Source organism: Eucalyptus grandis, chromosome 3 (genome assembly GCF_016545825.1).
Source record: "Eucalyptus grandis isolate ANBG69807.140 chromosome 3, ASM1654582v1, whole genome shotgun sequence".
Classification (NCBI taxonomy): Eukaryota; Viridiplantae; Streptophyta; class Magnoliopsida; order Myrtales; family Myrtaceae; genus Eucalyptus; species Eucalyptus grandis.
In genome coordinates, this window is record NC_052614.1 from 13,388,516 (window position 1) to 13,530,707 (window position 142,192).

Below are 142,192 nucleotides of genomic sequence, written 5' to 3' on the forward strand. Positions count from 1 at the left end.
CAATACAATCAATCATTTTAAAAAAAATATTTTTTAAATTATTTATTTTTTGCATATAAATATGATTGGATTGTGCTTGAAATGAAATAAAACGAAACTATACCATGCGTAATTTTTATTCCCATCCTTAACTTTTGTTTACTCATATGTCATAAATATATTATTGGCTACATATTTTTGGCTTGTTTCCTGATGTCGTAATTATTTTATGACAAACGATTTTCACATAGGTCAAGTGTTCAAATCTTAGCACATTCTCTTGCATTTTTCCCGTTAGAATGTTATCCCGTTGATGTGGTTCCGTCCACAATTGCATGTGTAGTACCGATTTAAATGCGAAACGAAATGTCATTTCATATACTATAAATACATTATTGACTTGCTTTTCATCAAGTGAACTTTTTTATTAAAAACGAGCTACGTTCATGTTTATAATTCGGCAATGAGAAAGACAATCTGAATAATATATAATAAAGTTACCGTGCCATCTTATTAGGAATAACAAGGGCATCTTTGAATATTCAAAATTTCATATCAAAAGCGAGTTTTCAAGAAACTGTCCGAGTTTTTATCCAAAGTTGCTCTCCGGGATTGTATTGATTGGTTGAAAGGCCTAAAAGAGAATGCTGCAAAAGATAGCATAAGATGAAAATTACACAATAGAAGATGCCAATCGGGAGACAGATCCGCCCTATTCGTCAATGGGGTATTCTCTGAGTAGGGGCTGGCTCATGCAAGTCGAACGTTGTTTTCGGGGAGCTGGGCAAAAGGAAAAGAGGCTCCTAGCTAAAGGTAGCTTGTCTCGCCCAGGAGGCGGGAAGAGTTGAGAACAAAGTGGCCAAAAGGAATAATATATAATAATAAAAGCCAAGAAAAAGGAGGAAAAGGTGACCTATTTTAACATAAGACAAACAGTAGCCGGAATCATCGAATTTACCTCCCTCCCAGCTCGGCCACACATCAAATGCCCACGTGTCATGTACCACCAATTTCTCATTACAACGTTCCAGAATATATCTGTCGTCTTCTAGTATATTTCAATCCTGCCCACAGAAAGCCCTCCACATTGACCATCCCCCACCCAATCACTTCTCTCTCCTTTGACTCCACAATCTCTCTCTCTCTATATCTCTCCCTGTCTGCAGCCACAAGCTGCAGCAGCTGCAGCAGAGCACGAAGCATAGGTGCGCCTCGGCAATGTCCGGCCGGTGCTTCAGCCTGACGGAATTCAGGAACCGGTGCTACCGCTCCGCATTCGCCCGGTGGGGCCTCCGGTCCGCCCTCACCGACCTCCGCGACGGCACCGTGGTGCACTGCTGGGTCCCCAAGGCCCGCTCCCCGGCCAAGCCCGACCTCCTCCTCATCCACGGCCTCGGCGCCAACGCCCTCTGGCAGTGGGCCGACGTCCTCCCCCACCTCGCCCCTCACTTCAACCTCTTCGTCCCCGACCTCCTCTTCTTCGGCGACTCCTTCACCTCCCGCCCCGACCGTTCCGACTCCTTCCAGGTAATCACACGATCGGCCGACCCGTCCCTTCCTCTTCACCGTGTGTATAATTCCAGATGTCTTGCGTGTTCTAGAGAACTATCGTTGCGGGTGCATAAGTTGAATGAAAAACTCGAACCGACACGAAGCACGTTTAGGCTCGGAGATTTGCCTTGGACTATAGAGGAAAGATTAAGCTTTATGGCGAATGTTTGATTGCTATTTTATTCGAATGTGCAATTCATTTTGAACTCGGCTTCCATGAACGTGACATATTCCTTGCTAGGCGCGGTGCCTGATGCGGGTCATGGAGGCCCATTCGGTGCGGCGGCTGAGCCTCGTGGGGCTGAGCTACGGTGGGTTCGTGGCGTACAGCATGGCTGCGCAGTCCATGGAGGAAGGGGCGGCGGTGGCCGTGGAGAGGGTGGTGATATGCTGCGCCGCCGTGTGCATCGAGGAGCGAGAGATAAAGGAGGGGATGCTGAGCGTAAGCGACCTGGAGCAGGCGGCGGGGATCCTTGTGCCGCAGACGCCAGCGAGGCTGAGGGAGTTGATGAGCTACACGCTCTCCCGGCATCCACCTCTTGGGCTGATTCCTTCCTGCTTGCTCAGTGATTTCATCGATGTGAGACTCTCTTTTATCTCGTACAAGACCAGCACTCGGTTAGTATGTCATTGCTTTGATTGGATTGGCGGGATACATGTTCTATATCTGATCTTCAGCTGCAGGTAGTGCCTAATCAATCTAGTGCCGGGATTGCAATTTGCACGTGTACTCGCATCGTTCATTTTGTTTATTGTGCATGTCGAAGGGGTTTCTACCCTACGGGAAGTTTCTCCATTTGAAATAACAAACATTTAAAGTATAAATTAGTTGAGGGTTCGCCAATGACTCGAATTATTGATGACGTACCAAACTTGGTGGTGGAAGGATGAGGTGTTCATTTGCTATTTGAGGGAGAGCGCTAGTGTGGCATCAGTCAATGATTAGACAGAACGGTGCCCTTGTATTTGGTGAAACATTCAATGGAGTAGATAGGCTCTCGGCTGACTTAGGACCGTGATAGTTGCAGCTGGCCGGCAGGTCATGCAGAGCTGCCAGTCGTACTAAGATTTACCAGCACGTGAATATCATGCTTGATTAAGATATACTGATGAAGGCATGGCACGAACTGAGATTCTCACTTTGCCATCGGTCATGGATATGTCGTTTTTCCCCTGAAGTTCAGGAACGTGGTCATTGACAGGCAATGTGCGCTGATTACATCGAACAGAAGAGAGACCTGGTTCGAGATATCCCAAGAAATCGAAAAGTATCCGAAATCCCAAAGATCACCCAGGTTTTACTTCTTCCCCCTTTTCCTTCTTTTCTTACCTTCTCTATTATTGTTAATGCTGTGGCGCATTAGAGAGTTGCATAATCGCGGCCATGCCGATTGCTCCTGCAGCCCACGTTGATAATCTGGGGAGAGCATGACCATATCTTCCCAGTGGAGCTGGGTCACAGGCTTAAGAGGCAAGTTTTCCCCTTCATCTCTCCAAAATCTCTCTAAAACTAACACAATTGTGTGCTTATTCTTGGGCTGAACCCCCTGAGTCTTTCTTACCATAGGCATATAGGAGACAATGCACATCTCGTGGTCATCAAGGATACAGGACACGCCTTCAACATGGAGAAACCGAAAGAGTTCCACAAGCTTTTGAAGATGTTCCTCGTTGATCGGCAGCCTCCTCCAGCAAGCTCATCGCCGGATTATGAAAGTGAGAAATGCACTACAGAAGAGAGAACGAGCGATAATGGTAGCGATCCAAAGACGAAGGCAACAGCCTCAACAAATGCTCCTTCACAAGCATAGACTCATTGGGCCGAGGGCATATACAGGCCATTCGAATCAATTCTTTGGTTTATTTATGATCCATTCGTGACTCCAAGGTGCATTTATATGGAGGTAACCCCTCCCTGATGCAAGGAAACGAACAGGTCCTGAATTGTATATGAGACGGACATCTTCCATTCTCCTCTTAACTCATGTAACGTTTTGGCATTCTAAACCATGACAGTTGATTCACAGCGGCATTCACTCCACAGAGACAAACAATCTGAGAAAAGGCTTCCGTGTTTATAGGACAAAGATAACAGTATTCAATCGTGTAACCAGCACAAACACAACACTGTGGAGAAGCATTCTGTTAAATAAGTAAATACAGACCAACAGTCTACTAACTGCACCATCGCATAAGACCATGACTCCTGCCCTAGCAAGCCTCAATGTCCCCCAAAGAATTGAAATCATCAGAAAGCGTCTACTTTGCCCAATTAACTCTGCACAAAAGTTTAAGAGACGTGGCATCAACACAAATGTGACAAAGCTCTGTCACCACTGACATGAGAAGTGACAAATAAATGTGTACTAAAAGCAGCACCAAATTTTGAAGAGGGTATAATTTAAAGATGAGTTTGGCATGTGTATAACTTCCTTACCTCTGCCGCAGGCTCATCAACTTTGGATTGCTCACCTGTCAATTTCAGAAGAAAAGGTTAACACATCTGTTATGCTTGGGTATCAAAAGCTCGAGAGGAGACATGTTTTATAAACAACCCATTTTCTATCAAAATGGATACAGAAATCAAAGAACAGGAAATCTTGTCTAAGAAAAAGAGAATGTTGCAAATGGGATAACTGCATGAAGATATTCTCCATCAAAACAGTCCCAGAGACAAGCAGGTCCACAAAAATCGATTCTTTTGCCATGTCAACAAAGCAACCAAACCCTCCTGAGAAAATAGTCCTCTTAAAATGCAGTGGTTCATGATATCATTAACAGCACAACTATTGTTACAGTTCTTTAGCCACCTAAATATGGCCATATTGTCTAGGAAAGTTGGTATGGCCAATCTATTCAGATTACAACTGCAAAAATTCAACATTTTACAAAGGGAAGGGAGGGGGTGGCTGGAGAGATGCTCACCTCCTTCTTCAGGCAGATCTGTAGTCCATAGTGTAAGATTGTCCCTAAGAAGTTGCATAATGAGGGTACTGTCCTTATAGGAGTCTTCATTTAGGCTATCGAGTTCCGCGATAGCCTCATCAAAAGCTTGTTTAGCCAGATGGCATGCCCTGCCCATCAAAGAATTAGATCTCAGTTATCTAAACGAAAATTTGTTTCTTCTGAATGTGCGAGCCCATGCTTCTTCTACCATGCTATTGCTTCAAATATAGAAGCTAGCCCTGCCGTCACGTACACATGCAGCAAAAGTATGCCCAAGAAACACAGAGATTCAAACAAGGCATGCACATCAACCTTTCTGGCGAGTTCATGATTTCATAATAGAAGACGGAGAAATTCAAAGCCAGTCCAAGTCTGATAGGGTGAGTTGGAGCCAAATCCGTTGAAGCAGTGGAACTGGCAGCCTGCAAATTGAGCCAAAAAAAGGCACATCATTTGTAGAGGATGGAAAATGAAAAAGAATGGAGGAAACAGTGACGAATGAGACAAATGAAACCAACAGAAGCCTCAACTTTATGAACCATACGACAAGCACCCACCTCATATGCCTTGAGCGACTGATCAGCAGCTTCTTTGCGGTCATCACCAGCCTTGAATTCAGCAAGGTAACGACAATAATCACCTTTCCTGCCGAATTAGGAAACAATAAACATTAGAACAGAAAAAACTATTTATAGCCTGCAAGTCGACAACCCAACAAAAACATGAGGATGAAACTCTAAATTTTGATTTATTAGTTATCACTTGGGGAGAAGGATCTCAGTAAGCACTTTGCCAGCCTAAAAGATAGAAGGTAGATAATCAAACCCATAATGTCAATAGATATAAGAATTGAAATAACGGTTTCATACGGACATTGTGACATGAAGGCAAAAGGCATTACATAGCACATGACTATCCTTGTCAGTTGTCACTGTCCAAAAATCAATCACCTCTTTAGCTCCAGAAATTTCCAATTCTACTCATGCAACATAGGGTCAGTATGTTACACATGCCAAGAGGAAAAAATTATAAATAAATGTGTATATATCTACAGATTCCCACGTTTCCATCCAGCATATCCAGGTTTCCCTCATGTGTGTTTGGTTGATTCCATGAATCATAATCATGTTTTCACTGTGCGGTTACAGCCCAATTGACCATCATTTCCAGTGCATGACATGGAGATGTGAAAGAGGAGGGAGTTTAAATGGAGAATTCCTCACATCTTATAGTAGAAAACAGTCGACTCTCCACTTGAGGAGGATGGGATAAGATGCTTATCAATGACTGAGAGTATGTCACTGCAGATCTTGGCGAGCTCATCTTCAACCCTTTGCCTGTAGTCCTTGATCCTCTTCACATTCTGCTCGTTACCCTTGGTCCCCTCCTTCTGCTCAATGGAAGATAAAATCCGCCACGATGCCCTTCTGGCCCCAATCACATTCTTATACCCAACAGACAACACATTTCTCTCCTCAACGGTCAGTTCCACATCCAGCTTAGCCACTTGCTTCATCGACTCAACCATCTCTGCAGCAAAAGAGGTGAAACAGATAAGAGAACCCACAACTCCCAATTGCATCTACATTAATTGGTGAAATCCCCAAATAAAGATATTACAAAAGAGGGATCTGGCGGTTTAAGCAAACCAAAAATCTAATCGAGACCTATCATTTATAAGACAATAACTTTTGTCTGGAGAAAATTAAACCCTAGCTATCACCTCTTCCTTGTCTATTTAAAAAGGGCATATCTATGAAGAACATCCTGGACAAGAAGGTCTTTGCCGACTCCTCCTGATCCATGAGTTTTCCAAAATCCTAAAAGAGGACCAGCAGCAGACGTCACCGCGGCTCACAAAGTAGTAACTATGCCCCATCAATAATTGTTTCGACAGGCATTAAAACCCGTTCACCTCATATCACACTCCATCCTATACACGGCAACAATGCTCGCAACAAAACCGAGAGACAACCCACCATACGAAAACGGAGCTTCAGCAACAGTTCACACACACGGAGGGGAGGCGAGAACCCTAGAAGAGGACCAAAACAAAAGGCCCCAAAACCCCGCCGCCCCCGCCGCCGTCCAATTAGCAAAGCTACTACCTCGGCGCCGGCGAGCACCGCCGCGGATCCCCCCCGGGAAAACCAACCCAATCGAAATCGCACGCTAAAGCAGACGAACAACCTTCCCAAGCAGCAACGAGAACAATGACAGAAACGAACTCCAGCCACAACGATTTAAGAAAAAAAAAAAAACAAAACAAAACAAAAAAAAGCTCACAGCCCGACATGCCGGGAAGCTACTGAAAAAGCGAGAGCGATCTGCCGAAACGCTTCCGATCCGCGGAAGGCCGCGGACGAACGCATGGCGGCGAGATTCGGCAAAGAAGCAAAGCGGATCGAAAGAGAGGAGATGAAGAGCTAGAGCTACTACTGACCATCGTATCGCTCGGCTTGCTCCGCGAGCCTCGCCTGGTAAACCTGCTGCTCTCTCTCCCTCTCCATCTCTCTCTTTCTTTCTCTCTCTTCTGCGTGAACTGAAAGGTTCTTGCTTTCGCGAGGGTAACCGCTCCCTTAGCTTAGCTTGCTGCTGCGTTCTTGCTTGCGATTAAAGATGGAAACGGAAGAATAAAGAAATGGAAAATGGAAAATGGAATTTCGCACCGCGTGGCGACCGTTGGATTCTTTTTTGGGGGTTTCCACGGATGGAGGGCTGGCAGCGAGCCTTGGATTCCGTGACGGTGGAACGGCGGGATCTGAGCCGTTGCCTTCCGGGGGCGGGTTTAGGTGAAGCCCCGCCGTTGGATGGGGATGCAGCGGGATCGCGGGCCCCACCTTCGCGCTTTGCGTCTTTTTCTTCATCGGTCGGTGCGGGCGGGGCTCTGTCTTTGACTCTCGTCGCGGCGCGGTCAACGAGTTCGCCGCCGCAATTCTCGGCGCGGGTTGCTCTCCCGTCGGGTCACCCGGATTCGCCGGCGGCGGTTTGCGGCGGCTGTCTTCGGCGGCGGCGGCGGCGAGCGGTTCGGCGTTCTTCTCGAGGCGTACGCATCGGCCGCCCGCGCGGGCGGTTCGTTTTACCGCGCTTGCGACGGAGCTAGGGCTCGAATTCAAATCCAATTCCCCCGGACGCTCCGTCGGTGAACAGCAAATTAGCTGATTCTCCGTCATCCCCTAGCTGCAACCAGCTTTGGGTCGCGTTCTCATTCGCACTCGAATTGTAAAATTTCTTCTTCACCACTCGAAACCCCTCGACGATCAGTTCACGCGGACCTTCCCCTGCCGAGAAAAGCCGCGACTTTGCTGGCAGTATGGCCAGCGCTGGATCCGATCTCTCTCAATTCGACATTTCTAAGGAGGTAATAACGTTTTGTCTGTCTCTCTTTCTCTTTCATTCTCTGGGTTACTCGTGACGGAGGAAGCTGTGTGATTCCCAAGTACCAATTTTTGCTTCTTCCCTTGAAATTTAGGAGAAGGACAAACTTGTGGGGGAAGTGATACGTTATGTGCTGTTCAAGAGTCACCAGAACTCGGGGTGTCCGATCAAGAGAGAGGAGCTCACGCAGCTGGTCACCAAGAATTACCGGAACCGCAACCTTCCCGCGCTCGTCATCAACGAGGCCCGCGAGAAGCTCTCGAGCGTTTTCGGGTACGAGATGAGGGAGCTCCAGAAATCGCGGCCTTCGACTAACCAGACTCGGGCTTCTCAATCAAGTAAAATTGGTTGCTTGTTATGATGATTGTGGACCCTTGTGTGTGTTTCTGTAGGAGGAACATCTAGATGGTAATGCTTGTGATGTTGAGTTTGGCTACTACCTGCGACGTATGTACATGATCAGTGTAGTCTTTCGAGAACTGATTTATTTTGTGGACAGAAAAAGAGCCAAATTGGAACTTTCTTTTACTTACTAAGAATTGCTTTGGCAACTCTTGGGTTACGGCAGCCCTGTCACGAAAACCGTGAGTTCATTTTGAATTTGGCGATGGGATTGAATTGTGTCATTTAGTTGTAATTTTTTGCTTGTTTGTGTTATATAGTTTTAATTTCTTGCTGCTAATGCATGAGGGATTAAGTCGTCAGATTACATGGAGAGTTTTGGTTTATTATAATTTGAATTAGTCAGAGCTTTAATTCGTCTTTATCATGATGGGACACTGATATAGCCATGTTCTGCATTGCTGTTTCTGATCTATTTGCTTTGACAACTTTTTCCTTGTTAACTCAGTTATAACTGGACCAGATTTCATGTTATTTTTTTCAGGTTCAGCAGACAGCAGATCTTATGTCCTCATGAGTCAGCTCCCTGCTGATTTATATAGGAGGTATGTGGAGGACGTCAATGCAGTCCATCTGTCTGGTTTTACTTTTGTGGTGATAAGTATCGTGCATCTTGCCGGAGGCAAAATACCAGAAGGTTTGTTTTCCAATTCCTAAACATGTCTTTTTAGTGCTAAAATGATCTATGAAAGTATGTGATTATGAAGTCTGTTCTCTTTGTTTCAAACCTGAGTCTCTTGTCTGCAGTCCTTTATTGAAGTTGAGATCATTTTGATAAATATATGTTGCATTCTGGATGGGGCTCCCCTTCTAGTCACTGCACCAAAATACTATGTCCAACAGATGCTATTCAGCTATTGATTTTCATAGCTTCAGCAACCCTATTTGAAGAGAAATAATGAGTGTGGTGATTTGTTATGTTTTTTTTTTTTTTTTTTTTTTTGCAGAATTTCAAGGTTAATAATACTGCAATGATATTGCAGATAATTTATGGCACCATTTGAGACGGCTAGGATTGCATGAAAGCAATGAAAACCACCAAGAATTCGGAAATGTCAAGCAGGCATTGGAAGCTTTAGTCCAGCAAAGGTTTAGTATTTTTTTAGGAGAATAATCGCTGTGCAGTCAGCTGGAGAATATGCATTAATCTTTAGATAAATCTTTTAGATATTTGCAGAAAGACAAAGTTACTGGACCAGAAGGTAGCACGATATCGTACGAGCTTGCTGAGAGAGCATTAGATGCCAGAATCATTGAGAAGATCAAAGAAAACATATCACAGGTACCTTTGGAGATGCAATGGCTGACTCTCTTTGGGATTTTCTGTGTATTTCTTGATGACATGCCTCAGTCATCCCAGTTAACATACAATCAGCAAGATGTGTAAAACTTCAACATGTCTGCTAGTGCAGCCTTTGCATTGCATAATTTTTCCCTTTCCAGTGTTATGCATCCACCAAGTGAAAAAGGAGGTTTTTGTTGCTACATTAGGGTGGTGCTAGTGATAATTTTATATGAAATACTTGTCCAACCTATGCCATGGAGGATTATTCAGCACCTGCCGGCCAACCCCAAAGAAAAAAAAATTCACGCCCTCACACATGCCTACACAAATAACAAGAAGAAAAACTGTTAAACTAGGTGGTTGATGGAATAAAATCATGTCAAAGCCCTTCCACTTTTTCTCTTTCCACTGCCTTGTTTCTTTGGGTTGTTGACCTGTCATATCTATTTGTTGATGTTGGCATTTTGTCGCCGTGGCAGGTTGTGAAGAAAGATGTCACTTATGGAGCTGCAGAGTAGCATCAGTTTAAGGACAGTAGCTGTAGCTACATGATAGCATTCTTACCCCTTTTCCTATCCTTATGGAAGATTCTGTACTCATGTGGAGCTGTACCCTGGCTGAATGCTGTTTTGCATTTCAATGTTAAGCTTATCAAAATATGTATCTATGGAGCAGATTAATGCGAGTGAGAATGTCCTCATCAGAAATTTCTTTTTGTTGGGGGTGGGGTGGAGGACCTGTCACCTGTAATGAACTTAATTGTGCTATCATTCTTTATCCCAAATTGTCATTAGCAAAGTGTGTTCTACTATACATATATGGCAAGGATACGACAATCGAGTTTCTTGTCTGGAAAGGAAGTTGCAAATGCACGGGATGGCATGCAAATCCAAACGATACTTGGTGGTCGGTCAAGTTGCCCTCTAGAGGAAATGACATGAGGAAGCCACAGGAGCACATGAAAAGAAGCATCTGCGAAGGAATGAGAAAACAAACCTTGGACCCGCACCTCCTGATGCATTTGAAATGTTGTTCATATAGTCTTGTGGAAATCTAGACATCATCTTACTGATTATGTGATTACGAAGGGGGGCGATTCATTGCCATTAGGTCACGGCCTATCATTAACAGTAATCCACCCGAGGCTTTCTAATTTAGTCTCGACTTGAATGTCCGTGTCTTTATGAAATGTCGTGCCACATTTCATTCCGACATTCCAGATAGATCACAAGAGATCGGGAGATCAGTGTCATACGACAAATCTGACCCCAAGCAGAATCCTGTGAGATGCAGATTATTGCATAACAGTTTAGTATACACAAAACTAAAATACCAAAATGAGTAGTGACTTAACCAACAATCATGATGATCGTGTTTTGCTACAATGAAGCTTCACAATCTACTTCCGAAGGAAATCAATATACAAATCTGACCGGTTGTCATTCATCAGGAATGAGAATACAAAGTGATCTAAACGATCATCAGATTATCAGCTGTCCACGTTTAATGCTTAGCCTGTGTCTAAAGATGAGTTGCGCAACGAGGGTCTGCTGCTGAGTTCTCATGGTGACTTGTCACACCAACAGTCGTGAATCACACCATCATTTGCAAAATGATCAGTGACTCCTGCTCGTGCTTGCATCCCCGATTGAAACAGTAGCAAGGGATTTAGAAGCCCAAACACCAGCATTCCTCGCTCCTTCCTGTAAATTGCTTCTCTTCCGTGGTTCTTTAATTGATTTCGATAGCTGCGTGGCCCGCTTAAAATAAGCCAGGAAATGGCCTAACAAGCTCAGCAAGCCCATGTTTTGGATGTGCCTTCTCCATGCCCACTGAACACATATGGCGAGAGTCGGATAGAGGAAGTACAGCAATCTCAAGAGCACAAACGTGGTCGCCAAAGCCAGATATGTTTCATGTCTAAGCATATTCTCAGGTGATCTTGCCCACCAGAATGGGCAGCTTTCCAACTCAGTGGTATCATGCTTCTCATAGTTCGATAGAGTTTTAATTTCTTCCAATGATGGCCACTCCGAGGTCGAGGGTTTCATACCTAGCATTCATGTACAACAGCTGATGTTTATATTTAAAAAAGACGAAGAAGCAGTTGCAGCCATACCAATTCTGACGGAAGCAAGCATCTCCAAATGAAATAAATACCAGAAACAATAAAAAGGACGGCCCGGCCCAAGGTCGAGGGCAAAAATGAAACCAGCATACTCGTATCAATTAGCAAGAGAAAGATGCCTCATAAAAGGCACAATCTCAAACCCCTCCAACTCTTCTTGAACACACACAGGCATGCACAAGTATTAAAAGAAAACACGCAACCAACAAAAGAGGCACATTTTAACCAGGCAGAGATATCCCGAACAAAGGGATCAAATGCAAAAATACCATATCATTCAATCCATCAGTTAATGCTCTTTACCTCAACCAATCTGATTTGTGACATAAAGGTGGCAAAGTGATAGTTATTTAGCTCAGTACTCACAAGTTGCTATCATTCACACACTGCAGATTAAAAAGAATGAAAAAGGAATCAAACAGGACCGGCACAAGATACTGCAGGACATACCAGCGACATCATTGTAGAAAGTCACAAGAGAATCAAGGGTCCGAGGGCCATGGTAGCGTACACGAACTGTGGAATTCAATATGAAAAGCGTCGGGAACCCATGGACACCATATTTTGAGAGGATGCTGCAAAAGTAGACCAACTTTATTCTCAAACACCATATAATGAATCTCCAACTCTAAACTAAGGGCAAAACAAACCTTGGGCGCACAGATGATTCTTCAATAGCAAAATGAGCAATGGAGGGATACAAAGAGGATAAGAGGGAGAAACGTGGTCTGATCACCCTCGAGAAAGGACACCATGATGCATAGAAAAGCACAGCTACATACTCCTCGCTATTTTTGTGGACCATACTCAGTGCCCTTTGCAGTGAAAGCTCATCACCCTTCATAGAATACATTTAAAAATCTCATCAAAATTTAATGGATGCATTTCATCAGGAAAAGCAAAAACCCTCGAGTTTCACTTTGTTTCCACTGCCAAATATTCTTCCCTAAATACAGTTTTATCAGGCTCAGTCTCATACACGCTTACATGAAGCAACACTCATATCAAAGAAACAAACTTTGAAATGACTCTTCATAAGCCCGAAAGTCTATGCATAGATAGCAAAGAAGTATTTTAACAGCAATTCTAGTCCTGCTGCGCTTGAAGAATGAAGTGTTAAAATAAACATTGTTCCAGCATTACCTAAAAAAATGGGAAAAGCAAAAATAATTATCTTTCTAAGAAAAGATGGAGGCAATTTCCTATTCTGCAAACCAACCCTAGAAATTCAGATTCAAACCCCAAAAGAGGACCTGAAGAAAGCCTGCATAACATAACTCCGAATCTAAAGTCAATCTCTCATGCTCTACAAGTCGAGATTGGTTCTGGCTGTACTTTTTAGCCTAATCATGCCCTGGCTCTGAACATCGATCATATAGTTTAGAGAAAATAATTAATTTCTCCATTCCCTGTCGCTCATATCCATTAGAAAACCAACCAAAACCTTCAGCTAAAATCCAGCCAAAAATCTACCCTTTTCAACACAAACCCACCAACGTCTATGGAATTCCATGAGCAAAAATAAATAGAAGACATCCAAGAAAAGGACAAAACAAAACAAGAACATGCACAAACCAATCTACTACCTCGGTGACGCCAACGAACTCGACAGATTCACTCCGACCATCCAACGAGCAGCGAGAATCCCGAAACCCCACGATCGATCCCGCAAGCGTCTCCTTCTCGCAAACGGCGCCGGTCGGCGAGCCTCCGACTGGATCCCAGACGGCGACCCACGCCATCAACATCACCACCCAAACCCTCATGGCCGCGACCCGAAAAAAAGATTCCCCTCCACCGATCGACGGCCAACCCAGAAAGGAGAAGGAAAAAAAGCCCAAAAAAAAAGATAATAATAATAATAAAAAGAGCCGCAAAAGAGGAAAAGGATGAAGACCCAGTGAATCAAACGGCCAGTTCAGCAAACCCACCAGAAGAGGAGGATCGGTGGTTGGATTTTATCGCGTGGAACGGGGGAAGGGAAGAATCGGAAGATGGAATTCATAAAAATCGGAACTTTACATCGGGAGATTTCACGGGAGGGGGGAATTTGACACTTTCCGGTGCGTTGGAATATTCCTTTTCGTGTTTTTTCTTGGTGGGTTCTCTGCCTGGGAGGTGGGGAGGTGGGGAGGAGGGAGGAAAAAGATAGAGAACGGATGGAGAGCGACGAGGAGGCTTCGCCTATCGCGTTCGGCTGCTGGGGCGTTTGCGGAGGGAGGGAGGGTGCGCGGCGGCTTCTCACACTCCGGTCGGTTTGGTGAGGATGCTTTGGGCGCGGGTCAAAATTGACACAACTTCCCCGTTTTTGTGTGTAATTGAAGCCTAAAGGACGCCTATGAAATACTCTCTCTTTTTAGTGCTTTGAATTTCTGAGGAGGACGATTACACTCCTTGCTTTTTTGTACATGGGCAACATGGGGTGGCGAACTCGACATGGTCGCCCTTGTCGATCGATAACTTTCTAGCCAATTGTTTTGTTCAATCATTAATTAGTGACGTGCTTGCGCAAATTGATATTCAAAAAATTGAGCGAAAATGATTTGATGTACGGAGTTTTATTTTATTACATGACTGATAGGAAATATTGATAAAAAAAAAAAACATGGTCCTAAGAAATCTTGGTGAACATTTGCGCAGAGGAAGATTGTGAAATTTGGAATCTTGTTATATGGAGACATTGTAGGACAAAAGAAACCCAACTATTGACATTGAAAAATGTGAGGAATAAGACAAATTTATGAAATTACGCATTTGTCCATGAACATGATATTTAAAATAAGTGTTATATATATATATGGAGGAAAAAATTGATTGAGGTTTCATGAAAGTAGAAGGTTTTCAAAAAAAGATCCAAAATGCCATTATTTTTTCAAGTAAAAATCCGAAGTGGATTTTGTTTTAAATAATGGCCTAAAGTAATCTTAACTGTTTCAAATAAAGGTCTAAATTGGTTTTGATTGTTTCAAATAAGGATCTAACCTCGCCAATCACCAATCAATTAAATTTTCCTAATATTATCATTATTTGCCATTTTCCCTTATTTTCTTCTTCTCTATTTTTTTTTTCTAGCTCTTCTTCTTCCTCTTCACCGGTGGCCCATCGGGCATCAACGATGCTCACAGAAGGCTGGGCAAGGGCCACCCACGTCAACCACAGGCGAGGTGACCCTCGCCCAAGGCCATTCGCGAGGTTGGCTCTCACCAGATCGGCAAGGGTGGCCTCCCCTACGACCGATGAGGGCTGGATGACCTCCCCGACTACGGGCAAGGCCACCCTTGCTAGATCTAGCGAGGGTCGGCCTTGCCTGCCCTAGATGAGGGCTCGACCACCCTCGCCAATGGCCGATGAGGTCACCCAGCCTTCATCGGCCACAAATGAAGCCCAAGTAAGGGCTCAACCACCCTCGCCAACGGGTGACAACCCTCATCGACCCTTACTAGTGGCCAATATGGTGAGGGTCAACCTCACCTAGGGCCGGTGAATGGCCAACCTCAAGGATGGCCCCTAGGTGAGAGTGTCCCTCGCCTATGGCCGGTGTGGGCGACCCTCACCCAACCCTCTATTGGCATCACCGGTGGCTGGTTGGCCATCGACGAAAAGGAAGAATAACTAGAAAAAAAAAAAAAAAAAGGAGGGGGAATGGCAAATGATGAAAATACCATTAATCAGGAAAGTCAAGTCTTTATTTGAAATTAATATAATCATTTTAGGTTTTCATTTAAAATAACATCCACTTCAAGCTCTTGTTTAAGAAAATAACATCATTGCAAGTTCTTATTTAAAACAAGGTACACTCCGAGTTCTTATTTGAGAAAATAATAGCACTTTAGATCCCTTTTTGAAATTTTCCCTGTCTTTTTAACTTATAAAATAATATAGACGAACTTTTATTGAATAATTTAAATTTACATTTCTTTTTGTGAATTAAAAAGCCTGGTTCGGCCCAAGGCCGGCTTGATAGTTTTATGCATAAAATTCATATCATGGGCGGATTTGGGCTACACTTTAACCTCGATCTTAAGAGTCCAGCCATTAATGGTGAATGCTATCTGATGAAGAAAAGCAACTCTATTTTCTAAGACAAGAGAGGTGGATAACCTTCTAGTTTGGCTCTCCAAAAGAACGAGTATGATTCATTAGGTTCTCCAAAGCGGTCATCTTCTCTAAGTTCAGTTGCTAAAACCTACTGAACTTTGGCACCATCAAACAGTAGTAGCCCTAGAACATGATAGAGTGAATAACAAAGGGGTTATGTAATTTATTTAGTGACCAACCTTTTAACTCTACCAAACAACTTTCATCTACTCTCAGCAACTTGAAATTCAGTGCTTAAATTTTCTGACATCGCCATTTAATATGGTACTCCCAACTACTTCCATCTCTAGTACCTGATACGGTTAGTCGTTGGAGATTTTCTTCTGTCAATATGCATTTTGATGAGAGCTACTGAGAAGAGCCTCCTTTATTGCCAAACAATCCTGATAACACAGCAAGAAATATCTAGCTGGATGCAAGAAACCTGAGGACAACTGATCATATTACAGTCTTGTGAAATGGAATAATGCTGTAAAAGTGAGCTACAGAGTACAGACTGCGGTAAAGATCCCAAATCCAAAGCACATAGGCACGGGATAAAACCACAACCTAGCTGGATGAGGGAATCTACAACCACTAACTAAATCATCGAGGAAATGCTAAACTTATTATTTGAAACTAGTAAACAATGCAAGGTGCTTTTTGTCACATATATCACAAGACAGTTTCCGGATACACGTCTAGATGTGAATTGTGCTATCCTTGCTGCATTCCAAGTTTCCAACAACCACCCTTGGTCGAATATTTAGTGACAAACATCAAAACCGACCCTCACAGAGTCATGTGAACTGCGAAAACCAGAAAGTGTAGGGAATCGGCAGAAGGAAGAACCTCTTACCCCTTCTGAATAACTTCATCTTCCTCCAAGTAATTTACGAGTTACATTAACAAACATGAATAAGACAGGTGACCAGCGAGCAGCAATAATTGAAGGACCTAATACAACTAATGCACAACCTCCATTTTAGTCTTTGGATCTCTGTATACATATGACAACTCTGACAAAAAGAGAAGACAGATTTTAGTTCGGTTTGCTAGCTCATGACAAAAATTACATGAAACCACTAAGTTGTTACAATTGCATTCCAAGAAGTACAAGACTGGAGCAGTCAATCTGACACATATTATTTATGATGAGCCCCATACGATTCACTGAAATAATGCCATGAACTCGGCTCAAATTTGAATAGAAGAAAGGCAATTACATGTTCCTCCCCACACGAAATCAATGATCCGGTCAGCCTTCCAAAAGATCAGATTGACAGCGAAGCACTCTGCAGTTTTACAAGCCTCATCGTTCACCCAAACTGTTGTGGATTTCCCCTAAAGACATCCTCATTAATTATGAGCATTTGGAGAATAGTAAAGAAACTTAATCCACATTACCAACTCTTCACTTGTCGAGATCTCTCTGCCAGTAAACAGAGAATCCACCATGAGACAGTCCGTAAGACCTTTCTCAACAACATTACACGGCGTATACTGTGAACTCAGAAGCTTGACAGCGAAAAGTCCTCACTGCCACAAGAGCAGAAGGGGAATGGCCTCTGCCACCATCCTTCCAATCTCCAAATTGAGGACTTACTCTCCATCTGCCGTAATGCCAATGCTCAAAATTTCAAAACTGTCATAACTCATTCCAGTCATCTATATCCTCATTCCTGGTTCCATTTTCGTCATTTCAGCATACTCATACAACTTCTCATTGAACAACACCTGCGGGTCTTTCTTGATCAGAACACCGTTCTCATCATAAGCATCCTTCAGGAAAACTACCCAGTTCATCTCCGTTCCCGCCAAATAGAAAGTCCTGGGCTGCTTCAAGAGCATCTGGTAAGTATGCTTGGTCAAGCTGAACTCCTCCTTGAACTCGACGATATGGTGTATCGACGCCCTCTTCTCCAACGTCAAGCTCAAGAACTCGTGCAGCACGCCGACCCTATATTTCTCCGCCTCCAGAGTCCACAAATCCAAACTCGCCCCGTCCGAGTAAGGCGAAACGAGCGGCAGCGTGTTCAACAGATTAAGCTTCCTCGCGTCGTCGGCGTCCAAATCCAAATCCCTGTTATGCTTCACGGGGAATCGAAAGGCCTTCTTCGCCCGATCTTCATCGGCCACGAACTCCCTCTCGATCTCGCTCACCGCCAAATGCGGGTCCCAATTCACGAGCTCGAGCACTCGCCTCCCATCGTCATCCGCAACCACCCTAAAGTAGTCCGGATACTTCAAAGCCCTATCCCTGAAATCCTCCGGAATCCCGAACAGGGCCCGGCAGTGATGAATCTTACTCAGCGCGATTCGCTTGTCGGCGGACATCATGAGCAGCTTCCGCACCTTGCCGACCCGGTCCGCCTCCATCGCGTCCGCGATCCGCCGCTCCTCCTCGAGCAGCTCCTCCATGAGGGCCGTGAACCCGAACCACATCTTGCCGTCGGCGTGGCGGTACGTCTCGAACAGGAGCGGGTGGCGCTGGAGGGAGCGGACGACCTTGCGTCCCCGGGGGAAGCCGAGCTCGCGGTGGAGCTTGCCGGCGTCGTCGAGGCGGAGGACGCGCTCCGGCTGCCGGGCGAGGAAGGCGCGGCACCGGGAGAGGAAGCGGAAGCGGGCGTCGCGGGCGACGAGGGACTCGAGGGCGGGGAGGCGGTTGGGGAGGGTCTGGACGGGCTTGGTGCGGGGGGAGTCCTCCGGGTTCTTGCGCTTCTTGCGGAGGGACTTGGGGAGCTTGGTCTTGAGGAAGGAGGTGGAGAACGGGGAGGCGGCGGCGGCGGCGAGGAGGCTAGGGTTTCGGGCGGCGGAGGGTTTGGGGGCCGGGGTTTTGAAGAAGAAGGAGATGGCGCGCCACGCCATGGATGGAGCGACGAAGGAGCAGACGGAGCTGCTCTGCTGCGGATGCTTGGAGCTACTATAGTATAGATTTACCCATTTTTTGCCGGAGAAAATGGCACAAATGTTATGGCCTTTGAATTCAGGTTAATAACTGAAAAAGCCCAAATACACATGCTACAAATTTACTCAAATTATTTTTTTGACCGTAAGAAATTCTAAAATGATACACTATAACAAATTTACTCCAACTGACCATAAAAAACCCAATACATTTATGATAAATTTACCCCAAACTAATTTTTTTAATAAAAATCTCAAACTAATTTATTTGATATCAAAAAACCTCAAATTGATAAATTTATAATAAATATAAAGAATATACTCTCCGCTAAATTGGATTAATACCACAAAAAAAACACAAAAATTATAAATCATGACAAACAGAGCGTAAAATTGTCACGCGTCATTTAACTTGTAAAATTTAAAGAAAACTAATGAAGAGTAAATTTATCATAAATACCAATTTTTGGTAAATTTATCAAAAATATATCAATTTGGAATTTTTGGTGAATTTATCAAAAATATCAATTTGAAAATCAAAAAATAATTTATTATAAATTTATTAGTTTAGAACTTTTCAAGGTATTAACCCTTGAATTTATTCAATATGATGCTTAAATTTTACTTTAACATATAATGTGATCCTAAATTTTAATTCATTTTACCGAATGATCAAAATAATTCTCAAACTATATTAAAATATTCAATATTATCTAATTATTAATTTAAATTCAGAAACAACATTAGACTTTTCATATAGTTTGGGAAATTGTATGAATATGTACTAAAATTTCGAAAATAATATTAAAAAATTAAAAATTCAAAATCACATTGTACATTGAATTAAAATTGAGCAATCACATAAAATAAAGTTCAAAATCATTGCATATTTAATCAAAATTTATGAACTATTTATCTCATTTATCTCATTTTATTAAGCTACATCTTCTGTAATAAAATTTTGGAAGGGAACGCAACTGCACGATGTCGAGCTATAACTCTGTCCCTCGTCAGTTCAAACGAAAATCCATTTGAGTAGACGAAGAATTCCTTCTGTACAGCACAACTCAAGCCATGTAAGGAAGAAGAACCACCTTGTCCTCTTTTTGGCTGGAGTCTAGGCATGTGAACTTGAATGACAGAGGAAGAACATTTCGAAATTGAGAAATCGAATGGGGGACAGAATCCCTTTGGATGTAATTCGAAGCATTTTACAGCAAAAGGCAGATTGCTTTATTCTTCTGATTATCTATGCAAAATCTTAATCAACCTCTGTCTTGGTAAATAGTTACAATGACACATCATAATAAAGAATTGAACCCTATATTTCTCAACTGTGGAGCGCCTCAAATGGCATAATTACAAAGTCCCCACGCCCGCCTTACGGCTCCGTAGGAGTTGTATTGTGATTGGTATCCACCAAGGATTTCACCTGTTTTGTATCCACCAAAGATTTCACCTGTTTCCTATTACCTTTTTGGGCTTATCTTGTCTTCGTTTGGAACGGGTAGTCGTCCTTCATAGAATAGTAGTATGTTTGAAATTAAGAAACTGAAGCCAAGGAATGCAATCCAATCTGAACGAAACTTCATGCGTTCCAATGTAGCGTATAACTAGCTCGATGGCTTCTTCAAAAATGGTTTCTGGCAGATGAGGAGTCTCTCATCAGTGTTGCTCTCGATTCCTATAACTCGTGCATCCCACTTGAATCGCGTGGACAGGGCTCTCGCCGACTCAATAAGGGAAGTAGTATCGCGGAATATCGCCCAACCCTGCATCAATCAATAAAGCAGAAAAGAATTGAGCAAACAAGCAAGATTAATGACTTGTGAGCACATTCATTGCCAACAAAGTATACACATCTTGGGATGGCGTCTGCTAGATGGCCGAAAGAATCATATCTACAACTTTTGCTATCATGGAAACCTCCTGAGGTGTGAATTTTCTACCACATGCTATGCTAAATGCAAATACCCATTTGCATTTGCATAATAGTTTGTCCAGCTTGAAATGAATACAGCAGACCAGCCAGAATCAGCAAATCGACCAGATATCATCAAAGCGATTGATGTGAGAGCACCGACAGTCAAGGTATGAAAGGAATGGCAGATTAACTAATTGCAGATGTAAGGAAGAAAATCTTAAAAAGTTGATTTTTGAGAGACAGTCTTGTGGTATTGCTGAGAGATGGTATAGTGGGATTGCAGCCTTTTTGTATGATTATCATCCCCAAGGACAAACAATTAGGAGATAGCTGCTTAGCCACTCTGTAATCTTCTCATGGATGCTATGGCAGAACAAGTGATCTAAGAAACAAGGCAACTCACTGGACAATTCTCAAGAAACATCAAAACTCTTAACATTGGATTACTTCCAAAAGATTAATGACAGGCCAATATTAATGATTATTTAATATGGCCATGCTACTAATAAGTCTGCAAGTCCGTGTCAAAGAGGCATAATTTGTGGGGAAGATGCTCCACATTAAAAACACATCAAATATAAATGTCAAATCTCATCATGCAGTCTTCAGTCATGGGCTTTGATTTATGTGTATGTCAGGATGAAGGGCAATTGGCTAGCCTAGAATACAATCACTGATCGAATGTGAAGTATAAAGAGATCAAGTGGAAGTAGCTGCAGCAGTAACCAAACCCCTCGACCAACATGTATTTATGGCCACTAGAGATGAGGAAGGGGCTACAGAAGTTTGTAATTCATATTCGTCATTTATATGGTTACATATATGAATTTTGTTGCTTGGAAATGGAGAAGCAAAAAGACAGAATTATTTTGTTGCCAAAAATGGTGTCATTACTGCATGAGCACACGTCTGTCATTTTAACCATATAGGATCTACTTCATGAACAAAAACCTTGGAAACATCAAGAGGCGAAATCCTTACTTTCACCAGCAAAAGAAAGGACTGAGAGAGAAATCTGTTTGGGGAGAGGGAGAGGGAGAGAGAGAGAGAGAGAGAGAGAGAGAGAGGTGGTACCTCAGGACGAAGTATTCGGTCAATCTCAGCAAAAAGATCAAGCATTGAGCATCTGCGATTCTGGCTATTTTCAAGGGAGAGAAGTCCTGACGCATGAACCATATCATAGGTTCTGGGGTATGTTGGAAATCCTTCACACCTGTGAGGGAAGGCAAAATCAACTGATGAGAACACGTGAACTTGTGAGCATATATACGAAATTTTGCCAACGGTTGATAAGTAGTATCATCCAGATAATTGGTACTGTGCATTATTTATAGTGCCAGGACATGTTTTCATATTCTGCTCTACAATTATACTCTTTTTCTTTCCAGCAAACAACAGTTATATTCAGTGTCAGATTTTCCAAACAAACTGGCATTGTACTTCTTCTAGCCTCACAACTGAATGCTCCCATCTCATACTGCAAGCAAAAATTGATGGGCTTCACTGCATAAGGCTCCGAAACCCTGCTTCAGTGATACGTTGCCAGAATGCATGGCCTACTGGATCCAAGATTTTCTTGCCATTTTCAAGACTTTCAATGTCTAATCTCTTGTTGGCCAAAATTGTAAAAGAGTGTCCAATGTTACAAATAACTCTGAAAGTCATCTTCTCTTAAATGTACGATGTTAACGAATAGCTGTGAAAAATTTCTCCTCCTCCCACCAATTCAGATAGAATCCTAAGCTGGACAAGAATAGTCCTTGGGATAAAAATTTCCATAGACATAACAGGAAGTAAGGTTAGAAGAAAGAGGCCAAATTACCAATCATGCCGCACACCAACAAGGCCTCTGTCAAGAATCATTGGCAGGTAGTTGGGAGCACCAGTTGGGACCACATTCATGACCCAAACAAATTTTCCTGCTTCGAGCAATGCTGCATTAAAACCACCAAAATGAGCATTCATGTCCAGTACATTGCGAACCATGTTATATGGTGGTGAGGGATCTTCATCTCCAGGCCTTTTAGGATGATCCGAGAATATCAATGGCGACAAGAGAGACCAATATTCACGGACAGCTGCTTTCCAGTTGTCTGTGTCCTCGGAAAAGTCTTCTGGATGCAGACCTGACATAATGCATTACAAATTATCTCATCATCATTCATGACTTGATGCAATAACCACCTACAAAAAAAATGCTGAAATTACAGTATAAGTTTACCATAAAGCTTAAGTTCAGTCACATTCAAATTAGCCCTAGAAGGCCAAGTTGTCTTTTCTTCTATAGGGATCCACCGCTTGCTTCTAGTTCCTCCAATACACCCTTGAAGCGGGCGGTAGGAAGGAGATTCTACATCTTGGGCTTTACTGCAGATTGGAGGGCCCAAACCAGGGTTCCTGCTTATTTAAGCATTAAATGTAAGCATTACAGGGCTAGGAAGATCTTAATGTGCCAGATATCTATATGCATATATTTGGGTTTGCAAGCAACAGATGTCACGAACACCAACGTAAACATCCATGAAGATTGCCTTACCTGGAACTATAACAACTTGTTTTGCTAGTCTTTTTCCATACAACAGTTTCATCTTGCTGTGATAACAACTCCCAGCACAGACTTTCAGCAAAATCCTGAATGAACTTCCACCGTTTCTTATATACTTTAATACGAGTATTCCCATGAGCATTTGTAATTGGGGAAGTCCAGACAAAATATCCACCAGGTTTAAGAACTCGATCTGCTTCTAACAGGTACTTTCCATCTACAGATAGAGGAGGAATACAAGCGATAAGAGTATAGAAAGCACAGTAACAGGAAATGAGTGAGTTTTCGTTTTAGTTCCAACATCTAAAATACATCAAGATATTCTAATTGCAAGAGAATGTTATCTAGCTGCCTTGCCAATCAATACATTAATGCTATGGTAAACCTCTTTGGAAAACTTAAGATTATTCTACCTCTCGTTCATAATAAGTTCACACAAAAAGCATTGGTAGCTGAAGTTTGTCTACATTTCTGTGGCATTTGATGATCTCCTTGTAGAAATAATAGTTGAATGCACAGATGTAGATATGACTACAGCACCTCAACACGATCCATTCATATAAATGGTCAGTAAGAAAGCAAAAACGAGTCCTGATGACTTGCTTAAATTAATTTAAAGTATTCATAGAAGGAAAACTGCTCAACCTACACATATTGCTCTAAATCAACATTGAAAACACTTGATAAGCAATATAGAAACCAAAAATGCTATCTGGCTGAGACTTTCTTCCATTTATATTCCAATCAGGAAGTATCATGATTCCGCATTAAGTAACAAAAGTAGCTCAGTTTATAGGAGAGATAACTTCTATTACTGATTTCATAAAAACTTCCTTAAGGGTGGATCTAAGCTCTAATCTTTTGATGGGCCTATCCTGGACATTATACAGAGCTCAAAGGATATCAAAACAAATAAGTAAGAAAAAAATTTCATTGCATTTAATCTAATATTTGTGAGTGGACCTCAAACAAACTCAAAGAGATGCTTTTTTGCCTAGTAGGCATAGTAATAAATGAGACCCCATTTTCTCTAACACTCTTCCAAGAGTAAGCCACAAAGTTATTCATTATACGTAAATCATGCTGGTTAGACAGATGTTTCATGTGAAAGATATTACAAGTAGACTATGCTTTAACAAAAGTATCAAGAGGCACCTTTTTGGTCCCAATCAATCCCACATCTTAAGCAATGCAGCATGTCAAATGAAAGAGAAGGGTATGGCAACTGGGTTGTGTTAAGTGAACTGATCATTGCCGGAAGACCCCTTTCAAGGGTCAGTTGAACCTGACTTCCAGAAGTCTCATAGTTTGCGATGCACATAGTCAAGAGTTGTTTGGTGAAGAGATGGGCTCCAAAACTACCATAACCACATCCTATATCCAAGATTGTTCTAACCTGAAAATCAACACAAGGAAAAGCTCAAAGAGAAGTACAAGCAAGTGAAAATATATGATCAACATGCTCTTGGCAACATATAGTGATTAAACAAAAAGTAGGATGTAGAAGTAAAAGCTTTCAGAACTAAAATATGAAAATTGTCAATTGGCATATAATATGCCGTCTTTTAACACGAGACTGTAATGAATAACTACAATTTCAGATATCCAGCTAATAGCAATGCCGGCACGCAGTGCAAGACAAAGTTCCTTTTTCCATGAGACCTAACAGGAAGAAATTAGAAGATGAATATTTCCTTTTTAGTACTCATGGATTATCTCATCTTAGGGCCAGTTACGTTTTGATTTAGCTGCAATGAAATCACAAGGAAGATGAATTTGGCCAGAAACGCTGTATATCTTGAATTTGGTTTTATGCATCTAACATCACCATCATCCCACTGAAACTGGAGAGCATTAAACATGATAATAAGTGCAACAGTATCTATAGGAGGTAAATAGAAACAATAGATAACACAATCCATCGACGCAGGTGGGACTAATAATCAATGGATGAATAATATCTCCACTTACCCCAGCTTTGGTAAGTTCATATTCATTGCTAAGACCAATCATTTTTGCTATTTGCTGAGCATAGTCTTCCACGCCATCAAACATTAGAGAAGCTGAACGGAAAGAAATCTGCTCTTCCTCTAGCATCATCATCCTAGAAAGGCAATGGAAGGGAAATTAATCATATTAAGGGAAATAGAAGTGTGATAAAACTAGCGATATTATTAGCATGTCCACATACCTCTTGGTCAAGCTCCCCGAAGAGAGTACCTGCTGGGCAGTAATTTTAGCATTTGGAACCCAGATAATGTCTTTCCCAGTGGGCCACCTCAAAGGGATTTTGTAATTTGTCGGTGGAACAACCAAACAATGCTGTTTGACAGAATGCCCACAATGTCGCTCAAACTCATTTCCATCCGAATAGCCCAGAGCAACATTTTCTGAAACATTATAGCACGGAACATAATTCTCAAACTCATCAGGACAAGCTTCCAATTCTCTCAACTTTGTCGGCCCAAGGGAGAGCTCCCCTATGTCCCACAAATCTGAAAGAACTCGAGCGTGGAGATCCTTGTAGTGCTGGTTTATATGGCCTCTGGAAGAGGTCGAAATGGAAATTGTCCACCAAAGCGATCCGGTAACAGCAAGAATTACAATCAGGAAAAGACTGGATCTCAGAGCAAGCATTATCAAATGGTGCCGCTTCCTAGGACTCCCGGCAGAGCATGGATCGGATGCGAAGCCATTCTCGAGATTAGTGAACTTAGAAGGGGAGTTACTCGGGTGAAGTAACTGCGACGCGAACTTTAGCGGCGGGTAGCTCTGGTCAGAAGAATCTCTTCTACTCAAATCTTCCTTTTCACTTCTGTCCTTCATCTGGGAATCCCACAAATCTTGGCTGCCGCCGGAGATCCGCGCTGCGGAACTTCCCCTATGCAGCGGCCTCGACATTTCTCGCCTGAATCTTCACCAAACGAAGCTGGACAGAAAAAAAAATAGTAGCTTTTTCAGCGAGATGAACTCGAGCGCACTTCACTCAAGCACGACGCATCGAGAGAAGAAGCACAACGCCAAGAATCAATGACCCAACAGGACCCAAGACGCCAAATGCAACTGGATCAATCAAGAAGTCCATGGGGTCGGCCGGACACGACCAGAGAGCGCGTGCCGCAATCAAAGGAACCACCACCAGATCGGTGCTAAAGACAGTAGCAAGCTTAGATCCATGTACGAGGCAGAGCACGGTGTTTCGTTATGGAACAAAATCGAAAACGCACGAGGAAGCAACTCGAAAATTCGGATAAGGATAGAGACCAACCAAGACAAAATCAAGAAAAAAAAAAGAGCAAATGCATTTGTCGGATTGGAGGACTACCCAATAGCAGAATCTCTATTTATCAAAAGGCAAAAAGGAAAGGAAAAGAAAAGCAGACGAACTGGAAGAATTCACTTGCGGCGAGTTCGTCACGAGCTCAAAGTTCGGCATCCGCCGAAACAGAAAGCCGTACCACCCCCCCAAAAGCTCGAAAGGAAAAAAAAAAAACAGCGACCCAGAAAAAAAGAACAGAAAAAGAACACGGAGAGAGAGAGAAAGAGAGAGACCTGCTCGGATAAAGATCAGCTCACTCGACGACCCACGACGCGGGACGAGGACGGAGCTTCTTCATCTACAGTCGCACCACCGAGTGCAGCACCGAAATCTTCCGGGAGGGGCAGCCTCGAGCCGGACTGCAGTCCCGATTGCGATGGCTCTCGGGAGATTCCTCCGGCTTCTCTCTCTCTCTCTCTCTCTCTCTCTGTGAGATGGTGGGGGAAGCTGGAGGTGTAAGCGGGGAGTGGACGAGGCGAGTGCGAAGGGAGATTTTGTAAGCAGTCCCGTCGTTCCAGTCGCGACAGAGCTCGTGAAGGCCTGAAAACAGTATTCTATTGAATCGCTGTTAAAAAAAAAAAAATACAATAATGGTGAACCTCTCTCTCTCTCTCTCTCTCTCTCCTCTTTCTCTCTATAAAGGTCTGGACTTGAGTTGTTTCTTCAACTCCAGCAAGCCAAATTGAAAATGGGTATGCCTTAAAGACGCAGCCTCGATCTTCATTCGATGGAAGCAGGTCGATCTGGGACACCCGGCATTTCAACTTCGATTCAATCGGATTTAAAGAACTTTTTTTAGATTCGGGTTGAGATATTCTTTTCCATTTTCATCATAATCATCCTATTCTTTTAATGGCATTGTATGAGTAAAAAATAATATATCAAAAGAGGTTAAGAGGATGTCTTATAATTATTTCAAATCGGACAAGTGTATCTTTAAAAATAATAAACATAAAATATTTTCATCATTGCGATTGAAATCATCCATATATCTTTAACATGACCTCTCAATCAAATCCAAATTCAAATCTTATATAAATAAATAAAAAAATCACGGAGAATCACCATAATGAAACAAAGCAAAAAAGACCCAAATGACAAGCAGGTGAATTCCCCACATCAAAAGAAGATATATTTTCGCAGGTTCATCTTTGGATCTCTTCGAAAAAATTGCGATTATGAAAAATCACAAATTAAAATATAAATGTTTCATGGTCCAAAAAGCCGATTGCCCATCACAACGTTTTCATCATTTTCCTCTTCCTGTCAACAACTTTCGACTCTAATGACACCCTCCCTGCCCAAAAAAAGAAAAAGAAAAAAAAAAACCTTGGACTCTCCCCTGTTCATTCATCCGGTGATAATGCCTGTGAAAAATGATTTTAACTCGAGTAGCTTTCCAGCACTCGAAAAGGGGTAATCATCACGTCCGAGGCAGGGCTTCAACCTGAATTACCGATCCTAATCATTTCGAGGGCGGCTTCCCGCTGGTGCTACGTCCATTCGGAATTTTACAAAGCGAACCCCCGGATAAAATATTTTAATTACCCTTTTGCTTTTATCGATATAATTAAAAAGGGTTTTTTCAACAAAAAAAAATTAAAGATGGCAACATCTTGTAAGCGAATCTGGAACGGAATCAAATGAGGTTTTGTTAAATTAGTTCGTAGAATGTATTGGATCGACACCGCGCGACTAACAAAGAATAATAAAAAAAGAATACATCGTAATCCGTTAGACGCGTAGATTAAATACCTTTTTCCCACGAACAGACCGAAAAGGACTCGGGCCAGTGGTGCAACGGAGTAAAGTTAGGGCTAAATAATGCTTAGAATTCAATTATGGAATTGGTCCTATTTAATGCTTGCGTACAGCGAGGGTTTTCAAATTACATAGAATAGATGTGATGAGATCAATTTTATAAAAGAAAGCCTCAGTATAAAAACTTGTTAAGTTAACCATTTAAACAAAGCATTTCCGTTTTTAAATTTACATCGACATTTTTATTAATCGGGCCATTTCATTAAGCATATTCGATGGGTAACTCGAAAAATATACGTTAATATGATTCGATTGAGAATCACGTCCGTAAAATGGATGAAACAAGCGATCTAGTAAGCTTTAAAAGAGAAATGGTATGTCTTCCTTATATGATATTTACTTTAATCCGATACTAATTTTTAATTAATCTGATACTAATTTGACCACCGCGACGATTTTTAATGCGGCTCTAGCTGGGATTGTTGTTTTCACATTACGCAGAAAAAGAGATGGGCCACATGCGGCATGGGTCAACCTTTTGCGAGGCACTACTAACGAAAAAAAAAAAAACAAAAACAAAAACCTCGGCTGAGGTCAAATGGGAGGGCGAAGCGCGGGCCCCATCGCAAGCCGCTCCGCCCGAAAAACACACCTGCGCGTGGGGCCCAGCGGTGGGCCCCGCCACCTCCCCATCCGTCGGTGAACCGGCCCGGCGGGTCGCCGGTGGTCGAACCGGTCGCTGGGAGGGGTGCGCCGCACCGGATCGGATCTCCTTACGTTGGAGTGGAGGGAACGCGGGATTTTTATTTTAATAATAAAATTTTAAAAAAAATTAGTGAAAACGAAACGAAACTAACGCGGAATTTTGGACCTTTTCGAGCGGACGAATGAACGTCGGAAGCGGGAGGGGCGGCGTTTAGCGGGGGATAAGGATGAGCTGGACGTGATTTTGTCGCTCCGTACGGACCCGCGGCAGGCGCTTGGCGCTTGGTGCATGGGGGCCCCCCGCGCTCTCCATCGGATGACATGATTACGGTCGACATCGCTCCAGCCCAACTTGTTGGTTCAACTCGTCGGGATAATCGATGTGATTATTTGAAATTACGCAGTCGATGCCAATAGCAAGGTACCGTCACATTTCACAGATATTTGAAATTTATTCTCTCCGTACATCACGTGATCCAATTTCGATACTTGATTAGATTTGGGTTTGAGTTTAAGAAGCGTTCGGATTGAGTAAATCACGGACATCATAGAGCACCTGAATCTTTTTGTTAATCTCATTAGATTGGAATAAGCATAGTTACGGATTTTAAGAAATAGCTAAAGAGTGTTTTTAAATTGATTGAGGGGTTTTATAAAAAAAAAAAAAAAAATTTGATTGAGGGATTTGTATTCAAACTTTATTTCGAATTCATATCAAAAACTTACTTGTCAATCAAGTCATAAGCTCGAGTTTCTAAACTTGTCCAACTCAAATCTAGCACTAGCAAGTTGACTCGAGGGCTCTCAAATGATTTGATGAGATGATGTTTTATTATGATGCTATGATGACAAATTTTGTGAAAATCAACAATCTAAAAGTTTAAGGACACGTTTAAATTGATTCTGAAATTTTTGTTTTCTACTTGGTCAAAATTTCACACCTCGCATAATTTGACTTGGGATTTATTTGGAAGCACTTGAGACTTCCGAGTTATATAATTTGCGCACGTCATTGGTCAGAAATCGATCGATGGGGCGCATACCTGTATCGAGGAGGACTAGGAAAATATTTCACGAATTCTGGCCCACCCATGAAATCATACACCTTGGAGCACCAAAAAATGAAAGAAGATAATTATCCCAAAAAAAGGAGGAAAAAAAAAAAACATTTCGGGGTGTTGGCCGTACCATGTTTCCGACCCGGCGCAATCTGTCAGAAGGATTAAATTCCGGTTTACAACGCTGTGTCCGATCGGTGCAATTCTACCTAAGAAAACAGGAAGAAAAGCTGCCATCGTGGGGTTCCCTCGCCGCTATCCCGTCTTCCTCTTTAATATTTGGAATAAGGGCATGACCGATTTCGAAACTTCAATTGGAATAAGCTGCCATATGATGTGATTTTTTAATTTTTAATATATTTAATATTATCCATCTACTTTTATTCAATGTGTACCGTGACTCTTGAATTTTAATTTTTTTCAAATACATATTCAATATAATTCTTAAATTATATGCAATGTTATATATTGTCGTTCAATTAATTTATTATTAGAGATTATTTTAAATATTTTCATATAATTCATAAATGAATATACCAAAAGTCCATGGAGTACATCGAACAAATTAAAATTTTAAATATCACATTAAATATCAAATCAAAGTTCAACATTTGTGTTATTTACCATTTCTATTTCCACCGGCCTTCTAACTAATGCATAAAATGTTCCCGGTTTGATTTTTTGCATATCGCGTGTATAATTTGACTTTGAAATTTTACCATTCAATGCGAAATGTGTGACATCCACCATACACAAAACGTACATACATTTCGCACTTTTAAGTCGCCATAATTAATTATTGTAATTTTTTCAATAGATTGAAAGATTATAGCTTCTCAACGAGATTTAAATAGAGCTTATTAAAAGGGATTGCGGGTCCATCTCGACACATTTTATTACACCCGATAAAGAAATCTTCAATACAATGTCGGGCAAAAGCCAAAACTCGACTTGGTGAGGCGAGATCGGAAACATCTGTTATATACTTAGCTCAGAGGCGATACGTAGGAGCATGATCTGAATATTTTTCGTGAAAAATTAGAAATTTCTGACTTTTTGACATTGTTATAGTATTATATATATGGTTTCATGTCATTAGAAACGTGTAGCCATGCTTTGCTGGGCAGGGCAGGGCGTGGCATGCATTAGCTTTCCATGCATGTAATGCGTCGGCGCTGATACGTAAACTACGTTCTGTCATTGCGCCTTTTTCTCTTGAACGAAAAAGTGGGAACCAAGATGGAGAAAGCACAACAAAATTTACCAAAGACGGCAACTCCCTTTTGGGTCGTTCCTTTCTTTTATATCCAAACAATCATCTTCTGACCTAGTGGCCGTCGTGTGTGGCTAAACAATTGCAATGAATTGCTTAAAAGTAATTAGATCATTGAAAATATTTTTATTATTGAAAATTATTTATGCATATTTTTTTTTATAAACGACTAAAATACTTATCAGTCATGCATTTTATGTAAATAATACGAGTGATCACTTTTAGACAAATCATTTTTCAAATAATTCATTTTCAATGAAAATAAATAAACCATTCTCTTCAAATGGACGAACACCATTTTATTGGTCGGAAAAAATAAAAGAGGGAAAAGTTTCAAAATATTTCAAAGTTAAGATAGTCTCTGACCACGTTACGCTTCTAGAGTTACGATGTAATGGGACAGCTAGGCAAAGGAGGGGATGATTTGTTAGCCCACTTACGAGACCGTGGTATGCGGATTATAAAATGATTTCTTTTTTAATCTTTAATGGGCGGTCAGATACCATTTAATTAGAGCAACTAATCTATATCCCGAGCATGAAATCACGAATCCTAAGTGGGTCTACATCTTCCATTTGACCTTTCCATCTTCTTGATCTTGAATCCTAAGTGGATCTTGATCTTTCCAGAGTGTTTTATGGACTAATTTTACTAAAAGGTCGTTCTAGGTCTTTTAGAGCACTTACTATGAAATAATTTGATTTTCGATGTAGTGTTCATTAGGGACATCCTTTCTCTCGAATTAAACTAGTCGTATGCTAATGGCACACGAATATGTTATTGTCTATATTGAATTTAATTGGATCAAGCCAATCACATATGAAAAATTCGCGAAACTTGGTCAAATCCATCATAAACACAAATTTTACATGTAATTATTATGCGGCGTAGATTTTTTATTTTATTTTAGTTTAATGTTCTCTAGTGTTGATCTGACTACCCTAGAAAAAAGAAGTCCAACTGAAGACCTCTATTGCTACCCATAAATTAAAGCTAATCAAGGAAGTCAACAGCATACCACGTGAGCCCGGTGGGGGGTTTCGACTCGGCTAACGTGTCTAAATTTTGTTTATTTTTTTATTTTTTAACTAGGAAATATCTGCCGGCTCCTTTATTTCACTAATTATGGAATAGGGGACCAATAAAGAGATAATAAATAGACACTATTTGCGCAATTATCGCCTAAAAAATTAAAAAAAGAAAAGAAAAGAAAGACCGTAGTCCAAGACCAGACACCCATATTTTCTGCAATAGCCATCGGCAATAAAAGTCTAGCTAGGCCCGCGAGGCCAACATCAAGCTGAAGATATAAAACTTCCTGGTGGTCCTTGGACAGATGATCAATAGTCAATCGATAAAAAAAAAACATTTTTAAAAGTATGAGTTATGATTCCAAAATGATGCTTCCAAATATCTACGCCACATAAATACCGAAATTATATGTCGGGTATTTTTCTTTGGACAAGGACATTGAATCAATTTCCATGCATCACGCAAAATGCAAGAGACACGTTCTGTCCGTGGAAGACCGTCAATTTTTGAATGGGGTTAAATGCATATGCATTACGCAGGACCACCAGAAAAATTAATTAAAAAGACCATTATTATGGGTTTCTCAGTCCACTAAAACCAGATATTGCTAATGGGAGGATCCATGCGAACAACGGCCGGGGACAAACTTTAAGATTTAAATGCAAGAGATCAAAATTTTAGAACTTAAGTGTTAAATCGATACTTGTTTGCACGCCGTATCTGTCCCAACTTTATTTATTTCGAAAGCTTCTTACCCATTTTTCTCCTTTTTGTAATTTGTGTGATCGTTTTTCTTCTTCCTTTTTTTATTGAGGCTTCCCTGTGAATGGATTTGCTTGCGATTAAATGAACTGGACTAAAAGCATATGTTCTCACCATCAAATTTTTCTTCTTTTCCTCTTTTAAGCTCTTTCTTTTCCCCCTTTTTCGGTTTCGATTTTGCTTTGACGGACCAAAGGTTCGGGGCAAAAGAGGTCGTCAGCATGATGCAAGAATCAGGATAGCACTTTTTCACTCGCTTTTTATGACATATCGAATCGAGAATATCACCTTTTTCGTTGTACCGATTAAAAAAATAATATTCAACAATCGCTAACTCTATTGCCGGAGGAAATTAGGGGATTTTGCCTGTGGCCGTCTTCAGCGCATCTCACCTCCCGTGAATTGGGCATCTTACGCGACCAAAAAAGTCGAGATGAAACCCTCGTTTTGTGTCGGTCGAAGATCGAAACGGGCTCCGCTTATTCTTCACGTTGAAATAAGTATAACTCCGAATCCGCAAAATCTTCCGTTTCTTGTTAATCCTAGACCTGTCAAAATAGGTGGGTTGGATGGGGATTAGGTCAAGTAGGAGATGATCCAATGTAAATTGATTCAATTTTTTCAACGCAATACAAATTTAATGATGTATAACCAACCGAAGTGCTTACCCTACTTGATCCCTATTACTAAAGCACTACTATATTTACCCAATCTAGGAAAATTCATGAGCGAGCGAGCAAGTGTGAGATCAAATTGTAAAGTTAGGTTTGGTCTAAATAAATTATTAACTTATTTAATATCTAAATTATTTTTGGGTTCTATCATTCTAGACCCATTTACGATCTATGTACTTGAATATAATTAATTCATATAATAACTTAGCTTTTCAATTATGGATTAAGAAATGGGTATATAACTCATTTTGACAGGTCTAGCTAAATCTACCACCTCCTACTCTTCTTTGCCTATATGCATTTGATTTAATTGCGTGAAAAAATGGGGAAAGTATTGGACAAGTGATTCAAAGAGAGATTTGGAGTACGTTAACATTGCGGACGATGCAATGCTCAAGCAGAATTTCCTTAGATGTTATACGATCGGTATAATCAAATCTACTTACTTAAATTATTCAAAGGGGTTTGTTTTTGGTATTCGAGTGAATGTGCAAGTAATGAGTATGCAAATGCAGAAAGAGGTTCTGAATCGTGTACGGGGGGGCAAAGCTAACTACATGTGCACTGATGAATACATGCCCGGAACTCCAAGATGCCTCTTAAAATCTCTCTATTCCAGCTCTCACCGACGGCCAAAGAAAATCCAAGAAACAAAGGCTACCCCACTTTTTAATACATCCGCCTAATATTGACAAAAAAAGCTCTAGAGATAAATAAATAAATACGTTTATATATATTTTCCTATATATATAAATGGACAACATGCAATGCATGTGATTCAATTATGACCAATTATGCTCTTCCCTGGCTGAAGAGATTCATTGAACTCCCATCGGCGATAGTGAATGGTGTCAAAACTAAGTTAGATATATGGGGTGATGGAAGCCCTAGGGCTTAATGGTATCGGTCCTATATATAATATAAGGTGAACCAAAAATCCGTTTTCGCTTGTCGTGTTAGGATCTGAATGCGCGTGCGATGAACGGGATATATTTGTAAAATAGCCAGATCTCAACACTGGGCGACGAAGAAGTCTGAGAGGATCAAGGAGATTCCTCCCGGCAGCTCGTTGGCAAAAAATGGTAAAAAGAAATTGGCATGATGAAAGACAGAGAGAAGGATTTTGTTTTTTTTTTCTAGTTTTGGCGAGAAGAGGCCAATTATTCGCGTCCTTTCTCCATCATCCTGACAATTGCAATTGACGTAGCAACACTAGCAAGCTTAGTTCGGTCCATACAAAATCATTTTCATTTGGCCTTCGAAAGCCGAGGAGGCCCGAATCAACGGCCCCAGTTTGGGGACACAGAAAAGGATGGATGGAGGACTACTGCCTTGCGTGAAATCGCATGAATTTGTCATCCGACTCTCGGTTGAAAGAGGCAAACCGACAGGTCCAAAAAACGATTGCAACGGCAACAACATTGTACAGATGGAACATGCTTATCAAGTACACTCGAGAAAGGAAACACATGGGTCACATGCGACTTGGGCGGGACTGATTTTAGACCCATGGGCCATGGCTCTTGTTCTTAGGATTAAATTACCCCTAACTTTGCATCTTCTTTTGGCCAAGATTGCTTTGCTAATTACATAATACACATATACTATATAAGGGGATAATAACACAAATGGCCCTTGAAATTTGTTTTAACGTGTAATGTGGTCCATAAACTTTTAATTTGTTTGATGTGGTTTTAGACTTTTGATAAATGTTTAATTTAGTCATTGAATTATACATAAATGTTCAATGGTTTCCTTGCACTAATTCATGTTCAAGGACAATATTGAATATTTTTATATAGTTTAGGGATTAAATTGAATATGTACAAAAAATTCAATGATCACATCGAATAATTTAAAAGGTCATGATTGACATTACGCATTGAGCTAAATTTTAGGGATTATATCAAGTAAATTAAAAGTTCATGAATTACATTAAACTTCAGAAGCCATTTCTATCATTTTATTTTTCCTTATATATTTATATATGTATAGTGTGTTTTCCTCTACCAATGATTGATTGGAAGAAACTCCATTTAGTCACATCGTGGCTTGTATTTTTCTTAAAAGAATTTCGTACCTAATTTGATTCCTCATTTTATTTTTTATTTTTTAGCCGTACGCTGTTTTTTTTATTTATATTTTCATTCGATTGATGTGAATAATTGTAACCTATAAATTAGAAGTTTGGTTGGATCATATTCAAAGAATGGCCTATTGATATCTACAAACTTCATCTATACATGCACGACCCCGATCCCATGAACATAAACTTTTATTTCGCCTATAATTTCATGGTTTGATAGTTTTGCAAAGAATATGTTATATTTCATAGGGTCGTAACAACATCAGAGCCTTGCGAAGCTAATAGGCCAGAAACAAGAAGATCAATTGGCGTTCGAACGAAAAACTACGTGGAGCTACTTCGTCGCCGAGGTGGCAAACGAGACGAAACCTGCGAACGCCAAATCCCAAAATCTCGACAGAACAGAGGCTCGAGATCAAGCAACCAGACACCAATCATGATCCGACACCAGGCGAGCTGGAGATCTTCTTCTCCCTGCTGCCGTGTTACCCTACCCGCTATATGAGATGAAACCTGCGAACGCCAGCCACCAAATCTCGATCAAGATCAAGAAATCAAACCCACAATCATGACCCCGACCCCATGCAAGCTGGAGATCCTCTGTCTCTTCCTCTCTGCCGCGTCCTACAGTAACAGAGCGAAGAGCTTGTGCCAAAAAAAAGGGTCGGATTCGTTGGTGGGGGCCTCTGTCCGTCCCCGTCCGAACCATGAGAACGGCCATGACCGCAATGGCACGAGGAGGAGCAATAATTGCAGAAGGTGGAGATCCCGGAGGTGACCCGACCCCACGAGGCTGCTCGAATTGGGCATGTGACGTCCTTTCAAAATCGCAATGAGAGGCGAGTTCACCAGGATCGCCCATTTGCGGGACTTTCGATTCAGGATCACATACCCGCGTGCGCACTTCCTTTTTTTTCTTTTAAAGGGGAGGCCATCCATGTGACCACGAACCCACTTGGACAGACGGGTTATTTTCCCTCCATTTTTGGCCGTCGATTGGTTATGAAAGTTGGGTTATTGCGATTTGTAGTTGCAATTCCAAATCCGCATATTCTTGAGAAAAGTATCTTGATATTTTATTTTGTTTAAAAAATTAAATCTCTGTGCTGTACTTTATTTAATCAACTCTTTCTCCTTTCTTGAATTCTCTAGCCAAAGTGCCTCCAATGGCAAATCCGACAAGATTTAGGACTTGGCTATAGGACGATGCCTAAATGTGATGCGGATAGGACATGTGGATGGCCAAATGTGATGCCCAAATGTGATGTGGATAGGACATGCGGATGGCCATGCATATGCTTGTTGAGAGGTTTAGTTGATATAAACAACATTACCATATAACATGGATGAGATTTAATTGATGTGGATGTTGGAAAATGGTACCAATAGTCTTCCGATGATCATGCTAGCCAAATATGGTAAGATTTAGTGTGAGAGGGACTTGATTAGAAAATTTATGGAAACAGAACAATTTGATTAGATTAATTAAATTTACAGTGACTTGATTATAATATTTGCGAAGATATATAGATAGAAAGAAAAAGAAAACTATCGACAAAAGGATAAAAAAATTAAAATAAAATCCAAAAGCCAACACAGGTGACATAATATGAAGCAAAAAGAACATCGAAAACTCTGTTTTGCTCCAGAGGCTTTCGATGGACGTCAGAGGGAGAAAACAAGGATGATGCAATGGGCGAGCTGATCCTTCAGGGGAAATTACCTTCCCCACCATCAGTACTTCGGGCAGAGCTTGCAGTAAATGCGAGTCGCCGTGCCCGAAGAGATAGGGTAGAGTCATAAAGAAGGGGGTTCTTCTCATTCGCTGAGTTTCGATGACTTTCCCCACAGGGCACTTCCCTGTCCTAGGCACGGTCGAACCCCCTCGTGACTGAGAACTTCCTGCTCACAGTCGATGCTGGTCTTTATATGTTCTGATGGCCTGAAGAAGATGGGGGGAGTTCGTAAAATCTCTCCAGAAATCATTACTCGTGAGTCGATAGAATTTAAAACCGCCATTACATTCTTGTCTAGTACCGGTTGCACCAACAAGCGACCGGAGTGTCGACATGTGATTACAACAACAAGTGACTAAGAATCAACATTCAAAGATCGATATTGGTGTTGATGCACACCGGCGATCCCTGTTGTCGATATTGGGCAACGATCGATGAGGATACCGATCAGTAGAGATTGTTGGACTATTGAGATGGACAACATATTGGGATACAATTACGAAATTGAAGTTATTGGAGAACAAGGTTATTGCTCTAATTTTTTCCCCCAAATTTCATATTCAAGAAGATGCCTTTAGGAGATAAACGTCGGCTCAAATGACTTCTCATTACATCTGGAATTTGGGCAATAACTAAAGCAATTAGGGGTGGTTTTCTTCAATTGCTCTTACTCTTACGGCTCATGCTCACGAATTTTCCATCTCATGGTCATCAAGAGAAATTTTGAACTAAGGGTAACGGGAGAAGATTTGAGGCTCAAGTAAAAGTTTGTGATTTTTTTATGAAATAAAAAAAAAAATTATCACATAAATGAGACTAAACCTAAAGTTAGGAGATTTTTATGGAACATAGAAAACTTACAATAAAATTGGGATTAAACTAAAAGTTTAGGGATTTTTTTAGGGTATGAGGCCCAAAGATGTCGAGTTAATTAGATTATAGGCTTGCAGTGTGTTTTACGAGCCTTAAGATAACACGACCATTAATTTTTTGTGTGTGGTCGAATCATCAAAAGACAGGAAAAAAAATTCACGCGGAAGTTTGGTCTGCATCATCAGATAAAAGACAAAAGGCTAAAGCGATTGTTTACCCCAAAGGGAAAGTACGTACCGACCGGGACGAGTTGATCATAAATGCGAACATTCACCGTTAAGATCAGAGGGACCAACGACCCCCATGCGACGTTAAAGAAGAAATGGGACCCCGATTTTTATGAGATCTGACGGTCTCACACCGAATGGCACGCCATCTCTCTCGCCATTCCCTTACTCTTTTTGCGGGGGATGCAAAACTGGGTCTCTAGCCTCTCTACTTTCGAGTTTCAACCTCTACCATTGTCGCAAGATAGAGGTCGAGATGGACCCTTTGATCTCCATCTTGCCTCTTCTTATCAGTCCATATCTAGGGCATCCACCCTCTGATCTGACGGTCTGACGGCTTTGGAGTTTCAACGGAGAGAGAGCGGGTTTTGGCGAAAGTGACGGGGCAAGATGAAGCGGGAAAAGTTTGGACGGTGATGGTAGGGAGGTAGGTAGCTGAGAGCAACGTGAGTACATAATAATAATGCAGAAGGCAAAAATCAAGATTGCATAATCGACATGAAAACAGAGTCTTGTGATATAAGCTTAAGAGAAGGACCACTTAGGCACCAGCCAGTTTAGACCTCCCCGCTTGGGAAAGGCACCAAAATATGGCTCGGTTCTTCGGCCCAGTGAGAGTCATCAATGATTTTCTTGAGATCTTTCATTGATTCATTCATAAATACAAGAGTAATTTCTGAAAGTAGACACGGGAGCAAAGGAACACACCCTTGAGTCCATACCGGATAAATCGCTTCGACTGTCCATGCCTGACGTGTTGGTTGCGATAAGATTAATAGCTAATCGGATACAAATTGCACCTCTTATCTCATTCTATTAACGGAGCATCTCGTAGCCGCAAAGTTGCATTCGACTATAATTCGATGTAAAGAAAGATTTGTCATCAGATATAAATTCATCATATAAGCAGAGCCGATGTCAAGCTGATGCAAGAATCACGAATGCACAAAACTGAGTAATAAAAAGAGAGAAAGAAGATGAGGGACAAAAGGGCAAAAACAATGGGGTGAGAGAGGCTCGAACTCTCGACCTCAGGATAACTCAGAAGCTATGAGACCTACGCGCTAGCCAACTGCGCCACCACCCCAATGCTTCTTTCCTGTAAGAATAAACTTATTTAAATATAATCTACAATTAGTGTTTTTTGCTCTACAATTAGTTATTGACTAGACTGTTGCTACCCACATGACTAAAAGAATATGTATCTTTAATCCTACACTCTATTATCTTATTCCTTAGATTATTTGTACCAATCGTAGTAAAAATAGCTTATTATTCGTTATTTTATCAATGAGCACAGTTAATCTTCGATCATTTCTTACATTCCAATTTCTTGGTCGATTAACTGCTCCTTTGGGAGAATTGAAAAGCAAGGAAGAATGATTTACATGACTCTGAATGAAATGTCCTTATACTGGGTTTTTAAAGGATCGAAGCATTTGGCATTACATAAAATGTCTAATTTTAATTTGATGAATAGCCCAATATTAGGCTACAGAAGACATGTCCATGAATTTAAAGCAGCAGACGCGGCTATACCCCGAAACAAGCGATAGCATCAAAGGCCCCCTTAAAAACTTGATCGAGGGCCGATAGCTCGAGATAAAAAAACAATCAAGGCCCTTATCTATAAACTGTTTTGAGGCCTAGATGCACTCCCAGTTTCTCTCCTCTCTTCTTTCCTTTCTAAAGGGCATGACGAGATTTATTTGATTATGGAAAATTATACCATACAACGCCAATGTAAAGAAAGTAAAACGCAGGTGGAAAGACGCATAATTTCTTGCTCTGCGTGAAAAAGAAGTAATAAAAAGAGATTTTTCCCCCCATCCTCACAAGTGCCATGTAGCTTGACATAAAGTTAGACAGCATAAAGTTATTTAAAAAGATAGGCAAATTCATAATTGTCTTGTGACTTGTCACTAGCTTTATATATTATCCAACGACTCAATGGCTATATATATATGACTCCAGTTCTAGGACATAGATTGTATCCAAACACACATATTCTCGAACATTTGATTATATACTTGAGTGATGGAGGATGCAACATATTGTCAATCTGTCACTATGTGTGGAAGAGGTTTCAAAAATCAGAGAATCAAATAATTTTATCGTCGTGGAAGTTTATTCAAATTTTTTTCTTTCTTGGGTTGGCCCGAAAATTTATTTGAACTATTAGAAGAAGAGAGCATGATGCACATTGAGTATTCCAATACGTCTCCTGATCAGATGAAGACTGGTACGATTAAATTAAACTCCCTTAACGCAAAGCTCGTATGCATGGTGCTTGAACATTGGATATGGAAAGTATTATGAACTTATGCATGGATTATGTCACATGAAGATACCTGGATGCAAAAAATATCTCTTGAGGAGTGGTAATGATGACGGATCATCTCTCAAGGTAATATCTGCTCTAGCCCATTTCATTATGAGAATCACAGTAAACACTTTCCCAGAGGTCACTCATCTAAGTAGTGTTCTAATATCTTGGAGTTTTAAAACAAAGCTTGCTGTTATGTTAAAATGTGCCTTTGTGAGTTAATCTTAGTTTATATATATTCCATGCATGCTTTCCCCTGATTCGACATGCAATTCACATTCCTACATTTTTCACCATCCTAAAAGCTCGTTAGGAGACGCTCCTTATTGGAGCCCTTTGGCTGACGACCAATACTTGCTCTACTAGATTCTGTGTGGTTCATCCCCGAACCACACACCTATTAGAGGGGGTTCTACTTTGATACGATATTGTGATATTTCTAAATTAATTTGCTTGAGATATTATTCGCTTTGACTCGTCCCATTCCAAGTATCACGATTTTGTTCTTTAGCATATAGGCAAACACTTTCCTAGATGGTCTCTCATCCTTGTAGTGTTCTATAAGCACGCTGAACTTTGGAGTTTTAAAGCAAAACTTATTATTATGTCAAAAGGCGTCTATATGATTTAATTTCAATTTTCATATATATATATATGTATATATATATCATAGGCACTCTTCCCATGTTCAGTATGAAATTCGGTTCATTCCTATTCCCTTTGTCGTTCTAGAAGCCTACCAGGATTTCATTATTTGAGCCCTCTAGCCTTGGTGACCTCAACCCACCCTTGTCAGAAAATAATATATGATTGGAAAGACCCATGTGCCTAGTTTCAAATAAATCAAGTTTCACCCAATCCGGAGTCTTTTAAAGGAAATTATGCCTATGATACTAAGTACTGCTCCGGAAAAATCGAGTTATTAGGTTTTCTGTTGACTTTATTGAGTCCTATGAAATGCAACTTATTCCTAGATTCATCAGAGTGAAGAGTCAAGTTCAGCATTTAAGTTTTGTCTAGAGATTGTTCCTCCTCCTGTAGAAATAACAAGAGTTTGGTACGTTCGAATTTGCCATTGCTTGAAGGGATATTCCTAATTACGTCTATATAAATCTCCCCGAAGTTTTTTCAAGAGCTAGAGAGTACATCTTGCTTAACGAACTTTAATTCAAGCTCTTCTACTATAATTTCGCTTTAACTTTGCAATTTTCCTTTTGTTATGGATTTAATTGAGTGATCAGTCGTATGCGTTGTATCTTCATGATATAAATTTCTTACGCGACAAGCATCTCTTGTAAATTTTAAACTTTTCTTGTTAAAATTCCAACCTCTCCAGAATTAGGTAGACAAATGATTACTATAAATACAATACGACAGAAATGGTTCAAAGCTATCGGACCGCTGCACAATCTAAGGGGGAATACTTACTGTCAACTCGAATTCGAATTGCAGCAGGCCCAAGACTTGACAATATAAGGTAGAGATATAAATGAAAGGTCCCCCATGCACGTCCCATACTTGGGAACTCATCAATCTCCGCTCTCTCTCACGAAACCTCTCTCTCTTCTTTTTCTACTCTAACTTCAATGTAATGTAGGTAGTGGGCGTCTGACTAATGAGCTCGAGAGCGCACCAGACTATTCGATACATTGCCAGAAATCTTTAACCCTCTGGAGTTAAACTCCTGCTAAAACAAGGAGCCAAGGGGGCCACAGGAATTAAGGCAAATATGGTTTTCCTTTCGACCTGTGAATGCAGGTGGAAGATAGTTGACAGGAGCAATTTATGACCCTCTTCATTTTGAGGCTGTACGCCAAATTCTTCTCCAGCCACCCTACCTCGGTTTCTCTCATTCTCTCTCTCTCTCTCTCTCTCTCGAATTACTCTGATCCGCCTATTTATGTTCTTCAATCTCTAAGTAAGATCGACGCTGGAAGTCATCATTCTGCGTTCAATAAATTACCCTTCTTAACGATTTCCCAGTCCAGGGATTTCATCCCTTTTTTCTTTTGGCACATTTTTTTGTGTGTATTGTTGCATGATGGAGGAGCTTTCGTATTATAGTTCATGCGGCTCCGCTATCATGGCCTCCTCCAGTACTTGCCATGAGGCTGAGAAGTCAGAAAATGTCGACGTTTCTCCGAACAATGGCATGGGAATTCCCTTCGAGCCACTGCCTTTGCTGAGCTGCTTGGCCATGGCTCTGCATGAAAACCCTAAAGGCGCTAACCCTAACGCTGGTCCGTGCAGAGGAGATGGGGATGACGTCACCGTGGCTCTCCAAATTGGCCTCCCTAATTATTTGGGCGGATCGGCGCGTTCTTCCTCAGAGATTACGAGCCGGAGTGCACCTATGGAAAGATATTGGATCCCTACTCAGCAACAAATCCTCATTGGATTCACCCATTTTTCATGCCATGTTTGCTTCAAAACGTTCAACCGCTACAACAATCTTCAGGTGAGAAGAAGCTGAGAAGCGATTGGTGGACATATTTTTTGACCATTGGTTAGCTAAACATCATGCGGTAACACGCATCTATGATGAAAACCAACCTCAACGCGTGTGTTTGAGATCAAATGTTGGCGAACTGGTCGGCGGATTGGATGCGCCGTGCCTTTGCTGTCGACGTGAGGCTAGAACTCGAGCCCATTCAATGAGTTGTCATGTTTCCTTCTCCTAGCTTCTGCATGAAAATTAGTGTTTGGGCTTTCTGATGACACGGGTTAAATCATCTAATGCCTTGGCCAAATCTTTTAACAAAAATCACGCGTTACTTCTCCTCATGAATTCGTGTTGTAGATGCATATGTGGGGCCACGGTTCACAGTACCGCCGAGGGCCAGAGTCACTCAAGGGCACGCAGCCGCGGGCCATGTTGGGGATACCGTGCTACTGCTGCGTCGAGGGGTGCCGGAACCACATAGACCACCCGAGGGCCAAGCCACTCAAGGACTTCCGGACCTTGCAGACACACTACAAGCGGAAGCATGGATCGAAGCCCTTCGCATGCCGCAAGTGCGGCAAGCCCCTCGCTGTCAAGGGTGACTGGAGGACCCACGAGAAGAACTGCGGCAAGCGCTGGCTCTGCGTTTGCGGCTCGGACTTCAAGCACAAGAGGTCGCTCAAGGACCACATCAAGTCATTCGGCCCTGGCCATGGGCCTTTTGCTCCTGACTCGTTAGACATTGGGGTCGAGGTCTCGGGTGGTTCTGTAGCACCGTTCATGTTTGTCTGAGTCTTAGATGCTTAAATACGTAAACTCACTCCTCTTTGCAAGTTGAAGCCGATCATCTCCCTGATATTTCCTTTTACATAGTGTGACATCTTGGGTGAGTCTTCCGAAGTATGAATTATTGCATTGTCATGTTGAAAATATATATCGTGCTCTTTAGCGAAATTAACTTTACACAGATCAATTTAGCGAACTTTTTCTCCCGTATGAATCGGACTGTAATCTAAGTCTATGCTGCCAACCTTTTTCTAAAACAAAAATCAAGGAAAGTTGAGGTTGACCCCAATGTGTCCATTAAAGATTGTTTCTATAAAGATTCTGCCTTGGATTTTCTAGCATTAAATATGATCATATCCAGAATTCTTTTTGACGATTATGGTCCGTGTGGGTGAAGGTGATATCATTCGTCTACCCTGTCGTCATTTCCAATGCATATTTGGAAAAAAAAAAAAAAGATCAATAAAATCGACATTATGTAAACAATACATGGTATTAACATAAAATGGGTTACTTCGTACTCGTAAAAATTCGATCGGACACCATAACTAGATGAAATTTATTGAGCACTCTATACCGATATCATATCTTTTGATGCCTGACAATTGGATCATGAGATATCGAGTTTTTGAATCTAAATTCATCTGATTATTATTATTATTATTATTATTATTATTATTATTAGAAGCTCTGAAGTTCTGTCGGCTAGATGCAAATATTTGTGTTAAATTATTTATCTAATATCTAGAATCTAACTAGAGAAGTAAAGAAAAATCCTACGACAAAATCTGGTACTTGGCGACAAAAGAATTGACCAGAGTCCACTAAATCTGTGTAGAAAAGTACACCCATTTGACAACTCTAGTTGAGGTTAAGAATTTCAAAAAAAAAAAAAAAAATCTCTGCCTTGAACAGACATTTTTGCATGTCTAAGTCCGTATCGTTCGCCTATAAATAGGGAGGGGGGCCTGAAATCTACTGGGGTCGACCAACGAGTTCTTCTCCTTCCCCTTCCCTTTGTAATTCTCTTCAAAGGATAAAATTCACTTTCATATACATATCTTCTCTTGTCCCCTCCAAGGAAAATCTCATCATACTCACTAAAATCTATCACTATTAATTTCCTCTTCCCAACAATGTGATAATAGAGACTATGAGCTTTTTGAATGATCAATAATCGCTTTGATTAGATTTGAAGCGACCAAGAAGTCGCAATTGATTTATAAGGATGAAACAGGAAATAGAAACAAAATTGTGGGGCTTTTTGCCGCTGGGAGAATTGCGAGATTCCAATATTGGACTAAGGAGATGTGTGCGCTTGAAGTTTAGTGAGCTGAACTGAAATTAGCCGATTGCATAGTGCCGAGAGCATCGGGGCAGACCATCGTGATCCACAAACCCCTCCCCGTCCCTGCGACTCGAGCCACCGTTGCTCCATTGATTACCATCGTCGCGATGATTCATAAAGTCGTTAATGAGAATAACTGATGAATTCTCTTTGTTCGTAGATAACCATAAAAGCCCATAGTCTTTCCTGATAGAGCATGTCCACACCAAGCAGCTAAAGATAATCAGCTCCTAGCCATTAATTGAGAGCTCTACTACAACATAAGAGTGGTGCACTCGTAATTGGCGAACTCATAATCAGATCTAGATGTTAATGAAAACATCGTTATTTTTTTAGGAACATTAACATAAGAGTCCTAAGACTATTGCATCCGTCGAGTTATGTGGCCAGCATCTATTTCGTGCTATTCTTGTTACCAAGAAAGGTTGGAGAGTTTGGATCCGATGCTATCACGGGTTCCCCTTCGCTTCCTCGTTCTAGCGCTGCCTCATGAAGAAATCAACGCGAATGTATGTCCGGAGAAAACAATAAAAACATGGGAAAACACTTCATTGCATTTAAACCGACAAAAAAAAAAAACACTTCATTGCAGGCTTGCAGCCGACTGTTTCACCTGAATGCCAACTACTCAGAAATAAATGAAAACGACTGAAAGTGACGCAACTGAAGTAAATACGGGCCTAGATAGGATCTAAACAAGACAAGAGGACTGTCTAAGGAATTGTTTGGATTCTTTCCCCAGTCGCAAAACAATGTCCGAGCAAGCTTAATCTATTCTGGGCGACAGCAGCACCTTGTTGATCACCCCCTCCAGGTTCAAGAACGACGATCCGGAAGGGCGCGTAGCCTCTCGGGCTGTCTCCTGCCACTCCATCGCCTTCCTCTTCATCTCCTTCCCTCTCTCCCCCTCCATCAGCTCCCTCACCTGCCTCTCCACCTCGTCCCTCCTCACGTCGCTGTCGATCTCCATCCCTATCCCCCACTCCTGGCAGCTGTATCGGCAGTTCGTCTGCTGGTCCCCGAAGAACGGCCAACACGCCACTGGCACACTGGCTGCGATGCTCTCGATTGTGGAGTTCCACCCGCAGTGGGTCAGGAACCCGCCGACAGCTGAGTGGCTTAGCACCCGCTCCTGGGGGCACCAGCTCGCCAGCAGGCTCCGCTCCCTCGTTGCGGCCAAGAAATCTGGTGGCAAGATCGCCGTGTTGCCGCTGACCAAGTCGGGCCTGATGACCCATAGGAACACCTGGCCGCTGTTCGCGAGCCCCCATGCGAACTCCACCATCTGCGCCGGCGACATCACTATGATGCTCCCGAAGTTCACGTACACGACCGAGCCGGGTGGTTTAGAGTCGAGCCACTCGAGACAGCCCAGGTCTTCCTTCAACAGGTTGGACCTGATCGGCCTGGTGTCATCATCGGATAGTTGTTCCACGAGTAGATGAATGGGGCCGATGGTGTAGATGGGAGGGAACATGGCCTTAAGCGCGTCAAGGACCTCATGTTCTAACCGCTCAAACGTATTGAAGACCCAGGCGGAGGCTCTCTTCACTCTCGCAAACTCAACCAAGCAGAAGTTGAGGATCGGGTCGTCCGGATCGGTGGTTCGAATGAAGCTCGGCAAGTCTCTCAAGCGGATGTTTCTCATTCCGGGTATCCAGTCGATGATGGTGTCTAAGTACCCATTTGTCAAGTAGCTCGCATCTGCAAATTGAGAGTTGATCAAGTGAACCGGTGACCATACACGGCCATGATCCTCATAAAGGATCAGATTCTCTTAAACTTTAGAAGCGCATCGTCAAGGCCTCTGCTGTTCCTACTGCGTCGTTCGATGTTTACGGTGTCACATGGCAATATTTGTGTTGTCAATTCATTTGTTAGACTTAGATTAGGGAAATCATTAGAATACTGTCGAAGGATATACGAAATGATTTCGTAAGCTCCTACATCAGACAGTTATTTAGTAATGACATTGTTGTATACACACTGATCATATAAATCAGGAACAAACAAAACTGAAGAATATAACAGCAAACCGAACCGAAAAAAATAACAAAGAAAAATCTTTAGGTGTAAAAAATTTGCTCGGTTGACATGGTAAGTGAGATCACCTAAATCAGACAAGTAATTTAGTAATGCGTACCTTTGAGTGGAGCACGACCCTCGTCAACGAGACTACGAAAATGCAAGAAGCCCATGAATGCGCACGCGCTTATCGGCCAGAACAGGACCTCTGGCACACCGACTGCCTCCGCAGCATCGAGTGTGAAGGTCGTCCAGCCGTCCGACACCACACAGCTCACCGGTGGGGAACCCGATGTAGCGCTCTCCTCATTGAGCCTCTTGAGCAGGTCCTGGAAGTAAGGCAAGCAGCACTTCTGCGTGGACTGGCAGAGGGCTGGGACGTCCTGGGTGGCGTCGTCGTCGGAGGGCGGGAGGCCGTCGGGGATGGTCCGGAACCGGAAAGACGGGAGGCCGTCAAGGGAGGAGGGGCCGCGGGACCGCAGGAGGCGGTTGTGGTTGTACTCGGTGTTGACGAAGGTGACGTGGAAGCCCCGGTGGTGGAGGAGCTTGGCGAGGTTGAGCATGGCGTTGATGTGGCTCTGCGCTGGGAAGGGGATGCACACTGCGTGTGGCTTTTGGGTCATCTCTATTCTATTCTCTGTGTTTTGAGTGCTTTCTCGTTTGGGTATGAAAAGAGAGATGTCAATGGCTATGGGGAGAGAGGCTAGGTTGGGCATATTCATATTTATAGGCCGATCCAAAAATTGCGTTCGTCTTACGCTCCAGCGTGGCAAACAAGAAGATGATGAGAGCGCGACACGTGTCCTCATTTTCTCCATGGATGAGATGGCCTTTCTCTTCTTCCCCTCTCTCTCCTATGGGGAATGCACGGAGAAAAGACAGGACAGTAAAAGCGCACTCCCGCTCAAGACAAACCTCTCTCCTTTTTTTCAATTTTCAAGGGCTCTCTCTCCTCACGTTCTTTCCTTCGCACTCCCGCTCAAGAAAAACCTCTTTCCTCTTTTCAATTTTCAAGGGCTCTCTCTCTCCCCTCACGTTTTTTCCTTCGTCTTCCTCCCTCATGGGCGACGACCCAAGCGAGAAGCTTGCTCAGAATCAGCAGCAACGGGCCTCGGCCATCAAGAACGCGATGATGACCCTAAGCGGAAGCACGGGGTGCAATTCGGCCTGGCGGAGATCTCCCTCCGGGGATTCCTTCCTTCGTCTTCCGTCCTCATCAGTCCTCATCAGCAACGACCTGAGCGAGAAGCTCGCTCAGAGTAAGCAGAATCAACAGCAACAGAACTTGGCCATCAAGGAACGCGATGGCGACCCTGAACAGAAGCACGAGGTTCGATTTGACCTGGTGGAGATCTCCCTCCGAGGACCGCGACCCCTTCTTCTTGCCCGTCGGTCTGTCTTGACTGAGATCTCCCTCCGAGGACTGCAACCCCGTCTTCCTACTCGCTGATTTGTTTATGTTCCGCAAGGGGTTAATAGATCGTGGTCGTTTTTTGCCATTTTTGTTGCAGCTGACCATTTCTCTCTACGCGTATCTGGGCAGGCCACACTCTACACCATCTTTGCCCATCTCCCTCCCCTCCCGCCTTCCTCCATACTTTCATAACTTCCTCCCCCTTTCCTGCTTGACCCTTTTCCTCTCTCTCTCTCTCTCTCTCTCTCTCTCTCTCTCTCTCTCGGAGCGAGCTTGGGACGCATAACAATGGAAGCTGCTGACAAGGCCGCGGAAAAAGCAAAAGCGATTTTGTCTCACATGAACTGAACCCCATCTTTCTCTTTGTTTTTCTTTCTTTTTTCTTGTCCAAAAAACGTGCGAAGCTTTCTACAGAATCAGTTGTCATCACTGAATTTCAAATATACCTGCTGTGTATGTAAATGAATTGCTTCAATCCAATGACACATTTGTGATCATTCAGTGAATCAAGCTTTGGCCGGCGTTAGAGATCATAATTCTCACATTGCTTCCTTGCTTTTGCTTAATTTTAAGATCAAGGTTTTGCGGGTGAACGGTTCTTGCTCTGTTGCATAGAATACTTGCCTTGATACTAGAAATTGCTGCTTATTATGATACCAAAGATTCTTGGATTGTGTTTTGCTATAATGATTTACAATATTCTTCCACTTTGCCAGAAAATTTCGATTAGAATATTGTATTTGGGTAGAATGAACCTGCTTTTCTTAAATTGATGTGCTAATTCCGAGCAATAGAAAAATGCTGACTAGCACGATTTGAACAGATGATGGTGTTGCCCATCGCGATGTTCTTTGCTTGTGTATAATGGCGCCTTCATCCTTTTAGGTTGATAATGCCATGAGAATAACTGAACAAGCCCCGCAAGCTCATTGGAGATGACAAAATGGCAAACAATGCCATGATAGATGAAACAAAAGCAAAGCGGATTAAAAAGGCAACTGTATATGCCAAATTCTAAAAGGTTAGTAAGTCGGACAAACAATGTTGGTAAATTATAAGAGAAGTTGGTACATTTGAAGCGAGCAAATGAACATGTTGGTAAGTTAGAAGAACAATGTCGTTAAATTATAAATAGGTTCGACAAGTGACAAAAGTTTTTAAAAAATATACCAACATGGAAGAGCATTCTACATTTTGTGTACCATAAAGCTAGAAATCTGCAAAATGGTAACAAACAACAACAGCAAATTGCAACATTATTATTGATGATTATTTCAGAAAATAGCACATTTCTTCAAACTTAGGACTTAGCTACACGCTTTCCCTTCCAGATCCAAGGGACTTAACAATCCTTCATTTTATTTTTTCATCGAGATCCCCATGATCAATTTTAGACCTCGGTTACGGACGGGAAAAGAACAATGCAGAGAGCCAAATGGTGCTCCATGAAACAGAAGGAAGTCTAGGCCGACGATTTCCCATATCTCGGGGGCGTGTCTGCATACCCCCACGAGCAACAAGCAAACCCTTCATGAATGCTGTCACCAGCGACCTCCTCGATCGGCACGGCATCCGATATCTCTCTCCCATCATCCTCCGCGAGATGGGGTTCACTTCACGTGAGACGAAATCGGCTTCTCCTTTCTTCACGGCCTTGTCAGCAGCTTCCATTATTATGTGTCCCAAGCTCGCTCCGAGAGAGAGAGGAAAAGGGTCAAGCAGGAAAGGGGAAGGAAGTTATGAAAGTATGGAGGAAGGCGGGAGGGGAGGGGAGATGGGCAAAGATGGTGGAGAGTGTGGCCTGCCCAGATACGCGCAGAGAGAAAGAGAGAGATGGTCAGCTACAACCAAAATGGCAAAAAAAGACCACGATCTATTAACTCCTTGCGGAACATAAACAGATCAGCGAGTAGGAAAACGGGGTCGCAGTCCCCGGAGGGAGATCTCAGTCAAAACAGACCGACGGGCAAGAAGAAGGGGTCGCGGTCCTCGGAGGGAGATCTCCACCAGGTCAAATCGCACCTCGTGCTTCCGTTCGGGTCGCCATCGCGTTCCTTGATGGCCAAGGTTTGTTGCTGCTGATTCTGCTTACTCTGAGCGAGCTTCTCGCTTGGGTCGTTGCTGATGAGGACGGAAGACGAATGAAGGAATCCAGGAGGGAGATCTCCGTCAGGCCGAATTGCACCCCGTGCTTCCGCGTAGGGTCACCATCGCGTTCCTTGATGGCCGGGGCCCGTTGCTGCTGATTCTGAGCAAGCTTCTCGCTTGGGTTGTCGCCGATGAGGGAGGAAGACGAAGGAAAGAAAGTGAGGGGAGAGAGACCTTGAAAATTGAAAAGAGGAGAGAGGTTTTTCTTGAGCGGGAGTGCGCTTTTACTGTTTTGTCTTTTCTTGATGCGTTCCCCAAAGGAGAGAGAGAGTTGGAAGAAGGTTATGGGTCCCACAAGGACACGTGTCGCGCTCCCACCGCATTCTTGTTTGCCACGCTAGAGAGTAAGAGGAATGCAGTATTTTCTCATGACGAGGGTCCAGGAATCATTTTGTTCTTGGTGAAGGACACGTCTTATTATGAATTGACTTTTAAAAGTGAAGTCATTTTCCTAAATTTAAATTTTATTTCAACTCATTCTTTTAAATTATCCAAATCACGAATATTCAAGCAAATATTATGTTATGTTGAATTTTTTTCATCAAAACCAACAAAGCAACACATATTAAAGTGCTTAGTAGCCATGCCCCAGTTGGCAACTCCTTGGTAGCTAGACTGCAGACCTCGCGCCTAAACTCGAGTTCTAGGGTTGTACTCGAGAATTTTTTTTTCTAATACGTGTTTCATTGCTTTCTTATAACAAGTACATATAATAAGAAATATGACTTCCATATTTGTAGCAAAATTAACAAACACAAAAGAAAAAAAAATCATTTTTAAAAATAATTTTATCCAAAAATATTTTCTAGTAAAATTCGATTCCTGTAAAATAATCGGCATCATTACTTTGGAAAGGAGAAAAATGGATTTGTAATTAGGAACATTAATAAACCAATGGATGTTCAAATAAGTGAAATATTTTTAAGAAAATAATTTACCATTTGTCCACATTAATTTATAGATCAATTGTACACAACTACCATCATTACTCACGAGTTCCTTATATTGAAATCGACAAGTCATTATTGAAAGGAACATGTGTATGTTCGCATAATTCAATCTTTCGGGCACAGAGAAAAAGAAAACGCAGTATCCAAGTAATTTAAAAATTCTATTTGATACTATTTGACATTGGATTTTTAATTCTCTTTTCGAATATTTATACTGTTTTCTTTTGGATTTGATGACTCTGATATCTTCTAGAGTGTCAAAACTTTTACGTCAAGAACACCCAATAGTTATTTCGTCCGAAATTGAAGGATTTGTTTCATAAAATCCTAAAGCAAATAGCTTGAATTTAAAAAAAAAATGAGTTTCATGATCGAATATTGGAATATTGAATTTGCTTCCCGGGATCCTAGAAGAAAATAGGTAAGCTTTGTTTGTTTAGTGGACGATGAATAATTTGAAATACATTTTCCTAAAATTAATGTTTAAATCACTTGAAATAATTAGGTAATAGAAAATTCTATTATTACCAACCATAATTAAGTCTAACATATTCGTTGATGGTGAAAATATTTTTTGTTCATTCATTTTGCCAAGCAATTATTTTTAGGAAAATGTTATGCAAATAATTTATTTTCCATAAAATAAATGCACCAATAGTGTCTTATCAAATATGAAACTATGAGTTTTATTGTTAGCTTCAACCTTTTTTAATACTACGATAGGCAAGATTCTAATTCTTATACAGATGTATTTTTCATCAAATGAATTAAGTAGCCCTTCCTTTTTCCTTTTTTACCTTTTACCACATATGTAGCAGTTTTTTTACTTAGCAAATTAGATACTTTTTTGACTTAATCAAAATCTTTCAAGTCAAAACTTACTATGATTACTAGCCGTGCTCTTTGTGATAGTTTTGGAATCCGACAGAATGAATATAAAGGCTTGACTATCTAGAGGATTATCAAACACCTTGCAAGCGTCATAACTCGATTAAGCATAAGTATATAGTCTATGCTAATATCCTAACTTCAAGAGTTTACGTGCATTTAGTGGATTTGAACAGATGATCTTCAATTTTTGGGCTAGAGATCCATTTAAGGTTAATGAAAAACGGTCCATTTAAGGTTGGTTAGCTAGCTGTGTATTCATATTAAATAATTAACTTAATTTTAATCATAGGTTTTATTTCGTTAGAGTCTCGTCAGAGTCTAATTGACAACGAAACATCTTTTCGAAAGTTATCCTTGAACTTTTGATGAGAACATATGGGTTCTGTAGTGACTCTAGATAGAAAATATCCAGGTGGACAAGAAATAACCGCAAACCTTTATTTCAAACTTTGAACCAAATTGTACATAAAACTGTGGTGGAATTCAATCAACAACAAGGTTTGAAAATACAATAATTTCCATAGCAATACACATGCATGAACTGTGTCAGAATTTAATTGATGACAAAGCTCAATCACGTGTAAAGACGTAACATTGTAAAGATATAGTGTCAAAATTTAATTGATGGTGCAACATCCAGGATAGAGATGTACATCGGAATTGAATCAATGACCAAATATCGGGATAAAGATATGAGTTGGAATTTAATCGGTGATGCGAATCGGAAAGCTATAACTAAGGAAAAATAAAGTGCAGGAAAGTAAAAACAATAAAATACTACATTTTGATTGTAGAGGGGAGCTTCTTCCAATTGGTAGAACTTGGTATTTATAGACCTTCTCTCATAATCATTTGGGGGCAGTTTCTTCCTAGTTAAATTGTAGTTCTACACTTTCCGAAAATAATAGTCCTATATTCCCATGTTGTCAACCCCCTTCAAAATAGTAGCTTTATCTCTGAGGAGTTGTTCATTTCTCACGTTTTCAATTCCTTCAAAATAGCAATCTCAATCTCCATTTTCACCTAACTATTCACCACTATCTCCTTAATGGATCTTCACATGCATTAGCCTTTCAATTCTCTAAGTGGATTACCTTGCTCCTTAGTTAAGATGCTCATTGACATCTTGGGCAAAATAATCCACAATCATTTACCACTTGTCGATATATGCCAACATTTAAAGTCAACAAACAACATGTAATATTGAACAATCTTCAATCTATTAAATTGGCTTCCTCCACGGATGATTAAATATGCTTGGATAGTATATTCTCCACTCTTTTCCCTTTTTCTTCATTAATTTTGATGGTTGTATATGATGTCGTTGAGTCCACTTTTGTTGCTTCCGAATGATTGTAGCATGTCGATAATAATTAAATATCAGGCATTTTTGGACGTCAACAGGTTTCAAATACTAGATTAGTAAAATAAACTTAAAAGAATAAGTATCATAATTATTGAAAACGTTAAAAATGGAAAACTTTCCTCCTTATATTGAATTGTTTTGTTTGTGGATTACGTGCCGCATGATCCATGTGGACCTCAGCATAGGAGAAAAGAATGTATATAATATCAGTGAACCGCAAATTGCTTCGCCTCGCGTCCCTTGGCTCATTTAATAAGATCCCCTAGGCAATGAAAATTGATTTGCTAGGTATTTTAGTTATAAAAAAAGTTGTTAAAGGATGTCTTGAAATACCGATTAATCATAATTTATTCGAAATATATCAGTTTCTAAGGGATTAGTGGAATGTAACATGAAAGCAATTGGTGCATTCAAAATTATGAAATTTTTTCGGTTGATTGCTTAATAAGTGTATCAACGGCACTCAACGACAAAATCCTAATTATAATTATTTCTTCAAACTATTCTCTAAGGAAAACGTGTCGGGCAACGAGTTTAAAGAGGAGAAGAAATTCATTTAGTCTTCTTCTTAGAGGAAGTGGTGGCAGAACAAAATAATACTATTATTATTAAAAATATCATCATCGTCATTATTATTATTATAAATCCAATGCTATGACCGGCCACCATTTCATTGTGAGCTTTGCTTCGTGAACGTAGGGGGGGAAAAATATAGGATAACAATTCATGCGCATGCCATTTGCACAAAAATTAGTGAAAACAATTCCGAGCGACCAGACTGGAGTTGATAAGATCCAGACAAGGGGACCGTCGAAGGAGTTCTTCGCATACAGTCCGCAATCGCACACGAATGACCGAACAAACTTTAATCTCTTCTGGGCGACAGCAACACCTTGTCGATCACCTCGTCCAGGTTCAAGCACGACGACCCGGATGGGCGCGTGGCCTCTCGGGCCATCTCCTTCCACTCCATCGCCTTCCTCTTCATCTCCTTCCCTCTCTCCCCCTCCATCAGCTCCCTCACCTGCCTCGACACCTCGTCCCTCTTCACGTTGCTGTCGATCTCCATCCCAATCCCCCACTCCTGGCAGCTGTACCGGCAGTTCGTCTGTTGTTCCCCGAAGAACGGCCAGCACACCATCGGCACCCCAGCCGCGATGCTCTCGATCGTGGAGTTCCACCCGCTGTGGGTCAAGAACCCGCCAACTGCCGAGTGGCTTAGCACCCGCTCCTGGGGGCACCAGCTTGCCAGCAGGCTCCGCTCCCTCGTTGAGGACGAGAACTCCGGTGGCAAGATCGCCGTGTCGCCAACGACCAAATCGGGCCTGATGACCCACAGGAATGTTTGGCCGCTGTCTGCGAGACCCCATGCGAACTCCACCAGCTGCGCTGGCGACATCACTGTGATGCTCCCGAAGTTCACGTACACAACCGAGCTGGGTGGTTTCGAGTCGAGCCACTCAAGACAGCCCAGGTCTTCCTTCCATAGGTTGGACCCGATTGACTTGGTGTCGTTATCGGGTAGTTGCTTTGTAAGGAGATGAAGGGGGCCAAGGGTGTAGATGGGAGGGAACATGGCCTTGAGAGCGTCGAGGACCTCGTGCTCTAATCGGTCGAACGTGTTGAAAACAATGGCCGAGGCTCTCTTCGCTCGCTTCGTCTCTCTCAAGCAGAAGTCTATCATCAGGTCGTCCTTATCAGTGGTTCGGAGGAAGCTCGGCAAGTCTCTCAGGCGGATGTTTCTCATCCCGGGTATCCAGTCAATGGTGGTGTCTAGATACCCGTTTGTCAAGTAGCTGGCATCTGCAAATTGAGAGTCGATCAATTAAACCGTTCAACCATTCATGGCAATGTTCTTACATCTAAAATTCTACTTTTGACGACGGTTGACTCAGTTAAGTACTTAGAAAACTATGACATAGTCCGCTACTGGCTAATCATGTAAATTAGGAACAAACAAAACTACACAATAAACGCTAACCAAATCCAGAAAAGAGAAGAAACCGTAGATCTGCCAAGTGAGATTAACTAATTAAACCAAATCGGACAGTTATTTAGTAATGCATACCTTTGAGTGGAGTAAGACCCTTGTCAACAAGACTGCGATACTGCACGTAGCCCATGAAGCCGCACGCACTCGCCGTCCAGAACAGGACCTCCGGCACGCCGATCGCCTCAGCGGCGTCGAGCGTGAAGGTCATCATGCCGTCTGACACCACGCAGCTCACCGGTGGGGAACCCGACGCCGCGCTCTCCTCGTTGAGCCTCTGGAGCAAGTCCCGGAAGTAGGGCAAGCAGAGCTTACTCGTGGACTGGCAGAGGGCGGGGATGTCCTGGGTGACGTCAGCAGCGTCAGAGGGCGGGAGGCCGTCGGGGATGGTGCGGAACCGGAAAGACGGGAGGCCGTCCAGGGAGGAGGGGCCACGGGAGCGGAGGAGGCGGCTGTGGTTGTACTCGGTGTTGACGAAGGTGACGTGGAAGCCCCGGTGGTGGAGGAGCTTGGCGAGGTTGAGCATGGGGTTGATGTGGCCCTGGGCCGGGGCGGGGATGCACACTGCGTGCGGCTTTTGGATCATATCTATCGAACCCATCTCTCTCTCTCTTTCTCCTCTGTGTTTTGATCGTTTCTCTTGCTGTTTCTCTTGCTTTTTTTTGGTCCCTTTATAGGCGGGGCGAGATCGAGAGGGGAAGGCCTTGGAAGACGTCAGGAAGAGGAAGAAGATGGGAATGGCTATGGGGGTGAGAGAGAGGGTAGGTGAGGTTTTGGTTTTGAGATCCCGGGTGGCACGTCGGCGAGTAATTCCGGCCGACTTGGAAGACGTCAGGCGAGGAAGAAGAGATGGGAATGGCTATGGGGGTGAGAGAGAGGGTAGGTGAGGTTTTGGTCCCTTTATAGGCGGGGCGAGATCGAGAGGGGAAGGCGGGTGGCACGTCGGCGAGTAATTCCGGCCGACTTGGAAGACGTCAGAGACACGTGATGCGGTAAGGGATGAGAAGAACGTGACGTGGCTCGAACGGACGGTCAAAGTACGGCTCTCGTTTCTTTAATAGGGGAAAAATGGGACCACCTCGTTCACGTTCATTTGTAGGTCTCATGATCCAAAAATTGGGTCGACGTCATGATCCTTGGCGTGTTCTATTGTTTACGCTATAACAAAATAAAAACACAATGATTTATTCATTTTTAGGGGTTTGACTAATTCAAGAAAAATTAGGTAGTTTTTAATTTTTTGGATACGACTTGATTTCCGTTATTGAAAACCGTCATCAATGATTAGATTCAAGTACCTGACAAGGATATCCAGGATTTTTGATGACTAGTTCTTAGAAGTCAATAGTTGGATTTAGATTCTTGATGCTTGGACTATTATTTGGCGAGTTTAATATATATTAAGGATATGTAACAAACACCAAATGATGGTCTAACAAATGAAATATGTTTGAGAACCGATTTCATCTATTTATATTATTTGTAGATTAAATTTATGCCATTATCATCCCATTCCCATGTTCTCTGAATTGAGCTATGTGAGTCACTGTTGAAAGCAGCATATGCATGCACGCCCAGTGTGAGCAAAGCTTTTTGACATGTATCATGCACTTGTAAGAATTCGAAACCTGTAACAAAAAAAATATTACATGATTTACGAATCTAATTTCATTTCAATCGTCAATCAAATGAACCTACGCTGAGATGCGCATAATTGATAATCTAGATAATAACAGTTCGCATAGTTTTCAAATGATACAATATGCTTTTCGAAATTTACCTTGGCCTGTCAAATTAGACCGAAATTGTTTTTTGGATTGTTGTAGTCCGTTTTCCTCTCGTGTTTCAACATTCCGGCCACGGGGAAAGGTAGTGCGAACTCTATTGCGTAGCCACATTTGAACAAAAGTGACCAGAGAATGTGCACTACACTTTTCTAATTGAAATGTCAGAATGGGTCGGTGACTTAAACGAAAAAAAGAAGAAGAGAAATTCAATAAGCCTTCTTCTGACAGCAAGTGGCGGCTGAATAAAATAGTCAATTATTCCACTAGCCATCTACTCCATATAAGTCCAAAGTTTTGAAATAAAAGGGGTCATTAATAAGCGCCCCTATGGGACTAATTAAATGATTTAAAAACAAAAATACACATTTCTTAACATACTGTGAACATAAATGTAATTGCCAATTTTAACAGTAACACTTAAAAGTTTAAATTGTCAAAACATATTTAACAAGACTTAATAAATAGCCTAACGACACTCTTTAACATTTTATGGTATGTTTTTTTTTTTTTGCCGAAAATGAATGATTTGAAAAATATTTTTTTGAAATATCACTTGGGTCACTTACGGACAAAATATATATTTATCATCTGTGAAATATTTATTTTATTAATTAGTTATTTCAAATGATAGAAGCATTTATCTTTAAAAAATATATTTCAAATTATATAATTTTCGTGTAATGAATGGAACCTTTTCAACGTACATTCATTTGATTTTGTAACTTGGTCAGTACTTGCGATTTATAAGGGAGTCGCCCTTCAATGTGATAACTAGGAGATGAGGCAATTAAATTGATAAATACACTTCTCAGTGCTGTCCATATTTCATAAGTTACGGATAGCTTGGTGGGCCGAGCAATGGCCACCGAATCATGAAAGGAAACTTGACCCGAGACATCCTCATCCCCAACCGGCCTCCTGGCCGCCACTGAAATAGTTCCTGTCTCATCGCCGGACTATTCACCATCCATTCCAGTGCCGGTTGGGACATTGGGGGCCTGACCGGACACGACATGCGGAACCATATTGGGAACCCACCGATTGAAGAGCTAGTCGGAGCTGATGCGCGACTAATCCTTCAAGGATATGCACAATCAAAGGAAGATAATATGCGCATTCTCAAGCGGTGCAGAGAATCGAGGTAAACATTCGAATAATCTCTGACAGAGAGACATATCTAGAGAAATATATCCAGTTGGAGGCAGTTCCTTCCATTGGGAAACTGACATCAACACGGTCTCTTGCTGAGTGTCCCGCATTGAGGCTCGCTCATGAAGCCGGATTCAACTTATGTGAAATGTCTCCAACATCCATCGAATAAAAAACAAGTGAGGGAACAACATCTATTTAGCAACTTTTGCAGATTTTCCAATCTAAGTTACAGAACAAAAGTTCTTTCCCCATATCTTGACCACAAAAAAAACTTCCACTTGCGAAACTTACCCTCACCTACCAACTTGGTTAGACATGGGAACAATTTCTCCCACTCTCATCTATTTGTCCTGTTGCACATTTTATTTCGAAGAATCAAAATAAATTCTCCTTTTTTTCTTTTTCTCGTCACGGCAATATAGTACAATGCTAGGTACACTATGTTGTAGGAAGAGGAAAATCTACCATTTTCATTCTTCATCTAACATCATGGAGAGTCTTCTATCAATCTCCGAAATGAAGATGAAAATTCTCACTTCGTGGTTTTGACTCGTCTTTGAATAGACAAGTTCAAATTTTGTACCCAAGAATATATAAAGATCCATTGTTGTTGGGACACACATGCAACAAAAGTTCGATGTATGGAAAAAAAATGGATTCAATTAGTTACCTAAGTCGACTCGTACTGGGACTCAAGCTATCTCTCTCCTATGGTTACCCTAACATAAGGTACCAGAATTTTCTCTACGCCCTCATAGGTGACATAAATTTTAGCCATGTTGATTGATGGGCTGAATTGAATGTTTGTGGGAAGCAATCTCTTAGATCATTACATTTGTCTCCATTGGGATTTCCATCACGGTTGCGTTTTATTTCTTTACTACTTTTGTTTCTTGGGATGGATCCAATGGTTATATATTGATTGAAATTCAAATTCAGTCATTTAAGGACAATTTTAAGCATCAAGCATGAATTCCTATAACACATGATTCAAGTTGACTTAATTGGGCATTTTATCATGAGAGAAATGATTATGATGGCACAATTGAAATTTGACTTTTGACACAGAGGAATCCCAATGGCACATTTGTTTACTTGATGAAAGGTTTTGCAAATGTTGTGTATCTAGCCGACACATCTTGGAAGATGCCATAGAGACGAAATAATTGACGTGAACTCGCTCACTGCCGAAGTATGGAAAGATGATGATGATGGTACAGGGATGGCCACGACTTCAAAACTAGAAGCAGAGACCTGGGAAGACTATGAGAAAAGAGTCTATTCACGTGAGGAGAAGCCAAGCCAGGCATGGGGACGACCAGTCCCCTTTGTCTTGCCTTTGACATGAAACTATCGACTCTCTTTCCAGACAGAGCGGCCGGCCCTACAGGCGGGAGGTTGATGGCTAGATTAGGACCAAAAAAAAAAAAAAAAAAAAACGAGGCACTTGAGACTAATTTTATTTTTATCCATTTATTAATTCATCGTATTTGTATTTATTCTTTCAAAATATTTTGTAAATTTTTCTCGATGCATTAGATTAGAGTAAGAAATTTAAGGATGCCCTTTGCATCTCGCATTTTTAAAAATTTACATTTTGCCTTTAGCCTAGACTTTCATCTCATTATAGGCATGGACCTCTTCTTTCTTTACCTTTTTTCCACTAGCATGTGAGGCATGTCGGATTTTGTAATACATATTGTCATTTTGCTCTAAAAATAAAATAAAATAAAAACTCTTACCACCATTTATACTGGATTCATTGGTTTAAATAATCTAATTAATAATATATATAAGAAAAAAAATTGAAATATTGTCAAGAGAACTATTTCAAATGAAAATTAAGTAAGATAGAAATTCAAAAAGACTTGAAGTTGACACTACAGAGATAAGATAAGCAAAAACTCAACATTCAATGGTGGTGTGTAGTAGTCATCGCTAGAAGAAAACAGCGTACTATGATTGTCGACATCCAACCCTCCTTCTCCCCTTCCCCATACGACGCACTTTGGAGTTTCATCCGTATCCTTCATATATATGTATATATATTTATTTTGTGAAAATCCTCGAATCTTCTAATCGATTTTCTAATTATCATACAAAACTTGTAAGTTATGTGTGATCACCAGTATTAATGAGCTATATCAGACCATTACAAGCCACATTAGATTACTTATTTTTTTTTATTATTTTTTGATACCCAGGACTCCACCGGCCAGGCTATCGACTTCGTCGACCACCTTGGCACGCCAGGCTATCGACTTCACCGACCACTTGGCGCCACTGGGCTATTGAATGGTGTCGGTCGACCACCCAACACAGTGACTATACTTGAGGGGAAGCTAGCATAGGATCCCACCACCATGGCCCCCTACTTAAGACGTGTATGGCAACGCGAAGATTCGAACTTTCGACCTTGCGGTAGATCTATTCACACGTCTCTATCAATGCAACTGCCCATCGGTGGGTTAGATTACTTATTTTTTAATCCTTCATCAACTCGTTATATTGGTATTCATCCTTTTCAAAACATTTCATAATTTTGTTCTGGATGCATTAGATTAAATTAACAAATCGAGGAGTATATTTTGCACTTTTCTAGTATTTGTATTTTTTTATGAAATTGATAGCAAAAGGACATAAGATGCAAAACTTTCTCGAGTTAACATTTTATATCCTTGAAAGACATGCACACCAATTGTGTAATGGAAATTAAAAAATCCAAAAAAAAAAAAAAAGAGACAGAGGAAAGGCAAGATCCAAGAACTAAAGATGTCCCAAAACGTAGACCAAGTCGTTTGGTTTGTTACATAAGATGAAGGACGTATATTTTATTGGGCTGTGGGATCTCGTGGGATCCCTCTGAAATCTGTATGATAAAGGATGCCCTTTCGATTAAAATGTTATTGGGCATTTTGGAAAAAAAAATCAATTTCTATAGACTACAATAAGTACTAGACTTCAAATGATGGTTTTGGTTCAGCTTTCGACTTTGCATATTCAATGTCCGTCGAACACTGTTAGGTTGTCATGTAAATCTTTTTGGGGGCCACTTTGGGGAAATGTCAACATCACTTTCAGCATTTTTAGAAGGCAGCTTCCATGGTTAATGAACTTTTTTTTTTCAAAATTGCCCTCACTTATATTTTCATATTCTAATCTTGCCCTCACTTGTGACTATTCATTTTGTCCAACCGTTGAAGTTCTAAGCAGTTGTGCTTGGGTTTCCACAAAAGTCACTAATTGAGGGTCTTTGCTCGGGTCTCCAGTGAGGGTTGCCGCACTCGGGTCCTTGCCTAGCTCATCTTCTCTGACATTGCCTCGTAACTGTTAGGCGAGACTTGAAGGGTCGCGGCTCGAGTGAGATCTGTTGAGTCGAGGGTTGCCAAGAGCTAGCGAAGTTGATGGTCGAGCATTGCTGATGTATGTTGGGCATCGAGCATCTTCATATCCATGTCAAGCGTCACTGCTTGAGGCTACTCTGGTGTCACCGCACCTAAGTCGAGAAAACTCGAAGCCCTTGCCTGGGCCCGCGGCGGCGCTCTGAGGCCTTGCCATAGCCTTAGAAGACGATAAGCAATAGCTCCCTTTGTTTTTTTTTCCTTCTTTTTTGTTTTAACTTTCTAAGCTACTTTGCAATAATTTACAACGTAAGTCGCTAACTAAACGGTATTTTTTTTTTATAGCAAATTTGCCTCAAGTCAAATATCTTTGCAGGGATCATTAGCCAAGATAAGATGTGAATTAGCAATATTGCCTAGAACTGGGTTCGGTTTGTTATCGGACTGTCGTGGCACCGGACTGAATGTTTCATCATTCTTTTCTTTTCTTTTTTAAATTGAATTTTTATTAATTTTTTATTTTCTTTTTCCTCATTCCTTTGTTGTGACCAGTGAGCGATGACCATAGACAAGCTCAAGGCTTGCCCAGTGTTGGCCTTGGGTAAGCTCAAACTTGCCAGGATTTGGCGAGGTTGAGCCTCGTTGACTTGTGCCTGTGGCAAGTCGTTGATTGTCGTCAAGGCCCAACAACTAGTTGAGGGAGAAATAAAAGGAAAAATAAAAATAAAAAGAAGAATATAAAATAAAAATTAAAAATTTGAGATGAGCAATTCCAAAAATGCTTTCACCTTTTTAAGCTCAGGAATCCACTTTCCTAAATTGATATGTGAATATTTTCGTTGACTGCAAAGTATTTTTGGTTGACTAATCATTTTTCGCGAATCAAACAAGTGAAAATCCAGAAAATTAATTCCTGAAAAATACTTTTTTTCGAAACAAATACACCCTCACTTTTTACTGTTTTACTTAATCTAAATCTCTTAACTCATGCACTTTTTTTTTTTCTCAAGGTCAACTCCCAAAACATTTACAATACTCCCATATTGTCTCGTAAAATTCGTAATTGATTTTTTTTCACTATTTTCTGAAATCAGAACTATAATTTAAATGTTGGCGAGTAGTCTTCTTTTTTCGAAAATGTTGGAATAAGATTGGTTATATATAACATGAATCCTATGGTGTCAATTTACTTCCAAGATTGCAACTCGCCACTTGAAAGAAACAACACACGGAGACTCCTGCAATTAGAAGGCATCATCAAAATTCATCGCCAAGTAATCGCATAGTGAAGTGGCGAATTATAGCAATAATTTGATAATAGAGACAATGAGCTTTTTGAATGATCAAGAATTGCTTTGATTAGATTCGAAGTGACCAAGAAATTGGTTTATAAGAATGAATCAGGAAATAGAAATAAAATTGTAGGACTTTTTGCCGCGGGAGTATTGCGAGATTCCGATATTGGACTAAGGAGATGTGTGCACTTGAAGTTTAGTGAGCTGAACTGAAATTAACTAATTGTAGAGCACCAATGGCATCGGGGCAAACCACCGTGATCCACAAACCCCTCCCCGTCCTTGCGACTCGAGCAACCGTCGCTCCACTGATTACCATCGTAGCGATGATTCACAAAGTCGTTAATGAGAATAATTGAGGAATTCTCTTCGTACGTAGATAACCAAAAAAGCACATAATCTTTTCTGATAGAGCATGTCCACACCAAGCAGCTAAAGATAATCAGCTCCTAGCCATTAATTGAGAGCTCCACCACAACATAAGAGTGGTGCACTCGTAATTGGCGAACTCATGATCGGATCTAGATGTTAATGAAAACATCGCTATTTTTTTAGGAAATTAACATAAGTGTCCTAAGACTATTGCATCCGTCGGGTTACGTGGCCAGCATCTATTTCGTGCTATTCTCGTTACCAAGAATGGTTGGAGAGTTTGGATCCAATGCTATCACGGGCCACCCTTCGCTTCCTCGTTCTAGCTCTGCCTCATGAACAAATCAACACTTCATTGCATTTCAACCAAAAAAAAAAAAAAAAAAAAAAACACTTCATTGCAGGCTTGTAGCCAACCGTTTCACCTGAATGCCAACTACACAGAAATAAATGAAAAGGACTGGAAGTGACGCAGCTGAAGTAAATACGGGCCTAGATAGGATCTAAACAAGACAAGAGGACTGTCTACGGAATTGTTCGGATTCTTTCCCCAGTCGCAAAACAATGTCCGAGCAAGCTTAATCTCTTCTGGGCGACAGCAGCACCTTGTTGATCATCTCGTCTAGGTTCAAGAACGACGACTCGGAAGGACGCGTGGCCTCTCGAGCCATCTCCTTCCACTCCATCGCCTTCCTCTTCATCTCCTTCCCTCTCTCCCCCTCCATCAGCTCCCTCACCTGCCTCGACACCTCGTCCCTCTTCACGTCGTTGTCGATCTCCATCCCTATCCCCCACTCCTGGCAACTGTACCGGCAGTTCGTTTGCTGGTCCGCGAAGAATGGCCAACACGCCACCGGCACACTGGCCGCGATGCTCTCGATTATGGAGTTCCACCCGCAGTGGGTCAGGAACCCGCCGACAGCCGAGTGGCTTAGCACCCGCTCCTGGGGGCACCAGCTCACCAGCAGGCTCCGCTCCCTCGTTGCGGCCAAGAAATCTGGAGGCAAGATCGCCGTGTTGCCGATGACCAAGTCGGGCCTGATGACCCATAGGAACACCTGGCCGCTGTTCGCGAGCCCCCATGCGAACTCCACCAGCTGTGCCGGCGACATCACTGTGATGCTCCCGAAGTTCACGTACACGACCGAGCCAGGTGGTTTCGAGTCGAGCCACTCGAGACAACCCAGGTCTTCCTTCCACAGGTTGAACCTGATCAGCCTGGTGTCATCATCGGATAGTTGCTCCACGAGTAGATGAATGGGGCCGATGGTGTAGATGGGAGGGAACATGGCCTTAAGCGCCTCAAGGACCTCGTGTTCTAACCGCTCAAACGTATTGAAGACCCAGGCGGAGGCTCTCTTCGCTCTCGCAAACTCAACCAAGCAGAAGTTGAGCATCGGGTCGTCCGGGTCGGTGGTTCGAATGAAGCTCGGCAAGTCTCTCAAGCGGATGTTTCTCATCCCGGGTATCCAGTCAATGACGGTGTCCAAGTACCCATTTGTCAAGTAGCTTGCATCTGCAAATTGAGAGTCGATCAAGTAAACTGGGTGACCATACACATGATCCTCATAAAGGATTAGATTCTCTTAAAATTTAGAAGCGCGTCATCAAGATCTCTGCTGTTCCTACTTCGTTGTTCGATGTTTATGGTGTCACATGGCAATATTTGTTTTGTCAATTCATTTGTTAGACTTAGATTGGGGAAAGCATTAGAATATTGTCGAAGGATATACGAAATGATCTCGTAAGCTCCTAAATCAGATAGTTATTTAGTAATGACATTGTTGTATATACACTGATCATATAAATCAGGAACAAACAAAACTGAAGAACATAACAGCAAACCAAACCGAAAAAAATAACAAAGAAAAATCTTTAGGTGTAAAAAATTTGCTCGGTTGACATGCTAAGTGAGATCACCTAAATCAGACAAGTTATTTAGTAATGCATACCTTTGAGTGGAGCAAGACCCTCGTCAATGAGACTACGAAACTGCAAGAAGCCCATGAATGCGCACGCGCTTATCGTCCATGAAGGCTTTATTTGATTTGGGCTTAAGGCCCTGTTCGCCCAAGTTGGGCCCAGAAAGCCCGGCCCACGGGAAGACGGCCCGTGGAAAGGAGAGGTATAAAAGGGAGGAGAGAGAGAAAAACTACTATTGGAAAATAACGTACGTATTTTTTTCTCTCTCAACGCTCTCCCTCCCTTACGTTGTTCCTCAAAGCAAACAAAGGAAGCGCTTGAAGGATTTTTGCCTCCCGATCGAACAGACCGGATTCTCTCCCTCTATTGGCGTCGGTGTTTAATCTGTGCTAAAAGTACGCTCGATATCCGTGGTGTCTTTAGGATCGGTGATGCGTGTTGAATTCTTAGGCTTCGTCTTCCGCATTGATTTAGGGGTTCGATTCGGTATCGAATCCGTGTTTTCGGGGATCAGTAATTCCCAACATTGGTATCAGAGCCCGCTTTCACGTTTTCCCGATCAATTTGATATGTTTTAATTGAGTTTTTCGCGAAGAAACTTTCGGCCGTACGGAACCGGGCGAAAATCCCGACACCCGAGCGTTCTTCGGCTTTTTTACTGAGTTTTCGTATGTCGAAACTGTTTTCTGATTGCATAGGAAGAAGCACGACGTCGAGACGAGTCCGGCGATGTGCCGAACGCCGCCGGGTGCCGCCGCACGCGCCCACACGCGCGGCCGGAAGGCGCTGCGCGTGGGCGCGACGCGCCCGGAAGCGTTCGATCGCCAGGCGCGTGCGGCACACGCGCCGGTCGGCGAATCGGCGCGTGCTCGCCGCCGGCCGGCGAACCGACACGCGCCGGTCCACGGACCGACGCGTGCTGACGTCATCATGACGTCACCCAACGGTCAGTAACCGCTGGGCTGACGTCATCGATGACGTCAGCGATGACGTCGGTTGGCCGGGCGGCGACCCGACCCGCGAACCGACCCGACCCGACCCGCTGGCGATGGCACGCGCGTGGCACGTGCCGCTGACGTCTGCGTGACGTCAGCCCGCGCACGCGCGCGGCACGTGCGAGCGGTCCGCCGAGAGGTCCGACCGGTCTGTCCGGTCTGTCCGGTCCGACCGGTCCGACCGGTCCGTCCGGTCCGACGACCGACGACCGTTGACCGTTGACGACCGTTGACCGTTGACCTCCGTTGACCGTTGACCGTTGACTTTGACCGTTGACCCGAAAAAAAAAAAAGAAAAAAAAAGAAAAAAAAAAAAGAATGTGTTTCTTTTTCAATTAAGTCTATGTGGATTATATGTAATCCCTTATTTGTTCTGCATTTGTTGCAGGAACAATGCCTCCCGAGGATGCGCACACCTATTCGCGCGTGTGGCCAGGTGAACAAAAGGAAAGGCCGTCTAAGTTGATAGGCGGGCCGATCATCGATGGGAGAGTGGTGACTTAATTGATCACGTCCTTGAAGTCAACGGGAAAATTCAACAGGTCATATGGAATGGTCGTCTGTGTCACGTGTCGACAACCGAGATGGTGCGATTTTTCATAAATACTCTTCCACCCGAATGGCAAGATGTGTTGAATCGCATATGGGATGTTAACGGAGCTGCTTCCTATAAGAAAATTGTGAAGGATTTTGTAAATGAATATTATTGTATTGTTTCAAGGGAAAAGATCAAGAAATTGAACAAAAGAGGATCTTTCCCAGTTCGTGTGCTTTGACTTGGTGTTAGTTGTATTTGCCGATATATGTTAAGTGTGATTTGTGGACATATTATGTAATGATTACTACCTAATTGTGTTAATTGAAAGCATTATTGTTTTTATTGGATGTTCTATTATATATTGCTTTCTGTTATTCTTTGGTTCTTTGTGGGTAATTAGTCAGGGGTAGTTTTAGAAGTTTTTGTAGCTTCATAGAATTGATTTTGCATAAGACAATTATATTGATGATAGTTTTAAGTTAGGATTTTGGAGGATGATTGGAAACATAGTGACCTTTTGATTCTGAAACCTTACTTGAAATTATTCATTAATATGATGGGTCTATGTAAATAGGGATGCATAAATGATAGGCATTAATAATTCGTGCATATTTGTCTCGATTTGTTCGATCAATGGCTTGACCACAAAGAGCATAGTTGCCGAGCTGAACAAAGGTGAAAAGCTCAATGGTGACAACTATGAAATTTGGCAAATGAAAATCCAAAGATGTCTTTGGAAGAGCAAGAAGCACTTGAGGCTCTTGTCATGACCATGGAAGAACCCGAAGAGGGAACCACCGCACACAAAGACAAAAGAAACAAAGAAGCTTTCTTAGCGTGGAAAAGAATGAACTCTCTAGCTCGCATCACGTTGTTGAGCAAGCATGGAAAATGACGTCATGCGAGAGTTTGGCGTTTTGATAATGCCAAGGAATTGTGGGAGGCATTGGCGCTAGATATGGTCATACTTCGGTGACTAGATCGAGGCGGCGGCTCACTATCGGGTTTGACTCTTATAAGAAGCCTCATGGTCGACCATGAAGCAACATCTTAGAAAGATGTCAAACATGATAACGAGCTGAAAGATGCTGGCCATGTCCTCACAGATGAGCAGCAAGTGCAAGCAGTGATTCGTTCCTTGCCTCAGAGTTGGGAGCATATGAAGGTGCACCTGACTCATAATGAAAACATCAAAACCTTTGAGGATGCGATGCGTCATCTTGAGCTGGAAGAGGACCGCCCGTTGGCGCTGCCGGATGCTGAACTCTATTATGCTGGTTCTAGCTCAAATGGAGCTTCGAGCTCCAAGCGCAAGCGCCCTAACTGGTTTGATAAGGGGAAAGGCAAGGAAGAAGCAGTCCTTCAGGGAAGAAACCCAAATTCAACCAACATGGAAGAGGGAAGCGTCCTCGCATGAAAAAGCTTGCAAGGGTGAAATGCTACAACTGTGACAAGAAGGGTCACTATGCTCGCGATGGATCGTGAGCCAAAGAAGGTATGCACCCCTTGTACTTTTCAGAACTTTACTTATGTGTCGAGTTCTGTGTTCCTAACTGAGTCTAATCCTTTGTGGACTGTGGATTCAGGAGCGACAGACCATGTAGCGAAGGATAGAGGATCCTTCGTGGAATTCCGACGAGTACCAACTGGAACTAAGTGGATCTATGTGGGAAACAACTCCGTAGCTGAAGTGAAAGGAATTGGCACATGCCAACTGAATATGCGTGGTGGACGCACCTTGTTTCTTCATGATGTATTGTATGCTCCGGAGATTCGTCGGAATTTAGTGTCTGTATTGATGTTGGTTAAATTAGGTTTTGCTGTGAACTTCTGTAGTAGAGGTGTGAATTTGTTTTTGGAGACAAATTACTATGGTTGTGGCTATTTTCTGGATGGTTTTATTGTATTGGATATTGAGTATATTAATGCAAATGTTTGTTATTCCCTTATCACATCTTCTAATACTTATGATAATGATGTGAATGTGTGGCATGCTAGGCTTGGTCACATTGGCCAACAACGTATGAATAGACTAGCCAAAGAGGGCTTGTTGGGTAACATTGAAAAAGTCGATTTGCCCATATGTAAGCATTGCCTAGAAGGAAAAACAACACGGAAACCATTTGGAAAAGGGAAAAGAGCTGAATTTCCTTTGCATTTAATCCATTCTGATGTCTGTGGTCCAATGAATGTGAGAGGAAGGCATGGGGCTGTTTATTTCATCACCTTTATTGATGATTATACTCGATTCGGATATGTCTATTTGATTTCTCATAAATCTGAAGCGATAAGTTGTTTCAAAAGGTTCATGAACCTGGTGGAAAATCAATTAGACAGGAAAATAAAAGCATTGAGATCCGATCGAGGTCGAGAATATTTATCTGATGAGTTCAGAAAATTATGTGATGAAAAAGGAATAGAAAGACAGTTATCTATTCCATATACTCCTCAACAAAATGGTGTTGCAGAGAGAAGAAACAGAACCCTACTGGAAATGGTTAGGTCTATGATGGCGCATGCTAACTTACCTATCACCTTTTGGAGTGATGCATTGTTAACTGCTGCCTATATACTTAACCGGGTGCCTTCCAAATCGCCACTTCCACTCCATATGAGTTATGGACAGTAGAAAACCGGACTTAAGTTTTCTTAAGCCATGGGGTTGTGCCGCCTATACACATGAATCCTCTCACAAATTTGGGAAATTGGGTCCCAGAGGAAAGAAGAGTATTTTCATAAGATACTCAACACTCGAAAGGATATGTGTTCATAGGTGAGCAAGAAAGTGGAAGTATAACTGAGTTTGAATCACGAGATGTCACATTCTTAGAGGATGAATTTCCTAAGAAGGGCGAAATAGGGAAGATTGTTCCCTATTTGAAACCTTGGATCAGATAATGACCTTAGTGGACTTCGTCCAAGTGGGAGTAATATGAGAAGTGATGAATTGAATTCAACTCATTCTCAATTGCAACCACTTGATGAGACGACATCATTACCCAATCCAAGTGGGAGCATAATGGGAAATGATGTGCAAAGTGTACAATCTCCCATTAGGCGAACAAGTCGCCAAAGTATTCCCGTCGACGTTTTGGCATTGAAGGGGAAACTTTTATGGTTGCTCCACAAGATGAGGATGAGCCAAGAAATATTAATGAGGCTCTGAATTGCCCTAGTAAGGAAAAATGGATCAATGCAATGGAAGAGGAAATGGAGTCAATGAAATCAAACCAAGTCTGGGAACTGGTTGATCTGCCAAAAGGACGCAGAGCTATTGGGAACAAATGGGTTCTCAAAATAAAGCGAAAGGCTGATGGCTCGATTGAAAGGCATAAGGCTCGCCTTGTGGCGAAGGGGTATAATCAACAGGAAGGAATTGATTATGAAGATACGTTTTCTCCTGTAGTGAGATTTACCTCAATTCGCATTATTCTGGCAATAGTGGCTAGTCTCTGATCTTGAATTACATCAAATGGATGTAAAGACTGCTTTCCTCAATGGAGAATTAGAGGAAGAGATATATATGGAACAACCTGTTGGTTTCATAGTGAAAGGCCAAGAAGAAAAAGTATGTCGACTTTTGAGGTCGATATATGGCCTTAAGCAGTCATCAAGACAATGGTATATACGCTTTCATAATGCCATAATGGCATATGATTTTACGATGATTGATGAGGATCATTGTGTATATATCAAAAGATCCAAGGATCAATTTGTGATCATATCATTATATGTTGATGATATACTAATTGCTGGAAGCAATATGGAGTTTGTTAAGACTGTCAAAAGTTGGTTGTCTTCCAACTTTGAGATGAAGGATATGGGTGAGGCTGCATACATTCTTGGAGTTAAGATTTCAAGAGATCGTTTGAAGAGATCGTTGTCTCTTTCGCAAGAAACTTATATAAACAAAGTTCTAGAACGGTTTCGTATGCAAGATTGTAAACCCATAGACACTCCTATTGCAAAAGGTGAAGGATTGAGCCATAGCCTGTGTCCAAGGACTCCACAAGAGAAGGAACAAATGAAACATGTTCCTTATGCAAGTGCTGTTGGGAGCTTGATGTACGCTATGATGTGTACAAGACCCGACATATGTTTTGCAGTTGGAATGGTGAGTAGATACCAATCCAATCCAGTCCAAAGACATTGGAAAGCTGTCAAAAAGAATACCGAGGTATCTCAAGGGAACCGCTGATTACAAGTTGAATTACCAAGGAAAGGATCTGCGACTTGAAGGCTATTCGATGCTGATTGGGGAGGAGATTTAGATGAAAGGAAATCTACCTCGGGATTTGCTTTCTCTTACCGAGCAATGGCGCAATATCATGGAGTAGTAAGAAGCAAACCTGCATAGCCTTATCCACGATGGAAGCTGAGTTCGTGGCATTATCGATAGCAGTACAAGAAGCAGTTTGGCTTAAGAGATTCTTGGATCATTTAGGTGTTATTGAGAAAGCTGCAAATCCATTGTTGGTTAACTGTGATAGCCAAGCAGCTATAGCGTACACCAAAGATCCAAAGTATCATGGCAAGACCAAACATATAGATACCAAGTATAACTTTGTAAAAGATATGATTGCACGAAAGGATGTGAACTTACAGTACATATCTACGCATAGAATGGTAGCAGATCCTATGACAAAGCCAATACCTAGAGATGTGTTTTGTGGTCATGTAAAATCTCTAGGATTGCGTAGAGTCTGATGTACTGAATTGTAATTTCCCGAGTTGTTCACATTTATGAAATTTTGTTTTTCATTGATTAATGCCTATGAATCTTTGTATGATCTTTATGCATCTTAATGCTTAGTGCATTATTTTAAGTTAAGAAGTATGTCGGACAGATATAAGATTAGCCCACTCACACGGGTAATCGCCTCTATTTACTGTGTGATAAATAGAGATGAGACTGTTTTTAAGCTTATTATCTAGGTGATAATCGAGAGCTCAAGCTTAAAACACGCATGTCGCCTTAACTGAGTGTTAAGATGAGGACATAATACTTACTATGTTCGAAAGTAAAATAACCCACATGTTTTACTTTATCTGTCTAAGATGCCAGATGTGAGTTCTGATGAATTTTGTAAATGAGTAGATACGTGAACTCAAGTTAGACATTAGGTATGTCTGAACTATCATCTGTACGGTATTGAAAAGTGTAGACATACGCTCCATGGGAAAGGAGTTAATACCGTAATACGTATTTCATACTACGTATGCATAAGACGACCAATAAGAGTGGCAAAAAGTTTGATCTCAACTTTTATGACGTGTGAGACTCTTGAGGAAAAGAGTTCCTCAATTTTTTTAGTCCTCTCAGGACTCTTACTTATTCTCAAGATTTCTATTTAGTGTTTGCTATCTTAGGGTGTTGCCAATGGTCATGTGAGATTCGATCTAATGGGGCATTTCTAGAAAAGCAAGCTGGACTGAAATTGAGAGTTTGAAGGAAAGAGGAAGATCGATTTTAGAGAATCACATTATAGTTTTGTATTCACCTTTGGCCGACCAATTATAACTGTCTTTGTGATAATTATAATTGTGAATACAATATATATCATTGTTTAAAAGAGATTAAGAGAGATATAAATGTGAACGATCGATCTAGGGTACTGCATACTAAATCTACTCGGAGTGTGACGCCCATTATGAGCTGCTATATATTCCTAACAGATGTATAGCAACGAGCTCTCAAAGTATGCTGGTCGCACGGATTATTCACCAGTATGAACGTTGAAGAGAGGTAAAGAGAATCCTGTTCGACCCACCTTGTGCGAGTGGGAGATGAAGGCTTTATTTGATTTGGGCTTAAGGCCCTGTTCGCCCAAGTTGGGCCCAGAAAGCCCGGCCCACGGGAAGACGGCCCGTGGAAAGGAGAGGTATAAAAGGGAGGAGAGAGAGAGAAAAACTACTATTGGAAAATAACGTACGTATTTTTTTTCTCTCAACGCTCTCCCCCCTTACGTTGTTCCTCAAAGCAAACAAAGAAGCGCTTGAAGGATTTTTGCCTCCCGGATCGAACAGACCGGATTCTCTCCCTCTATTGGCGTCGGTGTTTAATCTGTGGCTAAAAGGTACGCTCGATATCCGTGGTGTGCTTTAGGATCGGTGATGCGTGTTGAATTCTTAGGCTTCGTCTTCCGCATTGATTTAGGGGTTCGATTCGGTATCGAATCCGTGTTTTCGGGGATCAGTAATTCCCAACAGTCCAGAACAGGACCTCTGGCACGCCGACTGCCTCGGCAGCGTCGAGTGTGAAGGTCGTCGAGACGTCCGACACCACACAGCTCACCGGTGGGGAACCCGATGTCGCACTCTCCTCATTGAGCCTCTTGAGCAGGTCCTGGAAGTAAGGCAAGCAGCACTCCTCCGTGGACTGGCAGAGGGCTGGGATGTCCTGGGTGGCGTCGCCGTCGGAGGGTGGGAGGCCGTCGGGGATGGTCCGGAACCGGAAAGACGGGAGGCCGGCAAGGGAGGAGGGGCCGCGGGACCGCAGGAGGCGGTTGTGGTTGTACTCGGTGTTAACGAAGGTGACGTGGAAGCCCCGGTGGTGGAGGAGCTTGGCGAGGTTGAGCATGGCGTTGATGTGGCTCTGCGCTGGGAAGGGGATGCACACCGCGTGTGGCTTTTGGGTCATCTCTGTCGCACCCATCTCTCTATTCTCTTCTCTGTGTTTTGAGTGTTTTCTCGTTTGGGTACGAAAAGAGAGATGCCAATGGATACGGGGAGAGAGGGTAGGTTGGTATAATTATAGGCCGATCCGACATTTAATATGAGTTGGTTTGTTGGTTCGTTTGATGAAAAAATTCAACATAACATAATATTCGCTTGAATATTCATCATTTGGATAATTTAAAAGAATGAGTTGAAAGAAAATCATTCCAATCAATCAAAACATCTCTTTAAATTTAGGAAAATGACTTCACTTTTAAAAGTCAATTTAGAATACGGCTTTTCCTCCATCAATAACAAAATGTCCCCGATAATGGACCCGTGTGCTTAGTAGCCAAGCCCCCCAGTTGCTGGACCTTAGAGGCTAGCGGCTAGACTCGGATCACTCCTCAGTAGCCAGACCGCGCCTAAACTCAAGTTCTAGGGTTGCATTCGAGAATTTTTTTTTCTAATACTTGTTTCATTGCTTTCCTATAACAAGGACATATAATAAGAAATATGACTTCCATATTATTAGCAAAATTAACAAACACAAAAGAAAAAAAGTCATTTTTTAAAATAATTTTATCTGAAAATATTTTCCGGTAAAATTCAATTCCTGCAAAATAATCGGTGTCATTAATTTGGTGAGTGGAAAAATGGATTTGTAATAAGGAACATTAATAAACCGATGGATGTTCTAATAAGTGAAATATTTTTAAGAAAATAATTTACCATTTGTCCACATTAATTTACGGATCAATTGTACACAACTACCATCATCACTACGTGTAGTGATGATGGTAGTTGTGTAGTGATGATGGTAGTTGTGTACAATTGATCTATAAAAAGTTAATAATGACTTGTCAATTTCTTCGTGGTTAAATTGTAATTCGACACTTTAAAAAATAATGATCCTATATTCCCACGTTGTTAACCCCCTTCAAAGTAGCAGCCTTATCTCCGAGGAGTTATTCATTTCCCACGTTGTCAATTTCCTTCAAAATAACAATCTCAATCTCCATTTTCACCTAACTATTCTCCACAATCTCCTTAATGGATCTTCACATGCATAAGCCTTGCTACAATTCTTTGAGTGGATTATCTTGCTCCTTAGTTAAGATGCTCATCGACAACTTGGGCAAAATAATCCGCAATCATTTATCACTTGTCAATATGTGCCAACATTTATATCCAAGTCATCAAACAACATGTAATATTGACCAATCTTCAATCTATTAAATTGACTTCCTCCACGGATGATCAAATATGCTCGGATAGTATATTCTCCACTCATATCCTTTTATCTTCGTTAATTTTGATGGTTGTATATGATGTTGTTGAGTCCACTTTTGTTGCTTCCTAATGATCATAGCATGTCGATAATATTTAAATATCGGGCACTTTTGGGTGTCAACAGGTTTCAAATACTAGATTAGTTAAATAAACTTATAAAAAATAAGTATCCTAATTATTGAAAACGTTAAAAATGGAAAACTTTCCTCGTTATATTTCAAGAGCTCGTCCGGAATTAAGGATTTGCAGTAGACAGTTGAAATTAAAGATTGAATTTTAGGTAACGAGAGAATTATTCAATAACATTAGCGAAATAGTGTGGTCCATGAAAAATGTTTTGAGAGGTGAAAGGCCATGGGGAGATATTGACTACGACCCATGTATCTCTTATTTGAGCTCATATTCTTCCATCCATATATTCATTTATTCATATGCATCCCCATTAGTAGATCTCAAGATCGAATTCCATGCTTGTGCTGCCAACGAATTAAATAGCCACTTTTATCATCTTTTTCTTAAATGGAACGAATTACGTTACATAGCCATTTTCTTTTTTCTTCTTATCGTGTGAAGTAGCAACTTTTTTGCTGCGCAAGTTAAAATTATTTTTTTTATCGTTTATTTTTAATGAACTCAAATTATCCTCATCAAACTTCAAATGGGTTCAAATGGCTAAGCAATCTGGAGGCTCACTTCACACTGCACGCCTCATGAGTCGATTAGATATAAGCATCCGGTCTATATGCGTGATGTAACTTGAAAGAATTTATATGCAATTAGTCGGAGTTTAGCGGATGATTTTTGACTTTTGAGCTAAGAATACCCAGAACAATTTGCGGTGCATTTGAATTTACCGGTCTAGTTAGTTAAATGTTTATGCAAATTCAACACCTGGTTTTGGCTAACAAATGACTGAAGAGGTTGAAATTTGAAGAACTTTTCTTCTTGTAATGTATATTTTTTTGGCGGGCTACGTACCACATGACCCATGATTGGAGAAAATGTCTAAACATTCCAGTGAGCCCATGCATTGCTTCGCCTCCTGCCTATCCTCTCATTTAAAGTAATGTACTCCAGAAAATTGTTTGGCTAGGTATTTTAGTGATAGGGACGTCTTTAATTATATTTTATTCAATATAAAAATTATTTTTCATGGCATAGGTTGAGTGTCTATAGGACACTCATAAACAAAATCCCAGTAGTGTAAATGATTTAAAAACAAAAATACACATTTCTTAACACACTGTGAACATAAATGTAATTACCAATTTTAACAGTGACACTTAAACGTTGAAATTGTCAAAACACATTTAATGAGATTTAATAAATAACCTAAGGGCACTCTTTAACATTTTACGGTGTGTTTGTTCTGCATAAATTGAATGATTTGGAAAAAAAAAATTCTGCAAAATATCATTTGGTCACTTAGGGACAAAATATATTTTCGTAGTCCATGAAAAATCTTTTTTTATTGATTAATTATTTCAAACAATACAAATATTCATCTTTGATAAAATATATTTCAAATTATATAATTTTCGTGAAATGAATGGAGCCTTTTCAACGTACATTCATTTGATTTTGCAACTTGGGTCCATACTTGAGATTTTTGATGGAGTCGATTTTTGATGGAGTCGCCCTTCAATGTAGCAACTAGTAGATGAGGCAATTAAAATCATAAATGCACCTCTCAGCGCTGTCCATAATTCAGAAGTTACGTATAGATTGGTGGGCCGAGCAATGGCCACCGAATCATGAAAGGAAACTTGACCCGAGACATCGTCATTCCTAATCGGTCTCCTCGCCACCACTGAAATAGTTCCTGTCTCATCGCCGGACCATTCACCAACCGTTCCAGTGCTGGTTGGGACAATGGGGGCCTTGACCGAACACGACGCGCGGAACCATATTTGGAACCAACCAATCAAAAAGCTAGTCAGAGTTGATGCGTGACCCATCCATCAAGGATATGCATGATCTAATGGAGATAATATGCGTACTCTCAAGAGGTGCAGAGAATCGAGGTAGACATTTGAATAATCTCCGACAGAGGGAAATATCCTGAAGAAATAACTCTAGTAGGAGGCAATTCCTTCCATCGGGAAACCAACATCAAAAAGGTCTCTTCCTAAGTGTCCCGCATCGAGGCTCGACCATGAAGCCGGATTCAACTTATGTGAAATGTCCAACATCCATCGAATAAAAAACAAGCAAGGGAACAACAACTATTCAGCAACTCTTGCAGATTTTCCAATCCAAGTTATAGAACAAAAGTTCTCTCCCCATATCTTGACAAAAAAAAAAAAAAAAAAAAAATTTCCACTCGCAAAACTTACCCTTGCCTATCAACTTGGTTAGACATGGGGACAATTTCTCTCGCTCTCATCTATTTGTCTGGTTGCACATTTTATTTCGAAGAATCAAAATAAATTCTTCTTTTTCTTTTCCTCCTTTTTGTCACCACAATATAATACAATGCTAGTTCGACCGAAAAAAAGTATAGTACAATTGGAAAAAGTATCAAAAGGTTTTAAACATTTTGTATTGGCACTAATTCAGTGCTAAACTTTTCAATTAAATCAATTTAGTCAATCTAATTAATTTAAGTCGAAAATTGCTGACGTGGCCACTGGCGGTCTTATGTGGCGTCACATGGACAAATTTTATAATTTTTAATATTTTTCAGATTTGTTAAATTATTACTATTTTCTTATTTTTTTCTTATTTTTTTCCTTTCTCCTTACCCCTTTGCAGGCGAGGTTGCCACCTGACCATCGTCGGCCACTGGCTAATTGGGGCAAGGGTCCCCATGCCCTCACTACCATTAGTGGGCCACCACGCCCTCGTCGACCACAAGTGAGGGCGTAGGCCCCCACCCAAATCCAGGCAAGGCCTAAAACCCTCACCCATTGGTCGATGAGGGCGCAATGGCCCTCATCGGCCAAGGGCAAGGGCCTCTGCACCCTTGTTAGCCATAGGCGAGGGCGTGAAGGCCCATGCTTATGGCGGGTGAGAGTTGCAACGCCTTAGGCGAGGCCGTCATGGCCCTCACCTAGATTTGGACAAGGGCTCGATGCCCTCACTTGTGGTGGGTGAGGGCATCGTGCCTTCACCTAGATTTGGGCGAGGGCCGCTACGCCCTCGCTTGTGGCTAACGAGGGCACAGAGGCCCTTGTTGGCCAATGGGCAAGGGTTTTGGCCCTCGCCTGAATTTGGGTGGGGGCCGACACCCTCGCTTGCGGCTGGTGAAGGTGTGTTGGCCCTCGCTCCAACCAACTTGTGGCCGGCAATGGTCAACTGGCAATCTTATTGGCCATGGGGTAAGGAGAAAGGAAAAAGGAAAAAAAAAAAACAAGAAAAGAGAAAAAATAATAATAATAATTTAAAAAATCTGAAAAATATCAAAAATTATAAAATTTGTCCATGTGGTGCCGCATAAGACCACCGGTGGCCATGTCAATAATTTCCGGTTTAAATTAGTTAGATGGATTGAATTGGGACCAATATGAAAATGTTTAGGACTAAATCGGTCAAATTGAAAAGTTTAAAACTAAATTGGTACCAATATAAAATGTTTATGACTTTTTTGGTACTTTTCCCCAGTACCAATACCATGTTGTAGGAAGAGTTTTCATTCTTCATCTAAAGTCATGGAAAGTCTTCCATCAATCTTTAAAATGAAGATGAAAATTCTCTCACATCGCGGGTTTGACTCATCTTTGAATAGACAAGTTTGAGTTTTGTACCCAAGAATGTATAAGGATCCATTGTTGTTGGGACATGCATGCAACAAAAGTTTGATATATGGAGAAAATGGGTTCAATTAGTTACCTAAGTTGACTCGTACTAGGGCTTGAGCTATTTCTCTCTTGTGATTACCCTAAGATAAGGTATAAGGTTCAGACTGTTCGCTATGCCCTTATAAGTGATATATATTTTAGCCATGTTGACCGAGAGGCTGAATTAGAATGTTTGTGGGAAGGAATCTCTTGGATCATTGCAGTTATCCCAATTGGGATTTCCATTACGGTTGTGTTTTATTTGTTTACCTACTTTTGTTTCTTGGGATGGATCCGAATATATTGATTGAAATTCAAATTAACTCATTTAAGGACAATTTTAGGCATCAAGCATGAATTCTTGTGACACGCGATTTCAGTTGGCTTAAATGGGCATTTTATCATGAGAAAGTATGATCATGATGGCACAATCAAAATTTTCACTTTCGACACCAAGGAATCCCAATGGCACATTTGTTTACCTGATAAATGGATTTGCAAATGTTGTGTATCTATTGATCGAAAGTGGTCGTTTGAGGACAACGAATTTAAGCATCAAACAGAAATTCTTGAAATGCACGGTCGTGATGGGCTTAAAGATGACATCTCGTCGTGAGAAGTACGTCAAGCGATGTTCCTGGCATGACCAAAATCGAGTTTCCACACGGAGGAATCTAGACGACACATTTGGAAGATGTGTTAGTTGATGAAATGATTGACAGTATGGAAAGATGATGATGGATGAAGGTACAAGGATGGCAACGACTTCAAACTTGAAGCAGGGACTTGGGAGTTCCATCGGTATCCTTCTAAATATATTTTATTTTTAGGAAAAATTTCAAATAAAGACTTAAAGTGAGCATACTTTTTCAAATAAGGATCCGAAGTGACCATTATTCCAAAAAAGAACCTGGAATGACTAACAAGTCTCAAATAAGGACCTGAACCCGCCGGCCGGCCAAAATGTTTACCGGCCGGCGAGCGTGCAACATTTCTGGTGGCTGGAATATGGGCAATTTTTTCTTTAAAAAATATAGATAAAAATTAACAAACCTCATAACAAAACCCCCAAACTCTTCACGTTCTTCTTCTTTTGCTCTTCATCTTTTACGTTCTTTGTCCCCTCTCGTTTGGAGAACCCAAATTCTCTGTTAATGGAGCAAGATCCTTGGTTCCCTGAGTTCCAAAGGTACTCCCTTCCTCCCTCATTCTCTGTCTCTCTCTCAATTTGTGTTCCATTAACATAAAATTTCAGTTCTCCAAGCGAGAGAGGACAAAGAACGGAGAAGATGAAGAGTAGAACAAGAAAAATGTGAGAACGTGAAGAGTTTTTTTTAGGTCAAAAGAAGGTGAAGGGTTTGAGGGGTTTTTTTTAGGGTTTGTTAATTTCTATCTATATTTTTTTTGGACAAAATTGCCCATATTTTGACCATAAAAAATGTTACATGCTTGCCGACTAGTGAGCATTTTGGCCTGCCGGCAAGTTCAGGTCCTTATTTGAGACTTGTTAACCACTTCGGGTTTTTATTTGTGACAACAATCACTTCGGGTTCTTATTTGAGAAAATATGCTCACTTTGGGTCTTTATTTGAGATTTTCCATTTTTTTCATTTTGTGAAAATCCTCTAATCTTCTAATTGATTTTCTAATTATCATACAAAACTTGTAAGTCATGTGATTACCAGTATTAACGAGCTATATCAGACTATTACAAGCCACATCATATTGCTTATTTTTTAATCCATCATCAACTCGTTATATTGGTATTTATCCTTTTCAAAACATTCATAATTTTGTTCTCGGTGCATTAGATTAAATTAACAAATCAATGAGTATTTTTTGCATTTTTCTAATATTTGTATTTTTTAAAATTGATAGCAAAAGGACATCAGATACAAAACTTTCACAAATTAACATTTTATATCCTTAAAAGATATGTGCACTAATTGTGTAATGGAAAATAAAAATGCCCCCCTCCCCCCCAAAAAAAAAAAAAGACAAAGGAAAGGCAAGATCCTAGAACTAAAGATGTCCTAAAATGCAGACCAAGTCGTTTGGTTTGTAATATAAGATGAAGGATGCATATCTTGTTGGGCTGTCTGATCCTTGGGAAAGCCATATGATGAAGGAGATCCTCTTGATTATAGTGCTATTGGGCTTTTTGGAAAAAAAAAAATCAATTTCCGTGGACTGTGATAAGGACTAAATTTGAAATGATGCTTGTTTAGCTTTCGACTTTGAATCTTCAAAGTCCATTGGAAAAATGTCAGGTTGTCATATAATTTTTTTTTTTGGGACCACTTTGGGGAAATATCAACATTGCTTTCAGCATTTTTGGATGGCAACTTCCATGATTAATGAACCTTATTTTATTTTATTTTTGAAATTGCCCTCACTAATATTTTCATATTCTAATCTTGTGCTCGACTATTCATTTTCTCCAACCGTTGAAGTCCTAAGCAGTTATGCTTAATTCTTCACTGGAAGTCACTCATCGAAGGTCTTTGTCCAGCTCTCCAATAAGGGCAGCCGCACTTGCGTCCTTGCCTAGTTCATCTTCTCTAACGTTGCCCTCTCGATTATTAGGCGAGACCTAGAGGATCGCGGCTCAAGCAAGATCTGGTGAGTCGAGGGTTACCAAGAGCTACCGAGGTTGATGGCCGAGCATTGCAGATGTATGCAAGGCATCGAGCATCTTTGTATCTATGTCAAGCGTCACCACTTGAGGCTATTTCGCTGTCACTTCACCTAAGTCAAGAAAACTCGGAGCCCTTGCCCGGGTTGGTGGCAACCCTCGGAGCCCTCGCCATAGCCTTAGAAGACAATAAGCAATAGCTCCCTTTGTTTTTCCTCTCTCTCTCTCTCTCTCTTTTTAATCGTTTTAACTTTCTAAGCTACTTTGCAATAAGTTACGACAAAAGTATTTAACTAAACTGTATATGTTTTTCGGGACTTTTTAAATATTGTCTAGCTCAACACCTCCTCTCTTAGCAGCTCTCGCTCTCCGGAATGGCTTCCCACTGTGCATCATCCATTCGTATTCTCCCTCCCCCGAACGAACTGGGCTCTTATTTGCGAGTTTGTTTAGTTTCTGTCATTTTTCGGTTTGTCCGGGTTATCCAACTGTCAAGGCACCCCAATTTTTCTTATCTATTACCTGCACAAAGACCTGACTTGGAAAAGCCGAAATTTTCGGTTCGGTTCGGTTCGAATGGGATCTTTGTTAACCCCTGGGTCTAGTCCAATTAGAAACAAAGATAGATAACCAAAAGAGACCGTTCCCGAAACATATTCCAAACAACGGTTATGACGGCCCATGTCCGATCCAAATCCAAATTGGGTTTCGTACAATTTCCCACTTTCATAGGTTTCACGCACCCTATCTCGACATGTCTATCGACGTTGACCGCAAGCCCGAGAAGTTATCAAATATTCTGCTCAATTTTAGTCGGGATTATCGCACACGAAGTTTGGTCGGCGGAAACCGCACATCATCCATACTTTTGCTCAATTGATTGCTCATGGTGGAACCGACCTTTGGGTTTAGTACTAGGCGGACATCGACGGATTTGTCATTTTCAATTTGTCGGAACGAGAGCCCAGGGAACTTAATTGAAACTTTATTGGAAAATTTCTACAAGTTTGACGATATACGACACAAATTACAAAATTGAGAACTTAAAGAAAACAACGCAAATTTCGTGATAAAATGTTTCAATAAATTCAGTCTCTATTTGAAATGGCTTTTAAGGATGTATCCGTTTCACGGAAAATTCAATGAAAAACATTTTTCAGGACCATGGTTAGTTTTCATTTATTTGGCGATAAATGATGGAAAACATTTTTTTTTTATGTTTGTATCTTATTTGAAAATGATTTCAATCTCATGCTTTTATCTTAAAAAAAAAAAAATCGAATTTTTAAATATTTTTTTCATTTTTTTTAAATTTTGAACTTTTAATTTTTTTTTAAATTAATTTTTTTCATTTTTTAATTTTAATTTTCCCCTTTCTTTCCTTTCCTTTTTCCTCGTTCCTCTGCTGTGATTGGTTGGCAACGGCCATAGGCAAGCTCAAGGCTTGCTTGATGTTGGCCTCGGGCAAGCTTGACTCACCAAGATTTGATGAGGTTGAGCCTCGTTGAGCCGTGTTTATGCTTGATCGTTGGTCGTCGCCGAGACTTGACGACTGGCTAAGGAAGAAATAAAAAGAAAATGAAGGAAAATAATAAAAATATAAAATTAAAATTAAAAATTCGAGATGAGCAATTTCGAAAAGTGTTTTCACCTCTTCAAATTTAGCAATTCACTATTTTAAATGTATACGCGAATACTTTCATTAATCAGAAAGTATTTTTAGTTGACTAGCTATTTTCCACGAGGTCTGAAAAATCAATTCCCCAAATATATTTTTCCCAAAACAAACACACCCTTACTTTTTACTGTTTTACTTAAGCTAAATCTCTCTACTCATGCACTGTTTTTTTTTTTTTTTTTCCTGGCGAAAGTCAAAACTCTCGAATTGTTTACAATGCTCCAATATTGTCACGTAAAATTTGCAATTGATTTTTTTTCACAATTTTCTGAGATCAGAACAACAATTTAAATATTGGCGAGTACTTTTCTTTTTTTTTGAAAATGTTGCAAAAAAATTGGTTATATCTAACATGGATTTTCTGGTGTCAATTTATTTCCAAGATGGGAACCTGTCACTTGAAACTTGAAAGAAACAGTACACGGAGACTCCTGCCATTAGAAGGCATCGTCAAAATTCACCGCCAAGTGATCTTATAGTGAAGTGGCAAATTATAGCAATAATAAAAATACCCATCATAATAATGGCGAAAACCGAATATACCCAAATCATATCAAGTAATCGTTTTATGACATCATTATGTACAAAGCAGGCATCTATATAGCAGGAAGCCATGTGTAAGCTCAAGCGGGTCTCTCACATGTCACAGGACTATAGAACACTGCAACATCGTCTTGTCAAACAGCGCGGGAAGCAGCTTAACCCAAGTCCCTTCCTGAAGCTCCCCCTGCAAGCCGACGCCACATTAGTCGGCGTGCTGGCCGCGCCAGCGCCGTAACCTATCCCTGAACAGGTTCGCCATTGTTCCAAAATAAGATAAGATTAGATATAAAAGTGACATAACTTAAATTTTATTCCAAAATAAGATAAAATCGGATATAAAAAGGGATATAATTTAGATAAAATATAGATTGAATAAATTGAATAATATTTTTAATATCCATGGTATAAATGTTATTTTTTTTTTCGAATAATAAATAACTGAAATTAATAAAATATTATAATAGTTGAATTTTAATATACATACTTCTTGTTAAATTAAAATTTTTCCTATTAAAATTCCAACTCAAATTTTGACAGAAATGGTTGAAAGCTATCAGACTGCTGCATAATCTAAAGAGGAATATTTACTGTCAACTCGAATTTGAATTGCTGCAGGCCCAATCTGCCTATTTATATTCTTCAATGCCAGCCACCGTTCCGCGTTCAAGAAATTACCCTCTTGACGATTTCCCAGTCCAGGAATTTCACCTCTTTTTCTCTTTGGGGTCTTTTTTGTGCATATTGTCGCATGATGGAGGAGCTTCGGATTATAGTTCATGCAGCTCTCCTATTATGGCCTCCTCAAGTACTTGCCATTAGGTTGAGAAGTGTGAAAATGTTGACGTTCCCCTGAACAATGGCAGGGGAATTCCCTTCGAGCCACTGCCTTTGCTGAGCTTCATGGCCATGGCTTTGCATGAGAACCCTAAAGACGCTAGCCCTAACGCTATTCCGTGTAGAGAAGCTGGGGATGACATTACCGTGGCGCTCCAACTCGGCCTCCCTAATTATTCAAGCGGATCGGCGGGTTCTCCCTAAGAGATTACGAGCCGAAGTGCGAGCGTGGAAAGATATTGGATCCCTACTTCGGAACAAATCCTCATTGGATTCACCCATTTGTCATGCCATGTTTGCTTCAAAACGTTCAACCGCTACAGAAATCTTCAGGTGAGAAGAAGCTGAGATGCGATTGGTGGACATATTTTTGGACCATTGGTTAGCTAAACATCATGTAGTAACACGCATCTATGATGAAAACTAATCGCAATGTGTGTTTGAGATCAAATGTTGGTGAACTGATCGACAAATTCGATGCACTGCACATTTTTAGGATGCGCATGACAAAATTTATGGAACATAAAATGATTTCTGGTCAGAAATTGAAAAATTAAAAATTTTATCTTATGTTTTCTTCTTCAAATCTATTTCTGGAACAAAAATCTGTTTCAGAAATAGAAAAATCAAATTACGTTTCCAAACGGATTTTTATTTCAAACCTGTTTCGGGAAACAGAGAAACAGAGAAATAGAGAAGTAGAAATGTTATCAGCGCACCCTTAGTTGACATGAGGCTAGAACTCGAGCCCGTTCATTGAGTTGTTGCGTTATCTTCTCCTAGCTTATGCATGAAAGCTAGTTTACTCTGAGTTGATCGTGATATAACTATATATTTATATCTAGTTAGAATGACATTGACAATAAAATTCCCACAAACATGACAATCATACAAAAGTCATGTGTTACTTCTCCGCATGAATGCGAGTTGTAGATGCACATGTGGGGCTACGGTTCACAGTACTGCCGAGGGCCAGATTCTCTCAAGGGCATGCAGCCGCGGGCCATGCTGGGGATACCGTGCTACTACCGCGCTGAGGGGTGCCGGAACCACATAGACCATCCGAGGGCCAAGCCACTCAAGGACTTCCGGACCCTACAGACTCACTACAAGCAGAAGCACGGGTCGACGCCCTTCGCATGCCGCAACTGCGGCAAGTTCCTTGCCGTCGAGGGTGAATAGGGGACCCACGAGAAGAATTGCGGCAAGCGCTGGCTCTATGTCTACGGCTCTGGCTTCAAGCACAAGAGGTCACTCAAGGACCACATCAAGTCGTTCAGCCTGGGCCACTAGCCTTTTCCTCCTGATTCGCTCGACATCAGGGTCGAGGTGTCAGGTGGATCTATAGCACCGTTCATGTTCATTTGAGTCTCAGATGCTTAAACACGTAAACTCACTCCTCTTTGCAAGTTAAAATCCGATCACATCCCCGATACGTCTTTTTACATGGCGTGACATCTTAGGTTAGTCCTCCGAATTATGGATTTATTGCATTGTCATGTTGAAAATATATATTGTGCTCTTTAGCGAAATTGACTTCACACGAATCAAATTAACAGAGTTATCTCCTGTATGAATCGTACTGTAATCTAAATCTATTCTACCAACCTTTTCTTTGGTACAAAAATTGGGGAAAGTTTAGGTTGACCCTAATGTTTGCATTAAAGATCGTTTCTATACCATTCCCTTTAAGCCTATAATCAGCGTGTCTTGGATTTTCCAGCATTGAATATGATCATATGCAGAATTCTCTTTGACGATTGTGGCCCGTGTGGGTGATGGTGATGTCATTCATTTGCCCTGTCGTTATCACATCAGCAATACACGGCATTATCATAAAATGGGTTAATTCATACTTATAATGATTCGATCGGACACCATAACTAAATGGAATTTGTCAATATCGATACCCAATCTTTCAATACCCAGCGATCGGATTGTTAGATATCGAGTCTTTAAATCCAAATTGTCTGATTTTTTTTGTTATTAGAAGCTTCGAAGTTTTTTTGGCTAGATGCAAATATTTGTGTTAAATTACTGATCCAATTTGTAGAATCTAGCTAGAGAAGTTCAAGAAAAATCTTACAACAATATCTGGTACTTGGGCAAAAGAATTGACCGGAGTCCACTAAATTTATGCAGAAAAGTCCACCCGACCGGTCTAGCTGAGGCTAAGAGCTTTAAAAAAATCTCTGACCATGTCTAGGTCGGTATCTCACGCCTATAAATAGGAAGGGGGACCTCCAATCCAAAGGGTCGACCCACAAGTTTAGCTCTTTTCCTTTCCTTCATAAGACTCTTCAATCTCACGTACTCACTTAAAAACTATTACTATTAGTTTTCGCTTCCCAATGATTTCATAATAGAGACAATGAGCTTTTTGAATGATCAAGAATCGCTTTGATCAGATTCAAAGAGACAAATAAGTTGCAATTGATTTATAAGGATGAAATGAGGAGAAGAAAGAAAATGTAGGGTTTGCTATTGCTAGGAGAATCGTGCCATTCTGATGTTTGGACAAAGGAGATATGTGCACCCGAAGGTTAGTGAGCCAAACTGAAATTAGCCGATCGTAAAGCGCCAACAGCATCAGGGCGGACCGCCATGATTCGCAAACCCTTCCTCATCCTTGCAACTCGAGCCACCATTGCTCCTCTAACCACCATCATTACGATGGTTCAAAAATTCGTTAATAACTGTGGAATTTTCTCTGTATATCCCAAGTGTTCCCTAAGAGAGTATGTCCGCTCCAAGTAGCTAAAGATAATCAGCTCCAAGCCATTACTTGGAGCTCTATTACCACATTAGACCATGCATGACTGGTGGGCTGGCGATGGTGGACTAGTGCACTCGTCACGAACTCATGATCAAGTCTAGAGGTTAATAAAAAAACTTTAATATAGTCTTAAACTTATTGTACTTGTGTTTATTTAGTTTTGAATATTTAAATTTAGTCAATTTAGTCTTAAACATTTTGATAATTTACCAATAAAGTTCATTCGGTTAATTTTGATTGAAAATTACTAACATAGATGTTAGTCATCCTATGTAGTATCACTAGCGTTGATGTGAATAATTATTGTAATTTTTAATTTTTTTTTTAATTTTTCTACTTTTTTTGCTTTTTCTCTTATTTTCCTCCACTGATCAAGGGTGATTCTTTGCCTGATTTGGGTGTTGCAGCCCTCACCCAATCTTGATTAGGGAACACAAGCCTTCGCCAGAATCTTTTAAAAACAAAAAAAAAAAAAAGGGGAAGAAAAAAAATACAAAAATTATCAACTTCAGCATCAATAATTTCATATTAGATGGCTGTCATCCACGTAGAAAATATTAGATACTCGAAGTGATAAACATGCTAGAGATGCACAAGTCCACTGAATGCTCGACACGTGTCATTTGCAGACCCATATTGCAGAAATTTTCGAATTTTATTAGTCCTTTCTCTCCGTTACTTTTTCTTCCTTTGTCTATCAAGTCTCTTGCAGGCACAACAAAAACACATTCTCTCTCCTCCATAACAACCTCCCTCTCTATCTTCCCCATCATAGAGACTGAAGAAGCACCTTCGACGCCAGTCATGATTCCACCCGCTCTCTCAATCTCATCCACAACACCCTCGATGATGGCCTCCAAGTCTTTCCGAGCTCTTCGGAAGTGGCGAATCATTCAATCGAGAGTTTCGGAAGCTTCACCTCCTCGATTTTGAATTTTAAGGCCTCTGATGACACTTACTCTCGCGGTAATGACAGATCGTCCTCACTTATGAGTTTAGACCACCATAGCCAAGAGAGGGAAAAGAAAAACAATTTGAAATTTTTCGCTATGTAAGCCTGTGGATAACATAAATTGAGGGTCGAATGGATTTATGTAAATCTAACTGTCTATTACTAAGGTACCTAGTATTTTCTCGTTGTAAATATTGTGTTATTTATGTGACCAAGAAAGGTTGTAAGAGTTCGGATCCAAAGCTCTCACGGGCCACCTTTGCTTCCTCGTATTGCCACTGCTTCACGAAGAAATCGACGCGAATGTATGTACGGAGAAAACGCAATTAAAACATGGGAAAACACTTTATTGCAGCCGGATGTTTCACACGCATGCCAACTGCACAGAACTAAATGAAAACAACCGGAACTGACGAGACCGGAGTTACTAGGGGCGTAGATACGATCTAGACGGGGCAATACACAACAGGACTGTCTACAGAATCGTTTGGATACTCGCCCCAATTGCAAAGCAATGTCCATACAAGCTTAATCTCTTCTTGGCGACAACAGCACCTTGTTGATCACCTTGTCCAGGTTCAAGAACGACGACCTGGAAGGACGCGTGGCCTCTCGGGCCATCTCCTTCCACTCCATCACCTTCCTCTTCATCTCCTTCCTTTTCTCCCCCTCCATCAGCTCCTTCACCTGCCTCTCCACCTTGTTCCTTTTCACGTCTTTGTCGATCTCCATCCCGATCCCCAACTCCTGGCAGTTGTACCAGCAGTTCGTCTGCTGGTCCCCAGAGAATGGCCAGCACACCACCGGCACCCCAGCTGCGATACTCTCGATCGTGGAGTTCCACCCGCTGTGGGTTAGGAACCCGCCAACCGCTGAGCGGCTTAGCACCCCCTCCTGGGAGCACTAGCTCGCCAGCAGGCTCCGCTCCCTAGTTGCAGCCAAGAAATCCGTAGGCAGCATAGCCGCATCACCAACGACCAAGTCTGGCCTGATGACCCACAGGAACGCCTGGTTGTTGTTCATGAGCCCCCATGCGAACTCCACCAGCTGCGCTGGCGACATCACTGTGATGCTCCCGAAGTTCACGTACATGACTGAGCTGGGTTGTTTCGAGTCGAGCCACTCGATGCAACCTGGCTCTTCCTTCCACAGGTTGGACTTGAACGGCCTGGTGTTATTAGCAAATAGTTGCTTTGTAAGGAGATGAAGGGGGCCAAGGGTGTAGATGGGAGGGAACATGGCCTTGAGAGCGTCGAGGACCTCATGCTCTAATCGGTCGAACGTGTTGAGAATAATGGCTGAGGCTCTCTTCGCTCGCTCGCCCTCTCTCAAGCAGAAGCGTATCATCAGGTCGTCCGGGTTGGTGGTTCAGATGAAGCTCGGTAAGTCTCTCAGGCGGATGTTTCTCATCCCGGGTATCCAGTCAATGGTGGTTGTCTAGATACCCGTTTGTCAAGTAGCTGGCATCTACAAATTGAGAGTGGATCAATTAAACCGTTTAACCATTCATGATAACGTTCTTACATCTAAAATTCTACTTTTCACAGTTGACTTTGTTAAGTACTTAGAAAACTACGACACAGTCCGCCACTGGTTATATGTGTAAATCAGGAACAAACAAAGCCACACGATATAAACGCTAACCAAATCCACAAAAGAGAAGAAAAATCATTCGCCGTAAATCTGCTAAGTGAGATTACTTAATTTAACCAAATCGGACAGTTATTTAGGAATGCATATCTTTGAGTGGAGTAAGACCCTTGTCAATAAGACTGCGATACTGCACCGTAGCCCATGAAGCTGCATGTGCTCGCCGTCCAGAACAGGACCTCCAGCACGCCAATTGCCTCTACAGCATCAAGTGTGAAGGTCATCGTGCCATTCGACACCATGCAGCTCACCAGCAGGGAACCCGACGTCGCGCTCTCCTCGTTAGGCCTCTGGAGCAAGTCCTTGAAGTAGGGCAAGCAGAACTTACTCGTGGACTGGCAGAGGGCGAGAAGCTGTCGGGGATGGTGTGGAACTGGAAAGATGGGAGGCCATCGAGAGAGGAGGGGCCGTGGTTGTACTCAGTGTTGACGAAGGTGACGTGGAAGCCCCGGTGGTGGAGAAGCTTGGCGAGGTTGAGCATGGGGTTGATGTGGCCCTGGGCTGGATAGGGAATGCACACCGCGTGCGGCTTTTGGATCATATCTATCGAATCCATTTCCCTCTCTCTCTCCTTTGTGTTTTGATTGTTTCTCTTGCTGTTGTCTTGCTCTTTTCTGGTTTTGGTCTATCTATAAGCGGGGCGAGATCGAGAGGGGAAGGCGGGTGGCACGTCGGCGGCCAATTCTGGGTGACTTGGAAGACGTGAGAGACGCGTGATGCGGTGAGGGATGAGAAGAGGGTTACATGTGTCACGGGCCGAAAGAAGGTCGACCCGAGAGGTTCCCCGGAGTCGACTGTGACTTGTTCGTGGTAGACCTCCTGTGCTCGCTCGGATTCTCAATGAGCCTTCTCCCCGAAGTTTCTAGAAGACTCTAGCTTCATTTATATCGGTAGCTAGTAGTTGGCATTTATGTCTAGTAGTTGAACACTTATGTTGGTAGTTGAGGCGGTGCGATCTCGTCCACCGATAGAATTCTAGATTAATGGATGTAATCCAAGGCCCTCAACTATAAAAATGGGTGTCTTCCTTCATTTGTAAACATCCACTACTTCCGCAATACAAAGCTTCTATCTTTCCAGAGCTCTTCTCTCTAGATTCTTTCTCTCTCTACGATCCGCGTAAGGTGAGCGAGCGAGTGTTCGATTGAGAAAGGCTTGGCTTAGGTGCTTCGGCGATCCAATCCGATCCTAAAGTACCCGAGTCGCCGTGCGGTCACGATTCCAATCGATCGGCCCGTGACAAGTGGTATCAGAGCTAAAGAGAGATCCGTTTCCAAGAGATTGAAGAGCGCCAACTGTTCGAGAGAATGTCAAGCCAAGAAGCGGCTATAGTTGGAGAGGCTATGAAGTCAAGGAGACTTGCAAAGCAAAGAAAAGAGATACCTCGGTGGATGCTGCAGCTACGTTCGATGAGAAGATCGGAAAGGTCCGGAGTGCCGTGCTCGAACTCATGAAAGGTCTTGACGATGTGCGAGACCGGATCATGGAGGTTGAGGGCTCGCTCCGTGAAGACTTCACGACCGGCATCAACCAAGCTACGGCTCCATTGTTCGACAAGGATGAAGCTCTCGAAGCATTGATCGATGGTTTGAATGAGCATGTCCAAGTGATCGAGGAGGTGAGCCCGTGTAGGGAAGAGGTCGAAGTCATGAAGAAGGAGATCCAAGAGCTCAAGACCAAGCTCACCCTATGTAAGCTAAGCATCATGAATGGTGCGGTACCTACTCAAGTGGTGTCCAAAATTGAGGTGTCGAAACCAAAGGAGTTCAAAGGCAACCGATTCACCCAAGAGGTGGACAACTTCGTGTGGAGTATGGAGCAATACTTTGGCGTCGTCAACATCCGAGACGAGTCGATCAAGGTTAGAATGGCTTCCATGTTCCTTACTGATACGGCTATGCTGTGGTGGCGCAATAGGTGCAACGAGATTAGAGGCAGTGCTGATTCCGTGGACACATAGCACGACTTCATGAGGGAGTTCTGCGACTACTTTTTTTCGAGTTCGCTCAACAAGAGCTTGTAGCTTGCTCCATCGCCTCGAGCAAAGAGGCATGATCCGAGAGTACGTGAAGGAGTTCACGGAACTCAAATTCCAAATTCGCAACCTAAGTGAAGAGGAGGCTTTCGAGCATTCATGGATGGACTCAAGCCATGGGCACAACTTGAGCTGAAGCGTTGGGACGTGAGTAGCTTTGCGAGAGCACTAAGCATGGCCGAGTCTCTCGTCGATCTCACCAAGGTTGAGCCGAGGAACAACCGAGCAAGAGATTGGAGGTCGGATCAACTCGAAGACGACGCAAGAAACACTCCTCGAGGCGCGCATGATCAAGGCGGCTGAGCCAAAACATGGGGAGAAAGAACTTATAAGCTGTCCTTCCAAAGGGGTTGATCGTAGACGGACTACGCGAGTAAGTTCGATCAATCTCTGCCCTCTCCTTGCTTTATTTGCAAAGGTTTGCACTGGACCCAAAAGTGCCGAAGATGGGACAAATCAATGCACTCCTAGCCATCAATGAGGTGGAGGAGGAGCCCAAAGAAGAAAGGCGACAAATCCGACTTGGAGGCGTGAAGACAATCAACTCCGTCCAAGCTCGATCGCCATCCAAAGAAAAAGCTGCGTCGAAACTCAGAAATGTTCTTTGTGGAGGTCGACGTGTGCGATCGAACACTCTTTGCCTTAGTCGACACGCGAGCATCGAACATGTTCATGTCGACCGAAGTGGAGAAGGCCCTAAAGCTTTGTGTGGAGTCAACCGGGAATACCTTCAAGTCGATCAACTCGGAGGGCGTCCATGGCGTAGGAGCGACTTCGGACGTGGATGTCAAGATTGGCGGATGGAAGGGTAAAATGGATTTCGAGGTAATGCCTCTTGATGATTATGATCTCATCATTGGTATTCAATTCTTTGATAGCATGAGAGCCATGATTGACATGAGGACCAAGTGCATCGTGATCCTCGACCCGCAATACTCGACGACGTTCCCCATGATCAAAGGGGTGGTCGACACCAAGACCATCGCCACAATCCGATGCCTCAACAAGAATTTGAAGTCCGTGAAGTGACTAAACAAGCTGGCCGAGGTGAAGCTGAAGGTAGAGTTGGATCCTACTCCAACACACGCCATGCCCATCCAAGTGCTCTTCCCGAGGTTGAGTGCGCGCCGCATGCTCCATCCAAGCCGAAGATGGAGCCGCGTGACAAGTTTGAGTTCATCATCAAAGGATGTGGTACTTCGTTCGTGAGCGTCCGCACCAAACGAGGTCAAAACCAAAGAGCTCGTGCCAAAGCCCATGCTCGTGCCAAGAAGGCCGACCGTCAAGCTGTGAACAACGAGGACGTCGCTCGATTGAGTGGGGGAGAATGTCATGAGCCGAAAGAAGGTCGACCTAAGAGGTTCCCCGGAGTCGACCGTGACTCGTCCGTGGTAGACCTCCCGTGCTTGCTCGGATTCCCAACAAGCCTTCTCCTCGAAGTTTCTAGAAGACTCTAGCTTCATATATGTTGGTAGCTAGTAGTTGGCATTTATGTCTAGTAGTTGAACACTTATGTTGCTAGTTGAGGCGGTGCAATCTCGTTCGCCGATAGAATTCTAGATCAATAGATGTAATCCGAGGCCCTCAACTATAAAAATGGGTATACTCCGTCATTTGTAAACATCCACTACTTCCACAATACAAAGCTTCTATCTTTCCAGAGTTCTTCTCTCTAGATTCTTTCTCTCTCTACGATCCGGGTAAGGTGAGTGAGTGAGCGTTCGATCAAGCAAGGCTTGGCTTAGGTGCTTCGGCAATCCAATCCGATCCTAAAGTGCCCGAGTCACCGCGCGGTCACGATCCCAATTGATTGGCCCATGGCACATGGCTCATTCACGTTCATTTGCAAATCTCATAATCTAAAAATTGGGTCAACGCCATGATCCTTGGCGTGTTTTCTTTTTTTTTTTTTGCTAAAAAATCTTTATTTTTAGTGGTTTGACTAATTCATGAAAAGTTAGGTAGTTTTTAATTTTTTACATACGGCTTGATATTTGTTATTACAAGACCGTCATTAATAAATAGATTTAAGTACTTGATGGGTGGATCCAAGGTTTTGATAACTAGACCTTGAAAGCTAGTGGTTGGATTTAGATCCTCGATGCTTGGATTGTAATTTGACGGTTTTAAACACCAAATGATGTTCAAACAAGCGAAATATGTTTGAGAACTGAATCCATTTGTTTATATTATCTTATAGGCTAAATTTACACCATTATCATCCCCATTCCTGTATTCTCTATATGGAGCTCTATGAGTCATTGTTGAAAGCAACATATGCATGCATGCCTAGTGTGAGCAAAGGTTTAAGACATGTGTTATGCACTTATAAGAATTTGAAACTTGCGGGAAAACAAAATATTACTTGATTTATAAATCCAATTCCATTTCAATTGTCAATCAATCAGGTGAATCTATATTGAAATGTGCATAATTAATAATCCAGATAATAATAATTCGCATAATTTACGAATCATGCAATATACTTTTCGAAATTTGCCTTGACTTGTCAAAATAGACAATGATTATTATTTGGACTGTTGTTATCCGTTTTCCTCTTGTGTTCCAAATTTTGACCATAGAGAAAAGCAGTGCGAACTGCGCTGCGAAGCCAAATTTGAGTGAAGGTGACTGCAGAACACATGCTGTACTTTTCCATTTACATGTTCCCAGCTTTGTTTGTAGTGGTCATTGGATCTTGGTTCTCCTTTGGATTTGATGATTGAGATTTCTCCTCGAGTGACGTTAGCCCTATTTTAAGAATTCATCCAAAATTAAGGATTTGCGGTAGATAGTTTAAATTAAAGAATGAATTTTAGGTAACGAGAGAATAATTCGATAACATTGGCAAAATACGATGGTCCATGAAAAACGTTTTGAAAGGTGAAAGGCCATGGAGAGATATTGTCTACGACCCATGTATCTCTTTTTCGAGCTCATATTCTTCCATCAATTTATTTGTTCCTTCATATGCCTACCCACAAGTAGATCTCAAGATTGGATTCCATGCTTGTGTAGCCGATGAATTAAGTAGCCATTTTTATCATCTTTTTCTTAAACGGAACGAATTACATTGTGTAGCCATTTTCTTTTTTCTTCTTATTGCGTAAAGTAGCAACTTTCGTGCTGAGCAATCTAATTAATTTTTTGACTTTATTGAATATTTTTTATCTACTCAAATTATGCTTGCCAAACATCAAATGGGTTCAAAAGGCTAAGCAATCTGGAGGTTGGCTTGACTCTGCACACCTCATGAATCGATTAGATAGAAGCATTCGGTCTTTACACGTGTTGTAACTTGAAAGAGTTTACATGCAATTAGTCGGATTTTAGTGGATGACTTTTGGATTTTGAGCTAAAAATATCCAGAACAGTTTGTAGTACATTTGAATTTACTGGTCCAGTTAGCTAAATGCTTATGCAAATTCAACTAACTGTTTTTGGCTAACAAGTTGCAAATCCTAGGCTAGCCAAATAAACTTCACAAGCAAATGACTGAGGAGGTTGAAATTTGAAGAACTTTTGCTCTTATAATGTGTATTTTTTTGGCGGGTTACGTACCGCATGACGCATTCTTGACCATGCGCTCATTTAAAAATAATGTCTTCTAGAAAATTCTTTGGCTAGGTATATTAGTTATAGGGACATCTTTAATTATATTTTATTCAAAATAAATTATTTTTCATGGCATTGGTTGTACAAGACATCGCCAGCCTACTTTGTTTTTTCCTTCTCATTTGACCAACGCGGTTTTGATATTAATAATTATCCTAGCTATTCCCCACCCTATTCCCCCGTCGGTGCCGGCCGAATAAAATAATCAATTATTCGACTAGCCATTGACTCCATATGAGCTCCTACGGGACTAATTAAATGATTTAAAAACAAAAATGCTCATTTCTTAACATACTGTGAACATAAAGGTAATTACCAATTTTTACAGTAACACTTAAACGTTTAAATTGTCAAAGCGCATAAAATGAGACTTTACAAATAGCTGAAGGACACTCTTTAATATTTGACGGTATGTTTATTTTGTAGAAAATGAATAATTTGAAAAATATTTTTCTAAAAATATCACTTGTTAAAATATGTTTCCGAGTTTGAGCTCAATGCGAAATTCCAAATATTCCGAATTGGATATGTTGAGGACGTTCGAATCGAGCAAAGAATATCCGAAGATCAACTTCCCAAAATTTTGAATTTGCATTGGAGAGTTTGGCCGCTAAAATAGGAAAGTCCAACTTTGACTTGGACTTGGATTTTGTTTAAAATATGTAGAGATATATTTTGATTAAAATTGGCAAGATAACAGCTGCTAAAATAGGAAAGTCCAACTTTGACTTGGACTTGAATTTTGTTTAAAATATATAGAGATATATTTTGGTTAAAATCGGTAAGATAACAGCAAAAGGAAAGTCCAAGCTTTTACTTGAGTTGACCGAATCCTAGCTAATTTGTTTTCCCCTCACGCATGGAATTCTCTGGCGGTGGATTACATATCAATTCTCAAGGCTTGCTTGTGGGTAGTTGTTGATCACGAAGAATTGGTCTTGAAGCGCCATCTCGTTGTCGAGTGCTTGGGAGGGATTTTCTTTGTCGTTTTTGTTTGTAAATTACATTCAAGAAGATTTAGTGTTCAAGCTAATTAAATCCTGTGGTAAGATTTGTGTGTAATTCTTTCGTGAGATTTAGAGATTATCTTGATGAATTTTGGGACTAAACATTGCGTGCGTTATTGGGTGTAATTGGGACTTGGGAAATACCGAGAAAATGTTTGAGTAAGTCGAGCGTGTAATTTTCTTGTATTACTTGATGTATAGTGAAATTCGTTGTTGCTTTCCCCGTGAACGTAGGTCTTTACGACCGAACCACATAAATCCGATGTCCGATTTATTTTATTCTTCTATCTATATTATTGTTTGATCGCTCGCCTTATGCAACATCACTTGTGTCACTTACGAATAAAATATATTTCCATTGTCCGAGATGTTATCAAATATTCTGCTCAATTTTGGCTAGGATTATTGCACGCGTAGTTTAGCCAGCGGAAACCACACATCATCCATTCTTTTTGCTTGATTGATTGCTTATGGTGGAACCAATCTTTGCGTTTCGTACCAGGGCCGACATCGACGGATTCGTCATTTTCAATTTGGCAGAACTAGAGCCAAGGAACTTAATTGGAAATTTTCTACAAATTGGACGATATATGACATAAATTACAAAATTGAGAAGTTAAAGAAAAAAGTGCAAGTTTAGTAATCAAATGTACATCGTGGGTTAATTTTTCAATAAATTCAGTCTCTAATTAAAATGGTTTATAGAGTATGTTTGTTTCACGGAAAATTCAATAAGAAAGCATTTTTCAAGAAATTTGATTTGTTTTCTTCTTTTCGTATGGAAAAGAGAGATGGCAATTGTCATGGGAAGAAGGTAGGTTGGGGTACATTTATAGGCCAGGAGACCCTTTTGATATACGTGGCCTTGTTAGCGGGTTTGATGAAATAAATCAACATTAAATAGTATTTGCTTAAATATTCACCATTCAGATAATATAAAAAGATGAGTCCAAAGAAAATCATTTCAATCAAGAAAGACATCTCCCTGACTTTGAGAAAATGGATTTTCTTCAGAAAATCATCAACGATTTTTCCGAATACGTCAAGATCGTCCCTAATGATTGGATCCAAGTGCTTAACAGGACCCCCCCAGTGGACGGACCATAGAGGGCGGCAGCTAGACTTGGATCCTCGACGTTCAGATGTTGGGCCCTCGGTAGCCACAAGTTTTAGGGTCATAATCGATTTTTATTTTTTTGGTCGTGCGTTTCCTTACTTTCCTATATCAAATGACTTCCATCTTATTAGCAAAAGTAACCAAGCACACAAAAAAAAAAAAAAAAATCATTTTTTAAAGAAATTATCGGAAATATTTTTCAATAAAATTCGTTTCTTATAAAACAATCAGAGTTATTAATTTGGTCAGGAGAAAAATGGATTTGTAATAAGGATTATTAACAAAGTTTAATGGTATCAAAAACCTAAAATCGGTATATTTATGAAAAATTTATCATAAATTAATTTTTTGACTATTAAAAATCCCAAACAAGTACATTTATTGCAAATTTATTCTCCATGAAAAATCATAAACTAATACATTTATGATAAATGAAAGATAAAACTACAAATTAATACGCCTATAAAATGTCATGTGTCATCTAACTTGACAATTTGATAGGAAAATTTAATGAAAACTAACAAAGATTAAATTTGTCATTTGTGTACCAGTTTGGATTTTTTTATTCAAAAATTAATTTTGGATAAATTTATTTTAGGTGTACTAGTTTAGAGTTTTTTCGTAATATTATTCCTATTATAAATACTGAATGATGTTTAGATAAGTGAAACTTTTTCAAGAAAACAATTTACCATCTGCCAACATTAATTAATAGCTTAATCATACACAACTATCATCATTATTCACGAGTTCTATATATTGAAATCGACTAGTCATGACTCATTATTGAAAGGAACAGGTTTATATACGCATAGTTAAATTATTTTTTCGTTTACATAGTCCTACTTTTTGTGAGCAATAGCAAGCACCCACCCTAACATCCGGAGCTCAATAGCAGATTAAAAAAATTCTATTTGATACCATTTCAATCTTTGGATTTTTAAGGGAATATTTATACCTTTTTGTTTTGGATTTGATGACTCCGATATCTTCTAGAGTGTCAAAACAAGCACTTAAAAACACCAAATAGTTATTTTCATCCGAAATTAAATAATCTGTTTCCTAAAACCTAAAACAATTAGCTGAAATTAAAAAATAGAGTTTTGTCGTCGAATATTGGAACACTGGGAATTTACATTCCAAGATCCTAAAAGAAATAGGCAAGCTCATTTGCTTTGTATATAATGAATGATTTGAAATACATTTTTTTTAAATGATCGTTTATATCACTTGAAATAATTAGACAATGAAAAATATTTTTATTACAGATAACGATTTTTATTTAAAATATTAATTGATGGTGAAAATATTTTCATTCATTTATTTTGTCAAGCAATATAAGTAATTATTTTTAGGAAAATATTTTCTAAATCATTTATTTTTCAGCAAAATAATTGCACCAATATTGTCTTATAAAAAATGGAACTATGAGCATTATTTGTCAGTTTGAACATTTTTTAACACTACGATAGGCAAGATTCTAATTCTTATATAGATGTATTTTTCATCGAATGAATTAAATAGCCCTTTTCTTTTTTTAAAATTCTTTTACCACATATGGAGCAACTTTCTTAGCGAATTAAGTACTTTTTTCTTTTTACATTAATCAAATCTTTCAAGTCAAAACTTATTATGGTTATCGGCCGTGCTCTTTATGATAATCTAGGAATCTGACATCACGAGTACAAAGGCTCAGCTATTCAGAGGTTCAGCTATTAAGTATAAGCATTTAGTTTATGCTAATATCCTAACTCTAAAGAGGTTACGCGCATTTAGTACGATTTGAGCATATAACCTTCAATTTTTTAGCTGGAGATCCATTTAAGGTTGGTTAGCAACAGGCGTATTCATATTAGACAATTGGCTTATTTTCAATCATAGGTTTCAAATCCTAGGTTAATAAAATATAGTTGAAAAAATAAGGATCCTAATTATTGAAAACGTAAAAGATTGAAAACTTTCCTCGTTATATTGAATTGTTTTGTTTGCGGATTACGTGCCGCATGATCCATGTTTGACCTCAGCGTAGGAGAAAAGAAAATGTATATAAACGCCACTCAATGATATAATCCTAATTATAATTATTTCTTCAAACTATTCTCTAAGGAAAACGTGTATCAACGCCACTCAATGACAAAATCCTAATTATAATTATTTCTTCAAACCATTCCCTAAGGAAAACGTGTGGGGCAACGATCTTAAAGAGGAGAAGAAATTCAATTGGTCTTCTTCTTAGAGGAAATGGTGGCAGAATAAGATAATAAGTTATTCAACCAATCATGTACTTGGTAAATGTTCAAATTTGGCTAGTGCCCTCAAAGTGGGATTATCATACGGTCCATATCATCATCATCATAATACGACTATTATTGTCATCATCATTATTATTATTATTATTATCATTATTATTGATCCAATGCTATCACCAGCCGCCATTTCATTGCCTATTGCACAAAATAAATGGAAATAAATCCAAGCCACGAGACTGAAGTTGATAAGATCCAGACAAGAGGACCGTCTAAAGAGTTCTTCTCATATATTCCGCTATCGCAAACGAATTTCCGAACAAACTTTAATCTCTTCTGGGCAACAGCAACACCTTGTCCATCACTTCGTCCAGGTTTAAGTAGGACGACCCAGAAGGACGCGTGGCCTCCCGGGCCATCTGCTGCCACTCCATCGCCTTCCTTTTCATCTCCTTCCCTCTCTCCCCCTCCATCAGCTCCCTCACCTGCCTCTCCACCTTGTCCCTCTTCACGTCGCCGTCGATCTCCATCCCGATCCCCCACTCCTCGCAGCTGTACCGGCAATTCGTCTGTTGCTCCGCAAAGAACGGCCAGCACAACACCGGCACGCCGGCCGTGATGCTCTCGATCGTCGAGTTCCACCCGCTGTGGGTCAGGAACCCGCCAACCGCCGGGTGGTTTAGCACTCGCTCCTGGGGGCACCAGCTCGCCAGCAGGCTCCGCTCCCTTGTCGTGGCCGAGAACTCCGATGGCAAGATTGCCATGTCGCCGACAACCAAGTCGGGCCTGATGACCCACAGGAACGTCTGGCAGCTGTTCGCGAGCCCCCATGCGAACTCCACCAGCTGTGTCGGAGACATCACTGTGATGCTCCCAAAGTTCACGTACACGACCGAGCCGGGCGGTTTTGAGTCGAGCCACTCGAGACAGCCCAAGTCTTCCTTCCACAGGTTGGACCCGATCGACTTGGTGTCGTCATCGGGTAGTTGCTCTGTAAGGAGATGAAGGGGGCCAAGGGTACAAATGGAAGGGAACATGGCCTTAAGAGCGTCGAGGACCTCGTGCTCTAACCGGTCGAACGTGTTGAAAACGATGGCCGAGGCTCTCTTCGCTCTCTCGGTCTCTCTCAACACGAAGTGTATCATCAGGTCATCCGGGTCAGTGGTTTGGATGAAGCTCGGTAAGTCTCTCAGCTGGATATTTCTCATCCCAGGTATCCAGTCGATGATGGTGTCTAGGTACCCGTTTGTCAAGTAGCTTGCATCTGCAAATTGACAGTCGATCAATCAAACCGTTTTGACCATTCATAGAAACGTTTTCACATCTAAAATTCTACTTTTGACTGTTGACTTAGTTAAATACTCTACCTAGTAGAAAACTATGAATATTCGGCCACTCACTAATCATGCAAATCCGGAACAAAATAAACTAAACAGTGTGAATTGCAAACCAAATACACAAAAGAGAAATGAAAAAATCATTAGCCGTAGACCTTCCAAGTGGGAATACTTAAACAAACCAAATCAAACCATTATTTAGTAATGCATACCTTTGAGTGGAGTAAGACCCTTGTCAATAAGATTGCGGTACTGTACGTAGCCCATGAAGCCGCACGCGCTCGTTGTCCAGAACAGGACCTCCGGCACACCGATCGCCTCAGCAGCGTCAAGCGTGAAGCTCATCACGCCGTCCGACACCACGCAGCTCACCGGCGGGGAACCCGACGTCGTGCTCTCCTCATTGAGCCTCTCGAGCAGGTCCCGGAAGTAGGGCAAGCAGAACTTACTCGTGGACTGGCAGAGGGCGGGGATGTCCTGGGTGGCGTCGGCGACATCGGAGGGTGGGAGGCCGTCGGGGATGGTGCGGAATCGGAAGGATGGGAGGCCGTCGAGGGAGGAGGGGCCGCGGGAGCGCAGGAGGCGGCTGTTGTTGTACTCGGTGTTGACGAAGGTGACGTGGAAGCCCCGGTGGTGGAGGAGCTTGGCGAGGTTGAGCATGGGGTTGATGTGGCCCTGGGCTGGGTAGGGGATGCACACTGCGTGCGGCTTTTGGATCATATCTATCGAATCCATCTCTCTCTTCTCTTTCTCTTCTATGTGTTTTGATCGTTTCTCTTGCTGTTGCTCTCTTGCTCTCTTGCTCTCTTCTGGGAGAGAGGGGTACGTTAGGTTTTGTTGTATTTATAGGCCGGGCGAGATCGAGATCGAGATGGGAACGAGGGTTACATGTCGGCGAGCGATCCTGGCGACTTGGAAAACGGGAGAGAGACGTTCCGTGATGAGGTGCGGGATGAGATGAGAAGAGTGTGACCAGGCTCGACCAGACGGTCAAATTACGGCTTCTTTTTTAATAAAGAGAAAAATGGCACCGCCACGTTCACTTGTGGTCTCGAAACCCCACAAATTGGGTCGACGTCCATAACGCTTGGCGTGTTCGGTTGGTTCCGCTATAAAAAATAAAAAATAAAAAATAATGATTTCTTCTTTTTTTAGTGGTTTGACTAATTCAGAAAATTGAATCGATGAAAAAAAAATTAATCAATCAAAATTCATGCTTAAATTTAGAAAAAAATTAAGTAACTTTTATATTTTTGGATACGGATTGATCTTCGCTATTACAAGACCGTCATCAATGATTGGATCCAAGTGCTTATCGGACAGACCTAAGATCCCAATGCCCAAATCTTGGAAACCGGCAGTTGGATTTAGATCCCAATGCATGAGCCAAATTTAAGTCCTAAGGTTGTATTGGGCTCATTTTCTTTGAAGTGAATGAGACCTGTAATCCAATGGGAAGAAAAATGAATTTATAGTGAGAATATGTGATAAACATTGAATGATGTTTAGACAAGTGAAATATGTTTGAAAATCGATTCCATCTGTTTATGTTGTCTTATAGGCTAAATTTACACCATCATAATCCCCATTCCCGTGTTCTCCATATCAAACTCTACGAGCCATTTTTCAAAGCAGCAGATGCATGCACGCTTGGTGTGGGCAAAACTTTTAGACATGCGCAGCATGAGCAATCAAAACTGAATGTCAATCTTCGTGCACTTAAAAGAATTCGAATCTTACCGAAATAAAAAAAAAAAAAATGTTTTGCGATTCATGAATCCTATTCCATTTTAGCCACTAATCAGGTGAATCCCACGGTGAGATGCACATAATTGACTATCAAGAGAATAACGGTTGGCATAATATACGAATGATGCAGTATACATCTCGAAATTTATCCTGGCCTGATGACTATTTTTTTGGACTGTTGTTATCCGCTTTTCTTTCGTGTTCCGAAATCCCGGCCACAGAGAAAAGCAGTGCGAACTGGGAAAGGGCGACCGCACAACGCACGCTGCAATTTTCTATTCACGTGTGCCCGACTTTTCCCAGGGTAGAATAGTAGAACAAAAAGTCCATCCAACACTATTCGCAGCCGTGGTTGGATCTTTAATTCTCTTTTGGCTTTGACGATTGAGACTTGCTTGTCGAGTGTCGAAAGCTTTCAGGAACTCTTCCGCAATTGAGGATCCGCAACAGATGGTCGGAATTTAAGATTGGATTTTAGGTAACGAGAGAATTATTTGACAACATTAGCAAAATACTGTGGTCTAAGAAAAATGCTTTGAGAGGTCAAAGGCCGTGGGGGAAATACTGTCTACGATCCATGGATCTCTAATTCGAGCTCTCATTCATCCATCCATCCATTCATCCGTTCCTTCATATGTCTCCCCATCAACAGATCTCAAGATCGGATTCCGTGCTTGTGCCGCCAATGAATTAAAGGTACGTTTATAACATTTCTATTTCAGAAAATAATTTATTTTCAGAAATAATCTTTTTCTATTTTTATTTTCTCTAACAATTTATGAGTAAAAGAATGTGTTTGGTAATTACACAAAATTTCTATTCTTAGAATAAAAATAAATAGAAATGTGTTTTGTACAACCCATGAATTTTTTTAAAACATAGAATTTCTTTTCATTTGTTGATAATTTTTTTTTAAATTTTTTTCTTTTTTTCCTCTTTTCTTCTTCTTGCCCTCAGAAGCAATGGTCAATGGTGAATGGCAGGAGGCATGAGGTGGCAAGAAATAAAAAGGAAAAAAAAACAAGTAAATGACTTATTTCTAAAATTGTTCTCCAAAATAAGTTACCTTCTATATTTCTTATTTTTTGTTCTAAATTATTTATTGGCTATTTTTCTATTCTAGAGAGTAGAAATGTGTTTTGTACAACCCATGAATTTTTTTAAAACATAGAATTTCTTTACATTTGTTGATAATTTTTTTTTTAAATTTTTTTCTTTTTTTCCTCTTTTTCTTCTTCTTGCCCCCAGCAGCAATGGTCAGTGAGGCAAGGTGGTGAATGGCAAGGCATGAAAAAAAGAAAACAAGTAAATGACTTATTTCTAAAATTGTTCTCCAAAATAAGAAGTTACCTTTATATTTATTTTTGTTCTAAATTATTCACTGGCTATTTTTCTATTCTAGAGAGTAGAAAAATTAATTGACATTACTAAACATATTTATGTTCTTTTTTTTTATTCCGAGTCACAAAATAATAGAAAAACAAAGAAACATGAACATTAACAAACAAGCTATAAGTAACCATTTTTATCATCTTTTTGTTAGAAGGAATGAATTATGTAGCCATTTTCTTTTTCTTCTAAACGTGTAAAGTAGCAACCTTCTTGCAGAGCAAATTAAGTGATTTTTTGACTTCATTAAATATTTTAAGTCAACTCATATTATGCTTGCTAGACATCAAAGGGACTAGTACAAAAGGCTAAGCTATCTAGAGATTCACTTCACATTGCACACCTCATGAATTGATTAGATATAAACATTCAGCTTATAGAGGTGTCGTGACTCCAAAGAGTTTACACGTATTTAGTCAAATTTTAGCAGCTGATTTTTGACTTTTGGTTAGCTGAATGCTTATGCAAATTAGACAACTGGTTTTTACTAAGTTGCAATTCCTAGACTAGTCAAATAAACTTCACAAGCAAATGACGAAAGAGGTTGAAATTTGAAATAATTTTCCTATTATAACGTAAATTATATTTCGCGGGTTACGTACCGCATGACCCATGTTTGACCTCAGCAATGGAGAAGATGTTCAAAAATTTCAGTGAGCACACTGATTGTTTCGCCTCCAGCCCATACGCTCATTTAAAATAATGTCTTCTAGAAAAATATTTGGTTAGATATTTTAGTTATGGGGATGTCTTTAATTATATTTTATTCAAAATAAATTATTTTTCAAAGCATTGGTTGTTCAGATGTCTCTAAGACACTCATTAACAAAATCTCAGCTACATAATTGTCTCTTCGAATTGAAATGTCAATATGGGTCGACGAATTTAAAAAGGAGAAGAAATTCAATGAGCCCTCTTTTTACATTAAGTGGCGGCTGTATAAAATAATCAATTATTCAACCACCCATTGACTCTATATAAGTCCAAAGTTAAGGAAAATAAATTAATAAGCGCCCTAAGGGACTGCAAAAATAAAAATACACATTTCTCAACATACTTTGAAGTTCGGAAAATAAACGTAATTGCACATTTTAACGGAAACACTTGCTTAACGTTTCAATTGTCATAACACATTTATTGAGACTTAATAAATAGCCAAAGGACATTCTTTGACATTTTATGGTGTGCTTGTTTTACGAAAAAAATAGATTTAAAAATAACAAAATATATATTTTTTTATCCATGAAAATGTTTAGGTATAAATTATTATAGATTATGAAAATATTTTTTATTAATTAATTATTTCAAACGATGGAATCATTCATTCTTAAAATAATATTTTTAAAATAATATATCTTCACGAAATGAATCAAGCCTGTACTTGGAATTTATTAGGGTGTTGCCCTTCAATGAAGTAGATGAGCCGATTTAACCTCATAAATGCATCTCTCAGCTCTGTCCATAATTCTGAGGACAAGCAATGGCCACCGAATCATCAAAGGGAACGTGACCCGAGACGAGCATCCTCATCACCATCCGGTCCTCCTCGCGCCACTGAAACAGTTCCTATCTCATCGCAGGGCCATTCACCATCGATTCCAGTGCTGGTTGGGACCATCAGGGCCTGACCGAACACGACGCGCCGAATCATATTTGGAACCCGCCGATCGAAAAGCCAAGTTCGAGGAGATGCACGATCGATCCGTTGAGGATATGCACGATATAAAAGGGATAATATGCTCACTCTCGAGAGGTGCAGAGAATTGAGGTGACATTCGAATATTCTCTAACAAAGGAAAATATCCTGAAAAAATATCTCCGACGGGAGGCAATTTCTTCTATCAAGAAATTATTGTCAACATGGTCCCTGCCAAGTGCCTCACATCAAGTCTCGCTCATGGAGCCGGATTTAACTTATGCGGAATGTCTCTAACATCCATCGTATAAAAAACAAGTGAGGAAACATCTATTCAGCAACTTGTACAGATTTTTCAATCTACTTTAGAGAGCAAAAGCTCTCTCCCCATATCTTGACCACAAAAAAGAACTTCCACTTTGCAAAACTTACCTTTGCCTAGACCCATTAAATGGGTGGGTCAGGTTGGGTTTGGATCGGGTCGGGTTTGGGTTGGATCATAAATGGTCCGACCCAAATCGACCCGTGTAACCCGTTTATAACTTATTTATTACAATACAAAATTTTTGACCCATACCCAACCCAACCCATTTAACTAAACTTAAGAAGCTTATTTCTTATTATATAAAAATGATTATATTTTATATAAAATTTAATGAAATTTTTTTAAAATAGTTTTATTTTACAACACAAATTTAATAAATTTTTTATAAATTTTAAAATGATTATTTTAAACAATTGAATTCTAAATATTTTTTTCATTTTTTAAAAAATGATTTTTTTAATTAAAATAATTTTTCTTTTTACTTTTCTTTCTTCTTATTTTAATGAGTTGATAAATGCGTGTTCTTTTGCCCATGTATTTTAGTCACTCATCATGGGTGCTTTGGGAGATAAGGCTTGATTTATTAGCGACCCATTTAAGCAAACATGGATCCTTTAAATGGGTTGTGTACCCATTTTAACACCTCCACTCTCGCCTACCAACTTGGTGTGGGGACCTTCTTTTTCCTTTTTTTCTTTTTTTCTTTTTGTTGCGACAATACAGTACAATGCTAGGTTCACCGTATTGTAGGGAGAAGGAAAAAACTATCATATTCATTCTTCTTCTATCGCCATGGAAAGTGTTCGATCAATCTCCAAATGGAGATGAAAATTCTCTCACATCACAAGTTTCACTCGTCTTTGAGTAGACAAGTCCAAGTTTTGTATCAAAGAATGTATAAGGATCCATTATTGTTGGGACACGTGTGCAACAGAACTTCGATGTATAGAAAAAATGGGTTCAATTAGTTACCTAAGTCGACTTGTACTAGGGGGCTATCTCTCTCTTGCAATTACCCTAAGATGAGGTATCATGACTTTTCTCTACGGCCTTATAAGTGATATATATTTTAGCCATGTTAATCGATGAGCCTTCCGTAGTGAATTAGAATGTTTGTGGGAATAAATCCCTTGGATCATCGCAATTGCCCCAAATGGGATCTCCATCACGGTTGCATTTTATTTGTTTGCCTACTTTTGTTTCTTGGAATGGATCCAACGATTATAAATTGATTGAAATTCAAATTTACTAATTTAGGGACAATTTTGGGCATCAAGCCTAAATTCCTATAATGCGTGATTCCAATTGACTTAAATGGGCATTTTGTAAAGAGGAGTATGACCACGATGACACAATCGAAATTTGATTTCAACACTGAGGAATCCCAATGATACATTGTTTGCCTAATGAACGGACTTGCAAATGTCATATATCTATTGATTGAAAGTCGTTGTCAAAGGACAGTGAATTTAGGCATCAAATGGAAGTTCTCAAAATGCATGGTCTCGACCAGCTAAAGCATGACATCTCATCATGAGAAGTACATCGGGCGACGTTCCCGGCACGAACAAAGTCGAGTTTCGACATGAAGGAATCCGGCTGACATGCGTTAGAGATGAAATGGTTGACCTAATCTCGCTCACTGCAGAAGTATGGAAATATGATGATCGTTGAAGGTACAAGGATGGCCACGACTTCAGACCGGAAGCAGGGACCCGGGAAGACTATGAGAAAGAGTTCATTCTTGTGTAGAGAAACCAGGCATGGGGACGACCTCTTCCCCTTGTCTTGCCTTTGACAATTGGCACGTTACCATCGATCATCTCTCCGGACAGAGCGGCCCGCCCTACAAGCTCAAGTTGATGGGTAATTCCGACAATTAGAAAGGCACGTGAGACTACTTTTATTTCAATTATTTATCAATTCATCGTATTTGTATTCACCCTTTCAAAATATTGTGTAATCTTTTTCTCGATGCAGTAGATTAGATCAATAAATTATAAGGGTCTGCTTTAAATCTTGCGTTTTTAAGAATTTATATTTTGCTTTCACCCTATCTTTCATTTTATTATTTTCATGAACCTCCATTTTTGGCCTTTTTTTTTTTTTTTGGGTTAGCATGTGATGCTCGCGGGATTTTCAGGGTGCATAAGGTGCAATCTCTTCTTAAATTTTGTAACACATTTCCGTTTTGCTCTCACTTCAACTAAAGTAAATGGGAAAAGGAAGAACTTGACAACATTAACATTGGAATTATTGGTTTAAATCATCTAATCAATAATATAATAAAAAGAAAAATTTTGGAAAATTGTCAAAAAAACTATTTTAAATGAAAATTAAGCAAAATAGAAATTCTAAAAGACGCGAAATTGACACCACAAAGATAAAGATAAGATAACCAAAACCTTAACATTCGATAGTGAGGGGTAGTTATTGTCGCTAGAAGAAAACAACAAACGGGCCCTATGACCGTGGACAACCAGCTCTCCAGCTCCCCCACCCCTTACGGCACACTTTGGAGTTTCATCAACCTCCTTCTAAATATTTTTTTCCATTTTTTGAAATTCTTGAATCTTCTTATTGATTTTCTAATTATCGTACAAAAATTGTAAGTTATGTGGTCACCAGTAATAATGAGTTATATAAGATAAAACCACATTAGACTACTTATTTCTTAATCTTTTGCCAACTCGTTATATTTTTATTTATCCTTTTAAAAGATGCATTAGATTAAAGTAACAAATCGAGGAATATTTTTTGCATTTTTTTAAGATTTGTAGTTCTTTGGAAATTTGATAGCCATATGACATCAGATACAAAACTTTCACGAATCAACAATTTTATATCCTCAGAAGACATGCGCACTAATTGTGTGATGGGAAAGTTAAAAAGCCAGCCAAAAAATAAAATAAAATCAAAGAACAAAGAAAAGGCAAGATCCCAGATCTAAAGACATGCTGAATTGCAGACTAAGTTGTCCGGTTCGGAATATAAGACGAAGCATGTATATCCAATTGGGCCATAGCATTCCTGTAAAATTTGAGCCCATCGTTTTGTACTTGAAACATCCTAACATGGGGAGCCCAATATTAGGAAGTTGAATGAAACATCCTATAATCGTACACCAATATAGCAACTGCACGGATATAGATATGCAAACTGTTAAAATAATTAAACATTAAATCATGTCTTCATTTAACAGTTTAAGATTTTAGAATTTCACAAAATTTCACATAATATCATAACTTTAAAAATCCTAAATTCAAATTATTCTGACTCATTTCCCAATTATATATATCTACGAAAATACCAAGCAAAAAAAGATCAGAATAAATGTAAGAATAAATATTAAAACAATTAAAAATTAAATTACATTTTGATTTAATAATTTAAATTTTTAGAACAGTTGAAAAGTAATTTATAAAATCTCACGTAAACAATTCCAAGTGACGAGAGTAAAGTTGATGCGACCTTGGACAAGATCTAGACAAGAGGACCCTAAAGAAATGTGTTAACAAACTTTAATCTCTTCTGGGCGACAGCAACACCTTGTCGATCACCTCGTCCAGGTTCAAGCACGATGACCCGGAAGGACGAGTGGCCTCTCGGGCCATCTCCTTCCACTCCATCGCCTTCCTCTTTATCTCCTTCCCTCTCTCCCTCTCCATCAGCTCCCTCACCTGCTTCTCCACCTCGTCCCTCTTCACGTCATCATCGATCTCCATCCCGATCCCCCACTCCTCGCAGCTGTACTGGCATGTCATCTTTTGATCCGCAAAGAACGGCCAACACACCATTGGCACGCCAGCCGCCATGCTCTCGATTGTGGAGTTCCAGCCGCTGTGGGTCAGGAACCGGCCGATCGCCTGGGGGCACCAGCTCGCCAGCAAGCTCCGCTCCCTCGTCATGGCCGAGAACTCCAATGGCAAGATCGCCGTGTCACCGACCACCAAGTCGGGCCTAATGACCCACAGGAACGTTTGGCCGCTATTTGCGAGCCCCCATGTGAACTCCACCAGCTGTGTTGGAGACATCACTGTGACGCTTCCAAAGTTCACGTACACGACCGACCTAGGCGATTTTGAGTCGAAACCCGATCAACCTGGTGTCGTTACTGGGTAGTTGCTCCGTCTGGAGATGAAGGGGACCAAGGGTGTAGATAGTGGGGAACATGGCCTTGAGAGCATCGAGGACCTTGTGCTCTAATCGGTCGAACGTGTTGAAAACAATGGCCAAGGCTCTTTTCACTCTCTTGGTCTCGACCAAGCAAAAGTCGACCATCGGGTCATTTGAGTCAGTAGTTCGGATGAAGCTCGATAAGTCTCTCCAGCGGATGTTTGTCATACTGGGTATCCAATTGACAACGGTGTCTAGATACTCATTTGTTAAGTAGCTTGTATCTACAAATTGAGAATCGATCAACTAAACCATGTAACCATACATGGCCATGGTTCTTGTAAAGGATCCGTTCCGACCATGTTGTTCGATGTTTATGGTGTCACATGGCATAGTTTTATTGTTAATGCTTTTGTTATACTTTTTTTTTTGTCTAAAATTTTGTTATACTTAGATAAGGGAAAACATGAGAGTATTGTTGAAGGTCATAGAAAATGATTAAGTCATAAAGAATACGTAAGCTCTGTAGAAAGTCAAGGTTCTTACATGTCAAATTCTACTTTTGATAGTTGACTGAGTCAAAGTACTCAATCCAGGACAAAACTATGAACAGCAAACAAAACCCACAAAAGAGAGATGAAGAAAATCATTAGCCATTGTGGACACCTAAATTTTGGCGATCTGATCATTTATTTATTGTATAGAAAATTATGGGTTAATTTTATCATTGAGAAAATAATTAATTGCATAGCATGTAGATTTAGGTGCTATTTGTTGATGCAAAACCATTAAATGTGTTTGGATAGAGGCGTAGATAGCTCACATGCTAAACTTTGGAAACATCATCAAGACAGGGTCGAAACTGACTAGTTCCAAACTACTTTAGGAAGTTCATAGTTCAACGTGTCAGATTGCATACATGTATAAAAGCTTGTGATGATCGTCACATGGTGTTATCATCGGTCAGCTCACTATTATCACTGACTTTTCACCCCTTTTCGGTTTGGAATGTATTGACGCCAGCAAGTCTATGTCATGTTTCACTGCATGAGTGCCAAATCTTATATTTGTGTAGCCATCTTTCCTTTTACTCCTATAACAGGAAAAATAGGAAAGCCCAATTTTGCAAGGGAGTTGAATCGCGATGGCCTTACACCGTTACACATTGTGTCGGCCACGGGGGATTTGAAAGTCACGAGGGAGCTTCTAATAGTAGGCCCTGATCTTTGCATGATCGAGAACAAAGGTGGTTGGACACCGTTCCACTACACGGCCATCAAGCATAAGGTCAAGTGAAGAACAATCAGTCCGATGCGCTCGAGAAGTTGTTGAAGATGGAGATGCGGATGACCTTGTGACTACCAAAGATGACGATGGGAACACAATCTCACAACTGGCTGCGGCTTCGAAACATCTCCAGTCCACTAGATCGCAAAACGGGATCAAGCTCATTGAAAGGCTATGATGATCGCACCCTTTAAATGCCAGAGTTTTAATTCTGCTAAGCGAAAGTTTTGACCCATTAACTCATGCAAAAATTCTTTCAATTTTGCATGGGCACGTGACTTTCAGTAATTAAGGAAAGGAAAGATGTGGTGTAGACGTCTTTGAGGAAACAAAAGCTGGCAGAGAATAGGAAAGAAAAGGGATACGGGCGAGAGTTAAAAGAATCAATATATTGGTAGATTTGAAGGAGGAATAGAAGGTAATCTCGGTCAACTAGGTGCAGAAAAGTGTGATATTTATGCTTCATTATTTCTTGTTTAAAAACAAGAAAGAGTGCACCGTCAAAGAAATCGCACGTATTCATAAGCTTGAGAAAAAAGGAAATGAATTCTCTGCACCAACTCAAGGACAAAGAAAGAAATATTATTGGATATACTCGTGGCTCTATTCACGGCAAGAAAGGGAAGAAATCGACGAACTTGCGAGCTGATATTCAATTGGAAGAAATGAAATCAAAAGAAATTATTCAGCACGTATTCCACGGACTTGGAGCTGCCATATTATAAATAAAGTAGTAAACTCTGAGAGGAAGGGGGATTCCGAATTTCAAAGAGACACACGTAAGAGAGAGAGCAGACACAAGGAATCTCAACTAGCTCTTGGCCGAGACGCTCCTTCCACGTAGATGCCCCTTCCACGGCCAGACCTGTGATCGTGCTTCTATCTCCATCACCACTACATCGTGCCGCTGCCCTGGTGAGGTGTCGACGACGGCCAAGCTACTCCCTACACACGTGCCACTTGAGAAGTCAACCGAGTCCGAGCTGTTGCACCCCACCGCACTGCTGCTCTGATCGTCATCCCGAGCCTTGTCTGTGACGAGTTATTGCTTGATGATCCTTGCCGAGCTTCCATCCACGCCAGTCTCGAGTAAGACGCTGCTGCTTTCAGTCCGTGTTGCTCCTTCCAGTGCCAACGTGGGCGACGTTGCTGCTGTCACTTATCTAGGGCGTCCTTACTACTTGTGTTGATCCGAGAAGACCTGTATTGTGACGACTGTGTTGCACCAGAAAAATTGTAGCTGCTCCATCCTCCCATCGACGGCGTTGCTAGTCTCGCGTCACATCGAAAGCCTCTTGGCGCTCTTCACATTAAATTTTTTGTGCCTCTGCAGGTTAAGAGGAAAACTTCAAACGGTGGTAAAAAAAGCTCTAGTGGAGTTTATATTAAAATATAGTAAGCCAATCTGAAGAGGGGACGTCTGGCAAACAAGAAAGTCCACTTGAAGACTTTCGGTTGTGTCCGACAAAATTGACGCAGCTCTCACTAAGCCGAGAGCCCTTTCCACGTCGAGTGCCGCGAGCGATTCCCAAAACGTTATCGTGAGCCAGCTACCGTGAAGCAAAGTTGATCGTGACTCCTACGATCTGATACCCGTCTAAACTAGGAAACAACAATCAAGGTAGGTAAAATTCCCATCTAAATTAATTCTCGAATATTTTGTTTGCTCAATTGAGGTATTGCATTCTTGATTAAACCCCCGAATGATGTTATCTTGTTCCATGTTTCCCGAATAGTCTTTCAAATTAGGGAAATCTTCATAATTTCGCAACGTACATATGATTGACGGTCCGATTTCATGCTCAAAATACAATCCACAATTGTACGGAAAAATTGCCAATCCGATCTCACGCTCAAGATACGATTCGTGATTTTATTTAAAAATTGACCAATCCGATCTCATGCGCGAAATATGATTCGTCAATTTGTTTCCCAAAATTTAATGGACATGGATGATATCTTGCTTGATTTGGTGCCGTGTTGTTCTTTATACCTTTATTTGATTGCTCCCGTAAAAGAAAAATAAAAAAAATGTGAGTTAGAGTAGGTTTCCTTGTTTTAGGGTTTTTACATATTTAGGGTAGGAAATTTGTTATTTTGAATTAAAAAAATAATAATAAATACCAAAGGCACAAATTTAGGGTGTTAGATTTTCATTTCATTAATTTAAATTGCATGTTTAATTATCTGACAATTTAATTTCAAATTTAAAAACAAAACAAAAAATGAGAATTATGGCATTCTTTGCATGTGATTGCACATTATGGTAAAATTGCATATCGTTTAATTTTAGATAATATTTTCTAATTTATTATAAATTTAGATTTTTTTAGATAGACCGCATCGTAGGTTAGGGATTGCTAAGTTAAGATAATATATTGGTTTAAATTAGGGTTTAGCCTGACCTAATCCTTAATATAAGTTGGATAGAATCTTAATTTAGCTAGGTAATTTTCACATTTTTCTAATTTCGAATTTCATAAAACAATGCAAAAAATGTCTTAGAATAAATTAGTTTCAGTTCCTAAGATAGATTGCATTTTTTTAAATAAAAATAAAAAATGTTATCGCATGTCATATAGAATTAGATTTAGTGATTGTTGCTAGGTCCACCTAATTAGAAATTGCATGTCGTTAGAATTAGGTTATTTAGTGATATTACGTTGTATAAAGCATGATTTTATTACCACCGCCTGCGGTGGCGCGGCTGGCTTTGGGCTCCCTCCCCCTCACGAAAGGGAGGAGTTCGAATCCCAAAGGCGTCGCGTTTGTGCGACTCAAACGCGGTTGGGTTTGTGGTGGTGGCTCAGTCCGCCCCGGGTTTACATCTAGGCTGTCGGCCGACGGCGGTTCTCGACTCATAAAAAAAAAAAGAGCATGATTCTCATTAATTAAGTAAAAATGAAAAAGAAAAAAAAATTGCGTATTAATTAGAAATCATATCTAGGGTTGATGATGTGAATTATGATCTAACCACGTAGATGCTTTCGTTGCTACAAGGTAAGTCCTGCATTTTATTTATTTGCTTTATTGAGTGTTAAATTGTAGTTTGCGCACCTGTGTGATCACCTCACATGTTAGAGAGATAAATTAAAATCAATTAAAGCTGCTTGCCAAACATTTTTCAAAATAAAATAGAAATGTACCGAAATGGCGTTAGAAAATTCAGCGTAACCAAGTCCCCGAACTCATAAATCTTTAATTCGTAGGAGTAAAGTAAGTCTCCCATTGCTTTACTTGGGTTTCTAATCGACTTACCAAAAATAGATTAGTGGCGGATCCTAATTAAAAAATCATTTACATGTTAAGAAATTTGAACTTAAGTCGCGAATTGATATGGGTTGGGAGAGCCCGAGTTAACTCTAGGCTTAACGATCCATTAGCCAAACCCTAGGTGGTTAACACCCAAAAATTTGGTCACGATAGCCGTAAATTTGCTAAATGAGATTACTTGAATACATTAATGCATACCTTTAAGAGGAGCAAGACCCGTCAATAAGACTGCGATACTACACGTAACCCATGAAGCCGCACGCGCTCGTCGTCTAGAACAAGACCTTTGGCATGCCAACCGCCTCCGCGGCATCAAGCGTGAAGCTCATCACGCCGTCCGACACCACGCAGCTCACCGGTAGGGATCCCGACGTTGCGCTCTCCTCATTGAGCCTCTCGAGCAGGTCCTGGAAGTAGGGCAAGCAAGACTTTTGTGTGGAGTGGTAGAGGGCAAGGACGTCCTAGGTGGTGTCGGCGTCGAAAGGCGGCAGGCCGTTGGGGATGGTGTGGAACTAGAAAGACAAGAGGCCGTCGAGGGATAGGTTTGTCCCTTGCGTCATTGATGCTTTTGTTGAAACTTCCACACCAGTTGTTCAAGGAAATTTCACATTTTGAGCTTGTCCTGAAGTAGGACTTGCTCCATTGCACCGGAGGCCTTTGAGACAACCATTCATAAGCTTTCTTATTAATTGCCTTCAGCTCTTCCATTGCCAAGTCAAAATCACATACCCTAGTCGCCATGGCAGCCTTCCAAAGGAGTTTTTTAAGTTCTACCCCTCTGTGATGCAGCTTGAAGTTTTCATAAAGATGCCTTAAGCAAAATCTATGTTCTGCTTCAGGCATTAGATTTGCTAGTGCTTGCACCAATCCCTTCTATTTATCACACAAGAAAGTCCAGTACTTTGAATTTTCAGGATCGGTAATCCCCAAGTCTTTTGTAATCAAACTAATAAAGCAATGTCATGTCTTGTACGTTTCTTGTCCGACAACTACCCATGCAAAGGGATACATTTGATTGTTGCCATCTATGTCCACCGCTAGTAGAAGTATACCCTTGTAGCCTGATGACAAATGGCAACCATCAAAACCTACAAAGCGCCTACATCCTTCTACAAAGCCCCTCATTAATGCATCTAAACAAATATAGACTGCCTTAAACTTGCATTGGTCTTGATATTGCTCAGTTTTGATTATACACGTGGATCCCAGGTTGGCATCAAGAAATGCTTGATAATAGCTCCTGAGCATCCAAAATTGCTCTTCCTCATTCCCAGTGATCATACTCATTGCCATTGTCCTAGCTCTATAAACCATTGTCCTCGACAACTTTAAAACATTGTCAGACTCCATTGCTTTTTTCATTGAAGCACCTGGCTATGTAGGATTGTTTCTCAACCTATCATAATACTTGTTTGTTAACCATTTAGTGTTTATTTGAGGAACATGTAGAGCTCTATTACATGTATGTATGGGGTTAAAGGTTTTGACTTGTAAAGTATGCTCCCTTTGCACTTTGGAAGCATTCACAACCATCAAAACACACTGCCCTCAATTTATTAGGTGTATTCTTAACAAAGCTCACCTTTCTCCCATTTTTATGACATGGTTCCTAACGGCCTTTCTAAACTCCTTAGCATTACTAAAGCAGATTCCTAACTTGAAGACAGGATTTTCCATATCAACCTCAGCAATAATCTCGGGATGTGTATACTCATTTTCACCATTCATATTCAAGAAATCTACATTGTCAGCTAACACATCTACGTACTAACTAATGTCTCCAACCTCCATATCCCTCTCCATTGAACCATCACCATTAGCACAACTTACATTTTTTATGTATAACTCGTCAAGATCAACAAAAGTGAACCCATCTTCTCTAGCAACACCATCATACCCACCATCATACATTGAATAGTTTATTTCTTCACATCCCTAGCTGGTGCAAAATGAAGCAAAAATAAAGTCAATATATTTCCATGCAAAACATACACCAGGAAAAAACAAAGCAAAAATAGTAAACAATTGCAATAAACTTGTACCATGCTTTGATTAATGAAAGAAAACTAGGCACACTAGTGACTATATACCACACTTTTATTGGATACCGTCTGTCAAAATATTGTGCATTATGGACTTAAAATGTTTTCGATATTGCCATAACTTTCTCCTAAGGTGAGCCAACCATGTTGGCCCGAGAATCAAACTTAGAGATATATACCATAAGGAAAACACAACTGATCCCATTCAAAGCATTTCTTAAGCTCATATGTTATCAGCTTGAATATTATGGAAATGACTACTAAATTTGGTCGACTCAACTTTTGTCTAGATTCTCCCTTTCTTGTTCAACAAACAAGAATGAAATACAATCATATCAAGAAGACTTAATTGCAAATTTACTAAGTAATTGTGGAATGATAACTAGTAGGATCAACATGCATCTTGACACAAAGATTAAATAGTCTTCATATTAATAGCTTGGGAAGAATAACTTCTAACAAGTAATCTAACAAACTGCTACTTTTGAAGTTACGTCCATTATAGTGCACAAAAACTACAGAAAACAAGACACCTCCAGTTCCTAATAACCAGTGCACAAAAATATTATTGGAAACAAGATGCCCCCATGCTCTAACTGTAAACTCATGCGCACATAGACTCAAATTGATTTTGTCTCAATGTGCTTCCACCAAATTTCCTCCTATAAATACTTTTTATCAGAGAACCCATATCAAAGTAATTATAGTTTTTTTTTTTTTTGGATGTCTATCTACTTTCCCTGTGAGAATCTATGTGGGCTATTAAATTCCATGACAAGCCGTGAACTCCAACCATCAATGACAAAAATATAAGCCAGAAAAAAATATAAAAATATAATAGATAGTTTGAATTAAAAAAATTATAAATAATATAATATAATATACAAAACAGGGACCACCATCACAACATGTAGGACCCCGACGGCAGTAATATCTTATTAAAAATCCATAGTGGACACAACTCATATGCATTTTTTCGGACAAAATAGACATTAACTCAGAAATCCGACAAAACAAGCAAAAAGAACACCATAAAATGAAAGAATTTGTCCTACCATCATTATTGACACCTAATTTAAATTTAGTTTTTAAAAATAGAAGATAATATTTGATTAGAGGGAAATTTTGAAAAAAATTTGAATTCAAAAAAAATAAAATCAACAATCATGTCATTTTGGAACCACTTTTTTGTTGAAGAAGTTGAGTGAATATTGGGAAATCTTCAACAACTTCGAGTCTTTCCTCTATAAATAGAGGGCAAGGTTTCGGAACCAGTGGGGGGGGTTCTCTTCGTCTTCGTCGAAGGAAAAAGTCAAAAAAGATGAAAGCAGAGACAAGAGTCAGAGAGAGTGACGTGAGAGAGATAGGTGAGTGATGTGAAGGCAGAAAAAGAAGAAGGGGAAAGCACTGTTCATCTCCTTCATGGGCTATCTTCGCCGGCCACAGCAACAGAGCCCCCTTGCCAGCACCGCATCGCACCGACCATCGCTACTCCGCCATTCTGCCTCTCCCTGCACTGTCCGAAGTTCCACCTTTCGCCATCGTGACTCACCTCCGTCAGCCCACATCCTCTGCCGGAGTCTCTGCACCATCTCCTCCTGAGTGCCGACCCTCAGTAGCCCGTTGCGCTCACCATCACCGCCTGGAGCCCACACCGCTAGTGCACCTCTACCCGCGATCCACCACTGCTGCCCACTGCCGAACAACGCCCCTGCAAGACATCCATCGCTGCAGTTCGCCCCTCGCGACACCTCTGCCTGCACCACCACGTTGCTCCCGAGCCTGAGCGACCTGCAACTCGCCTCCACTGCTCGCCATAGCACCGCAAGTAGCCCTGCTCCGTTGTGCTGGCCACTGGCACTCGTGACCCGTGACTTGCCGTTCATCCGCCAACCTGCAACGTTCGCTCCATTGCTCCACTCGACCACCACTAGATCCTGACTGCCGCTGTTGTTGCTTCCCTCCTGACGTCGTCGCGCCTGACTGATCCGCTCTGCTATTGTTCCCTCCGCAGCAGCCTGGATAAATCTCAGTAGCCCAATGCTCCTGCACACGACGTTGCTGCTCCTCTGCTCACTGCTGCATGCCCGAACAGAGCCACCTATTGCCTTGTCTGTTTTGCTGCAGGTCCTGTTATCACCCGAGCCTCGTCGGAGTTCCGACGAACAGCCCCTGTTTCGAGCGGTGACCCATTACCGAACCACCATCGCAGCTCGGCCACCACTGTTTCTTTGCCATTCCTCGAGTTAATCGTGAGGTAGACTAGGTAGATTTTTAGATTAAGTTTATTTTGAGTATTTGGACTCATAGTTTTGTTTTTATTCTAACTTGATTTGTTCCGATTTATTATCATTACCCAATTTAGGAAATTGGTCATATTAAGTCATGATAATAAAAAATATTGAGCCGCGAGACGTCGGGTTAGATTTTTTATTATTTCGACTTTTTATGGCAAAATTCATGAATTGCTTTGCATCATTGATTCCTATTAAAATAATACGCCATTGATTTACATGGATGGATTTTTTTATTTTGGCATGTCATCGTTATTTGCTCATCCTATATCATGCATTATAGAACTTAGGTATTTAAGTCCATACATATCTCATGTTTAAAGCAATGCATTTTAATTTTTAAGATCCATATAGAATTAGGATAATTTTCTTTTAATAAAACCAAAACAAAAAAAAATGTTATTTAGGTTATATAGATTTCATAATGTGCATACTACATGTTGCGCTTTAGTTAGTGGGTCATAGGTTAATGTTTTAATATTCCCGTCGTGCATTTTTTTTTTAAAGGAAAGCCAAAGATTATTATTGCATCATTACGTTGTTTTAATAAGAATTATTAAGTAATTTAAAAAAAAAACACAAAAGGTCATTTATTTGGTTAGTTGATAGGTTAGTTCATAATTAATCCCATTTATGTCATCATTGTTTAGTGTAGGTTGCATACATTAAAAAAAATCATAAAAAAAATCATAAAAAGAACATGCATATAGAATTATTATGTCATTCATCGCATATCATGAAATGCATGCAACTTTAGGATTATATAAATTAGATTGCATACATATAGTGATAGTTCAAATTATGCCATATGAATTGCATTTTACATATCATTAAAGTAAAATCCATGCATATTAAGTTTATATTAAGATTGCGTAATACTAAAAATTAGGTGTCATGTCATTTAGAAAGTCGTGTTTAGGGTATGCATTTTTATTAACACTTTTGAGAAGTTTTTTTTTAGAGGATAGACCTTAATAAGGTTGTAGTTTATGATTTCTTATAATTTGTCATTTTGGTTTATTGAATATTATTTCATTGATTGTGCATCCGCATGAACACCGTTTGCATGTTAGTATCTTAGGTTAAAATTAATCATACTGCTTGCAAAATATTTTTTTGAAATTAAAATAAAAAGGTACCGAGAGGGCGTTAGACTAATCTAGCGTAACCATGTCCCCGAACTTATTGAATCTCTGGTCGCGAAAATAAAGTATTCTCCCATACTTTATTTGGGTTTCTAATCAACTCTAATTGATTAGTGGCGGCTCCAAATTGAGTATAATTGCATGATTAAATGGGTTAATTCATTAGTATCAAGCCGCAATTGGTAGGACTTGGGAGGGTCCGCGCCAAGTCTTCGAACTTAGTAATCCATTAGCCTTATTTAAGTATTTCACCATTGAGAAGGTCGTGAAAGCTTGGCAACTCCACTGGGGATAGAGTTAAAACTCATAGTGGACATAGGCCTATTTCTTTTTTTCTTTAATATATATATATATATATATATTGTTTGGCAGCATGGAAATAAGGTACGCTCCTAACATGAAGTGTTAAATGTTTTTACAAAAAGGAAGAATAAAGGGAGTAGTGCTTGCTGACTCTTTGTTTTGTAGGAAGGTGTTGGGATTGAATGTTTTTCTTATATATTGAAGTGTTGCTTGCATTATAAATTATTGTGCATGATTTTCAAATTGTTTTAGCACTACACATTGCACACACAACCTGCCGTCGGACCTGGACTGCATTTAAGGATTCTAGGATGGTGTTGAGAAATGGATCAACCTTGAACGCGAGACTACGATGTAGAGGTAACCTTTCTCAACCCCGAAAATTTTTCTTGGTGTCAAAACGTTTATCCTTGTTCATGAAACAGCGTGACCATGGGATTTTCTTTTAACTGAGCCGGGGTTAAGAGGACCTAACACGTTAATGCGAGACTGCAACGGTCAGATCATCCTCTTATCTCCACCTTGTTAAGCCATCTAGATAAAAATCGAGCCTCACATTTCATACATGTGTTTATGTGATTGTCATCCATTTCCGATGAAAGTAAGTTGTCTAAATTCTCACTTTGCAATTTACTACTTTATTGCAATTTCATCGGTCCATGACAATAGGTTTCGTGGTCAGTCTTGTTTTATATGCAATGGGGAAAACTGACGTACAATTCATTTCCTCTCCCAAAAAGAGCTCAAAATGTGGCTGGACCAGTTAGATCAAGACGACCAGGCCTTACGTCCAGTGGTCCCTGATGTGACTAAGAAGCCCACTCAGCGAGCACAAATTGAGCATCTTAAGTAGAAATTGGAAATGATTGAAGCTGAAAATAAAAAACTTCGCAAGGCATTGGGGTTCCCGAAAGCATATAAAATAAAATGTTTTGGTTTTTGTTTCTTAGTTCAATGTCTAGGGACCTTGATTTCAATTTTTAATTCAGTGTTTTCAATTCTTAGTTCAATGTTTAGGGACTTGAATTTCAATTTTTAGTTCATTGTTAGAAAGTTTGATTCAAATTTCAAATAAAATGAGGCGATTAGACCATTGTTATGGGCCATTTTCCTATATTGTCATCATTTATTAAATTCTAATGTTGTGTTCTCAAGCCATTTAGGAGCAATATCTACTTGATATTGTTTCTATCGTCTAGCATCATTGATTAGATTCCGACTTTGTGTCCTCGAACCCACCTAAGAATAGTGCCTTCCTGGTGTTATTTCCACCGTCCAACATCATCAATTAAGTTCCCACATCATGTCATCGAAACCATCTAGTGTTGTTTCCATCATCCGATGCCATCGATTAGACTTTGAGATTGAGTGATCCATTTGATCTTAGCAGGTTTTCATTAGTATATTGAAAGGTGCTTGAATTAAGCCATTGATTAGATTCCAACACTTGTCATCATTAGTTTTGAGCTTGTATTGAATGGTTTCATTATATTTAAGACTATAATATTTATATCTATTTGCATTTGACCCTTTCTGTTCAATATTACCATAGAGCCTAGGTCCCTTAAATAAAAACCAAAACATAACACTTAATAAAAGATATTTCGTTATGAAATCCAAAATTGGCGAAACGGTTATACATATACATATACATATACATACATACATACATACATACATACATACATACATACATACATACATACATACATACATACATGTATGTAAGCCATGTCAACTTGTGGGCGTTCTATAGTGAATTAGAATGTCTATAGGAATGAATCTTGTGAATCATCGCAGTTGCCCCAACTAGTATTTCCATCATGGTTGCTTTTTAATTTTTACTTAATTTTATCTTTAGGGATGGATCTAGCGATCATATATTGATTGAAATTCAAGTTTACTTATTGAAGGACAAAACAAGGTAACAAGCGTGAACTTTTGTAATGCATGGTTCAAGTCGGTTTAAATCGTTCAAAAGCACAATATTTTGTCACACGGAGTATGATCTTGATGACATAATCTGAATGTGACTTTCACCACTGAGGAATCCCAATGGCACAAATGTTTACCCAATGAATGAATTAGTAAAGGGTCATAAATATTGATTGAAAGCCATTGTTAGAGTACGGTGAATTTTGACATCAAATGGAGATTCTCAATATGCATGGTCCTGATCGACTTAGACATGGCATCCCAATGGCACATTTGTCTACCTGATGGTATTTTTCCTTTCAAAACAAGGCAACTCATCGTTTGCCCTTTATTTTGCCTTCGACGTGTTACTACAACTCTCTTTCCGGACAAGGCGGTCGGCCCTAAAGGCTGAACTTGATGGGTAGATCCCGACAATTAAACAGGCACATGAGACTACTTTCATTTTTCTAATTATTTATCATTTCATTATATTTGAATTTACCCTTTCAAAATATTTTGGAATTTTTTTCCTCCATGCATCATATTAAAGTGAACAATTCTAAGGGTACACTTTAAATCTCGTGTTTTTAAGAATTTACATTTTGCTTTCCACCCAGACTTTGATTTTATTATTGTCACGAACCTCTTCTTTTTTGCCTTTTTTTTTTCCAGCTAGCATGTGCCGTTTGCGGGATTTTCAGAATGGGTAGGGTGGAATCTCTTCTTAAATTTTTTAATGCATATTGCCATTCCTCAGAATAGAAATATAAAGGTTTTGTCAATTTCAAAACCTAATAGGAGTTTCCTCAACACTAGAAAGTAGCGAATCATTCGATCGAGAGTTTCGGAAGCTTCACCTCCTCAATTTTGAATTTTAAGGGCTTTGACGACACTTACTCTCACTGTAATGACAGATGTCCTCACTTATGAGTTTAGACCAGCATGGCCAAGATTGAGAGAAGAAAAATAATTCGAAATTTTCGCTTTGTAAGCCTGTGGATAACATAAATTGAGGGTTGAATGGATTTATGTAAATCTAACATGTCTATTACTAAGGTACCTAGTATTTTCTAGTCATTGTGTTATATATGTGACCAAGAAAGGTCGCAAGAGTTCGGATCCAACGCTATCACGGGCCACCTTTGCTTCCTCGTATTATCACTGCTTCATGAAGAAATCGACACGAATGTATGTACGGAGAAAACGCAATAAAAACATGGGAAAACACTTTATTGCAGCCTGATGTTTCACACACATGCCAACTGCACAAAACTAAATGAAAACAACCGGAACTGACGAGACCGGAGTTACTAGGGGTGTAGATACGATCTAGACGGGAAAATACACAACAGGAATGTCTACAGAATCGTTTGGATACTCGCCCCAATCGCAAAGCAATGTCCGTACAAGCTTAATCTCTTTTGGGCGACAACAGCACCTTGTTGATCACCTCGTCCAGGTTCAAGAACGACGACCCGGAAGGACGCGTCGCCTCTCGGGCCATCTCCTTCCACTCCATCGCCTTCCTCTTCATATGCTTCCCTTTCTCCCCCTCCATCAGCTCCTTCACCTGCCTCTCCACCTCGTTCCTTTTCACGTCGCTGTCGATCTCCATCCCGATCCCCCACTCCTGGCAGCTGTACCAGCAGTTCGTCTGCTGGTCCCCAAAGAATGGCCAGCACACCACTGGCACCCCGGCCGCGATGCTCTCGATCGTGGAGTTCCATCCGCTGTGGGTCAGGAACCCACCAACTGCTGAGTGGCTTAGCACCCGCTCCTGGGGGCACCAGCTCGCCAGCAAGCTCCGCTCCCTTGTTGCAGCCAAGAAATCCGGAGGCAGCATGGCCGCATCACCAACGACCAAGTCTGGCCTGATGACCCACAGGAACGCCTGGCCACTGTTCGCGAGCCCCCATGCGAACTCCACCAGCTGCGCTGGCGACATCACTGTGATGCTCCCGAAGTTCACGTACACGACTGAGCTGGGTTGTTTCGAGTCGAGCCACTCGATGCAACCTGGCTCTTCCTTCCACAGGTTGGACCTGAACGGCCTGGTGTTATTATCGGATAGTTGCTTTGTAAGGAGATGAAGGGGGCCAAGGGTGTAGATGGGAGGGAACATGGCCTTGAGAGCGTCGAGGACCTCATGCTCTAATCGGTCGAACGTGTTGAAAACAATGGCTGAGGCTCTCTTCGCTCGCTCGACCTCTCTCAAGCAGAAGGGTATCATCAAGTCGTCCGGGTCAGTGGTTTGGATGAAGGTCGGTAAGTCTCTCAGGCGGATGTTTCTCATCCCGGGTATCCAGTCAATGGTGGTGTCTAGACACCCATTTGTGAAGTAGTTGGCATCTGCAAATTGAGAGTCGATCAATTAAACCGTTTAACCATTAATGATAACGTTCTTACATCTAAAATTCTACTTTTCACAATTGACTTTGTTAAGTACTTAGAAAACTATGACACAGTCTGCCACTGGCTAATCATGTAAATAAGGAACAAACAAAGCCACACGATATAAACGCTAATTAAATCCACAAAAGAGAAGAAAAATCATTACTTCATTAGCCGTAAATCTGCTAAGTGAGATTACTTAATTAAACCAAATTGGACAGTTATTTAGTAATGCATACCTTTGAGTGGAGTAAGACCCTTGTCAATAAGACTGCGATACTGCACGTAGCCCATGAAGCTGCACGCGCTCGCCGTCCAGATTAGGACCTCCGGCACGCCGATTGCCTCTGCAGCATCGAGTGTGAAGGTCATCCCGCCATCCGACACCACGCAGCTCACCAGCGGGGAACCCAACGTCGTGCTCTCCTCGTTGAGCCTCTGGAGCAAGTCCCGGAAGTAGGGCAAGCAGAACTTACTCGTGGACTGGCAGAGGGCGGGAATGTCCTGCGTGGCGTCGGCGGCATCAGAGCGCGGGAGGCCATCGGGGATGGTGCGGAACTGGAAAGATGGGAGGCCATCGAGAGAGGAGGGGCCGTCGAGAGAGGAGGGGCCGCGGGAGCGGAGGAGGCGGCCGTGGTTGTACTCTGTGTTGACGAAGGTGACGTGGAAGCCCCGGTGGTGGAGGAGCTTGGCGAGGTTGAGCATGGGGTTGATGTGGCCCTGGGCTGGGTAGGGAATGCACACCACGTGCGGCTTTTGGATCATATCTATCGAATCCATCTCCCTCCCTCTCTCTCTCTCTCTCTCTCTCTCTCTCTCTCTCTCTCTCTCTCTCTCTCCTCCCACCCCTTCTCCTCTGTGTTTTGATCGTTTCTCTTGCTGTTGTCTTGCTCTTTTCTGGTTTTGGTCTATCTATAGGCGGGGCGAGATCGAGAGGGGAAGGCGGGTGGTACGTCGGCGACCAATTCCGGCCGACTTGCAAGACGTGAGAGACAAGGCTCGTTCGCGTTCATTTGCAGATCTCATAATCCAAAAATTGGATCGATGCCATGATCCTTGGCGTGTTTGGTTTTTTTTCCCCTAAAATAAATAAATAAATAATGATTTCTTTATTTTTAGTGGTTTGACTAATTCATGAAAAGTTAGGTAGTTTTTAATTTTTTAGATTCGGCTTGATGGGCGGATCCAAGATCTGCTATTACAAGACCATCATTAATAAATAGATTCAAGTGCTTGATGGGCGGATCCAAGGTCTTGATAACTAGACCTTGAAAGCTAGTGGTTAGATTTAGATCCCCGATGCTTGGATTGTAATTTGACGGTTTTAAACACCAAATGATGTTCGAACAAGCAAAATATGTTCGAGAATTGAATCCATCTGTTTATATTATCTTATAAGCTAAATTTACACCATTATCATCCCCATTCCCATATTCTCGATATGGAGCTCCAGGAGTCATTGTTGAAAGCAGCATATGCATGCATGCCTAGTGTGAGCAAAGGTTTTAGACATGCATTGTTGACACCTAATTTAGATTCAATTTTTAGAAAATAAAAGATTAGAGGGAAATTTTGAAAAGAAATTTTGAATTCAAAATAATTCAACAATGGATTTTGAGCCATTTCTTCATTTTATGTTGAAAAAATCTCCACAGGCAAGAGGTTGAGCAAAAATCTCTACCGGCGAAACAAACTCGAATTTTCGCTTTATAAATAGAGGGGTTCTTCTTCACCTTTCGGGAGAGGAATTCGAAAAAAATTGAGAGCAAAAATTCTGTCGTTTAGGGGGGGCTTCTCTTCATCTTTCGTTGAAGGAAAAAGAAAACACAAAAAGGAAAAGTCAAGAGAAGCTTTCGCTTCTGCAGAGAGAAAGAGAAGAGAAAGGGAGAAAAGTTAAAAAAAAAGGCAAAAAGGGAGAAAAGTGAAAAAGAGAGCAGAAGGGAAAGAAGGTGATTGGACATTTACTGTTCATCACCCTCTTCCCTCTGCTGGTTCCGTCTCGGCCCTCCTCCTGCCGGCTCCGATTTTTACTCCTCTCCACTGCGACGACCGGCTCCGTTTCTGCTTCAATTCGGAGACGCTTGAGTTCAACACCGGAACCCGAAGGAAAGCCCTCTGATCCGGCGGCCCGTGTTGCACTGACGCCGCCGAACGAGCCGACGCCCCTGCAGCACCTCCGTTGCAGCCCGACGACCGCGCCTCTACAACCCGCAGCCTCACCACGCCGGACTCGCACCCGAAGCCCCGCCAACGACCCAGCGACGCCGGAGCCCCTCTGCAGATCCCACGACGGCCCCGCTTCCGATCAGCGCCTGCACCTGAAGTTTCCCCGCGCTGCTCTGCCCCGTGATGCTGCAGCACCTCTGTTCGTGACCACCCCTGCGACGCCAGCAGATCCAGTGCCCACCGTCGCGCCACCTCTGTTCCGCCGACGAAACCGCTCCTGTACTGATTCGAGCCACCGCCGATTCACCTCTTCACCGCTCGCCCACCGCCGGTTCACCTTCGTCGGAGCCCCCTGCTGGTCCGACGACGTGCTGCTCCCCAGTGACCCAGAGACTCACGAGCACGTGACTAGAAGAAAAAAGAAAAACAAAAAACAAAAACAAAAGGAAAAAAGAGAAAAGCAAATTAGGTAGTTTGCTTTTCTTTATTTTATTTATTTTGTTATTATTGTTCAATTTAGAATATTGAGATGTGCTTTTCTTTTTATAAATCTCGTAGGTATTAACTGCAAGTACTTTATCTCAAATTATGGTAATTATTAATTTGACTCGTAAGACGCCGGGGTCATTTTTTTAATTACTTTAATTTTTAGGAATTTTGATAGTATTTCAATTGTTAAATCGTTATAGAGTTAAAATAATTGTTAATTTAATCCGTGAGACAACGGATTATTTTTTCGGTTATTTTAATTCTTGTCTTAATTCTTTTAAAATAATTACTTGTTTGGAAAAATTAAAAATAAAATAAAAATAAAAAGTACATAAAAATCTAAATATTGCATTAGAGCATTTAGGGTTAGTAAATTAGAATTTGCATTTATAGGATTATAATTTTTAGATTATACTTTTAGATGGGTGGTTTTTGTTAGGGCTAATTTTAAATAATGTTGGCATGTCTTGATTTTTTATATAGCTTTCGGGATAAAGTATAGTTTAAGTTAAATTGATTCCTAAAATAAATTAGAATATCATTCACTTTAGTTAGTCTAATTAGTTTTAGATTAAGTCAATTTTCATTTAATAAAACAAAAAGAGGAACAAAAAATGTTATGCATGCCATGTGAGTTATAGTTTAATTGTTTTTTTTTAATAAAAGGAAAATGCTAAAAGAAAATCATTGCACCATTAAGTTACTTTCTTTTCAATAAAAACATTATGTCATTAAAAAATAAAAAAAATAAAAATCATTTCATTGGTTAGTTAATAGGTTAATTCATAATTAATCTCACATCATCATTATTTAGCATAGGTTGCATATATGCATTAAAAAATGAATCATCATAAAAATCATAAAAGAATACGCATATAAAATTACCACGCCATACATCTCATACAAAGATATGCATATTTATGGTTATATAAATTAGATTGCATATATATAGTGATAAATTTAAGTCATACCATATGAATTGTATCTCACATGTCATTAAAATAAATCAATGCATATTAAATTTAGATTAAGATTGCATATAATTAACAATTTAAAAAAAAAAAATTAGGTGTCTTGTCATTTAGAAATCATGTTTAGGGCATGCATTTTTATTAGCATTTTTTATTGAATGTTATTTTATTGATTGTGCACCCGCATGACCACCATTTGCATGTTAGTAGTTTAGGTTAAAATTAATTAACATTGTCTGCTAAATATTTTTGAAATTAAAATAAAAGGTACCGAAAGGGCGTTAGACTAATCTAGCGTAATCATGTCCCCCGAACTTATTAAATCTCTGGTTCGTAAAATAAAGTATTCTCTCATACTTTATTTGGGTTTCTAATCAACCCTAATTGATTAGTGGCGGCTCCAAATTGAATAGAATTGCATGTTTAAATGAATTAATTTCTATTAAGTCGCGATTGGTAGGACTTGGGAGGGTTCGTGCCAAGTTTTCGGACTTAGTAATCCATTAACCTAAACTTTAGGATTGCCCTGAAAATTTAGGTCGCGACATGCGTCATGCACTTATAAGAATTTGAAACTTGCGGGAAAACAAAATATTGCTTGATTTATAAATCCAATTCCATTTCAACCGTTAATCAATCAGGTGAACCTACATTGAAATGTGCATAATTGATAATCCAAATAATAATAATTTGCATAATTTACGAATCATGCAATATACTTTTTGAAATTTACCTTGACTTGTCAAAATAGACGATGATTATTATTTGGACTGTTGTTATCCGTTTTCCTCTCGTGTTCCGAATTCTGACCATAGAGAAAAGGCAGTGCGAACTGTGCTGCAAAGCCAAATTTGAGTGAAGGTGACTATAGAACACACGTTGCACTTTTATATTTACATGTTCCCAGCTTTGTTTGTAGTGGTCATTGGATCTTGGTTCTCCTTTGGATTTGATGATTGAGATTTCTCATCGAGTGACGATAGCCCCATTTCTTAATTCATCCAAAATTAAGGATCTGCGGTGGATAGTTTAAATTAAAGATTGAATACTAGGTAACGAGAGAATTATTCTATAACATTAGCAAAATACGATGGTCCATGAAAAACGTTTTGAAAGGTGAAAGGCCATGGAGAGATACTATCTACAACCCATGTATCTCTAATTCAAGCTCATATTCTTCCATCCATTTATTCATTCCTTCATATGCCTACCCACCGGTAGATCTCAAGATCAGATTCCGTGCTTGTGTAGCCGATGAATTAAGTAGCCATTTTTATCATCTTTTTCTTAAACGGAATGAATTACGTTGTGTAGCCATTTTCTTTTTTCTTCTTATTACGTAAAGTAGCAACTTTCGTGCTGAGCAAGCTAAGTAAATTTTTGACTTTATTGAATTTTTTGATCTACTCAAATTATGCTTGCCAGACATCAAATGGGTTCAAAAGGCTAAGCAATCTAGAGGCTGTCTTGACTCTACACACCTCATGAATCAATTAGATATAAGTATTTGGTCTTTACACGTGTTGTAACTTGAAAGAATTTACATGCAATTAGTCAGATTTTAGCGGATGACTTTTGGATTTTGAGCTAAAAATATCTAGAACGGTTTGCAGTACATTTGAATTTACTGGTCTAGTTAGCTAAATGCTTATGCAAATTCAACAACTGTTTTTTTTTTTTTACTAACAAGTTGCAAATCCTAGGCTAGCCAAATAAACTTCACAAGCAAATGACTGAGAAGGTTGAAATTTGAAGAACTTTTGCTCTTATAATGTGTATTCTTTTCACGGGTTACGTGCCGCATTACCCATTCTTGACCTCAGCAATGGAGAAAATGTTAAAAATTTTCATGCATTGCTTCGCCTCTTGTCCTTGCGCTCATTTAAAATAATGTCTTCTAGAAAATTCTTTGGCTAGGTATATTAGTTATAGGGACGTCTTTAATTATATTTTATTCAAAATAAATTATTTTTCATGGCATTAGTTGTACAAGACATCGCCAGCCTACTTTGTTTTTTCCTTCTCATTTGACCAACGCGCTTTTGATGTTAACAATTATCCTAGCTATTCCCCACCCTATTCCGCCGTCGGTGCCGGCCGAATAAAATAATCAATTATTCGACTAGCCATTGACTCCATATAAGCTCCTACAGGACTAATTAAATGATTTAAAAACAAAAATGCTCATTTCTTAACATACTGTGAACATAAAGGCAATTACCAATTTTAACAGTAACACTTAAAAGTTTAAATTGTCGAAGCGCATAGAATAAGACTTAACAAATAGCTGAAGGACACTCTTTAAAATTTTACGGTATGTTTGTTTTACAAAAAATGAATGATTTGAAAAATATTTTTCCAAAAATATCACTTGTGTCACTTACAAATAAAATATATTTCCATCGTCCGAGAAGTTATCAAATATTCTGCTCAATTTTGGCTAGGATTATTGCGCGCGTAGTTTAGTCGGCGGAAACCGCACATCATCAATTCTTTTTGCTTGATTGATTGCTTATGGTGGAACCAATATTTGCGTTTCGTACCAGGCTGACATTGACGGATTCGTCATTTTCAATTTGGCGGAACTAGAGCCCAAGGAACTTAATTGGAAATTTTCTACAAGTTGGACGATATATGACAGAAATTACAAAAATTGAGAAGTTAAAGAAAATAGTGCAAGCTTAGTAATCAGATGTACATCGTGGGTTAATTTTTCAATAAATTCAATCTCTAATTCAAATGGTTTATAGAATATGTTTGTTTCAAGGAAAATTCAATAAGAAAGCATTTTTCAAGAAATACGATTTATTTTCTTTTATATGATGATATATGAACGAAAACCTTTTTTTTATTTTTGGATCTTTTTGGAAAATAATTTCAATCTCATGCCTTTATCTTAGGCCAAAAATATATATTTTTTTAAATTGAATTTTAATTATTTTCTTTTTCTTTTATTTTTTAAATCGAATTTTTAATTATCTTTTAATTTTATTGTTTCTCTTTTCTTTCATTTTCTTTTCCTCGTTCCTCGCTATGACCGGCTGGCAACGATCATAGGCAAACTCAAGGCTTGCCCAACATGGCCTTCAACAAGCTCAAAATCACCAAGATTTGGCGAGCTTGAGCCTCGTTGGCCCATGCCTATGGCTGTTCATTGACCGTCACCGAGACATGACAACCAGTTGAGAGAGAAATAAAAAGAAAATTAGGGAAAAATAAAATTAAAATTAAAAATTTGAGATGAGCAATTTCGAAAAGTGTTTTCACCTCTTTAGATTTAGGAATTCACTTTCCTAAACCTATACGTAAAATTTTAATTGACTAGAAAGTGTTTTCGATCGACTAACTATTTTCTGTGAAAGTTTGAAAAATCAGTTCCCGAAAAATACTTTTCCCAAACAAACACACCCTTACTTTTTACTGTTGTACTTAATCTAAATCTCCCAACTCATGCACTTTTTTTATTTCTCAAAGTCAAAACTCCCGAAACATTTACAATACTTCTATATTGTCACGTGAAATTCGCAATTGATTTTTTTCACATTTTTTTTGGAATTCAGAACAATAATTTAAACGTTAGCGAGTAATTTTCTTTTTTTGAGTATGTTGGAATAAAATCGGTTATATCTACTTCCAAGATGGGAACCCGCCACTAGAAACTTGAAAGAAATAATACAAAGAGACTCCTGCAATTAGAAGGCATTATCAAAATTCACCGCCATGATCGCATAGTAAGGCGGCAAATTATAGCAATAATAAAAATACCCATCATAATAACGGTGAAAACCGGATATCAAGCAGCCCTTTTATGACATCACTATGTACAAAGCGAGAAAATATTTGGTACACTTGGGGTGCGAAGTCACTTCTTACTAGTCCATTTAATGTATCACGTGTTCATAAAGGGTCCCACTTGTAAGATTTTTCTCTCTTCCCTTCTTTACCCTCTCTTTTCTCTCACCCTTTTTATTCTTGTTTTCTTTTTGCAGACGACCTTGCACGATGCCGTCTCTTCGCCCACCCGCCTCTCCTCCCTTCGGCTCTCTCCCTCACCTGCATGGCGATGACAATCATTCACCTGTCATGTCCCTCACCTGAGCCTAATCTTTGCACCTTCCCCACCAGCGACGACTCCACCAATGAAGCCATCCACCACAACCGCGACCCCTTTGGGTCCAAGAACAAGCCCAAGTCCCTCCGTCATCATCACCCGTGACTAGACCCGTTAAATGGGTGGGTCGGTCGGGTTTGCCGGGTCATAAATGGTCCGACCCAAATCGACTCCATTTAACCCGTTTATGACCCGTTTACAGAACGCAAAAATTTTGACCCATACCCGACCCGACCCATACCCAACCCATACCCGACCCATTTAACTAAACTTAATTTATTATATATATATAAATATTATTGCTAAAATAATTTTATACAACATAAATTTAATGGACAATTTTTATAATTTTTAAAATAATTATTTTAAAAAAATCGAATTTTAATTAATTTTTTATTTTTTAAAAAATAAAATTTTTATTTTTTTATTTTTTAAATATAACTTTTTTTCTTCTTCTTCTTCTTCTTTTGGCCGGCCGCTGGCCACGACAACGGCCGGCATTGGCCATAAGCGAGCCTCGAGCTCGCTCGATGAGCTCTAGAGGATATATATATATATATATATATATATATTTTGCAATATGATCGAGCAAATTATGTAACTATTTTCATAAGGGTTCCAACATACGTTAAAAGAACAGCTAAGTTGCTTTCTTTCTACTTTACAAGCATTTGTTCATTTTACTATGAGGCCAAAATAAACCAATGGAAAAAAAGAGAAACCAATCTATCCTTCTCTAGTATCATTTTTCCAATTGGCCAAGTGACTGATTTTTCTAAGGAATTTTTTTTTTTTTTATAGATGGAATGTGTCTCAATGGATGTAAGAATTTAAGGAATATTAGTGCAATACTTTGATAGTTGAGCAAGTGTCTATAGATCTTCATGAGCCCCTTTTGCTGAGAGCATTGAACAAATAACTTTGATGCAACATTCTCTACAGGTGCCACCTTTATGCCTAGACTAATTTTAAGAGGTCACAAGTATTGAAATTTGCCACTGACCCACACTCCGTCAAGCGGAAAGGAATCCCAAAATGATCTCATAATTGAACAGCTCCTATTCATTGCCAATCTCTCATCATTGATACAATATCCGCACACAGCAGAAGCAAAATATACATCAAACAAAACAAACGCATGGTAGTCTCGAGACTAAAAGATTTCAATCTAACTTAAAACAGGGGTACATCATATGCTGATTATTTATGAAAACTCATATGTACTCAGAACTCCATGAAGCCTTTGCTGCATCATCTTCATCAAGCTGGCTGTGAAATCGAGTTCCCCCTATCTTCCTAGAATGGACTTGATCCACCAAATGCCTTTGGTGTCCTTGGGTCCTTCTTCTTCCGGTGGACTGTCGCTATGTGGGAGTCTTGTGGAACTTGCTCACGTCATACCCTTCTTCTTCAGCCTTGAACCAGCTGATTGTAAATTTCTTTGTCCATACGGCTGTCTGCTTAGTATCTGCAAAACAGAAAAGCCCACCAATCAGCCAATGAAAATGCAAAAAGAAAGACACAAGAATCAGAGCCCAACTCGCAATCACCACAAACCGCCCCATGAACATCACTCACAGAACAAAAAATCCACCAATCCAATCGTCTTTGACCGTCAATTTGGGGGTAAAAGAGGAAAAAAAAGGAAGCCCCACAACAATGGTAGGCACTGATTCCATCTTCGGAATAGGTTGAAGCGCCAGCATTGACAAAAAGGCATTAGTATCAACTTGATACCTGAGTAAAAGGAATTTCAAATTAAGACCCAACACTAGTCTAGAACCTGAAAAGAATACATCATTATAAAGACAAGTGTATGAAATCATATGAGCAAACAAAAAGAATGAGATGAAAAAAAGTACCTAAACTATCAAGAACGTTAGGGAGGCACATCCGGAGCTTGGAAAATTCCGAAACACACCTCAAGAAGCACAGACCACGACTTCAGGAAAAGGTGAAAAAGGTCTTAACAATCTAATCATGCCAAAAAGGAAGAAACACACCTCAAGAAGCACAGACCACAACTTCAGGAAACCATCGTACATGGAATCACCCATAGCAACCTAACGAGCCTTTGGCCACAGCTATAACGGTTCGAAAAGGTCGAACGAATAACTCATTGCGAACCACGGAAGTAGGAGCCATTATCCAGGTTGCTTCCCCTGCCCAAACTCTGACCACCCAGGCGTCCCCTTAGGCCCTCGGATTGGTATCCGCCTCTGCCTCTTCCTCGTCCTGGCATTCATTCGAAGAAAGTGTCAAATGCAGAAGTAACGATGATTTATAAGCAAAATCTTATCTTCATGTTCTCCAAAAAGATACTCAAACATAATCAAGATTTTAGCTGTTCCAAATTTACAAGCACTTGCAGAGAAATGTCACTCAAACCCCAAACATCACTTTAACAGTTTAATTGTGACATCACCAATATCTCTATTTCTATCTCCAAATGAACAGGAACTTATATTGCGAACCAATTTTATTGCACATACCCACTCACCTGTAAACTATAGTTACCCCATAAAATCTATACTCTCACTCTGAAACACACAAACCCTACAAATAGTCTGAGAGACCAAGCCTGCACACAGATGGTGAAGATGCTGCAAAAGACTCATCTCTAAGCAAAACCTCTAGGATAACATAAAAATCATGAACATTAAAAAGCCGAATACACCAAGCAATGCAGACACTTTCATAACAAGACCAGGGAATCAAGTAATAATTTTTCTATTTCACGTAGGTCCTTTTGAAAAAATACATGCGCACAATTTCAAGAACACTGTTCTTATTGTAAAGATCACAAGAACAAACAGACGAAACAACATGAATGAATCACTTTGGCCCTAGCTACCATCCGCATAGCAACAGTCACGAGTTCCATGATTCAATTTCTTGGCTTTCAAATGAAGAACACGTATGTACGGAGCCCGTGATTGAGGTTAAGCTGCATTGTATTGGTAATGAAAGACCCGTTGTTTCACCCGAAGAATAAGAACCTTTGGAGCCCCCAATTGAGGTTAACCAATCGGAATGACCCACATCGCAACTCAATCCCATAGAAAACCCAGCAAGCCCCATGCCCCGATCAGCTTGCCACCAAAGAAGAGGCCAAACCCAGAAACGAGACAAGCGAGAAGGGCGTGCCCGCGACACGATTACTTACCCGGCTGTTACGAAAACGGCTTAGGTTTGCGGCTGAACTGCGCCGGACGAGAGCGACGGAGATCCAAAAAAGACCGCAGATTCGCCCAATCAAAGCGCAATCGCTTTCCGCGGACGGCGAAGACGGCGATGACGGCGGTGGCTGCGGCGACTGACGGCGGAAGGAGAAGGAGTGCTCGGAAAAAGACAGGAATTCACCGGCGAGCTCTCGGCCTCTGAGTCGCGACTTGCAGTACGTCGTACGATGGATGAGGGAAAGCGAGAAAACGAAGACGTCGAAGAGGGAGAGTAAATGGGTTCGCTTTAGTGGGTTGATAAGTGGGTCGTAAATGGGTCTGAGAACAGACCCATTTAAAACCCATTTATTTAAGCTTTTTTTACTTTTAAAACCCATTATGGGTGCAAACTTGACCCATTAACGACCCATTTAGCTATAAATGGGTCTATAAATGGGTCAATGACCCATTTTGACACCCATACCCGTGACCCCGAGCCCTCCTTCTCCCTCTCCCTCTCCCTTACGCCCTGCATCCTCAAGATTCTCTGTGGCTCTGCCGTCATTGTCTCCCTTCACAACTTCTGGATCCGACGAGGGCTCAACCTTGGCCAAACCCAGGCCAAACCCAATGTGGTCACCCCTCACCCTAGGTGCAAGAGTCAACCCCTCGCCGGGTGAGGGCGACCTTGACCTGTGAAGAAGAACATAAAACAATGAAAGAATGAGAAAATATTAGATACATCTCATGCTCCAGCATGGCAAACTAAAATGGCGGTGGGAGCGCAACACGTGTCCTTGTGGAACCCACATTCTGGAGAAAAAAAGAGGTGCTAATTTGAAAAAAATTCAGTCTTGGTTTTCTTTCTTCACACCTCTCTCTGTCTACCCTCGCTCTCTTTGTCCGACAAACTCCCTCTCTCTCTCCACCCTCCCTCTTTTCGACCGGCGAACCACCATGAGCAATCGACGAACTAGGAGGATACCGGCGAGACGACCGCGAGCAACCGACCGACGTGCGACCTCCCCCCCTCTCGCTCTCTCTCTCTCTCTCTCTCTCTCTCGCCCTCCCTCTTTCCGACCGGTGAACTACCTTGAGCAACCGACGAACCAGAGGATATCGACAAGATGACCGCGAGCAATCAACAGGCGTGCGACCTCCCTCTCTCTCTCTACCCTCCGTCTTTCCAACCGACAAACCACCGCGCCACCCCTCCGGCTCCGGATCTGGCCCCGACTCGTCCACGTCCCCTACTCTTTCTCTCCCCTTGCCTCTCTATCTGCCCTCCCTCTCTTCGCGGCGAACCACACCGGCGAACCACCGCGCCCCCCCTCTAACTCTAGATTTGGCACTGGCTTGTCCAGGTAATTTCTCGCTTTCTCTTTTATCTCTTTTTCTCTGTCTAATAGGGTGATAGAAGGGATCTTATAGGAGTTTAGCGATGCCTGAAAAGTCATTAGTTATGTTGTTATCGAATGGGTACCAATTTTTACTATGGGCAAAGCTTTCACTTGGTCCTAAAATTGCAAGTTTTCACTTCTTCTTTTTCCTGGTCATCATTCTGCATAGTTGCGATAATTCATTTACATGCCTATTTGGAAGCTAAACTCTAACACCCCTAGGTCGGGTTCAAACGTTCCAGATCTGGAGTCAGAGGGGGGCACGGTGGTTCACCGGTCACGCGCTAGTTCGTCGCGAAGAGAGGGAGGGCAGACAGAGAGGCAAGGGGAGAGAAAGAGCAAGGGATGGATGAGTCGAGGCTAGATCCGGAGCCAAAGGGGTGGCGCAGTGGTTCACTGGTCAAAGAGAGGGAGGGCAAAGAGAGAGAGGGAGGTCGCACGCCGATCGGTTGCTCACGGTCATCTCGTCAATATCCTCCTAGTTCGTCAATTGCTCGCGGTGGTTCACCAGTTGGAAAAAGCGAGGGCAGAGAGAGAGAGAGAGTTCGTCGGGGAGAGAGAGCAAGGGTAGAGAGAGAGGCACAAAGAAAGAACTCGCGACAGAAAACCCTCTCTCCAGCTACAGTAAAGGAAAATGTTCAAAATGGGCGCTTGAAATTATGGATCCCACAAGGACACGCGTCGCGCTCCCACCGCCTTTTTGTTTGCCACGCTAGAGCATGAGACGTACCTAATATTTTTTCTAAAAGAAGAGAGAGCAATGAGGAGAGAAAAACTTTTGTGACCACCGACCAAGGTGGCGTGGATGGTAGGGCTTTGGACCTCCCCGGTGGAGGCCAAGGTTCGAATCCCCGCAGCGGAGGCGGCGCTTAGCTACTACATGGTGACTTAAGCGTGACGTCGGGGTGGGGTTTTCCCGCTAGTATCGCCGGGGTTTACGGCGCACCGCTCGGTGCAAGCTCTGCTCCTCCCGTCCCAAAAAAAAAAAAAAAAAAAAACTTTTTGTGGGGTCCTTTATGGACACGTGTCACATATTGAATGGATTAATCAGGAGATGTCTTGGCACTCCAAGTGTACCTAATATTTTGTCGTATAGAGCAGGCATCTACACAGCAGGAAGCCATGTGGTAGCTCAAGAGGGTTCTCTCACGCATCATAGGACTATAGAACACTGTGACGTCGAGTCAAACAGTGCGAGCAACAGATTCTTCCTCCCGTTCAACCCCTGCGCTTTGTAGCTCCCAACCGTCCCAAAATCCACCAGTAGCTCCCTAGCGTAACTTGGGTCCCTTCTCGAAGCTTCCCTTGCAAGCTAACACCATGTCTGTCAGCGTGCCAATCGCACCAACCATGTGCCTGTCCCTAAACGGGTTCGTTGTTGTTTCAAAACAAAATAAGGTTGGATATAACAAGAACATGACTTAGATGAAATATCTCAAGTCTTAAATTAGATGGGAGATATGAAATAAATTGAATAAGATATCTAATATCCATAATATAAATGTTATTTTTTAATAACAAATTTTTAAATTAAGAAAATCTTAAATTATATTTGAATTCTAATATACATGCTTCTTGTTAAATTTATATTTTCCTATTAAAATTCCAACCTCTCTGGTATAAATTCGATTCGATAGAAACGGTTCAAAGCTATCGGACTGCTGCACAATCTAAGGAGGAATACTGTCAACTCGAATTCGAATTGCAGCAGGCCCAAGACTTGACAATACAAAGGTAGAGATATAAATGAAAGATCCCCCATGCACGTCCCATACTTGGGAACTCATCTCTCCGCTCTCTCACGAAGCACCTCTCTCTGTCTCTCTGTCTCTCTCTCTTCTGTTTCTACTCTAACGTCAATGTAGCGTAGGTGGTGGGCGTTTGACTAATGAGCTCGAGCGGGCACCAGACCATTCGATACATTGCCGTAAATCTTTAACCCTCTGGAGTTAAACTCCTGCTAAAACAAGGAGCCAAGGGGGCCACGGGAATTAAGGCAAATACGGTTCGACCGGTGAATGCAGATGGAAGATCTTTGACAGGAGCAATTTATGACCCTCTTCGTTTTAAGGCTGTACGCCAAATTATTCTCCAGCCACCCTACCTCGGTTTCTCTTGTTCTCTCTCTCTCTCTCTCTCTCTCTCTCTCTCTCTCTGATTACCTATTTATATTCTTCAATCTCTATGTAAGATCGATGCTAGAGTCGTTGTTCCGCATTCGAGAAATTACCCTCTCAACAATTTCCCGGTCCAGGAATTTCATCCCCTTTTTTTTCTTGGGTCATTTATTGTGTGTATTGTCGCATGATGGAGGAGCTTTCGGATTATAGTTCATGCAGCTCTGCGATCATGGCCTCCTCCAGTACTTGCAATGAGGTTCAGAAGTCCGAAAATGTCGATGTTTCCCGAACAATGGCCGGGGAATTCCCTTCCAGCCACTGCCTTTGCTAGCTGCTTGGCCATGGCTCTGCACGAAAACCCTAAAGACGATAACCCTAACGCCAGTCCGTGCAGAGGAGCTGGGGATGACGCCACCGTGGTGCTCCAAATCGGCCTCCCTAATTATTCAAGCGGATCGGCAGGTTCTTCCTCAGAGATTACAAGTCGGAGTGTGGGCGTGGAAAGATATTGGATCCCTACTCCGGAACAAATCCTCATTGGATTCACCCATTTTTCATGCCATGTTTGCTTCAAAACGTTCAACCGCTCCAACAATCTTCATGTAAGAAGAAGCTGAGAGTCGATTGGTGGACATATTTTTGGACCATTGGTTAGCTAAACATCATGTAGTAACACGCATCTATGACAAAAACTAATCGCAATGTGTGCGTTCAAGATCAAGTGTCGCAAACTGGTCGGCAGACTTGATGCGCTGCACCTTTTTCATCGACATGAGGCTAGAACTCGAGCCCATTCAATGAGTTTTCGTGTTTCCTTCTCCTAGCTTATGCATGAAATCTACTTTACTCCTGGTTGATCATGATATAACTATATAGTTATTATAGTTAAAATGATGTAGACAATAAAATTCCCACAAACATAACAATGAGTTTTGTGATTTTATTCTGAATTGGCTTGTGAATTGTGAAGGCTGTTGTTGTGAGTTTGTGCCGGTGCTCAATATCGTTATGAGTCTATTGAGAGGCTTGTAGGTAAACATACTAGTTTAAGATATCTTTGTGGGCTAGCCACCGGCAATAGAGACCTTGTCAAGGGGGGAGCTTGGTAGCCTTGTTTTCAGGCATTATGTGTGATCAAGTTAGATATTTGAGTTCAAGATTGACTAATGGAATGGACAATTGGCATGTGATTTTAATAAGATTAATCAATGAAATAAACCATTGATATGTGAATTGATGAGATTGATCAATGGACTAGATCATCCATTAATGTTTGTTATGATATTACTGATTTAATAATACTATTAAGATATGTATATAGTTATGTTAAAGCAATATTATTCATTCTTATCATGTATGTGTATTATACTAGACTTGAGATAAGTGAGTTTTGAACATTATTTTGTAAAGTGTATAGTAGATGCTTGATATGCCTAGAAGAGATATGCACTACTCACTTGACTATGGTTGCTCAACCCTTTCCTTCCCAAACATTTTAGGTTCCTCCATTAGTAGCCATTAATACTGGAGTGCTATCGACCGAGGCTTTTGGGAGCTAGACTTTCGGGTGTGATTTGAGGCAGTGTCTTGGGACGGAAGGATGGCCTTGTTACTCCTCCATCCCTATAGGATTTGAGGTGTGACATAATCAAAATGAACTCAAATTGAGCTGCGGGTGATTCGTCGATGCTGATGTTGACTAACTCACTTCGCACTCAATTAGAAGTCGTTGAGTGGAGTCGGAAAAAGAAGCACCTTTCTATGGTTTTAGAAATTGTGATTCTCAAAATCCTAGCGGGGCATGTTTTAGGAATCCGGACATCACAAGTTAGTTTTCTGTCGCTAGGAGAATCGTGCAATTCCGATACCAGACAAAAGAAGTATGTGCGCTCAAAGTTTAGTGAGCCGAACTGAAATTAGCCTATCGCAAAGCACCAACGGCATCACGGCAGACCACCGCAATCCGCAAACCCTCCTCGTCCCTGCGGCTTGAGCCACTGTTGTTCCTCTGACCACCCTCGTCACGATGGTTCAC

At 40.9% G+C, this 142,192-nt stretch overlaps 11 protein-coding genes, 1 non-coding gene and 3 pseudogenes across 19 annotated transcripts; 4 read left to right on the top strand and 11 right to left on the bottom strand.

Annotated features, from left to right (window-relative positions):
- Positions 1–1,092: 1,092 nt before the first annotated feature.
- Positions 1,093–3,552, top strand: LOC104447954 (2-hydroxy-6-oxo-2,4-heptadienoate hydrolase). Its single transcript, XM_010061708.3, has 5 exons — positions 1,093–1,506; positions 1,772–2,110; positions 2,733–2,825; positions 2,934–3,001; positions 3,098–3,552. Exons 1-5 carry the CDS (start codon positions 1,198–1,200, stop codon positions 3,339–3,341), a joined length of 1,053 nt encoding a protein of 350 aa, XP_010060010.2. The 5' UTR covers positions 1,093–1,197; the 3' UTR covers positions 3,342–3,552.
- On the bottom strand, positions 3,523–7,095 carry LOC104447953 (14-3-3 protein 7). The gene is made up of 7 exons (XM_010061707.3): positions 6,920–7,095; positions 5,700–6,006; positions 5,034–5,121; positions 4,789–4,898; positions 4,456–4,604; positions 3,968–4,002; positions 3,523–3,808 (listed from the first exon to the last, which is right to left on the bottom strand). The coding sequence occupies exons 1-7, from the start codon at positions 6,984–6,986 to the stop codon at positions 3,803–3,805; spliced, it is 762 nt and encodes a 253-aa protein (XP_010060009.1). The 5' UTR covers positions 6,987–7,095; the 3' UTR covers positions 3,523–3,802.
- A 526-nt stretch (positions 7,096–7,621) lies between these two features.
- On the top strand, positions 7,622–10,339 carry LOC104447955 (melanoma-associated antigen 8). Of its 2 annotated transcripts, none has more exons than XM_010061709.3 (6): positions 7,622–7,837; positions 7,949–8,192; positions 8,741–8,893; positions 9,240–9,345; positions 9,424–9,538; positions 10,021–10,339. In XM_010061709.3, the coding sequence occupies exons 1-6, from the start codon at positions 7,790–7,792 to the stop codon at positions 10,057–10,059; spliced, it is 705 nt and encodes a 234-aa protein (XP_010060011.2). In that variant the 5' UTR covers positions 7,622–7,789; the 3' UTR covers positions 10,060–10,339. The 2 variants fall into 2 exon arrangements, with proteins under 2 accessions (XP_010060011.2, XP_010060012.1); XM_010061710.3 differs by having other exon boundaries at positions 9,434–9,538; positions 10,021–10,039.
- Positions 10,340–10,835: 496 nt separating this feature from the next.
- LOC104447956 (5'-adenylylsulfate reductase-like 4) lies at positions 10,836–13,995 on the bottom strand. The gene is made up of 4 exons (XM_010061711.3): positions 13,256–13,995; positions 12,320–12,507; positions 12,120–12,244; positions 10,836–11,594 (listed from the first exon to the last, which is right to left on the bottom strand). The coding sequence occupies exons 1-4, from the start codon at positions 13,433–13,435 to the stop codon at positions 11,158–11,160; spliced, it is 930 nt and encodes a 309-aa protein (XP_010060013.1). The 5' UTR covers positions 13,436–13,995; the 3' UTR covers positions 10,836–11,157.
- A 2,586-nt stretch (positions 13,996–16,581) lies between these two features.
- LOC104451193 (protein WHAT'S THIS FACTOR 1, chloroplastic) lies at positions 16,582–18,674 on the bottom strand. Its single transcript, XM_039310163.1, has one exon. The coding sequence runs from the start codon at positions 18,612–18,614 to the stop codon at positions 17,415–17,417; it is 1,200 nt and encodes a 399-aa protein (XP_039166097.1). The 5' UTR covers positions 18,615–18,674; the 3' UTR covers positions 16,582–17,414.
- Positions 18,675–19,827: 1,153 nt separating this feature from the next.
- LOC104447957 (probable pectin methyltransferase QUA2) lies at positions 19,828–27,185 on the bottom strand. 2 transcript variants are annotated; one of them, XM_039310162.1, is made up of 10 exons: positions 26,675–27,185; positions 25,966–26,051; positions 25,314–25,923; positions 25,094–25,226; positions 24,278–24,518; positions 23,114–23,339; positions 22,799–22,974; positions 22,400–22,703; positions 21,652–21,790; positions 19,828–20,425 (listed from the first exon to the last, which is right to left on the bottom strand). In XM_039310162.1, exons 2-10 carry the CDS (start codon positions 26,021–26,023, stop codon positions 20,267–20,269), a joined length of 2,046 nt encoding a protein of 681 aa, XP_039166096.1. In that variant the 5' UTR covers positions 26,024–26,051; positions 26,675–27,185; the 3' UTR covers positions 19,828–20,266. The 2 variants fall into 2 exon arrangements, with proteins under 2 accessions (XP_039166096.1, XP_039166095.1); XM_039310161.1 differs by having other exon boundaries at positions 25,314–26,051.
- Positions 27,186–39,630: 12,445 nt separating this feature from the next.
- On the bottom strand, positions 39,631–39,715 carry TRNAM-CAU. The gene is given in 2 exon segments: positions 39,631–39,666; positions 39,678–39,715. It is a non-coding gene; the product is annotated as a tRNA-Met (tRNA).
- Positions 39,716–43,037: 3,322 nt separating this feature from the next.
- Positions 43,038–44,189, top strand: LOC104451194 (protein TRANSPARENT TESTA 1). Its single transcript, XM_010065914.2, has 2 exons — positions 43,038–43,412; positions 43,755–44,189. The coding sequence occupies exons 1-2, from the start codon at positions 43,038–43,040 to the stop codon at positions 44,187–44,189; spliced, it is 810 nt and encodes a 269-aa protein (XP_010064216.2).
- A 1,917-nt stretch (positions 44,190–46,106) lies between these two features.
- On the bottom strand, positions 46,107–74,427 carry LOC104447960 (7-deoxyloganetin glucosyltransferase). 4 transcript variants are annotated; one of them, XM_039310570.1, is made up of 3 exons: positions 73,942–74,427; positions 47,675–47,762; positions 46,107–47,235 (listed from the first exon to the last, which is right to left on the bottom strand). In XM_039310570.1, the coding sequence occupies exons 1-3, from the start codon at positions 74,371–74,373 to the stop codon at positions 46,298–46,300; spliced, it is 1,458 nt and encodes a 485-aa protein (XP_039166504.1). In that variant the 5' UTR covers positions 74,374–74,427; the 3' UTR covers positions 46,107–46,297. The 4 variants fall into 4 exon arrangements, with proteins under 4 accessions (XP_039166504.1, XP_039166503.1, XP_039166501.1 ...); XM_039310569.1 differs by lacking the exons at positions 46,107–47,235; positions 47,675–47,762 and adding exons at positions 55,038–56,128; positions 66,215–66,293 and having other exon boundaries at positions 73,933–74,427; XM_039310567.1 differs by lacking the exons at positions 46,107–47,235; positions 47,675–47,762; positions 73,942–74,427 and adding exons at positions 55,038–56,128; positions 56,394–56,981; positions 57,151–57,294.
- A 9,946-nt stretch (positions 74,428–84,373) lies between these two features.
- LOC104451196 lies at positions 84,374–86,505 on the top strand (annotated as a pseudogene).
- A 2,664-nt stretch (positions 86,506–89,169) lies between these two features.
- Positions 89,170–91,071, bottom strand: LOC104447965 (annotated as a pseudogene).
- Positions 91,072–100,746: 9,675 nt separating this feature from the next.
- Positions 100,747–102,865, bottom strand: LOC104447964 (7-deoxyloganetin glucosyltransferase). Its single transcript, XM_010061721.3, has 2 exons — positions 102,085–102,865; positions 100,747–101,799 (listed from the first exon to the last, which is right to left on the bottom strand). The coding sequence occupies exons 1-2, from the start codon at positions 102,605–102,607 to the stop codon at positions 100,862–100,864; spliced, it is 1,461 nt and encodes a 486-aa protein (XP_010060023.2). The 5' UTR covers positions 102,608–102,865; the 3' UTR covers positions 100,747–100,861.
- Positions 102,866–110,492: 7,627 nt separating this feature from the next.
- LOC104451197 lies at positions 110,493–116,207 on the bottom strand (annotated as a pseudogene).
- Positions 116,208–124,557: 8,350 nt separating this feature from the next.
- LOC104429066 (7-deoxyloganetin glucosyltransferase) lies at positions 124,558–126,748 on the bottom strand. Its single transcript, XM_039308874.1, has 2 exons — positions 125,979–126,748; positions 124,558–125,697 (listed from the first exon to the last, which is right to left on the bottom strand). The coding sequence occupies exons 1-2, from the start codon at positions 126,517–126,519 to the stop codon at positions 124,760–124,762; spliced, it is 1,479 nt and encodes a 492-aa protein (XP_039164808.1). The 5' UTR covers positions 126,520–126,748; the 3' UTR covers positions 124,558–124,759.
- Positions 126,749–134,512: 7,764 nt separating this feature from the next.
- LOC104428100 lies at positions 134,513–137,077 on the bottom strand. 3 transcript variants are annotated; one of them, XR_005549513.1, is made up of 3 exons: positions 136,643–136,973; positions 135,480–135,711; positions 134,513–134,944 (listed from the first exon to the last, which is right to left on the bottom strand). XR_005549513.1 is itself a non-coding variant. In XM_039308876.1 (2 exons), the coding sequence occupies exons 1-2, from the start codon at positions 137,033–137,035 to the stop codon at positions 134,867–134,869; spliced, it is 471 nt and encodes a 156-aa protein (XP_039164810.1). In that variant the 5' UTR covers positions 137,036–137,077; the 3' UTR covers positions 134,513–134,866. The 3 variants fall into 3 exon arrangements, 1 of the variants encoding a protein (XP_039164810.1); XR_005549514.1 differs by lacking the exons at positions 135,480–135,711; positions 136,643–136,973 and adding an exon at positions 135,055–135,336; XM_039308876.1 differs by lacking the exon at positions 135,480–135,711 and having other exon boundaries at positions 136,643–137,077.
- Between the last annotated feature and the right edge of the window lie 5,115 nt (positions 137,078–142,192).

Bases quoted from the DNA above. Each gene is read 5' to 3' on its own strand.
- LOC104447954 (XM_010061708.3), top strand. From the start codon at position 1,198: ATGTCCGGCCGGTGCTTCAGCCTGACGGAATTCAGGAACCGGTGCTAC. The intron at 2,111-2,732 runs GTGAGACTCTCT...GGTCATTGACAG, and splicing joins TGCTCAGTGATTTCATCGAT to GCAATGTGCGCTGATTACAT. The intron at 2,826-2,933 runs GTTTTACTTCTT...TTGCTCCTGCAG, and splicing joins AAATCCCAAAGATCACCCAG to CCCACGTTGATAATCTGGGG.
- LOC104447953 (XM_010061707.3), bottom strand. From the start codon at position 6,986: ATGGAGAGGGAGAGAGAGCAGCAGGTTTACCAGGCGAGGCTCGCGGAG. The intron at 4,899-5,033 runs GTGGGTGCTTGT...CTCAATTTGCAG, and splicing joins AGTCGCTCAAGGCATATGAG to GCTGCCAGTTCCACTGCTTC. The intron at 4,003-4,455 runs GTGAGCATCTCT...TGAAATTGACAG, and splicing joins AGATCTGCCTGAAGAAGGAG to GTGAGCAATCCAAAGTTGAT.
- LOC104447955 (XM_010061709.3), top strand. From the start codon at position 7,790: ATGGCCAGCGCTGGATCCGATCTCTCTCAATTCGACATTTCTAAGGAG. The intron at 7,838-7,948 runs GTAATAACGTTT...CTTGAAATTTAG, and splicing joins AATTCGACATTTCTAAGGAG to GAGAAGGACAAACTTGTGGG. The intron at 8,894-9,239 runs GTTTGTTTTCCA...ATGATATTGCAG, and splicing joins CGGAGGCAAAATACCAGAAG to ATAATTTATGGCACCATTTG.
- LOC104447956 (XM_010061711.3), bottom strand. From the start codon at position 13,435: ATGAGGGTTTGGGTGGTGATGTTGATGGCGTGGGTCGCCGTCTGGGAT. The intron at 12,508-13,255 runs GTAGTAGATTGG...TATTCTATGAAG, and splicing joins AGTTCGTTGGCGTCACCGAG to GGTGATGAGCTTTCACTGCA. The intron at 11,595-12,119 runs GTATGTCCTGCA...CATGAATGCTAG, and splicing joins TTTCTACAATGATGTCGCTG to GTATGAAACCCTCGACCTCG.
- LOC104451193 (XM_039310163.1), bottom strand. From the start codon at position 18,614: ATGGCGTGGCGCGCCATCTCCTTCTTCTTCAAAACCCCGGCCCCCAAA.
- LOC104447957 (XM_039310161.1), bottom strand. From the start codon at position 26,023: ATGTCGAGGCCGCTGCATAGGGGAAGTTCCGCAGCGCGGATCTCCGGC. The intron at 22,704-22,798 runs GTAAACTTATAC...GCATTATGTCAG, and splicing joins GACTGAACTTAAGCTTTATG to GTCTGCATCCAGAAGACTTT. The intron at 21,791-22,399 runs GTAATTTGGCCT...CTTCCCTCACAG, and splicing joins GTTGGTGTGCGGCATGATTG to GTGTGAAGGATTTCCAACAT.
- LOC104451194 (XM_010065914.2), top strand. From the start codon at position 43,038: ATGGCCTCCTCCAGTACTTGCCATGAGGCTGAGAAGTCAGAAAATGTC. The intron at 43,413-43,754 runs GTGAGAAGAAGC...TTCGTGTTGTAG, and splicing joins ACCGCTACAACAATCTTCAG to ATGCATATGTGGGGCCACGG.
- LOC104447960 (XM_039310567.1), bottom strand. From the start codon at position 56,916: ATGGGTTCGATAGATATGATCCAAAAGCCGCACGCAGTGTGCATCCCC. The intron at 56,129-56,393 runs GTATGCATTACT...CTCAATTTGCAG, and splicing joins GGGTCTTACTCCACTCAAAG to ATGCCAGCTACTTGACAAAC.
- LOC104447964 (XM_010061721.3), bottom strand. From the start codon at position 102,607: ATGGATTCGATAGATATGATCCAAAAGCCGCACGCAGTGTGCATCCCC. The intron at 101,800-102,084 runs GTATGCATTACT...GTCAATTTGCAG, and splicing joins GGGTCTTACTCCACTCAAAG to ATGCAAGCTACTTGACAAAC.
- LOC104429066 (XM_039308874.1), bottom strand. From the start codon at position 126,519: ATGGATTCGATAGATATGATCCAAAAGCCGCACGTGGTGTGCATTCCC. The intron at 125,698-125,978 runs GTATGCATTACT...CTCAATTTGCAG, and splicing joins GGGTCTTACTCCACTCAAAG to ATGCCAACTACTTCACAAAT.
- LOC104428100 (XM_039308876.1), bottom strand. From the start codon at position 137,035: ATGGGTTTTAAAAGTAAAAAAAGCTTAAATAAATGGGTTTTAAATGGG. The intron at 134,945-136,642 runs GTAAGTAATCGT...TCTGTTTTGCAG, and splicing joins GCCGTTTTCGTAACAGCCGG to ATACTAAGCAGACAGCCGTA.